Consider the following 144,179-nt stretch of genomic DNA (forward strand, 5'->3'; position numbering starts at 1 on the left):
GAAAGGCATTAGCAACTGGGGAACCTGGGAAATACTTCCTGGAAGAAATGGGATTTGAGCTGAGTCTTGAAAGAAATCTGGAAAACTAAGAAGAGAAGGTGAAGAGGGATAGCATTTCCAGCATAGAGGAGGGATGTTCAATGTGAAGGCATGGAGTGAAAGGATAGGTATAAAGAACAGTAAGTAGACCAGGGTAATTTGATTATAGAGATCATGGAGGGGAATAAATAATTAGGGGGAAGGCAAGAAGAGCTCAGGTGGTGAAGAGCATTAAATGCCACAGAAAACCTCCTGAGACTAGAGGTAATAGATGCTGGAGTTTCCTGACTAGAGGGAGCACAGGTCTGAACCTATGCTTTAGGAAATCATTTTGGCAGCTGAATAGAGAAGAGTTCTTGAAAGAGTGAGGGAGAAGGTGACAATCAGCAGAGCTGTTGTGAAGGTAGAAACTAGAAGATTTGGTAATGGATTGGACATATCTGGTAAGTGAGAGATAGGAGTTGAGGATAACACCAAAGCGGGGAGCAGAGAAGATAGTGCTGCCCTCCTCAGAAATAGGAAAATTCAGAAGAGATGAATCATTTTAGGAGAAAGATGATGAATTCTGTTTTGGACATGTTGATTTTGAAATGCACAGAAGAATACAGTTTGAGATGTTCAAAAGACAGTTGGTGAAGTGGGACTAGAGCTAGGGAAAGACTTGAGTTGGACATCTGAGATCTGAGAATCATCTATATGATATGACATTTGAATCCAAGGAACTGAAGAGATCATCAACTGAGACAGTATAAGAGGGGAGAGAGAGAGATTAGAAGGCCTAGGTTAATGGAGATAACAAGGAGGAAGATACAGGAAGGTAAACTGAAGAATGGTAGAAGGAGAATAGGAAAGAGAAATGCAGCAGAGAGAACATCCGGGAGAAGAGGTTGATTAATTGTCTCAAAGGCTGGGGAGAGGCCATCGCATTCGGCTAGTAGTTTTAGAGAGCAGGTTCAACTGTATGATGAGATTGGAAGCCAGTCATACCTAGATCAGCTATCCTGGGACCCAAAGTTTGAGTTTCCCAAACTGGTTTGCTTAAGACATTTCCATGTTGTGAAACTTCCCTTTCTGGATGCACTGTAAGTCACAGCAACACTGAATGCATGGTATATTGAAACTATGCCCAGGGCAAGGTGGAGGTTGGCTCTGGGGGGAGTCAAACTTTTGTCTTTTTTTTTTTCCCAAGGAAATTTAGTTGCTCAGGCAACTAAATCCAAGGGCCCAGACAAACAAGTTAAATAAGATCTAGAGAGATGAAGGGACTGGTTGAATGTCATAGTTAGTTAATGGCAGAACTAGGACTGGACACCAGGCCTCTGGAGTCCATCTACTTTTGTTGCTCTTTTTTATACTATCTCAAAGGAGTTAGTTACCTGAAGTTTGGACTAACCTTTGGTCTAAGATGGTTAAACAATGACTTTCCAAGGGTAGTAGTGATGGAGGGATTCTAGGAAAGTCAACTCAGAGAACATTCTGACATTTGTCCAAAGCAATTAAACTTTTCCAGAATGGGGTGGAGATTGCAAGGCAGGTTGCTGCTAAGCAGACATCTGCCTTGAATGTACTGCCCTGCCCCTTAACACCTTCCTTCTAATATTACCTCAACCACCTCCAAGGTCTTATCCCCCAGAACTCCAGCCTAATGGTTCAAGATGACAGAAATTTCTAGCCCCAGCCCTCTTTCTTCCCCCCACACTAAAAACTTGAAGTTGATAAAAATAATATGTGTCCTGGATGAGACAACTGGTATGGGGGAAGGTTCCTTGTTTGGCCTGGCTTACTTAGATTGATTCTCAACTCTGACTAGAGCATTTACATGTCTCTTCAATATAGTTTGGCTATTCCCTATCATTCTTCCATGAGCCTTCCAAGGAATTTGGGCCCACCCAGACTTAGGCTCTACAAGTTGACAAGAACAGACAAGAATATTGAATATTAGAGCAGGTGTTTCCCCAGAAGGAGCTGAGTTCTTGCCTGGGGATACTTCATGGAAATTAGAGGCAAGAGCAAAAGAAGGTGTGTGGGGGAAAGGGGGAGGGGGTTATGTAAGAAGGAGATATAGAAAAATGAGTAAAAAACTGACAGTGGAAAAGGAAAGGGAATGCCACAAACTGAAAAATACAGTTATAGGAAATGAAGATAGTCTATCTTATTTCATTCTTTTGCTGTACTCTTTCCCTCCTCACCGATCCTCAGTTGTCTAACATCCTTTTTGTTTTCAAAATTGTATAATTCTACTAGTCAAGTTTTAATCAATAAACATTTATTAAGTATCTACTACAAGTCAGGCACCATGCTAAGCACTGAGGGATACAAAAAGAAGTAAAAGATGGTTCCTATTCTCAAGGAGTTTACAATCTAATGGGGGATACAACATGCAGACAACATAAACAAAGCAACCTATATATAGGATAAATAAATAGGAAACAATTAAAACAGGGAAAGCATGTGAATTAAGAAGGATGGGGCAGGAAATTTACATAATAATTTTATTGTATATTTGAAAGGAAAAGCAAGTTGCACACAGTAGATTTGCAGTTTTATGTACAATCATCTTTTTATTGCTATGTTATGGAAATACTTGTTTTATTCCATAAATTAAAAATATTTTTTTAAAAAGAGGGATTGGTGGATAGAGCACCAGCCCTGAAGTCAGGAGTACCTGAGTTCAAATCCAGCCTCAGACACTTAATAATTCCCTAGCTGTGTGGCCTTGGGCAAGCCACTTAACCCCATTGCCTTGAGAAAAAAAAAGAGGCATTGGAAAAGGCTTCTTGAAGAAGATGGGATTTTAGTTAAAGGCAGACAAAGTCAAAGGAAGTTAAAGAGGTCAGTAGTTGGAGGGGAGGGAGAGTATTCCAGTTATGGGGGACAGCTAAAGATAATGCCCAGACTTAAGAGATGGAGCATCTTGTTTATGGAACAACCAGGAGGCCAATGTCAGTCATTTGATTAAAAGTACATATCCAGGAGTAAGTTAGTTTATAAAGGACATTGAGCACCAAGCAAAGGATTTTTTATTTGCTCCTGGAAGCTATAAGGAGTCACTGGAGTTTATTGTAGGAGAAATGACATGATCGGACCTGTGCTTTAGAAAAATTACTTTAGTGGCTGAATGAAGAATGGATTGGGTCAAGGAGCAAGAGGGTTGATGCAGGCCGACCCACCAGCAGGTTATTATAGTCATCAAGGCACAAAGTGATGTGGACCTTCACTAGAGTGTTGGCAGTGTCAGAGAAGAAAAGGGATCCATTGAGAAATGTGACAAAGGTGAATTTGGCAGGACTTGGCAACAGCCTGGATGTTGAGATGTGAGAGATAGGGACAAATTTCTAGGTTGGGGGCCTAGGAGACTGGGAAGATGAAGGTACAAGGGTCAAGGAATGGCTTCCTTTTGGGGTCGGGTATGATCTGTATATATTTTCTTTTCTTTTTTTTTTTTATTAATTTTTATTAAAGATATTGAGTTTTACAATTTTCCCCCAATCTTACTTCCCTGCCTCCACACCCACAGAAAGCAATCTGTCAGTCTTTACTTTGTTTCCATGTTGTACCTTGATCCAAATTGGATGTGATGAGAGAGAAATCATATCCTTAGAGAAGAGACAAGAAGTCTAAGAGGTAACAAGATCAGACAATAAGATATCTGTTTTTTTTCTAAATTAAAGGGAATAGTCCTTGAACTTTGTTCAAACTCCACAGCTCCTTATTTGGATACAGATGGCACTCTCCTTTGCAGACAGCCCAAAATTGCTCCCGATTGTTGCACTGATGGAATGAGTGAGTTCTTCAAGGTTGATCATCATTCCCATGTTGCTGTTAGGATGTACAGTGTTTCTCTGGTTCTGCTCATCTCACTCAGCATCAGTTCATGCAAATCCCTCCAGGCTTCCCTGAAATCTCGTCCGTTTCTAATAGAACAATAGTGTTCCATGACTGTATATATTTTCTTATGGAATAGTAGACTCAAGAGAAGTAGTGCCATTTGATAGAATTAGTGCTGAAGGAGGGGTTTGGATATGAACTTGCAGTTTACCAAGTTTTATTTATGTAACACTTTGAAATGTAAAATATCATTTTGAGGAAGGTGGTACTAGTATTATTGTCCTCATTCCACAAATGAAGAAATAAACAGAGAGGTGAAGGAACTAGCCAGGGCTACACAGTCAGTTAAATGTCAGTACAGAGCACAGGAGGGGACATGATATGAGTAAAAAAACCTCTCAGGACTCATTTTCTACCAAGTTACTGCTTGGTAGCTGCTTAGATTCCCAGAGGGAAGGCTGTGACTCTCCTTGGGATTCTAAGGGGGTAACTTTGAGGAATTATGGCTTCAAATACTGCCATTCATGAAATCCTATCTGGAATGTGTCACTAACTTCCAATTTCAATCAACCAACCAGGAAAACTCAATTAACTTTTTTTTTTTTTTTAGGATTTTTGCAAGGCAATGGGGTCAAGTGGCTTGCCCAAGGCCACACGGCTAGGTAATTATTAAGTGTCTGAGGCGGATTTGAACTCAGGTACTCCTGACTCCAGGGCCGGTGCTCTATTCACTGTGCCACCTAGCCGCCTCTCAATTAACTTCTTTAAAAAAGTCTAGCTAGGGGCGGCTAGGTGGCACAGTGAATAGAGCACCGGCCCTGGAGTCAGGAGTACCTGAGTTCAAATCCGCCTCAGACACTTAATAATTACCTAGCCGTGTGGCCTTGGGCAAGCCACTTGACCCCATTGCCTTGCAAAAAATAAACCTAAAAAAACCCCCTAAAAAAAAAAGTCTAGCAAGTTATAAAAAGTCCAGTAGTTCTAAAACATCTCCATGCCCAGTCCAAGGTGGGAGAGAGGAGAGACAGACCCAAGGTGCTTATAGAGAGTGGTCTCAACTTAAAGTACAATGTGTAGAGAACAAGTTTGGCCAAAGGGGCAGATACTGATGACCCTGGAAGCTCTTTCTTCCTTTGTGAAGTCTTCCAGATTCTGAGGAATACTTTTTTAGATGCAATAGCTAGTCATTCCATATTGAGGCAGCTTGATCCCTAAAACTGCTACTCTCCTGGAGGAATATTTTCTACTTCTGTCTGTAGGTGCTGCTTCTGTTGTTGACCATTGTCATTTTTGAAGATTCTGTTACTGACTCTTGTTGCTAGTGGGATCTCTCTAATAGTGTTGATGAATCTCACAAATACATGCTACCTCTCATAACTCTCCTTTCCTTAAGGGTAGAGGGTAAGCACATGTCAGGACTGGGGAAAGGGGCCAGCTCCTCACAACTTGGCAGTTCTTAACACCCTTCCTCACCTAAGAGCAATTAGGGAAGACAGGGAAAGATTGTCTGAACCTTTTAATAGCACACTCAATTCTTGAGTCCTTCAGTTACAAAGTCAGTAAGAAGATAACCGTTTCCTCAGTCATTCATAGGAGCAGGAAGGTAGCACAATAAATTGTTGGTTCTGGGATAAAAAAAATCCCAAATTCAAAGTGACTTCAAATACTAGCTGTATGACCTTGGGTAAGTCCCTTCACCCTGTTTGCTTCTATTTCTAAACTGTTAAATGAGCTGGAGAAGGAAATGGCAAACCACTTTGCCAAGAAAATTCCAAAGGCTTCACAAAGAGCCTAAGATGATTGAAACGACTGGAAACAGGATCCTCCAAATTCTATATTGGATAATATGTGCTATGAAATTTAGAAATGTGTTTTGGTTTCTATCTATACCAAAAATAGATGATTTCACTTCATAATAAAGGGCATTTCTAAAAGGGTGAGAGTTAATTGCCGAGTCCAAGTCTTTTCCAGGTCCAGGCTGCCATTACTTCTTTTTTATTTATCTATCTGTCTATTTATTTTTTAGATTTTTCAAGGCAATGAATGGGGTTAAGTGGCTTGCTCAAGGCCATATGGCTAGGTAATTATTAAGTGTCTGAGGCTGGATTTGAACTCAGGTACTCCTGACTACAGGGCTGGTGCTCTATCCACTGTACCACCTTGCCACCCCTATCCCATACATTGATACCATTTTATCTATACTTATGAAAACAGATGCTCTCTTACAGTAAAAGGTACTTCTGAAAAGCTGAGTTATTGCTGAGAAGTAGTGCCCAAGCCTTTTGTCCTCATTTCCTAAATCCTTTTTGATGAGACTTCACACTGGTGTGACTCTGGATCAGTCTCTTCACTTCTCTGGGCTCCAGGTCCCTTCAATGTAAATGAAGAGGTTGGTCCAGACACAGGCACAACCTCAGTTTCCTATTAACTCTACAACAATCTTTTTTTTTTGGGTTTTTGCAAGGCAAATGGGGTTAAGTGGCTTGCCCAAGGCCACACGGCTAGGTAATTATTAAGTGTCTGAGACCAGATTTGAACCTTCCTGACTCCAGGGCCTGTGCTTTATCCACTACACCACCTAGCCACTCCTTCCTGTTAACTCTAAATCCTAACATTCTTTAACTAGACCTGGAGAATTCAGTCTCTTGTAATTCTTGAATATTTTTGCATGGCACAAGAACTTTCCTAGGAAACCTTAGTCACCAGGGAGTTTTAGTTTTCCATTTTCTGTTGCCAGTCCCCAATTCTTCTTTTGGCTTCTTTCCTTTCGCCTACTCTACTCTTTCCAGACCTTCTGCTTACTTCTTTTCTCCCACTCACTGATACTGTAGTTTGGATTTTTTCTCTCACATGCAGGATTTTGTCCTTCTAAAAGATGTAGTTTCATTCTTCCCTGAGCCACAGACCTCTTTATTCCAATAGGACAGATTAGGTCGTTCAGTGAAAACAGTGGATAGAGTGCTGAACCTGGGGCAAAAAGTTCAAAATTATATGCAGTATTTATTTACTTTGTGATCCTGAACACTTACTGCTGTCTGCCTTGGTTTCCTCATTGGTAAAATGGGGATATTAACTACCTTTCTGTATAAATGAGATATTTGGAAAGAAAACACTTTGCAAACCTATGGTGTTTATCTTCTTAGAACTTTGTATACCTAATCATCCCCACCTTCTAGGGCAAAAGATAAAACTCTTACTTTTGATATCATGAGTCAACTTTATTGACTCTTTGTAAACTGACTGGGTCACTCAGTGTCCTATAGCTAATTTTCTGGTACTACAAATTACAAAGATTTTAGTGATGTCTTTTGTTTTTTTACCTAATCAGTTTTCGTCAGCATCTCCGTACCTGCCCCCCAAATCATTCCATAGTAAATTTTGTTTTTTAAAGGAAAAAAAAATCTAAACAACCAATCAATACACTGAAAAAGTAAAAACACCTGTTGGGACTACACATTTCTTCTCCCTAAATGTTTTTTTAGAAAAATATTTTGATAAGTATATTTCAATATAATTGGCTTCCTTTGCAATCTGACATTTTACTTTATGTATTTAAAAACATGGCACACTGCCAAAGATGTCCATATTCATAAAAAGTTAAGAATTCCCGAATCCATATAAATAAAATGTGAAAAAAAAGTTCCAAGTTAGAACTGGAGAATGTGTCCAAATATTTTAGATTCTTATCAGAAAAACTTTTTTTTTGGATATGTACCAATATCTGTTTATCACTTATTGATAATTATACATTTTAAAACACACACAAAAGCAAATTGCAAAGGGGTTATGTAAAGTTGGAATTTATTGAATAGGAGAGTAACAAGGTCAGATCTATACTTTAGAAAAATCATTTTGGTAGTTTCCTGGAGGATGGATTGGAATGGCAAAAGATTTGAGTGAAGGAGACCAGTTAACGAGGTTGCTTCAAGTCTACAAGAGGTGATGAGAGCCCAAACTAGGACAGTAGCTATGTGAATTGGAGAAAAGGGGGCAAATGCAGACCATTTGGAGGTAAAAAAGACTAGCTTCATTGACAGATTGTGAACCTGGGTAAGAGAAAGATGACAGTGCCCTTGAACTAGTAATAAGGAAATTCAGGAGTGGGTTTTAGTGAAAAGATAATGTAATGAAAGCTTTAATGTAAATCAAAACCCATCCAGACCTGCTCTTAATTATAGGATTGCAAAGTCCACCCTGGTTCTGAGGGGTCACTTGCCACAGCTTCCAGGGTGATAGAAGTGGTTAGCTTGGGGCACTTGAGAATCTTCCCAATGGCAAAACTTCTGGGGGACAGCTAGGTGATGTAGTGGATAGAGCATTGGCCCTGGAGTCAAGTCAGGAGGACCTGAGTTCAAATTTGACCTCAGACACTTAATAATTACCTAGCTGTGTGACCTTGGGCAAGTCACTTAATCCCACTGCCTTTCCAAAAAAAAAATACCCCCAAAATGATAGGTAGAAACTACAAATAAAATTTTATTAAAAGAAAAAAAAGACTATTAAAATTCTTGGTGATCTTATTCTGATTGGAACCTGTGGGTGATTCTCTTAGCTATTTTACATACAGGGTCAATAAAATCAAGGTCAAAGATGACTGTAAGTCAGTCAGTTGAGTTGTTTCAAGGTTAACTTACTGCACCCCTAAATCTTATGGGTCATCCCATCAATGCACACATCCCTGCCTCACACTTTCATGGCTCCTTTACCTTATCTGGGAACTCTTCACTGGTTCTAATCCACTCCCTTGGTCTGTGGAATTACAAGGCCCAGTTCAAATGACCTCTCTTTCATGAAGCTTACTCCAGTCCCCATGTAACTTATGATCTTAGTAGCACCACAAGTAGTTCAGTTTACCTTTTTTACTTTTTATCAATTCTATCTCCTAATACACCATAAGCTCTGTGAGCAAAGAGATTATGTTTGATCACCCAAGCACCCAGTAGTGCACTGCATTCAAGTAGTGTAAATTGGATGGATGGCTCTGACAGGATCTAATGCCAGGAAAATATAAATTGTATGTATAGTCTACCAGTCCTTAATTAAACTTGCTATACATGAATTTCATCTTGAACATTAAAGCAGAAAATTTCTGGAAAGATTGCACATACTGCTTGCTCATTTTAAAATAACTTGATTTTATTATTATTATTTAGAAATGCAGTTATATACATAGAACAATTAAAATTAAATTAAACTTTGTACAAATATTAAAATACTATCTTCACACCCACTGCAATGTACAGGATACATGTTTATAAAATAAAGCAAAATAAAAATGATTGATATCCTGCACAGCATCAATTATATATCTGTTGTTTTAAGTCCCACATTATATATGAGTACCATTCTGCAAAGGATTCCATAGTGGTGCAATTTGGATAAGAACTGAAGAAATGTGTGGAAGGCCACCAAACTCTTCCTGGCTTAACTACCAATCTCATCCCTCAGTGGTAGTCTGACAATTCAGGTACCACACTGCCCCTCCTGGACTCCCCTCCTCTGTTTGGCTGAGGCCTTAGTCAGGCTTTGGAGCTTTCATTTGAAAACTTCAAGTTTAAGCTAAAATAAAACAGGCATTACCTCCCAGTAAAGTCCAATCCATTTTCCCCCCCTTTCATGAAAGCTATCAGATACAATGCTCAATCAAAACCTTTATCCAAAGCAAAAGAAATGATTTGATTTCTTTCCAGACAACAGGCATATTGAATCCAAGGAAAAGAAGGAAGCCAAGTGGTCCTTGTGGGAAAGGCAGCTTTACCACTCCCAACCCACATCTGGAACCTTACTCTGGGGTCTACATGTGTCTCTCTCTCAAAGCCAAGACAGTCATTTTTATGGCATATTCCATTCTCTGCACTCATATGCTTTCCTAAAAATGGAAGAAGCAAAGGTATGCAAGCAAAGGACTTGAAAGCTAGGCTAGGTTGCAGGAAGGGATGACTGGATTGCTACTCTTGTGTTTCTCAGAATGAAAGCTGTAAAACTATACCTGTCTTGCTAGGAAGCTTCTCATTAGAGCTTATCAAAATCTACGGGGGGGGGGGGGGGGGGGGGGGGCGGTGGCAGCTAGGTAGCGCCTAGGTGGTGCAGTGGCCCCTCAATTAACTTTTAAAAAAGTCTAGCTAGGGGGCAGCTAGGTGGTGTAGTGGATAAAGCACCGGCCCTGGAGTCAGGAGTACCTGGGTTCAAATCCGGTCCCAGACACTAATAATTACCTAGCTGTGTGGCCTTGGGCAAGCCACTTAACCCCATTTGCTTTGCAAAAACCTAAAAAAAAAATCTATAGGAGGGGGACGGATGGATTGGAAAGATGGAGGCAGATGATACTAGTTAAAAATTTTGTTTTTAAATAGATTTGTAGATGGACAGTGAGATACTGTATTGAATAAAATCTACTTACTAGGAAATAGAAATAGATGGAAGCTTTCCTGGGCAGTGCTGGGACCCCAACTCAGCAGAACTAGGGGGAATAGACAGCACAGCACCAAAGTGGTCAAATTTACACCAGGTGGGAAAGTAAACTGCAGAGATGGCAAAATGTTAAAACTAAGGCATTACAAAGAACATTATTTTAAAAGGAGTTTTCACCTTATACTGGTTCTCTTTGAAGTCATTATGATGGTGCAAGTCAAAAGGATATAAAACTTGCACTGAGGCAGACAGAATATTTTTTTGTGCAAAAAAAAGGGAAAAAAAATTTAGTCCTTTGGTGCTGACCATTACCTTTCTAAGATCTAAAAAGCTGACAAAATAAAATGCTTTTTACTCAGTTCAACACAGTGGTTTTTTTTTTTTTTTTTTTTTTTTTTGCCACAAAGTGTGCCTCATTCCCATATAGAGAAACTCCCTTGGGTACCCATTTTTTTTTCTAAGGATCACCAACAATCAACCTGGTTGCTTATCTAATGGAGCATGTCTTTGTCTCTGAGCCAGGACCCACCTCAAAGCAGCTGTGAAACTCCCTGAATCCTCTTGCAGTTGTCAAAGCGAAGCCCATGAGCTCTGAAAACAGTACTGAGGAGCTAAATGCAGGGTGTTTTCCTGCTGAGGATTCATTAAAGGGTTGTTCTGGGGGAGGGAGGGAATTACTCTATTTGAAATGATTCTAGTTATTAATGGGCAGCCTCAACCCAACTTATATAGGAAGAGGTCTGATTTGATTCAGGACAGGTTTCTCAACAACCCTGACTTTCATATTCCAGTCAACAAAGCAGGTGGGGGACTTATTCTCCTCCTCACTTTTTCCTTTTCCCTCTTAATTTGGCAGCATATCTAGGCATGCGGTCAGTCCCCTGGGTAGGCTGCTACGTCTGAGCAAGACCACTGGAATGGAGCTTCAGAAATGGGCAAGTTTTTTTTCCCTTTTTAAAAGACCAGGACACAATCCATATGCTACATGGTAAGCATAGGGACCTGGAGTGTGTTCTCTGAGGAGAGGCTCACTCCAACAGAAATACAGAGCTTCTCTTTTGGGTATTCTGGGACATAGGGTACATGCAGATATTCAAACACTGGAAAGCACAAGCTGAAGGCTTGGCAGGGAGGCAGACTTGTTCCTCCCTCAACTGTTTCTCTTTTTCACCATTTTCAGAAGCCTGAAAGAAAGGGCTTGGGTTCACTCCATTTGTGGCCAGACAGCAGTAGGCATGGGGGGACCCTTCTCCTCCTCCTCCCAGGGACCAGAAGCTGCCTATGGTTCTAAATACTAAAAGTGGCTGTAGAGACAAGGTTGACTTGACATCCGTTTCACTTCATTGCAGGAAGCCTTCTCCTAGTCTTAAGTCCATCTATGAAGAAGCAGGGCCTGCTATGGGAGTCTCCTTCAGGGTCTCTCCCCAAATTTCCAGCAATCACTTGACTTTGGGTAAGAGTTATGTAGTTATGGTGATGGAGGGCAAGGGAGGAGGAAGTAAAAATGGAGCTTACAGGCACTTCCCCTATGGAGTGTTTGCAATCCTTAAAGCCACATACTTGTCAGCTACTATTATTATTACTCTAGGAGGAAGCCAGACTGTTTCTTGTTGCTGAAACAAGGGGATGACAGTGCAGTATAGTGCAGTATCAGTGTATGGTGTTTAAGGGGGAAGGAAGGCAGCCAAACTGCTGGTGGAGAAAAGCTTCTCTTTCTACTTGTTCTTTGTGGTCACTCCCATTGTCTACAGCTGGAGGTAGTCCCCAAAGGTTTTGATGAACAGGTTATATAATAATCGGAATTATTACTACCATCTTGACAAGGAAACTGAGGGAGAATGTTAGAAGAGGGTTATCTTCCAAGTCTTCTGCCCCAGTGCTTGCAGGGTCTGTTATGCTCCAACCTTTGAGCTCTTCTGGGTCAAATACAGAATTTAAAACCCATTCATGAATACAATGCAATCCAGAACAACAAATGCGACTGTGATGAAGGCCACACCTTCGACTGAGGTCCCCATTTATCCAAAGTCTTTCCTGAGCTCTCACAATGGTCAAATAAAGAGCATCACTGAATTGCTAAGTTCATCACTGGAGGCTTTGCCATGCAACCTATAATGAGCCTAAATGCCTGGACTCTGGTTTTTCTCTAGGAAACCAATGGCTTTGGAAAATGGTGCCAGCTCCACAAACTCACATGGCTCTTCTAGATGACCCTTCCTATATGTCAACCCATTGCCTCAACAACAGAGCTGCTTAGCAACTGTTCATCCACAGCAAGGTGGTCCAGTTACTAGAGTGAGGATGGTAGCTCAGGCTCTTTCTCAGCCCTTCTCCCTGAGCTCCAAGGAAGACAAAAAAAGATATCTGTCAGTGACAAAGGAGAGAGGGGAGGCTGGGTAGGAGAGAGGAAAGGGTGAAGAGGGAAAAGCAGCAGCACTAAGTAGCAGGGTGCTTCTTGGGCACAGTTACTAAGGCACGTGACCGTGTTGACAGGAATGCTCAGGACCCAGGGTTGGGGCTGCCTGCAGCCACACCCAAGGCACTGTGTCTGGGAGAGCACATCAGCTCCTCCAGCTCCATAATATCACACCCAGAAAGATGCAACTTGCCCAAAATGCTAGTTGCAAGCCTGGGAAAACCAGCATATGTAGGGGAGGAAATGATGATGGTACTAGATGGTTTCTGACTTCTCTTCCGAGCCACCTCTGCCACAATGGCCTGGGAAAAGGAACACAAACCCAGGAGAACACATGTTGCTTTCCTAGGGAATGGGGAGAGATTAGGTCATAGACAGGAAAGCCAGGACCAGTAGTGGGATCTTGCATATTAGAAAGACAACAGCTGCCTCTTCCACATGCTCTCCCTCCCCTTTGAGATCTCTCACATGTATCCCCTAAAATATCTATTACAGAGGGGCCAGGACTGGCCCCTGGACTGATCAACACAAAATTGCTGAAAATTGGCATAATTTTCAATAATCCCTCTATTAAATAGTTCAAGAAGTCAAAGATATATCACCCAAGTATATGGCTGCTCAGGCAGCCACTGAGGTTAATTCTCTTCTTCTTCCACCTCCAATTCCCCCACAATACCCCCCCCCCCAAGCCTTTCCTCACCAGCAAGCTCTCCATATTGGGTTTACTGCTGCAAATAGTAATGGAGGGGGCACTGGTGCCCATAGACCTTTTGCATCCTGTGCAGCAATAGCAGCAGCAACAGCGCAACCACTCAGGCCAGTGTTGAGCCAACAGGCCTGGAGGCTAGAGGAAGGCACAAGTAAAGACAGCTGGGTTATGGCCTGTGGGGCCACTGCAAACAGCTGGCTGAGGGGAGGGCTGAAGAGGCCCAAGGAGGTCTTGGGGAAAGAAGGAAGGGCTCAAACTCAGCTCACTCAAATAAGTTCCAGACAGAGGCAGAAGAGGCCAAGTGTGGGACCAGCCCCATTGGCTGCTCAGTAAAGATTTCCTTTGGATGTTTGGCTGGGAGGATGGGGAGCTGCTCTAATCTCCAGGGCAGGGGTCATAGGACAAGGGATGGAGGCTGCAGGAGTGCTCAAAACCCAAGGGGAAAGGAGAAGGGTACAGGAAGGAACAATGTAAAGGGAAGGAGGCCACATGAAGACAGCAGCAAACTTCATGCTTCTTTCAACAATGGAATATCTAAAAGAAATACAAGAAAAAGAAAATAGTTAAGACTCTGCTTCAATGCAGGGAACAAGATTCTAGAGCTCTCTATAAGGAGCCTTCTGTTTAAAGCATAAGTTGTAAAAATAAAATGCCAGGCAGTCCTCTTATTTATACATTCTTCTGGGAAGTCAGAGAAGATAGAGGTGGAGGTAATCTCAGCCCAGAGGACAAAGGTTGACATTCAACTCTGTAATCTGGCCCCCATCTTCCTCAATCTTCCGTATTCTCTTGTTATTGTTCTTCATCTCTTTTTACTGCTTTCTGAATATGCCAACCTCTTTCCTAGTGCTGGAACTTTGTTCCTGTTGTTTCCCTCATTAATTCTGCCTATCTTTAAAGGTCCAGCTTCCAAGGCCCCTGAGTGCACTTGGGGGACTTATTCAAATATAATCTCATATATTTTTTTCAAGGCAAATGGGGTTAAGTGGCTTGCCCAAGGCCACACAGCCAGGTAATTATTAAGTGTCTGAGACCCGATTTGAACTCAGGTACTCCTGACTCCAGGGCCGCTGCTTTATCCACTGCGCCACCTAGCCGCCCTAAATCTAATCTCATATTAACTGTTTGCTGAGCACATGTCCTATTTTCACAACTATATTATGAGCTCAGGAACAAAGGCCAGCCATATTTTACTTCTATGTGACACACAAAGAATGGTTCAAAAAAGATTTATTGAATTAAGCTCCTGAATGACTTGCACACTGAAGCACTGGGGAATGAACTTCTAGGGTGCCCTATGCAGGAAAATGGCAGTGAGAGCTCTAATAGCCTGTCACTATAAACTCCAGAATGCCTTGTTTCATAACCAGATAGCTCTTAAGTTATAATTTATGCAATCTAGTTTCAGAGAGAAGACATGAGACTCTGACTTCACTTATACTTTTCTGGGAAAAGCAATTCATATCTTTAAAAAAAATGTAATCTCCCCTCTCCACCAAACAGTAGCTGCAACAAACAGCCCCTGCTACCTGCTATCTGCTTCACACCATTTCTGGTCGCTGTTCTATTTTTAAAGTGAGCTTTGGAGTTCATGTTTAAAATATGGGTGAGCTTGTTAAAGGGCTTTACTACCTTTCTTTCCAATTAGGTGAGGTTGGCTAGATATGCCCTGTCTTTTGTACATGCAACAAATAAAATTGTCACAATTCCTGAATCCTGACATTTTTAAGTTTTTAAAATGATTATATCCAATATCCATAGTAAATATTATTCTTCTCTTCTGAGGGATAATTCCAGTGACAGCTGATATATTTCACTGTATATCCTTTAAGAGTGCGCTATCTATATAGCATTTCATTTGAGCTTTACTTTTATTTATCTGAGTCCTGTTAGGTGTTGTAATTCCTTATTCTCACTTAAGAGCAGGAGATTGAGGGAAGTACCTGAGTGAAGATCCAAATAAACCTACTAACTTTAAATCCAGTGCTTTTTCAATTATGTCACAGATATAGCTGGGAGAAACTCTTTGGTGAAGAAGCCTGCCAAGATGTCGACATCTTAGCTGTGTTAAATAAGCTGAAGTTTTTGCTATACACACAGCTTTCCATAATGTGATTAAGTCAACATTGACATCAGAAAGGTAGAAAAGTTCTTATTTCCCTTCTAATAGGAGGCAGCTGGGTGGTACCATAGGATAAAGAAAACTGGGCCTGGAATCAAGAAGATCTGACTTTATCTAACCTCAGACACTTACTGCTACATGACTTTGGGCAAGTCACTTCATCTGTTTGCCTCCATTTCCTCAAATGTAAAATGGGGACAACAGTGCCCACCCAGCAGGGCTATCAAGAGGATCAAGGACATATAGGCAAAGTCTTTAAGGCAGTGCCTAGCTTAGACACGTCCTTTATTCCTTTCCTCTAATCCCATTAAAGTCTTCTCTGTCATCATCTCAATGAACAATTTAAAGAACAAATGAAATGGTACTTCTCCCTGCTTTGCTGTTGTAGCTCCCAATTCTCTGATAAAAATAAACAGCATCAAGCTGTTTTGTATAGAGCAAAAAAGTCCCAAAGAATTCTGCAAGAATCATAATAAAATGTTCCCTGAGTTGCACAAAGTGCAACAGAAAAGGTCAGAATGACCCAATCGGGGAAGAATTTGTAGTTTAGAGCTGAGAATCTCTCCCTTCCCAGCTTTCTTTTCCCTTTATGTCAAAGTACAAAATGAATATAAATTGAAAGTATTACATCATTAGAAAGACTGAAAGAAAACTAGAATCTTTGTTGATTTTGAAGTTAAAGTCCTGAGCAATCAGACCACTTACCATCCGTATATTCCTCAGAAGTGAGAGATAAAAGGCTTTGTATATCACTATTTTCTGAGTCTGGAGCATCTTTGTGTGCTGGATGGCTGTGTGCTGTGCCAGCTGCCCAGGAGGAGGTGGTGGCCTGGTGCACCATCACAGTCTCTGAGCGCTGGGCACCTCGGGCATCACCTAGGCCAGAGTGTCCTGGGGAATCATCCTCTCCCCCTGAAGAGGAGCAGACATGGCCTCTTTGGTCCTGCGACTGCCCCTCCCTTAGACTGCTTGACCCGGCCCCTTCAGACAGTACAATCTGGACTCGGGAATTAGAAGGCTGCATAGAATTTCCAGAACTGCCATACACTGCTTCTTCATAGGATGGCAAGGCCACCTGAACACCATCCACCATGATGGAGACCTGGTCGCCAGACACCCCTTGGTCACGTCTGCATTTAGAGTAGGAAGGAAGACAATAATGGTTAGATATGAGCACTTTATCATCTATTCATTTTTAAATTTAAAAGCTGCAAGAAAACTATGCCATCTACTTGCCAAAGCTAGACAAGAGAGGGAGTCTAAGTAAACTAGGTGTGCTGATTTGGGAGTCAAAAAACTTTAGTTCTTTCCATGATTATACCTCTGACTTTTGGTGTCAGCTGTTTCCTCACTTTTACCCATCAGTAAATATAATCCTTTTTGCCATGCTCCCTCCTCACAAGGGAAGCTGTGAACACTAATGACATGGCATCTGTAAAATATTTAGCAGTCTTTGGAAGAAAGGGGAAGCTATAAAAGATGGCACAGAAAGCAGAGCATGGTCTATGTGAGCATGAGATGTCATTCATGAACTTTGAGAAAGTCATTCAACTTTTCAGTGTTTGCCCTAAGCAACTCTTGGTGAGTTGTGTCAACCTGCATTGGAAGCAGGAGTTCCTTCTCCAGGGAGTTTCCTATATCAGTGAAATAACAGGCCTAGTTCCTAATGTACGTTTAAATATTTGAAAATAGTTCCCTTAAAAATGTGTAATTCCCCCTTAGAATCTTATTTTACATTTACTGTAACCTTTTCTTTTAAACAACAGAACAATTACATAAACCAAAACCAAGCAAATCCCATCTACAAAGGCAACTCCCATTTGGAATCTGAATGAAAGTAAGCTTATTCTATGTTATACCAGAATATAATTGATGAAAAGAATGAAAGTAACTGAACTGAATAAGTGGAAGGAGGGTGTGAAGGACATATTTACTTTGCTTTAAGAATGGGAAGTTCAGGGGTGGCTAGGTGGCGCAGCAGATAGAGTACTGATCCTGGAGTCAGGAGTCTCTGAGTTCAAATCCAATCTCAGACACTTAATAAATTACCTAGCTGTGTGGTCCTGGGCAAGCCACTTAACCCCCTTGCCTTGCAAAAAAACAAACAAACCAGAAGAATGGGAAGTTCAGAGAATGCTATGCAGTTGAACAGGCTGGCCTCTACCAGGAGAATCAACTCTAAGTCAGTGAGCTTCAGAATTCTCCTGGTAGACTAGAAAGTCCTTGAGGATAGAGACTATTTTTCATTTTGTGCTTGTTTCAAGGCAGTTGTAAACAGCTGGCTGATGCCCCAAGAGGAGATCCTTATAGTCTGGGATATTGATAGCCTAGGCTAGGTAGACCTTAAATAAGGAGAGTTATAATGTGACAAGGACAGCATCCCCTTCTATGCTTCTAACTCAGTGGGGGTCTAGAAACAGATCAGATCTAAGTAGCCATTCTAAATATAGAATGGAAAGTCTATGTTGTCCTCTTGAACTTCTGAAAATGGAAAGGAAAAATGAGCCTGAGAGGATTCAGGTCTTTCTAAAAAGCTGCCTTTCTGAACCCCAGCTGTCAATTTTTTCTGAGAAACCAACCAATCGCCTTCCCCACCTTCCATCCCATCTATGCAGCTCACCTGCTATGATGAAAGGACTTCAGTTTTGGCTGCAGCAAAACAAAGAGCACAACTAGGAGAAGGATGAGTGCTACTGAGCTTGCTGTGGAGGCCACTATCGACAGGGTAGGCACACCAAGTGTTGTGTGAAGGTCTTTGTCTGTAGAAACAAGCACCAATCAGTAGCAGTCCATACCCATAAAATCCAACCTAGATGTGCCACAAAATATGTGTCAAGTTCTGACATACATGCCAAGCTGTGTTTTGCATAGTTCATGGTAAAATTTTCCTCAACCTGATGTCTAAATATCTAGTTCTCCTCACTTTTGCCTCCCTATCCCCAAAACCATCACTGTTAGGTCAGCAGATCTACTCAACTGACTTCCTTCTTTAATAGCAGTAGGAAGTTTTAAAATAAATTTTGAACTAATAAATTCTACTGTAATGCCTTAGAGATTTCACCCATGTTTTCCTACAGAGCAAAAACAGCCTGTGACAACTGAAGTAGGAATGACCCATTGTTTCCTTCCTATTTTCTGTAACAAAGCTCATTTTTTCTTTTCCCCTCAGGGTTTCCCCTAAGGTGTCAGGGGTTAATCATAGTTTGGGATAAGAAATCCATGCATGCAGCACAAATAGGGTTGTATGACACACATTTTCCTACAATCTGCATGTATTTTCCTGTTATGTGAAACACAAGGGAAGAGAAATCTCTCTAGCTTGACAGTTGTTTTCATAACAAAAGAGTCAATTTCCACTGAGGGGATGGAGTAGGGAAAGAAGCAGAGAACAATAAGCACTGTGATCTGCATATGAAGCTCAAAGGTCATCAGCAGCTAGCTATGAATACAGACTTTGAGAATCAAAAGAGTCTCTATAGTCTTGGTAAATTAACAGGCACCTTAAAGGTCACCCTTCAGTCTCAAGAAGTGGCATATGTATTCCTCACAGATGTCTTTCATAGAGATAACGCTTACAAAGACAAGAAGGATAATGGGGTACTGAAACCTGTGATATGTGGGTGCAGGGTAGCCTGTGTATGGATTACACTTAGGTGAACCCTATGTCGGAACACCAGGGGGAACACTGGAGGAAGCAGACACAACTTTTCACTTCAAAATGGGAATTAGAGCTTCTCCCTCATTTCCTTTAGCATCAATGCTGAGCTGACCTTGGCTGTGATGGCAGCTGACCTCCATGGCCGGGTTCCATTCCCCATCTTTACAAGTCAGGTATTTGTAATCCCCTTTCAACATGTAGCCTTCATCACATAGGTACTCTATGACACTGCCCGATTCCAAGGGATATTTACAAGGGGTTGGGTGGCAGATGAAGCCACCATTTTCTGGTGCTGGTGGTCGAGGACACACTAAAAAGAAGGAAAAAAAGCAGATGAAGTATATAAGTAAAAGAATTTTCCTGGATAGTTCAACTAAATAATACAGAAAAAAATCTGATCCCCTGATCTCCAATAGCTAGAGGATCTAAGAAACTAAATCCTAAGTTTTTGGTAACTGCTTTAAGAATCAAGAATCAGCACTGGCCCTGGAGTCAGGAGGCCCTGAGTTCAAATCCAACTTCAGATACTTAATAAATACCTAGCTGTGTGACCTTGGGTGCAAGTCACTTAACCCCACTGCCTTGCAAAAACACACAAAAAAAGGATCAGAGTTAAAAAGGAAATGGTCAGATAATAGGGATTATTCCCCATTTTTACTGTAGTTTTACTCCTTCCTCTTCTCATTCTGCATTAGGTTTACAGAAATCAAGTAATGAAAGAACAACTATAATATATATCCTTATTATAATCCATCCCTCACTGCTATAAGATTTGGACATAACATAAAGCCAGAGGTAACAATAAACCTAGAGTGAAGAGATTAATTCTATTCCTCATCACTCTTGTTATAATGTAGTGTTATAAATGAATGAAAAGAAAAACCTGCTAGAGTGAGAAAAAATTGTACATTTTATTCACGAACCTTGCAATATACACCTTAAAAGATAAGGGTACCCCTCCTAGGTGTGAGGCACACCTTAATCTCAGGAGTCAGGTAATTTATTGTCTTCAAAAACTCTTTCCTCTCTCTCTCTTGGATGTTCATAGGCTCTCTGAGTCTGAGTCACAATCTAAAAGGTCTGCCCATTCCATGATATGCCCCTAATATGATCCCCCCCACATCATCCAAAGCATGACATGCTAAAGAACCCCAATAGTCACAGGGGGTGTGTGGGTTAATATTCAATTACCTAATTGCTCAGTAGCATTGGGTCAAGATCTCTAGGTCACTCTTGATTGGAATTTGGTATCCCTGGAATGGGATTAGGAAGACTCTTCCAGTCTTGTGATTGGCTGGGCCATTCCCCCTTTGTAATGGATTCCCTAAGGCTCTCCTCCATACCCTGTGAAGACCAACACCCTACATTTCTCACAAGGAGTTTCAGAGTCTAATTAAAATGAACTAAATTCAGAAAGTCAAAGCAGAGGCCTAGATTTATACTTTAGAGGGTTTTAAGCATTTTTTGTTTCTAATCAAAGAGTCAAGAACTTGGTGGCTAAATCAACCTTTAAGATGGTTCAATGCTTGCTTATCTCTCTATCTCCATCAAACAGACTTGCTTATCTGTAGACCAAGGGGCAGGTCTTATTGTAGTGTGGGAACCTGGCCAAAGAAGGAAGCAACAAAGCATATTGAACAACCAAATGGCAGTTAGAAAGGGAGGAAGGATAGGAGAGACCCCTGGCAACCTCCTAAAATAGGTATAGATGTACAATTCATGCCACAGGCACTTTAGTGCAATGTCCTCTTAGAGAAGGGAAACAGGGAACACCAAAGAGGTGGAAAGGAGGTAGGAAGATCCTCCCAACCCTACCCCAGGATGAAAAATAGAGGCTAGGAATTCATTAACTTCCAACTTTTCATGAGGTTTACAAAAGTCTCCAAGACCAAAAGTTTCTCAAGAGAATTATTTCCAATTCAGCTGACTCTCTCTCTCTCTCTCTCTCTCAGACTCAAGATCTTGTCATTCTTTTTTTTTTTTAAGGTTTTTGCAAGGCAAATGAGTTAAGTGACTTGCCCAAGGCCACACAGCTAGGTGATTATTAAGTGTCTGAGGCTGGATTTGAACTCAGGTACTCCTGACTCTAGGGCTAGTGCTCTATCCACTGCACCACCTAGCAGCCCCAAGATCTCGTCTTCTTCCTGAATATCACATATATCATTTGCCTAAAAAAAGTCTCTGTCACTTTATGGTTTTATCATTCTCTCCTTGATTAAGTGATCTTTGCTGTGGCTGTGATGACTTCATTTTTACAGAAGGCTACACATATGCACGAGTACATATTCAGGGACACAGATAGCAAGATAAAGTGTAAGATTTGATGGATTTAGAGCATACACTACAAGTCTCTGGGTGCAAGTTTCTGAACTACTCAAATAGTTACTGAACTTCTACACCTTCAACTAATCAACAAATGCAGTGCTTGTTGTAGAAAAGAAAGATACAAAGAAGTCCCTCATTCTCAAAGAATTTATGATCTAATTGTGGGGACAAGTCATGACTACATAAGAAGATAAACAAAAAAAGAAGGCCCATAAGAAACATCAAATGAATGATAAAGTGCTATAGATATAAAAAGGGGGAGTTAAAACTAAATGATCTCTAGGAACTTCCTAGCTCTCATTTCCAGGATCCTAAAAGTCACTTCATAGTTCTGGAAAGGAAAAGGTCATCCTGAGCTTGGGTGGAAAGGGAAGTAAAGAAGTAGCATGGGAATCTATGAAGTAGAAAGGACTGGGTATATAAAGGGTCTTTTCTATTGTTAAAGTCTTTGGTCCCACTTTACAAAGCACAACCTTCTTATTAATATTTCCACCAGACTCCTCAAAATATATTCTGGAAGGAAATGTCACCATTTTCCTCTCCAATTTAGTCAAATACCCCTAATAAACTTTATTAGGTATCTTCTAATTACCTCTGTTATCCCTCCCCACCAGGTTTTACATTTCAAAGTTTACTCGCTTTCTTAAGAAGAGACCTTAACAGAACACTCTATCCTTTACACATTCTCCATCTTATTCAGAACAACAAAGTCCCTCTACCAACCAAGAGACTTACTCTCTGGCTTTCTAAGTGCTGAATCTAATTGGTTTATTTCCTCCAATTAAATGTTTCCCCAGAAGCAAAGTTTCCCATTAATTAATGCAGAGCATTACAGGGCTAGTTTCCATAACACGCAAAATATGTCAGCCATGTTACAGTCAAAAACAGATCTCCCATTCAGTTTAACTCTTTGGTTTTCTAGGAGTTCCATCATCTAGGTTCCATTTATTACACAGAACATGAATATCCTTGACAAAGAGCTGTTTTAATTCAATAAACAAAAATAAGATAAAAAAAAATCAAGCTTAACAAGGTTAGAAAAAATAAAACTAGTTAGGCTATCTCAGGCTTGGTATTTCAGAAGCTGTCACCAATCTAAGGCAGGAAATGTGGGCAACTTAAAAAAAACCCGATATCACATTAGGACACAACAAAGGCAAAAGAAACAATCTAGCACTGCTCCTGTCCCAGTAGAGAGCAGTCATTTATGATGAAAACTTTGAGCTATTACCTTCTAAGTGGCTGTTTAGAGTGGGCAGGATAGAAGAAAAGCATCAGGGAGGATCAAAAACCCTAAGAATAATGAATCAGACCAACAGGTAAAAGGAGTCACCATTTCCGGATATAATCTATTCACCATACTGTCCAAATGATGATGCCAGAGATTATTTCATGCTTAGTACATCAATAAAGGAAGGCAATTAACATGTCTGATTGGCATGCTGCATAATTTAAAGGGTTTTTTTTGGGGGGGAGAGCCTGAAGACAGGAAAAATCAATTTATTTTTCCTCTTGGTTTTTCCATTACTGCTCTCAATCATTTGTCTCTTTAGTGAGCATAGGAAGCACAATGACTTGCTTCTAGTTCAGGGGCAGGGATAAGGTAAAACAAGCACATGACCCCTGGGCTTGAGGTCACATGGCTTTATCAGTGGCAGAGCTCTGACTAAAATCCTGGACTAGAAGTACTTGAACTTTATACAAGTCTATATTGTTGACTAGTCACATTAGCACAATAAAACAGTCATTATATAGAACTCTAATAACTATATATATATATATATATATATATATATATATATATATACATAAATAAAATTCTGGGACCTTCTTCATTTATAACCATGGTGGAGATGATGCTCTGAAATAATATAACAAAAATAAGCTTTCATATGAAAGACAACTTCAGGGTATATCCTGAAACATTCAGTCCAATCTTCTATCTTCTGCACCTACCGGACAGTAAGACAGAATTGTTGTTCACAACACTGATCAAGAACTAAGGAGACGCAAAGTATTATCATGAAAGGTACTTGGGTTTGGAGAGTCTGTTGTATGTCTAGCTCTATTATTTACTATCCAAGCAACCTTGGCCAGTTCACTTTAGGGAAGACTTGTGTCCTGTTTTGCTTTTGTTTTATAAGGTAGTGTGTATTTATTACCTTCACTTAACTGTTGTGGAAGAGTTTAAATAAATTATTTGCATTTTCTTTTCTTAGGAATATGTTTCTTTAAAGTTTAAAAAGCATTCACAAACCACAGTGAGATGTGTATTGACTTATTCCTTATCTATCTGCGTCTCTTCAATTTATTGTGTTTGTAAGCACAAGAGTGGAGAATGTGGAAGTGAAGAAAAAAAAGGGTCCTATATTTTCCCCACAAGTGACTCCATTTTATTAGCTCTACCCTCTATTATTTGTCTAGATTTAACAAACTGATGTTTAGGTTTACCCCAATCTAGTCTGTCCCACAAAGCTATAAACATAGGAAAGGAGTTGTACTAGATACCCACATATGAAATAAGTTGTTTTGGCACTATACAGAATTTTTTTTTTTAGTTTTTTTCAAGGCAAATGGGGTTAAGTGGCTTGCCCAAGGCCACACAGCTAGGTAATTATTAGTGTCTGAGACCGGATTTGAACCCAGGTACTCCTGACTCCAGGGCCGGTGCTTTATCCACTGCACCATCTAGCCGTCCTATACAGATCTAACTTTGGAGAAAACAAATTACTTTGTTCTGTCTGCATGGACAATTATAGGTAGTCATTAAAAAAAAAGAATAATTCCGCTCATAGTAGAAAAGTTCTGCTACATATTTTATTTGAATGAGGAACACTTTCATGGTACCCTTCCCAAAGCTATGACTCTGGGGTAGAGCAAAGGGATTCTGGAAATAGATTCCTTTTGTCTTTACTGTCAGGAAGGGGAAGAATTTTTTTAAAGTGTTAGCCTTGTAGCTCTGTATTGTTTAATAAATTTCTCTTTAGTGTGCTTTAGCATGACAAAAGTAAAAGCTGGATACTACAAAAAGCAGTAACCTCAAAGAGGAAGTAAACCAGCAGAAAAAGTAGCATTCCATTATCAATAAGATAATGGAAGCTGTGTCAAATGGTGGGGAGGAAAAAGAGGCACAAGTTTCTATTTTGACAATAGGTCAATAGATAACTTTAGAAATGTTCTTTAAGACACAGAAAAATGGCATGCTGATATGTTTATATTATATTCTCTATTCTTCCAAGTTCTAAAATTCTATGAATCAAATTTGCATGTGATTAGATGGGTGGAATTTCTACCCATTTCAGTACTATCCCTTTAAGTATGTTGTCCCTCCTTTCTTTTCTTTTTTTTAGCTTGTTTTTTTTTTTTTTGCAAGGCAAATGGGGTTATGTGGCTTGCCCATGGCTACACAGCTAGGTAATCATTAAGTGTCTGAGGTCACATTTGAACTCAGGTACTCCTGACTTCAGGGCTCCTGCTCTATCCACTGCACCACCTAGCCGCCCTGCCACCTTTATTTTCTTCTGAGAGAAATGATACATGGAGGAAGAAACATATCAATACAACTATCCTCATTTTTACAGAACTCTGCAGGCTATCTTTAGATTGGAGAAGGAAGAGTGGCACACAGGACTCTTTATGCATTCACAGGGTTGTGTTTAAATTTTACTTTGGCTGCTCAAGGGTAACCAAGACATCTCTTTTTCCATGTATAAGCCTTCATTTTTATTCCCTTCTGCTTTTTGCAGGCCAAGCAAATAAATATCAGAAAATATTTTAGAATCTTAAAGTCAGAAGAAACTTTAAAAGTTTATATAATTCAACTTGTTCCCATTAACTGGGGACTTAGGTGAATAAAACACCTAAATTTGAAATTTAACTGAATGTGAGGGAAGAAAAAAAGATTTTCCAAGCCACTGGAAAACCTCTCTCTCATATGAAATAAAACTTCCCAGCAGTCAAACAGGAAGCTCATTGTCCAGCCTGGATCTCTATTTTCTCATGAGAACTTCCCACATGATGGGAGATGGGGAAGGGAGTCAGTTCCTCTAGTTGGGGTATAGTGTCTGTGCACAGGATGGACAAAAGATATGGAGAAACTATTCTGAGGTTTTACTACCCTACTTTAATCTTTTACTAGCCAGGTACTGTAGCTTACTGGTTTCAGAACTCATTTGTGGGATGGAGTTCTTCCTCTTCTGCCAGCTTCACTTTTACTTTTCCCCCCGGCTCAAAAGAGCTATAAGAAAAGTCATTTGAATTGTGATTGTAGGAATTGGGTTCAGATACAAGATATGAACTATATTATCTTGAGCACTCAAACTTTCCTAGACTTCAGTTTCTTGGATCCAGAAACTAAATGAAAAATTAAATTTCCTCTTAAGTTTCTTTTTTGGGTTTAGATCCTATAATATTAATGGTCATTCCCTCAACTGGATTTATATTTGTTTAAGAAGTAAAGAATTAATATGTCAAGGAGATTTAGTGTGAAAATGTCATCTCTTCTCACACCATGATCCCATGAGAACTTCCTAATACAAAGAATCTTGTCACAAAGTGGAATATATATTCACATGGGTAGGACAGCCAAATGTTATGCACAAACACAAATATTGAATTTATAAATATTTAGATTTGATAAGTACCAAAAACCACTAAAAGAAGTGAACTAGCGAAACTAAACTAGGTTCTCTGATAAAACAATGCTGAAATTTGTGATTTGTGAAGGCTTAAATCTGAACACTGAAATGTATTACTATCTAATAATAAATTATTTTACATCAGAAATTCAATATAGTTTATGATGACAATATGGTCTGAATATGCAAAAGATCTATAGATCTTTCAATGTGGAAACCTCAAGGTGTGAGAACTCCCTTCAGCAATGCAGATCTCCATGACTTAATACAGGCTTGTCCAAAATACAGCCTGAAGTGCAATATTGTGGCCTACCTGTGGCCTTTAATTTTCACAAGTGAAAAAATAAAATAGTAATTTGTGTGGAATGTGTATTAGATTTTTAAATTCCATCATTAATAAATGATGTTAGTTTTGATGTTAATTTAATTAATGTTTTCGTTGGTGTTTTCAAGCAGTACTATGGATGGAACATATCAGACAGAATTTTCAATTCTCTGTGGGATGTACCTATCCATACTGTTGTGTTGTCATTTTGTCCTTTTGGGTTTGCTTTTGTGTTTCATGTCTTCACCCACTGTATTGATGATGTGCATTCCCCCACTTTCTAAGAAGTTATAAATACCATGACTTTTCAAAGAATACATATTAACTATTATATTAGTGTACTGTATTTTTTATTCTGGGTGCAGCCATAGAATAATTATTTTATTTAAATATGGCCCTAAGATAACCTAAGGTTGGACAACCCTGATTTAATAGATAAGCCCTAGAAATTTATTTGCTTGAAGTATCTAAAAGTTAAGTAACTTGTCTAGGGTAACAAAGTCAGTCAGTATAAGAGCCAGCATTTGAACTTACATGTTCCTGTCTCTAAGCCCAATACTTCTCATTAGTATGCCAGGTTGCTTCTTACTGGAAGACATAATTCTCAGATAAATAATACTAAAACTCCAAGATTTCTAGGTTTTAAGAAGTTCCTATGTAAGAACTATAAAAAAATTTCCATTCAGTATGTTCAATTTGCTGTGCCCTATTTTGAATAGCAGTAGGTCACACATAATAGGCCCATTCTTACACACAACAATAATCTACCTCCTCAATCAGAATGTCTCATATTCATCATGCTAAAATTTAAAAATCTATCCAAAGAACAGGGAAGTTAAAAATCTTCCCTGCAGAAATATCTCTGTTATTGGGAAAAGGATAGCAAGAGGAAGTGAAAAGGGATGCTTTGGAGGGAAGTGGGGGGGGAAGAGATTCACTTATAAACAATCACTTATAAAAAACCTCCTGCCTTCCATTCCCCTCAACTTTCTAAGAAGTCCATCCCTTTCCTCCTATCTAAGGGCACAATATCCCTGCTGTTGCTGGTTGATCAGCAGCCCCCATATGGTCTTTTCAGCTCCTGATGTTTTCACACTGACTGACTCAGAAAGTCTTAGGGGAACAGAATGCCATATGGGGCTAGATTTCCCCACCTCTATGTCATTGTTGTGACTGGGGAAAAAAAAGGCAGAAGGAAGGAAGAGTCATCCATTTTGCTATTCCAAGCTGAAAGCACTGCTCTGAGCATATAACCTCTCTTCCTGCAGCAATCTGGATAACCCTGGACCCAAATGCTTTCTGAGGCTCATATTTGCTGATTACTACAGTTAAGAGAAGGTTGGAAATCCAGTCTGCTCTCTGTGTTAATATTAACTAAGGACTAGATGGTTTTGTCCTGAAAAGCAACAACCTTGCCTTTGAGCTTTGCATTTGATATCCCTGGGCCAGTGGAATTAATGGGAAAAGAAATCTCTAATGCATAGATTTTTGGACTATGATCAATGCTTTTTCTTGTCAGATTCTTCTTAGCAGAATTCCTTCTTCAATTTGCCATGTTACATCATCCTCCACTTGGCTCCTAACTCTCCACTCCTGGTTGGAGGCAGATTTCCCCCCCCCCCCCCAATATTAACCAGTCTCCTGTATAAAGCAATCCCTGTTCTTCAAGAACAGCAATCATCATGAAACAGTAACAATGAAATAATGGGAAGGAGAAAAAGAGGAATGTGGTATCCAAGGGCCAATTAAGGATGAAAAATGATTTAGTAAAAATGTGACTTCAGCAAGTCTGATTTAGACCTGGGTTTGGGTTACACTTCTCAGAAGTCTTATCCTTCAAAGGTCAGTTCAATTCCTTCATGAAGATCTCCTAAAGCCCTCAGCCATCAGTGCTCTTTCCTTCTCAAACATATGTCCTTAATTGTGTTTGACTGTATCCTTGCCTCCTTCAACCCCAATCTAAAATCCTTGAAGGCAGTGTCTGTCCTGTTTTTGTCTCTATCCCTAGAACCTAAACAGTACCTTACATACACTTGGTGCTGCAGACACATTAGTAACAAGGGTTACTAATAAAATTAGGTACAAGGGGGATTTGATGTTGAAGGCACCCATTTTTTTTTCTCATGAATGGTCAAAGAGATGGTGACACAACTGATATTTATTAAGTACTTACTAGATGCTAGATGCTGGGAATACAAATAGAAAGAAACTCTGCTCTCAAGAATCTTACATTCTATTCTATCAGGGAGACAAGTATATTTATAAGTATAGAATAAATAGAAAGGGAATAAATGAAAATAAATACAAAGTAGCTACAAATGAGTTAGTTACAAGAGAGAGGATTCCCCACTAGTAGATAAAGGGTCAGGGAACACTTGGTGAAAAAGGCAGGTGCTTGAGTTAGATCCTGAAGGAGTTGAAGGAATCTATGATGGAGAGAGAGGTGTCTTCTAGATTTGGAAGTCAGCTAGTAAGGCATCAACTTATGTCCTGGGTGAGGAACAGAGAGAAGAGACCAGAGGGTCTGGATCACAGTGCACTTGAAGAGAAGTGATACAGTGCAACTTTTAGGTGGTGCAGTAGATAGATAGAGCACTGGTTTAGATCAGAAACTCTCCTCTTCCCGAGTTCAAATCTGTATTCAGACACTTACTAGTTATGTGACCCTGAGCAGGTCACTTAACCCTGTTTATCTTGGTTTCCTCATCTGTAAAATGAGCTGAAGAAATTAAATGGCAAACCATTTCAGTATTTATTCAAGAAAAGTCCAAATAGGGTCACAAATGGAGACACAGTTGAGAAACAATTGAATACACAAGAATTAGGAAAGACAAGTTGGGGTCAGGTTGTGAAGGCTTTAAAGGTTAAACAGAAGAGTTGCTATTTTACCCTAAAGGTAACAGAGCCATTAGAATTTATTGCATAGGAAAGCGATCTGGTGAAATCTGTGCTCAAGAAGAATCACTTTGGTGGCTATGTCTTAGATTGACTACAAATCAAGGTCATCCTTCTGTAAGCTGTCCAGTACATTGAAAGCCATCAGAATGAGTCTATTTTTGAAATATAAAATAATCATTCTATACCATTGTAATTTGTTCCCAAATATAGAAAAGTATGTATTTTTTATTTTTTTGGCTTCTTTCTTCCATATCCTGAACTCTGTCCTTGTCACTCTGCTTTTGAAAGAACTGTCCAATATGGCACCAAACATATTTAGGTTTAAGTCTGATTTTTCTCCTATTCTCAGGTCCCCCATAAAGGGTTGAGGCACAATCAAGAATCTCATAAGCTTATTCCAGTTAGAATTAGAAGGGACTTTAGTGATGAAACCAATTTATTTTACAGGCTGGACTCAATATGCATGGGACAGAGGGTGTGTGTGTGTGTGTGTAAGCAAGACAACAGGCACTTGGATCTATTAAGGAGTTTTTAACTGTTGTGTGATACAAATTCCCATCTTTCTTCCACTAGACTAATGGTGTACAATTCAAAGAGAAATGGGAGGCCATTAAACAGTAAATAAGATCCCTGTGTACCATATATTGATGTAGGAAATCATATATTAACGTTTTCTAAATTCTACTAAATTTTTGTTATTTTAATCTGGTTCAGGCAGGAGTATAAAGGGCCCACGTTTGATACTTCCACTCTAAATCCTTTCCGAGCCCTCTTTTTTTTTTCTTTTTGCAAGGCAATGGAGTTAAGTGGCTTGCCCTAGGCCACACAGCTAGGTAATTATTAAGTGTCTGAGGCTGGATTTGACCCCAGGTACTCTTGACTTCAGGGCTGATGCTCTATCCACTGCACCACCTAGCTGCCCCTGAGCCTTTTCTTTAAGAAAATCTTGTCTAAGTTACTTAAAGAAATATCAACAAACCCTCCAAAACTTGCCTCATATTCTAAGAGACAGTATATTCCTTTTAATGTTACCTGCATCTTGTCTTATCTGCCCTTTGGATTCAGAATGTATGCTTCTGGGAAGAGACTGCATATAACTTTTTCCTTTAGCAAGTGTGTGGTCAACTCTTACCCTTCTCCCCAAATTATAAGCATCAAAACAGAAATTATCAAAGTTTGAGCTTTCACTAGAACACCAACAGATAAAAGAGAATCTAGGATAAAATTCCATCAATCTTAATTTGTTCTGCAGAGGTCAGGGTGACTTCCTCTTACTCAGGTCTTCACTGAATCTAGATATTTTTTCTTCCCCCAGATCAGTCTCTTAAATAGCAGCAATCTGTGATAAACCAGCACTACAGCCCTATTCCTGAGACAGAGACACATGGTATAGGATGGAAACAAGGAAAGAATCCCGCCCCTGTCCTGCAGAGGACTTACTCAACATCCTAATATAGAACTTTAAAAGAATACTGAATCTTAACCTGCTCTCCAAGATATAAGGATTAAAGATATAAGCTCTCACCAGAAAAAATTTATGTTCCAGTAATGTTGATATAAATCTTGTGGAAGCTAACAATATCAAGCTACAAGCATTCTCTAAAAATCTTGTCAGAGATAGAATATGCAGGAGGTCTTTTTATTGTGAGACTTGATTTGGGGGAGTGGAATAGGATGTGGCATGTTGAGGGGAAACTGAAATTTCTTCTCTTTTTCATCAAATTTAAAGCCTCTCAGGTAAGAGGTTGAGAAGAATAGGAAAAAAAGGGAAGAAAATATATTTTAATAACCTTCTTTTTCAAGCTTCTCAGGTGAATCAGGTTGTGAAGAATAGGAAAGAAAATACATTTTGGTAACCTTTTTAAGTTCCCTCTCATACAGGGAAGCAGATGGCTTATCCCCTGGAGGTTTGAAATCTAGAATGCAGCTGCTTCAAGGTCCCAGATCCAACAGCTGGGGTTAAAGAAGCTCATTGCAGGAGGTAAACATCAGAAAAATAATGGCTTCTATTGTGCATGCATGTGTTCACATTGAAGCCCAATCATACTATCTTCCTAGAACTCAGGGTGGAGAGAAAAATGTTAAAAGCTTTTTTGAGGAGAGCTGTAACTAGAACTTTAAATGAACAAAAAAGTAAAATATAATGAAACCTAATTTATTTGGTTTATCCTGACTTTGTGGGATTATGGGCATAAAATGCCTTTGTGGGAGCAAGTGGGGAAGGAAGGAGGCAAAAAATGGTGGCATAAATAGAAGAGCACAAAATATTTGTTGCTCTCTCCTCCTCTCTACCTTATACTCTAATCCAGATCAGTCTAATTAAGTCACAGAATAAAAAGAGGCTAAATTTTCATGCAATGGACTATAAAAGGAGTTGACATTCATAAAACATAAAAGCTGTGCTATGTGTATACACATTGATTGATATAACTATATAATTACATAATTAGGTACATCAAACTATTATGTTGAATAGAGTAAAAACCCCTATTCATTATCATTTCAAAGCTGAAAGGGGGGAAAGAAAATGGAAAATGAGACATCTAATTGCAATCCTCCACAAAGCCAGCCATGCCCAGCTGGTGCCACAGTCGAATTCTCTTAATTAACACACTGCAAAAAACAAGTAAGAAAGTCTGTGTGCCTATCATCTACAAAACGGAGCCTAGCAAAAATCTGCAGCATCTTCATAGTTAAAGATATTTTTTTTTTGTTTCCATAAGTGAATCTAGTTGTGTGTGTTGTCTTTATTAAAAAATATCCTTTCTGCTGACACAGTCACCACCTTAGTTCAGGTCTTCACCATCTCCTATTTTGACAATTGTTGAACTACCACATTGTTTTCCTTCCTTTCAGTCTCTTCTCTCTCCAGTCCATTCTGCTCCATTCTTTACAATACACACAAACCCCCACTTCACACCAGACTGTCTGAATACCTCAAGTTTCTGTCCATCTAACCCAAACATAGTGGCTTCTGTAATCTGGCTTTCTAAAACTAAGTTCAGCTGATAGTTTAAAACACCGAGTTAAGTATATTCTAAGAGGATAAAGGAAGGAGATGGGGAAATGAATACAAACATGAACAATATGCAGAAGAACTGCAATGAAGTGGCAGTCAACATAAAAAAATACTCCAGAGAACATTGTGGCATAAAGGAATAGTGCTGGACCCAATCAATCATCAGAAGAAAAATTTGGCCTTACTAGCTGTAGGAAAATGGAAAGACCAGCTATTTAAACTCTGGGCCACTTTCCTCATCTGTGAAATGGGGATACTAATATTTGTAAGCATTTAACTCAGTAGGTTGTAGTGATGCTTAAAAGAGAAAATGTATGTAAGCACTTTGGAAGCACAAAAATACAATGCAAAAGCACTAATTATCATCTCTACTAGAGAACCTCATAAATTCACTATCAGAGATTTAGAAATGGGGTATTTAGTTCTTATCAATAACTTCTACCAGCACTATAACTTGGAAACAAGAATATAAAACTGTAAATTCCCTGTTCTTTAGGTACAACAGGCCAGAATTTTATGCTATTAGTTCTCTTTTATCCCCCCCCCCCCCATCTCAGTTTTGTTTGCAAGTCTTTCTGGCTTGTTTTGCCCTTTTACAACTATTTCCCCTTATTTACCCATAAAAATCCTGTTACTGACTCTAAATTAGATCAAAACAGACTATGAGATTTACAATGAGTATTAAAATTTGTTATATAGTAATTTGTAAAGGATACATCTTTTTGGTTTGTTTGTCCAGAAATCATTTTAATGAGCATGACTAAAATACTCTGAGAAGCATCATAGTAAAGAGAAAAGAGAACTTCACTAGAAATCAAAGGATCTGGATTCAAATTATTGGGCTAGTCACCTAATTTCCCTGGCCCTCAGTTTTTTCATATATACATGGATGGAGTTTGACTAGATATTCTCTCAGATCCCCTTCCTATATCTTGTATTATAACTGAGTAAAACAAAAGAATGAATGCTTGAAAAAGGCAGAGACACAATTGTCTTTTATAGAAGACAAGGAATAGTTTATCAGAACTATGGAGAGGGGAGGAGTTTATGACAAGGAAGAGACAGAGAACATTAAAAAAACCAAAATTAATAATTTTGATTACATTTAATTAAAAAGGTTTTGCAAAAATAAAACCATGATCAGAAGGAATGCAGAAACCTGGGAAACAATTTTTACAGTTCTAAAATATATAAAGAGAACTAAGCCAAATTTCTATACAAGTCACTCTCCAGTTGATAAATGATCAAAGGATAGGAATAGGCAATTTTCAGGAGAAATTAAAGCTATCTAGAGTCATTTGAAAAAATTCTCTAAATCGTTACTGATTAGAGAAATGCAAATTAAACCAACTCTGAGGTACCATCTCACACCTATCAGACTAAGATGACAAAAAAGAAAAATGACCGATGTTGGAGGAGACGTGGGGAAAACTGAGACTATTGCACTGATGATGAAATTGTGAATTGATTCAAATACTTTGTCCTTGTCTTTTTTTTTTTGGCAAGACAGTTGGGTTAAGTGATTTGCCCAAGGTCACACGGCTAAATAATTATTAAGTGTCGCAGTGGAATTTGAACTCAGATCCTCCAAATTCCAAGGCACCACCTAGCTGCCCCCATCTAACCACTTTGAAACAATGCCCAGAGGGTACCCAAACTGTGCAAAACCCTTTGATCCAGAGATCTACTACTTAGGTCTGTATCCCAAAGAAATCATAAAAAAAAAAGGGAAAAGGCCCATATGAACAAAAGCATTTATAGCAAAGAATCTGACTTTTTTGTGGTGTCAAAGAATTGGAAACTGAGGGATTTCCCATCAAATAAGGAATGACTGAAAAAACTGGGGTATATAAATGTGATGGAATACTACTATTGTTCTTTAAGAAATCATGAGCAGACAGATTTCAAAAAAAAAACCTGGAAAGAGTTATCAGACAAATAATTAGAGTCTGAATGCAGACCAAAACTTACTGTTTTCACTTTAAAAACTTGTTTAATGTTTTTTTCCTTTTCAAGGTTTTTCCCCCTTTTGTTCTGATTCTTCTTTCACAAAATGACTGATATGGAAAACACAGTTGTACAATGTATAACCCTATATCAGATTATGTGCTGTCAAGAGGTGGGGGAGGGACAAAATGTGAAATTCAAAATTCTACAAAAAATTGTTGAAAACTATCTAATCATGTAATTGGAAAAAATAAAAATAAAAAATAATTTTAAAAAATGATTCACTGACAGTCTTCTTACTTTTTTAGTGTCGCTACCACCCTGAATAAAGAAAAGTAAAAGCACTTCCTTCTACCAAATATGTAGTCAAGCAAACCAAATCTATACATTAGTTGCATCTAAATACACATATCTCATTCTGTACCTCTACTCAATCATCTCTGTGAAGAGATGGTTCAGTTCAGTTGTTTTTCAGTCATGTCTGACTGTATGTAACCCCATTTAGGGTTTTCTTGGCAAAGATAATGAGGGGATGGTTTGCTATTTCCTTCCCCAACTCATTTTACAGATAAGGAAATCAAGGCAAACAGGGTTATGCAACTTGCCCAAGGACTCTCAGCCAATAAATGTCTGAGGAAGAATTTAAACCCAGGAAGATAAATCTTCCTGACTTCAAGTCCAGCACTCTATCCACTGTGCCATCTAGCTACTCCCAAGAGGTAGAAAGCATGATTAATTATCAGTTTCTTGGTGTCTAATTACCATATTCACTACAGTTCTTAAGTACAATTGTTTCCCCTTACAGTGTCATGTTTTATTATATATGTATATAGTTGCCCTGGTTGTGCTCACTTCAAGTCCTCCCAGGTTTCTTTAATTCTATCTCTTTTACCATCTATTACAGCCATATATTATAATTTGTTTAATATTCTTCTAGATGATGGTTTGTATTCAGTTTGGCATTACAACAAAAAGTGGTGCTATGACAATTTTTGCATAATTATAGGACCTTTTCTCTCTTTTTAAAATCTTTTTGAGGATATGGAACCCAGTAGCAGTACTACTTAGGTCAAAGGATATACTTAGTTTACTGATCTAAGTATAGCATAGTTGCAAATTGATTTCCAGAATGGTTGGATCAAATTCATGGTTCCACCTATAGTAGACTACCACATTGCTTCCAATAACTATCACTTTCCTTTATTTCTCATTTTACCAATCTGAATGGGTGTGAGGTGCAACCTCAGAATTGCCTTAATTTCTATTACTCTTCTTATTAGTGACTTAGAGCATAATTTTACATATGGTTGTGTAGATAGTTTGTATTTTTCTTTTAACATGCCTGTCCATATTCTTTGACCATTTATCTACTGGAGAATGGATCTATTTTTAAAACTTATTTGCATCAATTCACTATATGTCATGCATATCAGACCTTCAACAGATAAATTTGTTGAAAAGATTTTTTCCCCAATGAATAATGTCCCTTCTAATTCTAATAGTATTGGACTTGTTTATGCAAATTTTCCAAATTTTTATATAAACAATTATTCATTTTATCTCATATAAGCTTCTCTATACTTTGGTAAAAAAAATTTTTTTGCTATTCATTCTTGGGAAAGTTATACCTTTTCTTGCTCTTCTATTGTTTATGATTTTTATTTTCTAGCTTCTGTGTCTATATTAATTTATTGTAGTAAACTGGTAAGATGTTGTTCTAAATCTCATCCTTACTACCCTGCTTTCTTATCAGATTTTACTGAATGGTAATTCCTCACCTTCTGTTTGTATAAGCTACGATTGCTTGTGGGTCTTCTGTACTTAAATCTATTCTGCTGATTATTTTAACCAATACCCAAAAGTTTTTTTATGATTATGCTTTGTAGTATTTGAGATCTGTAGGTTCTCCACCATCCTTCTCAATTATTTCCCTTGACAGTCTTGCCCTTTTGTTCTAGTAGAAAAAAATTTGCTGGGTGGCGCTGTGGATATAGCACTAGTCTTGGAATCAGGAAGACAGTAGTTCGAATCTGACCTCAGACACTTGACACTGACTTAGTTGTATGACCCTGGGCAATTATTCTGTCTGCTGTATATCCAGGGCCATCTCCTCCAGTTGACCTGGTTCATATCTGGCCCCTGGATCCAGATTGCTCTTGAGGACAAAGTGAGGCTGGTGACTTAGCCCAGGCACATGCTTCTCATGGCATCACCTCCCTGATGTCATGGTCACTTTCAAGAATGAAAGACAACATCATCAAATCAAATCAAATAAACCTTATGAGTTTGATTGGTATACAACACTGAAATTGTAAATTAATTTAGTTAGTAGTATCATCATTATAACTATTATTATATTTAGATTATTTAGGTCCATTTTTTTAGGTCTATCTTTATTTCTATAAAATGTTCAAGTTTTAGTTATGATTCCTGTTATCTGGCATTCTGATAGCTGAATATTCTATACATTCTGTAATTACTTTGAATAGGATTTTTTCCCCTAACTCCTCTTGCTGAGTTTTATTGGTAATATATGAAAGATTGATGATTTTTGTGGATTTATTTTATTCTAAAACTTTGCTGAAGTTATAATTTTAATAAAATTTTTAGTTGAACTTCTAGGCTTTTCTAATTAAATCATCAGCTCATTTAAAAATACTTTGGTTTTCTCTTTACCTATGCTACTTTATTTTTCTCATTATCTTGTTATAGCTTGCATTTCTAGAACTATAATATAGGAGAAAACATTTAGAATTGAAAGAGACCTTAGAGATTATAGTCAAACCCCTCATTTAACAGATAAGGAAACTGAGGAAAAGAGATGTTAAGTGATTTGCCAGCTAATATTTTAAGTGATTTGAACTCAAGTCTGACTGACTTCAAGTTGGGCATGTTATACATGATCCCATGCTGCCCCTAATGTATCAAATAAGAGGTGTGACAATGAATACCTTTGCTTTAACCCTGATTTTCCTTTAACATTTCTTCACTATGGATAATGTTAACTCTTTCTTTTAGATAGCTACTTTTTATTATATTGAGAAACTGTCCATTTATTCCTATTTTTTTTAAGGTAGCTAAGTGGCCCAGTGAATAGAATATTAGACCTTGAGTCTGGATGACCTTGAATTCAGCTCTGATTACAGTCACTTATTAATTCTGTGACCTTGGGTGAATCACTCCTGTCCCTCTCAGTTTTCTCAGGTAAAATGGGGATATTAATACCTCTCAAAGATGCTGTGAAGATAAAATTAAAGTGTCTAGCACAGTGTTTGATGCACTATAGCAGATGGATTAATAAATGTCTCTTTTCCTCACCCCCCCTTTTTTTAAACATAAAGGGATATTTATTTTTCCCAAAGTATTTTCTTCCATTTACTGGTTACATTATTAAATTTTTATTATCTTTATGTTTATGGTTTCCCTATCATTGAAACAGCCTTGCAGTCATAGTACAAATCTAATCTGTTTATAGTATATAATTTTTATGAAGTTGTTGGAGCATCTTTGCTAATATTTTAGCTATTTTTTTTAACTGATATTCATTAAGAGCTTTGGTCTAATATAGAAACTAATATCAGGTTCCATATCTATCTCATTTGAGGTATACTGCAAATAATTAAATGATACTGGAATTAGCTGATGATAAAATTTACTTCTAAATTGGTTGGTCTCTAATTTTTTTCTTCCTATGCAAGTTCCTTTATGGTTTCTTCAATTTCTTCTTCTTCTTCTTCTTCTTCTTCTTCTTCTTCTTCTTTTTAGTTTTTTGCAAGGCAAATGGGGTTAAGTGGCTTGCCCAAGGCCACACAGCTAGGTAATTATTAAGTGTCTGAGACCAGAGGTACTCCTGACTACAGGGCTGGTGCTCTATCCACTGTGTCACCTAGCTGCCCCCAATTTCTTTTTCTAAGACTGAGTTATTTAAATTCTGTATTTTGTTTTATTAATCTGAAAGTTTTGTATTTTTGTAACTACCCAAATCATTTAAATTATCATAATCACCAAATGACTGGGCAAAATAGTTTACCTTTATTTCTTCTTAATTTCCTTGCAAGTTCATCTTCTACAGTTTCGAGTCTGATAATTTAGCTTTTATCTTTCACTTAAGTATGACACTAATGGTTTTCCCTCCCAAAGATAATAGCTTTTGCTTTTATTTATCAATTCTTTTGGATTTTCAATTTTTTTTAATTTTTGCTTTTTATTTTTGGAATTTTGAAATTCTGAAAATCTATTTTGGTGTTTAGTTAGAATTTTTTGATTTGTTAGATTTTCTAATTTTTTAGTTCCTTATATTTAATTCATTAATCTGTTCTCTCTTGTTAATGTTTTTAGAGATATAAAGTTTTCCTTAAGGATAACTTTGACTACATTACCAAAGTTTCATTATCATAATTTTCATTAATGAGATTATCAATTGTTTTGTGATTTGATCTTTATCCCACCAGTTCTTTAGGATTAAATTATTTGGTTTCCATCTGAGAGTAAATCTTTTCTTCAAAGGACATTTATTGACTTGAGGTTTTATTAACCCATGGGTCAGTAAAAGATGCAATGGATAGTTTTGATTTTCTGCATTTGCTTATGTGATTTCTTTCTTTCTTTTTTTTTTTTTGGCAAGGCAAACGGGGTTAAGTGGCTTGCCCAAGACAACACAGCTAGGGAATTATTAAGTGTCTGAGACTGGATTTGAAACCAGGTACTCCTGACTCCAGGGCCAGTGTTCTATCTACTATGCCACCTAGCCGCTTATGTGATTTCTATGTCTTAGCACATAGAATTTGTAAAGATGCCTTGCACAACTGAAAAAGATGTATATTACTTTCTATTCTGATTCAGTAATCTCCAGAGAGCTATCATCTCGAACATTTCTAAGATTTCATTCAGGTTTGTTAACTAATTTTTTTTTGTTGGGTTAATCTATGCCTGAAAGAGTACACTGAGGGCCCTAAATTTTACAATTTTGCTATTCATTTTCTTTAAGTTACTTAGATGCTATATAATTTTGTGCATGTATTAACTATTGATAATTTCAATATCTTTGGGGTCCTTAAGCATAATGTAATTTCCTTGATTATGTTTTAATCAGTTTTCTTTTTATTATTGCTTTGTCCAAGATCAGGAGTGCTGTTTTTGGAATTTGCCTGAAGTGCAATAAATTTTTCCCACTCTTGAATTTTAACTGTATAAATATTGATGCTTCAGGTATATCTTGTAAACAACACATTGTTGAATTTTTTCTCTCTAATCCATTCTACTGGGCTCCTTTATGTTATGGATAAGTCTATATCATACATTTACATTCCATAAACCTATCAAAAGTAAAATAAGAAATACAACAAACCTGAACAAAATCTTAGAAAAGTTAGAGATGATAGCTCTCTGGAGATTACTGAATCAGAATAGAAAGTAATATACATTTTTTTTTATTTGTGCAAGGTATCTTTATAAATTCTAGGTGCTAAGACATAAAAATTTCAAAAACAAAAGCAGAAAAGCAAAAATATCAAAAACATCTTTTACTAACCATAGGGTAATAAAACCTCAAGTCAATAAATATTCTTTGAAGAAAGTATTTACTCTTAAATGGAATCTTAAAACTTAAAGCTTTAAGATTTACAATGTGTTTTACAAATATTTATCTCATTTTATTCTCACAACTTTTGAGTGCTATTACTATGCCCATTTTATAGATAAAGAAACTGAAACAGCCTAAGGTTGAGTAATTTGCCCATGGTCAACAGCTAGTTAAGTATCTCAAGTGGGATTTGAACTCAGGTCTTCTACTCTAGGACTACTGAGTAGTGGTTGACTATTAATTGTGTATTTCCTCATTCATACTACATTGTACTTTACTTTCTAACTTATGCTCTCCTCTCTACTTTCTATCCTAAGTCATTTATTCTTCTCATCTTTTCCTGTGGAATTTCATTTAAAAAAAAAACAAATTTGACTTTTTTTTTTCCTCTGAGGTTTGACTTGTCATGTGGGGTCACTTACTTCTTTTTTTTTGTTTTGTTTTGTTTTTTTAGATTTTTACAAGGCAAATGGGGTTAAGTAGCTTGCCCAAGGCCACACAGCTAGGTAATTATTAAGTGTCTGAGACCAGATTTGAACCCAGGTACTCCTGACTCCAGGGCCGGTGCTTTATCCACTACGCCACCTAGCGGCCCCTCACTTACTTCTTTTGAGTTTACCTCTACAACTTTTTTTTAGCCCATAGCAATTCTTCACTAAGTTAGATGTTTTCTTCTGTTTACTAGTTCCTGGATTTAATTTTTTGGGAACAGTTCCTTTTGGCATTTTAGATGGGTTGAACTTTGTTTTTTTTTTTTCCCCCAGTATATATTCTGGGTGCCCTCAATAGACTAGTGTTAGACTCCATCCTCTGACTCAATCTATGCCTTCTTTCTCAGTCTCCTTGTGATTTACTGTGTTTTTTGATTTCAATTGGTCTTTATCTTCTTTTTGCTTGATCCTCAAGTGGGAATCAGTTTTAGCCATCTTGACTTCAATGGGATGTTGGAAATTTTTTTGGTCTCAGGTCTCTTGTATAGCCCTTTTGCATTGATGCACAGGTGTTGATTTGGTCCTGTCTCTTGCTATGCTCTGAGGGGTAAATAGTCAAAGTCTGTCTCTCTTCTAAATGACTTATGAGAATAGGTTCTTTCGCCTGCTACTATTCTGACAGGTCAGAACTGGGATCTGGTTTCTGGCACCTGTGGCAGAAGTAATATCCTAAGGGCCTATACCACATAAATTAGTTTTTCCTTTTAAAACACTGAATTGTCCACATGATGAGAAGACTAAGGCTCAGTCTACTGATGTGACTTATGGGTGACTGAGCTAAAGAGTCATGATGAACTCCAGTTGAGTTCTGATAAATGACTGAGATAATGCTATGGACAATAGAGGCAGATGAGCACATTCAGCTGAATCAATGCAGGATTCTTGTTGAATATCCTTCCTCTACTATGATTAAGTAAGTCTCATTTAGTTATATGTTATATCTTTCTCTAAAAGAGTATTTTGCTCCAATACTAACTCTCACACAATCAGCCTGAGTCAGGTCAAGCCTATTATAGCCTCAGATTACTGAAGTTCATGATAGTTTGCACCTCCCCAGTTCAGAGTGCTATGATCTTTCACATCTCACCATTTTCATAGGAAGGTATAAATTAACTGTTAGAAAACCATGCATTTACATTTAAAAAATAGAAACAAAACCTGTACTTATTTACCCCAGAAACAATAGAGAAGGATGAATGAAAGCAAATTTGGAATACACATTCTCATTAACCTGAGAAAATGATTTAACCCTTTAATGCTCTTACAAGGAAGGCAAGATAGTAAGAACTTGGAATTGGAGACCTAGGTTCATATTGTAATTATAGTAATTCCACAGGGTTGTTAAGAAGAAGCTATTTAAAGTTTAATTCTGTAGAGAAATGTGGGTTATTAATATTACAGTTATCCTTTTACTCAGAAGGTTCCCATTGTTTCATAGGGTGTTACAAAGGAAAAGTCAGTTTAATCTGTTAACTGTGAAAAACAAACAAACAAGACTGACTGCATTTAAGAAACAGGTTCCACATAAGGGGATACTCTATTATGAGTTACATGTATGAGGCAAATTCAACAGGAATCAAATGATAATACAGTAAATATAGCACAGGTAATTTATCTATTGGAATCAGGAACAGAATACCTGGGGCCACCACAATACACTGTCAGCCACAGCTTTTAACAAGGGGAAAGTGCCAGCATCTTAAGTAGTAACCTAAGATGAATATGTACACTAAGTGTACATATTTACACATGAAAGGATAGGATTCCTCTCTTCCCTTATAGGCCCCAAACCAGACCTAACATGTAAGGAGAACAATGACAGCAGAAGAAAAAAAGTTTTTTCTTTGTTTTACCTCTCTAATGGTCTTCTGAGTCAGTTTTTCATTCATTCCATAGGAAGCACAAACAGGGTAAGATAGATTCAGCACCCCCCCCCTTAAGTTTCCTATCTAGCAGAGAGAGGGCTACCTCCCTCCCCCCAAAAAAACTAGTTTTGGGGTTGAATTTCCTTGGTTCTGAAATTTGGTCAGAATCAGCTACCCAGGCTTAGTCAGAATGGATGCTAGCTAACTTGAGAAACTGGAAGGGAAGGGCTTATTCCTTCAGACTGTTGTGAAATGAGAACAAATTATCATAGAATATTGAAGGGGGAACTTTTTGCCTGACCCTCATCAGAGAAATGCATGTAGAACTGTTTTCATTTCCTCATTTTCTAATTGAAAGTCCTTTTAAACCCATTCAGCTTATTTTTTTTAAAGGAAGAAGACTTCATAGATTTAGAACTAGAAGAGATCCAAAGCATCATCTAGTTTAACTAGATGAATTAAAGGAGGTTACATAGAAAGTAAGACAGAGATACAGGATTTGAACTCAGGTCCTCTGACTCCAACTCCAATTGTGCATGAGTAATTGGGAATCAATTTTGTTGAGAGTAAAAAAATCAAAATTAATATATTCAAAAGTACTTATTTTATACTTACTAATCTGTGTATATGTTATTTCCTATTAATAGAATGGAAGCTATTTTTGTCTTTCTACCTCTATCAATTAGAACAACATATGGTACAAAGTAGTATTATTAAATGATTGAAAGTGATTTCCTAATGATTCCCTAAAAGATGACTGGATATATACAAACAGTTCTAGAAAGAAGAACTGCAAGCTATTAACAACCATATGAAAGAATGAAATGCAAATCAAAATAGTTCTTAGGTTTCATTTCATTCCTAGAAATTGATAAAAAAAAGACAAAAGATGAGAATAGTTAATATTGATGGGATTTAGAAAGACAAGTAGATTAATATACTGTTGGTAAGCTGTAAATTGATCCAATCATTTAGAAAAACGATTTAAAATGGTGTTCAATGACTATAATTTTCATATTCTTTGACCAAGAGATCCCACTGTTAGGAATAGTGCAAGTCTCCATTTCATATCCAGCTTGCAGTTATAGAACACTTTGATTTGCAAAAATCTTTATAAATATTATCTTGTTTACACCAACATCTTTATATTTTGTAGCACTTTCTGAAGTAGTAAAAAATTAAAAGCTCTTACTGGGGAATAGTTAAACAATATAATGGAATATTACTGAACTGAAAAACAATGATTATAATGAAGGTAGGGAAGTATAAGAGGATATGGCCAAAATGATGCAAAGTGAAATGAGAACCAAAAAAAGAATATACAACAGGACCAAAAATTACAATAGATAGTTAGTTTTGCTGACCACATTGATATTCATCTTTTTTATTCTTTGTTTTAAGAAATGGTTCTTTCTGTAGAACAATACTGAACCAGCAGTGCTAGGTTTATATTCCAGAAGAGATGAAAAACAGGAAGGAAAAGCACCTATATGCATAGGGTATGCATATATGTATGCATTTGTGGTAGCTCTTTTCTGGAGATAAGACACTGGAGATTGAGGGAATGTCCCTTGGTTGAGTAATGGCTGAATCAATTGTGGTTTGTGATTAAGATGAAATGCTATTCTGTTGAAAGAAATGGTAAACTGGAAGCTCCCAGGAAAAAATTTACATTGAGCAGATGCAATGGGAAATGTACTATACACAAAGTAACAACAATGCTGTAGAATGATTAATAGTGAATGGCTTACCTTTTCTCAGCAATGCTGTGACCCAAGAGAACTCTGAATGTCTTATGATAAAGAATACCACCCATCTCAAAGATGGAGCTGATGATGTCTGAGTACAGATTGAAGCATACTTTTTTCCCCCACTTTATTTTTCATGAAATTTCTCTTTTTTTTTGAAGGAGAGAGGAAAGGGTTATGTTTACTTCTGCAACATGATTATTGTAGTAATGTTTTTATGACTACATATTTTTAACCTGTATCAAATAATTTGCTTTCTCAGTGAGGGTGAGTGGGGTGGGAGAAAGGGAATGAATTTAGAACTAAAGGTTTTAAAAGTGATTGTTGAAAACTTGTTTTTGCATGTAATCAGGGGGAAAATAAAATAAAATAAAATACAAAAAAAGGGAAGGAAAATTGTAAAGTGTGGAGAAGTTATAAAAATGCTTAATCTATAATGTCTCATCTTATTTTTCACAATGAAGATACCAATGGTTCTCTGGAAAGGGAATATGGGATAGATACAGTAGAAATGTATATGATATTAAAACAATATCAATAAAATTTGTTTTAAAAAATTAATTTTCTGATGTAACCACTTACTTGCTCCACTTTGCTTTTGGAGACTCCATAAGCTACACTCTGTGCTCCATAATTTACATGAGTAACCACAATCCTAGGAAAACTATGATAAGATAAGGAGAAAGAACTCAAAAAAAGCTGCTTTCACAAAACATGGAAGTTCTGAATTGATTTCATCAATTACTATAGCAGAAAGTAGGCAATGATACTAGTAAAGGGTGATTTATTTTTAAGTTTTAACATTTAAATTGTATCACCATTAAGTTCATGGTTGGGTCTAAGCACCTGTTATAAAACTCATGCCAAGTTGTTTCTAATCTTTAGGGCCTATTTTAGGCTACATTCCCAGGTAAAAGTTCAAGCAATTTTTCTTTTTTTTTTCTTTTTGATTTAAGTGTGTTCTCAGCCCTTAGGTTCCCCCAATACCAACGGTTGACACTCCCTCCTAAAGACCACAGGTTCTTAATCTTTTTTGAGTCATGGTCCCCCTTCTGACAGTCTGATAACATAAAAGCCTAAACTAGAGTACTAATTGATTGCTATCCCTTGGACTGTTGTTATAGCCATTAGATCACCTCATCTTAAAACGACTATTTATGAGGTCTGAACTCTGTAGCTCAATCCTGTACTGAATTTGCTTGACTCACTAGGGGAAAGTTACTTTAAGGGAAAATTCTCTCTCATCAATTCCTTCATCAAGATTTTTTTTCCTCTTCTCTCTTTTTAAATTTTTTTTTACATTTAATTAATTTTCACATTACTATGATAGTTGTGTTGTAAAAGTAAACATAACCCCTCCTTCCCCTACAAAGATAGAGAAATCTCAAGAAAAATAAAGTTGGACAAAAAAACGTACTTCAGTCTGTGTTCAGATACCATCAGCTCTATCTCTGGGGTGGACTGTATTCCTAATAAGTCCACCAGAGAAGTTGCTTCAATATTTTTTCCCTTAGTTGCTATTGCTAGCTGTATTTTCTTCCATACTATTTCTCCCCACTTCCATTCATTCTATTCTCTCTCTCTCCATTCACCTTGTCCCTCCTCAAAAGTGTGTTGCATCTGACTACCCTCTCCCATGATCTTCCCCCTCTTCATACACCTACATCTTTATTCCTTCCCCTGTCCCCTTTCTCCCATCCCTTACCTCTCCTTTTTTTACTATAAGATAGATTTTTATATTCTATGGAGTGTGTATCTTATTTCCTCTCTGAGCCCATCTAATGAGATAGAAGGCTCACTCATTCCCCCCTACCTTCTCCTCTTTCACTCTATTGCAAAAGCCTTTTCTTATTTATTTTTACATGAAATATCTTAGCCCATTCTACCTCTCCTTTCCCTTTCTCCCAGTACATTCCTTTCTTGCCCATGTCTTGTCTATATATGCTCCTTCTAACTGCTCTAATAAATGAGAAGGTTCATAGGAATTATCAGTGTCATCTTCCCATTCAGTTCAAGCAGTTCAACATCATTTAATCCCTCATAATTAGTCCTTCCCATCACTATCTCCATGATTCACCTGATTTCTTTACTTGAATTAAACTTTCTTTTCATCTCTGGTTGTTTCAACACATAAGTTTGAAAGTCCCCTATTTCATTGAATGTCCATCTTTTCCCCTAAAGAGGATGTTTAGTTTTGCTGGGGAGTAGTTGATTCTTGAATGAATATAAGCTCTTTTGCCTTCAGGAATATCATATGCCAAGCCCTACAAGCCCTTAATGTAGCCATTGCTACATTCTGTGTAATCCTGACTGTAGTTCTATGATATAAGGATTTCTTGTTTCTTTATGGCTGCTTGCAATATTTTCTCTTTTATTTGGGAGTTCTAGGACATCAGGGCAATTTTTCTGAGAAATTTCTTTAAAAATGAAGTCTAGGCTCTTTTCCTGGTCATGACTTTCAGGTAGTCCAACAGTTTTTAAATGATCTCTCCTGGATCTATTTTCCAGGTCAGCTATTTTTCCAATGAGATATTTCACATTTTCTTCTAGTTTTTCCATTCTTTTGGTTTTGTTTAATTGTTTCTTGATTTCTCACAAAGTCATCAGCTTCCTTTAGCTCCATTCTTCATTTGAAGGAGTTATTTTCTCTCTCTCTCTTTGCAAGGCAATGGGGTTAAGTGGCTTGCCAAGGCCACACAGCTAGGTAATTATTAAGTGTCTGAGGCTGGATTTGAATTCAGGTACTCCTGACTCCAGGGCCTGTGCTCTATCCACTGAGCCACCCAGCCCCCCCCCTGATTTGCAAAATCTTTTTTGAGCTCTTCCATAGCCGGAGACCAATTCCTATTTTTCTAAGAGGCTTTGATAAAGAAGCTTAGTCAAAGCTTTGTTATCTTATGGGTATATATTTTGATCCCCCATGGACCAAAGTAATTATGGTCAGATTCTTTTTCTTCTCGCTTGCTCATTTCCCCAGCCTATGACTTGATTTTAATTCTTTGTTAAGGTGGAGCTCTGCTTCTGGGGTGTAGGATGCATTTTCCCAAGTTTCTTATGAGAGGTTTTGACTGCTCTTCTTGTCTGGGCTCTGGTCTGTGGATTACCACAAGCAGCGCCCCCCCCCCCCCCCCCCCCCGCCCTAGAGCTGTGAAGAGAGTCCCTCCCTGATCTACTATGGCAGTATGGGGCCCCAGACTGCAACTTATACCTGAATAACAAAGTTCTGTCCCAGGGATAGTGGAGAGACCTCTGCAGTCTCCCCTGACCCCCCCTTACCATTTGTGGGCTGAGTGCTCTGGGAGCAGTTATTGCAGGTTCCAGGGTGGGACTGGGCTCCATGCTCACTCTGATGTGATAGTTTTCCTGCTGACCTTCCAAGTTGTCCTTGGCAATCCCTGGGCTGAGAAGTCTGGAAACTTCCTGCTGCCAGAGACTCAAGCACCCCTAAAGACCCAGGCTCCCTGTAGGCTGTTGCTGAAAGGCTGGAGCTGGTTCTCTCTGGCTTGGCTTTCCAACCCAGTGGAACAGACCCTTACTACGTCATCTTCCAGGTTGTCTTGGGCCAGAAAATGTTTACTAAATCTTTTAGTAGGTCCTGCCACTAGAATTTGGTTAGTCATAATTTTAAGGCATTTGAAGTAGTCTGGTGGAGAATTTCTGGGAATTCCTGGTTCTACTCTGCCATCTTGCTCCCCCCTTAATATTTTGATGCAATCTAAGTTGTTGGTATCTCTCAATTAGCCTTCTCACATTTTGCAGCATCACCATCAATTTTGTTAGTACCAACTTCTGGTAGAGTTGAACAGGTTACTACTGTCTAAAGTATTACTAACAGTGTTGGACTGTAAGGAAAAAGACCTGTGTTCAAATCTCTTCCCATCTAAGATACTAACTGGACAAGTCACAACCTCTTTTGAAGTTTCTTCATTTGTAAAGTGAAGATATTAACTGCACTTACTTTACAAAACTGCTGCGAGCATCAAATAAAAACAAAGTAAAGTACATTTAAAGTACTTACATAAATTCCAGCTATCACTATTATCATTACTATAATTATTGCCAGGATAAACAGCCCAAATTTGATTCAGTAGGCAATGAGAAATCTTGAAGGTTTTAAGCAGAGGAATCATCTAATTAGAATTTTAGGAAGGTATTAGATGGAGACTAAAAGTGATAGGGTTGTGGCAGTGGGAATGAAAAAACAAATTGGGAATATAGGATTTGATGCTTGACTAAATGTGGCAGCAATGGAAAGGGAGCAATATTAAGCTTTGAATGACTGGGTTATTAAGTCATTAAATAGAAATAAGGAACTCATGAAGGAAAGTTGATTTTGATAGGGAAAGCTATGAATTTAATTTTGGACAAAGTGAATATGAGATGCTGGAGGAAATATCACTTGGTGTCATTCATTAAACACCAAATTATCAGATGCTACATCTCCTTGCATAATTGGCCTTATCTTCCCTACAAATAGCCCTTTAGGTAGGTAGTGTCCCTTTTCTATTTTTTTCTTTTAATTCCCATGAGATAAGAAGGCATGGGGCAAAATATGCTGAATTTGAAGTTGAAGGATCTTTTATTTATTACCTGAGTGAGCTGGGCAAGTTATGTAACTTTGAGACTTTAGTTTATCTGTAAAAGGAAGATAGGAAAGGGGAAGTTGATCTGAATGTCTCTTTCAGCTCTAAATGAGCTATTTACTTTTTAAAGGAGAAAAAACAAGTCAGGCCTTTACTTAAAACTCTAATCCTATTCTTTCTGATCCCTTTAGGCAACTTTTGCTTCTAACATCCCATCTCTGACCAAGGCCTGCCATATTTTATCTGTAGAAATTCTGGCTTTCTTCCCTCTTGTGCTCTCTAGCTTTCTCTCTCTCACACACACAGACAAGTTTACAGAAGTAGACAATAGATTTCACAATTCCCTCTTGAGATTCTAAAACCTGTTAGAACAACGTTTAGCAACATTCTCTGTAAATTTTCGAGAAATGTCAAAGTTAGTTCCCAAAAGAGAAGGAAAAAAATTCCCCACATAAAATGAGACTTCTTGGAAAACAAACAGAAGAGAGAGATTTTCCTGCCAGGACATGGTAGAAAGTATTTAATGTTTTCAAGATAGTCTTCTTTGGCAAGGAATCAAGTTTGTGAGAACAGGGCAGCAAGGAAAGGCAGAGACTTAAGAAGCAGCAGCAATAGTGCCTTCACTGGTCCTTTCAAAGTCTCACCTCCACAGGATACCCCCTAATAGTGGTCAGAGTTTGAGGCCTTTGTTTCATTTCCTGTCTCAAGCATACCAATCTCAGTTAACAAAATAAAGCACCTGAAGAGAAGACCTGGACTTGGACCCTATAACTGACAAAGGACCCGAAAAAGTAATGTCCTTTACCCAAAGCAAGAATCCCTTCTCTAACCTGCCAAAGAAGTAGTCATTCTTCTCTGTGGGTAAAACCAAGTTTTTGTTTTGTTTTGTTTTGTTTTTGAGAACTTAAACTTCAATTATTTTTTGTATTTATTTTGCTAGACATCTGTGTGATTTTAGGTAAGTCACTTTACCTCTTGACCTCAGTTTCCTTGCGTATAAAAGAGATAGCTGGATGATGTTAATAATAATAATAATAACAACAATAATAGTAATAATGAAAACTTAAATTAATATAGATAACCTATAAGGTTTCCAGCTATAAACTGTTATCTAAAATCATGTTAGTCCTTACTTAACATGGAATCACAATAGGCTGGGACAGGTATGGGAGATACCTGGAAGATACTTAGAGATCAAGCAAAAAACTGAATGCTCAGATACTATTTATGTCATTAATTTGCCTTATCTGGGTAAGTAGAAAAAATGGCCCTAGAGGCAGCTAAGTGGCACAGTAGATAGAGCACTAGTCCTGGAGTTAAGAGGATCTGAGTTCAAATCTGGTCTCAAACACTTAATAATTACCTAGCTGTGTGATCCTGGGCAAGTTACTTAACCCCATTGCCTTGAAAAACCAAAAAACCAAAACCAAAACAAAACAAAACAAAAAAAAATGGCCTTAGAAGCTACAAACACAATGTCAAAGAGACACTTGTAAATGATATGTAGTAGATATCAATAATTCAGAAAAGCTTCCTATAATCAAAGATTCTGTTTGACTGTGGTATAATAGCAAAAACCTTAAATTTTATGTGCAGAGATTCAAATTCTGACTGTGCTGGTTATTAGCTATATAACACTGGCATGTCATTAAGCTTTGTATGCCTGGGACAAGTAGGTGGTGCAGTGGGTAGAGCATCAACTCTGGAGTCAGGAGGACCTGAGTTCAAATACGACCTCAAGGCAATAATTGTGGAGCTGTGTGACCTTGGGCAAGTCACTAAAAAATTCCATTGCCTTAAATAAATACAATTTTTTAAAAAAGCTTTATATGCTAGTAAAAATGAGGGGGCTGGACTAGAGATAATATCCAAGATTCCTTCTAGTTCAAAAAATATATTTAAGTTCTTTTTCAGAAACTATATCCAACCATTACAAAGACCACTGATTCTCAAGGATACAAATCCTTCTTTACTCTACCCACCTGAATTTTTAGAAGGAAAGCTCTTGTTGAAATAAAAAATTAATTGATCCAAATTTTACCTCAAACAGATTTCCAGGACTCCAGATAGTCCATTTCCAGATTTCATGATGAGCTTTTAGGGGAGGTAGAAAGACAGGGAAAAGTTGCTACTGGAAGCAGAGGAGCAGTATGACTACAAGCGGCTAGACAGGAGTCATAAAGCAAGTAGAAAAGACATTTAACATTTCTCTTCTTTCTGGATAATGGGAATAAGGCTTCCATTCCATTTCTACAGCAATGCCTTACTAGAACAAAGATCCTAAAACCAAGAAGCAGTGGTTCCCTAAGGTCCTACTGGCAGCAGCCAATAAAGATAATGGCTACTGGCTGCTACTGGGTGAAGCAACCTCAATTTTTTTCTGGGGGGGGGAGACAATCTTGGTTAAGTGATTTTGTCAAGGTCACACAATTAGTAAGTGTCTGAGGCTGGATTTAAACTCATGTCCTCCTGAATCTTTGCTGGAGCTCTATCCACTGTACCACTTAGTTGCCCTACAAGTCCAATTTTTTAATAGACTCTGATGTTAGGAAAGGAGCCTATAAGAAAAGGGTAGAGATGCAATTCTTCCTCCTTTACAAAGCAGCAAATCAAGAACTTGTGAGGTTTTTTAAAAGTCTTTTTGTTTTAAGTACAGAGAAGTTATAGGATATTCTTTTTTAAAAATAATTTTAAAGTTAGTTTTAATATGTCAAACAACAAAAATGAACATTTTCATGTATAAAGAATAGAAAAAGAGGACTGTCTAGGAAATCTCTCTTCTAAGAGATAGGAAGCATAATTCATCAGTTTAGAGTTGTGAATGGTCCTTACATTGATCATACACAGTTCTTAAATCCTTCAAAGTTGTGTGTGGGGAATAGGAAGAGCAGGAAAGGAATCTTCCTTCAGTTTTTTCCTCCAAATCAATATCTCAGTCTTAATAAAGTTGATATTTGAGTTTTTCTTGCTTTTTAAATCAGCTATCAGTCAGTAAACATTTATTAAGTACTTAGTATATGCCAGGAACTGTGCTAAATACTGAGGAAAAAAGCAATTCATTCGTTATATAAATTATTCTAGTTTCTGCTCATTTTACTCTGGATCAGTTATCCCAGGTTTCTCCAAAACCATTCTTTTCTGCCATTTATCATTCCTTATCTGCCATTTAATATTAATATTAATTTAATCAATGATTCTTGCCAAGTCCTATCCATCCTTTGAGGCTCAGTCCACAGAGATTTCACCTGGGGAGTTGAACATCATTCTCATACTCCTTGACTCAGATTTTACAGAGACTAAAATTATATCAAGTATATAAAGCCCTAATGAAAATCTTGTAGTTAATATAAATGTCAATTAGTATTATTATTATTACTATCTTGTATCACCTCCCCTATTATAGCTTTCTATTATTAATGTTGTTTGGAAAGATTTTATTTTCAACTAAACTGCCAGTTCTTTAAAGACAATGATCAAGGTGCAGTTAGGTGTTGCAGCAGATAGAAAACAAGCCCTTAAGTCAGGAGGATCTGAGTTCAATCCTACTTCAAACAATAACTGGCTGTGTGACCTTGGGCAAGTCACAACCCCAATTGCCTCCTCTCCTCCACAATAAATAAAGACAATGATCTGGCATTTTCTTATTTCTACTTGCTAAGTGCCTAATACAAATTATTTGCTGTATGATGAATGAATATACAGAATCAGGAGTATACAGATTGTATAATACACACACACACACACACACACACACACACACACACAAACACTATATAGTAGATGCTATATAAAATGCTTATTCCCTTCTCCCTACTCCTAATTTTAGAAATAAATTGAGATCAAAAAGTAGAAATGGAAACTGATGACTCTGGAAAGCTAGATCAATTCATTAAAGATTCTAGGTTTCTAAGTCAGTAAAATTAATTAACTTAATAATCTAGAGTTGAGGGATATAGCAATTAAGAAATTGCTATATCTCTATTCCTTATCCCTCTTGCCCCCATTCTAGAGTCACAAATATCTCAATGGACAAGGAATACTCCAACAAAGCAGTTTGTTTTGTCTGGAACTCTGTTTCCCTCCTTCTCTGGTCTTCCCTACCCCCTTGTCTTTTTTTTAAGGAACTCATAATTAAATCAGCATTGCTTTTACTATTGAGAAAAGCTGGCAAATTTAGTCCTCTAAAGTAATTATCTGAAGCCTGGAAGTGGATCCAGGTCTAACTGACCCCAAGTAAATTATTGATCTATTAGCCACCCCTAATTAGCCACCATGTAAAAAGATAATGCAGGGCACCCACTTTTATGAAACTTCCAGCCTATAGAAGTTCTTGTAATTGGAATTTAAGTCAAGCAGCAATTAATATTTTTAAAAAGATAGCTACAATTTATCTAACACATTAAAGACTGCAAAGCACTTTTACCCTTAATCTTTCATTTGATACTCACAACAACACTGAGAAGTAGGTACTATTATCACTACCACTTTGACTTAAATAGGAATTCCATTACTGCATGGAAGAAGGGTGTCAAGTAAACCCATTCCTTGGAGGTCTTATTAATATGAAAGAGTTCTTCAAATGGGACCAGCATTATATCATCCCTAGATTGCAGTAAGAAGATAAGACCTGAGCCTGGTCACATCATCCAGCAATGGAATAGGGAGAGCAAAGGCTGGCACAAAATCCTAATTCAAGAATTTATGTTGTAATTATAAGAAACAAAAATCCCACCCACAATTACAAAATACCATGGACCAAAGAAATCCCAAGGTAAAACACCAAAGAAACAAAACAATTTTAAAATAATCACAGAAACTAGCTGAAAAAGAATGGATTGGTCAAAAGACTCCAAGAATGGATATAAAAAAATAAGAGAAGAATTGAAACAAGAGACAAAAACACTGGAATTAGAATACTTGGAATGCAAAGAATCAATCTGGAGCAAAAAGTAGACAACTTTTGACTCTATGAAAAGAATACAGGCAAACAGAAATCAATGATTCAATGAACCAAGAAAGAATATTAGAAAAAGAATTAAAAAATTAGAACAAGTAAAACCCCTATCATCAAAAAACAGTCATTTTGGAAAAGTAGACAAAGAAATTTTATATTATTGGAATTGCTGAATAACATGACCAAACAAAAACTTAGAACTAAAACGCAAAATGAATAAAGAATTCGAGAGAGAGAGAGAACAGAGAGAATGAGAATATTAGTTGATGCAGGGAGGCTAACCAAAAGGCTATTTTAATAATCCAGGTCTGAGGGGATGAGGGCCTACTTCTGAATGGTTACAGATGTTATGAAGGTAGAAATGACAGAATGCCACAACTAATGGGATATTAGGGAGTAAGAGAGAGTGAGGAGTAGAGAATGACATCTAAGCCTGAGTGATAAGTGCATAGGGAAGGGAAAAAAGATAATGAGTTCCATTTTAGACACACTGAGTTTAAGATTTCCATAAAACTTGTAGTTTGAGAGGTTCAGTAGGTAGTTGGAAGATGTCAGTCTGGAAGTCAGGAGACTGGTTAGGATTGGACAAATGGAAAGCCTTTTTGAATCTGTAGGAGCTGAGGGGCTTTAAGTGAAGTGATTCACCTTTAAGTGAAACTGTAAAGAGAAGAAAAGGAGAGCACAGACAGAGCTTGGAGAACACCCATATTTTCCAGGTGTGACCTGGAAGAAAAACCAAGTAAAAGGAAACTTAGAAGGAGTGGTTGGATACATAGGAGGAGAACAGGAGGGACCAGGGTCATGAAAATCTAGAGAGAAAAGAAAAGAGGGTGTTTAACAGTATCAGAAATTGTGTAGATGTCAAGAAGGTCAGTATATTTGGCAATGAAAAGAACTATTATCTTTTTACCTTGCAATTTTTGGTAGAAAACAGGAATTCTTAACTTGGGGTCTGAGGATTTATTTTTAATGTTTTGATAATTGCATTCTTTCCTTTTAAAATGTTTTTATTTATTTAAGGCAATAGGGTTAAGTGATTTGCCCAAGGCCACACAGCTAGGTAATCATTAAGTGTCTGAGGCCAAATTTGAACTCAGATCCTCCTGACTCCAGGGCTGGTGCTCTATCCATTGTGCCACCTAGCTGCCCGATAATTGCATTTCAACAAAATTGTTTCCATTGTATTCTTATGCATTTGATTAAAATAAAGCAAATTAAATAAAATATATATGTATTTATAAACATTATTCTGAAAAGGAATCCATAGGTTTTTACTAGACTACCAAAAAAGTCTAAGACACAAAAAAAGTTAAGCATTCTTAGGTTAGAGGTACAGAATCTGACATAAATTCTTAGATACAGCCAATATATTGATTTGTTTTGCTTTACTACTATTAGAAAGGTAAGTTTCTCTTTGGAAGAGAAATATACTAGGAAATGATAAATATTAAAAACAGAGAGATCAATAAAGCATTTTAAAAGTTAAAACCCCCTAAAAATGCATTTGAATCTTTCAATTGGAACTTGCCTTAAAAGATCTTGGGCTGCACCTCTAAAAAGAAGTGTATCAAATGAGAAGAGCTAAGTGTGAATTAACAGAAGCTTGGGAAATCTTCATAAAACTTTACTTAGATGGAGGCAAGTAAGACAGGGCAGGGTCTTTCTGCTTGCCTTGCCTGGTGGGTGCTGGTCCTATCCAAGCCAAATGTACCCTGTGACCTCAGATCTCTCTCTCTCTCTCTCTCTCTCTCTCTCTCTCTCTCTCTCTCTCTCATTTAGATGACTGACAAGTAAGTCCATCTGTATGTAGTCCACACTCAAAATCTTTATGGTTTGGTTATTAGATTTACCCAGAGAAGACACAAGAGCTGGATACTAGTCAAGGATTTTAGGGGTAAGCTTTGGGGTATATGGCACTTAAAACAATATCAAGCATGAACTAATAATAATAACAATAGTTCATTAGTATTTATACAGTGCTTAGGGTTTTTAAACTGCTTTAATATCCCATTTCATTCCCATAATAACCCTGGAAAATAGTTCTAAGTTGTGGAATTTGTACTCAGATCTTCTCAATTCCTAGTCCAATCCACTAGGCTAAAAAAAAAAAAGGTGCCAAAAAAAAGGATGAACATTATTTTTCTTCTACAACAAATGCTATGGGATCCACTTAAATAATTTCTGGAGAACTCATTAAAAAAAATCACTATTCCAAATCCCCCATCCCATCTGTGTTACCTCATTTTTGACAAGGAAGGCTTTGGTGGACTTTAATTTAGGACTACTCAGAAGTAGAAATCCTGATTAATAATAATACCTAGTCTCTGGTGCTAGGTAAGTAACAGAGATGACAAGATAGGAGAGAGGAGATTTAACAAATTCAATTTCAACAAATAATTTTTTTTAGGTTTTTTTTTTTTTGCAAGGCAAATGGGGTTAAGTGGCTTGCCCAAGGCCACACAGCTAGGTAATTATTAAGTGTCTGAGACCAGATTTGAACCCAGGTACTCCTGACTCCAGGACCAGTGCTTTATCCACTGCGCCACCTAGCCACCCCTAACAAGTAATTCTTAAATAGACTTTGAATTAGGCAATGGGGGAGATACAAAATTAATATTTTACAGTCTACTGGGGCACATGTGAAAATACACAAAAGGCTAATAAATGCAAACTAAGACATGATAAATACAAAAAAAGAAGTACAAATTGTTATTCCAGATGAAGAAAAGTATGTTGATTAGAGAAGGAATAAGATTCCAGAGAGACAGATTCTTGGACTTATTAAGAACAAATGAACTTGGGGAAGTCACTTAACCCCATTACCTTGCAAAAGCCAAAAACCAAAAAACCCAAAACAAGATAGGTACTTTAGAAGGAAAGTGGATCTGAATTCTTCCAGTTTGATCTCATCAGCATGTCAATTCTCATGTCTCTAGGGAGGGGTGGTAGACAGAGTATTTCAAGGTCTGAATCCCTCCTACCACAGAATTCCTCACCCTGAACAAATTCACAAATGTGGAAGAGTCCTTACTTGAAGCAACAATGTTTGGGGAGATGGTTGGGTAGGTAACTTGTTAACCCATTAACTATAATCAGTTAACTTTTTTAGGGAAACTTGAGCTTTATAAAGTAACTAAACAGTTGCAATAACAATCTTGCACATGATTAGAAAGGAGGATGGACTTGGAAGCAATGCACACAAACCTTGTATGTTACTTGGGCTCACCATGGTGGAACACTGTACAGAAAATACTGTTTGTAGTGGGGAGGGTCTGTGAAAGACTAATTGGGACTGCTGTTCTAAACTCAATAAACAGGTACACTTAAAAACAAAACTGTGAAGTAGGTAAATTTAACTAAGGTATAAATGGATTGATATTACTTCTCTTAAAAATATCTGTACTATATCTAGAACAAAGGAATGAATCTCTAATTGTTGAATTTCAGACAGCCCTAGTTTGGGGCTTTCCTGACCTGAAATTATACAACTTTGTAATAATTTACCCATATTTCTTAAAGCTCACAGGATTTACAGCCAGAGAAGATTTAAAGATTAGTCTTTGCTACTTATTTAATCTTGGACTTGTACTTGGAACAGATACTTAATCATTAGCTTCCTCATTAGTTAAATTAAATTAGATAATTTCTAAGACCTTTTCCAGTCACATATTCAAGTACTAATAGAAAAGGGATAAGGACAACTCAGGGTGTTACTATTAGCTTAAGTTTTACCATTGGTACAAAGGACTATATATTCTGAAGACAAAGATATTAATCTATATCTATATATAATATCTATAATAGGATGATTCCTATAGATAATTTTGTATCAAAAATAGTAATGAACTAGATATTACTTAGTAGAGAATTTTTTTAAATAGCAAGAAGGGGGAACACAGGCTGTATAGCAAAGGCCTTAAAAATTGAATATTTAATGTTATGGGGAAACAAAGTGGGGAGAATACTTCTCTCTTCTGGATAGAATTCTAAACATCCTGTCCTCAAAACTCCATTTAGAAACAGAAATATCCTCAAGTTCATTCAAAAAGAAAGCCCACATGGGGTGGCTAGGTGGCATAGTGGATAAAGCAAAGCACTGGCCTTGGAGTCAGGAGTACCTGGGTTCAAATCCGGTCTCAGACACTTAATAATTACCTAGTTGTGTGGCCTTGGGAAAGCCACTTAACCCCATTTGCCTTGCAAAAACCTAAAAAAAAAAAAAAGTCCACAACAAATGCAAAAAGAGCCTCACAGGTAAAAAGGGATTTTCCAAAAGAACTACATGAATATTTAGAAGAAATAAATCAATTTTAAAAAATTAAATAAAAGACCTGGAGAAAATAGAAAATAAATAGTTTAGAACAGAAAGTAATGTTCTTGTTAAAGTTATAATGGTCCAAACCATCAATGGTTCCATAAGAAAACAAAACAAAAGAAAGCTATAACAAAACTAAAATAATTTAATAAAGGGAGGGGGGAATGTAAAGTACAGTCAATCCTCTTTTGCTATTGAGCATTCACATGATTTTATTAGTAATTCCATTTTTACTTTTATGTTGCTAACTATACACATTATGGCTATGCTCAGTAAGAAAAATATGAGAGGAACAATGTGTGAAAGTTTGTGGAGCAGTTGCATCCTATTAGTCATTTCACTGGTGTTCTCCCTACCAATATAAAGAATTGAAGATTTGCCTTAAAAATTAAAGTTTTGGGTTTTTTAGGTTTTTTTTTTTTTTTGCAAGGCAATGGGGTTAAGTGGCTTGCCCAAGGCCACACAACTAGGTAATTATTAAGTGTCTGAGGCCGGATTTGAACTCAGGTATTCCTGACTCCAGGGCCGGTGCTCTATCTACTATACCACCTAGCCACCCCTCAAAATTCATGTTTTATGTTGCAATTATACCCTGGTTGATCTAATCAAATTGGTGCATCCTTCACAATTTCCAGGAACAACTGAAGTTCCAGCAACCTCTCCCTTTTAAAAAAAAAATTATTTTTTTTTTAGGTTTTTGCAAGGCAAATGGAATTAGGTGGCTTGCCCAAGGCCACACAGCTAGGTAATTCTTAAGTGTCTGAGGTCGGATTTGAACTCAGGTACTCCTGACTCCAGGGCCCGTCTGCACCACCTAGCAGCCCCAACCTCTCCCTTTTTTCAGAGAGCCAAGGTAGGGAGGTTTACCTAGGATAGAGTACAACACCCTCACCTGCAACTTCCTAAAGTCCTGATTCCTCTTATTCCTCTCCAGGCTGCAATCCAGACCTCTTTATCCTGAAGCTCCTGGAATTCATACATTGGAAGTACCTTCTACCCTTTTCACCTCTCCCTCTGGGCTCCTCCCATCACCTCCATTTAAAGAGTGTACCCAGGCAGCCAGGTATTATTCCTCCTCAGGCAACACTCCAGACTTTGTCCACCATGCCCCCATTTCTGTTTCCCTCAGTTACCTAGCCCTAGTCCCCATCACTTCAGCTTCCCTTTGCTGTATGGTCTTCCCCAATTAGAATATAAGCTCCTCCTTGAGAGTAGAGGCTATCCATTTGAATTTCTTTTCTCAATTCATAGCATAGTACTGAGGATATTGTAAATGCTTGATCATTGGTAGCTGACTAACTGATTGATAGTTTCAGAGAGCTTTCTAATCTATGAACAAGTCTTCAAATGGAGAGATAAGGAGAAATTGAGATGCTCACAGATGATGTTTCCTCAGCATTTTGCAACCCTCAGAGTGTGTAGAAGAATGTTTTTCATAGAGTAGGTGCTCAAAAAATGCTTATGAGTGGTTTTAGATTAGGATAGAAGCTTCATCTATTACTTAATTCTAACCAAATTCTTTTCTGCCTTTTACCATCCCTGATAGTTAAATTTTATATGAAACAAATTTAAACCAATAACAAGAACCTGAATTCCTTTCTCTAGCAAAGAAACATGAATGACTGCCACATAAAGTGTTGACAGGCATGTACCCAGACCATATTTTTATTATATATTATTTATTTGAATTGTATAAAGTGTCAGGGGTTTCAAAAACTGCAAACACAAGATACAGTTGAATTCTTTTACAACCATCCTGCACTTTATCAGAAATTCCTGACAATTATTTGGAACTGAAATTCTTCACAATCAGTACTTTTAGAAGCATAGAAAAACTAATATTATTAGTTGCAAAGCTAACAGTAATCTATTTGACTCATTCCATCACCCCTCCCCCCCAAATTTATAAAGATTTAAAAACTGAACTTCAATCTTGGTTATTTATGTCAGGCAGGTTAATTATGAACAAAGACACATTTTTGGCACACAAAGTTTTCAAGCAAGCTAGTCCTAAAAACATAAGGTAATAAAAGCCTGGGAATTGGTTATGAAGACAAAAGGAAATTAGGAATACAATAAAGAAAACAGAAAGAATGTGTATATATATTTTGAAAATTCTAAACATTCAACAAATCCCAGACACATTTATTGAGTGCCCATGTGGTAAGCAATAAAGGTAAATAAGACAGATTCTTATCACCCCCCCCACCTTGAAAGTTACAGTCTAGTGCCCTTTCATTATGGGAAGATCACTGAACTGACATTTTCACTGGAAGACCTGGCTGACAGTTACATACTTAATGTGTGACATTTACCTCTCTATTCCTAAACTTCCTCCTCTGTAAAATAAGAGACTTGAACTAAATGATCTCTACAATTCCTTCTACTCATAACATTCTATGTGTCTAATGTGACCAAGGAATTTAGGGAACTTTAAAAAAAAGGCATTCTTTTACTATTCTGAGGAATGTAATCCAAAGCACATACAGAGAGAACCCTAATATATCCTTAGGGCAGCTAGATGGCACAGTGAAGCGAGTGCCAGGTCTGGAATAAGGAAGATCTGAGTTCAAATTTGGCTCCAGACACTTTCTAGCTGTGGGATCCTAAGCAAACCACTTAATCCTCTTTGCCTCATTTTCTTAATCTGTAAAATGAACTGGAAAAGGAAATGGCAAGTCACTGCAATATTTTGCCAAGAAATACTAAAGGAGATCTCAAAGACAGTTGGACATGACTGAAACAACTTAATGAAATAAATATTTGTTTAATGGAATCCAAAAAGTACTGAAAAAAGTAAAAGATACATAATCAGGAATGAATCTGAGGTCTCCTGACTTACAAGCCAGTCATGCTATCACTGATTAGTGCTAACCTGCATCTGTTTAAGTTTTTTTACCATGACTTCTGGCAATCAATGACTACTCTATCTGTTCCTGGAAAACCAAGATCATATTTGCTCTAGAAAGTGTTGATTCCCATAAGAGGTGAATGGGGAATATTAGAGAGTAAATCTATAATATACTGAGGAGTCCAGCTGTATGACCAGAATTAAGTATAGCTAAGGGTGGACCTGTTTGTGTGCTTCACTAGCACCATGTAAGAGAATGCAAGGAAACTCTCAGCACCCAGAGTGTTTAGAGTGGTCAACTTGTGGGAGGATAGAGACAAGAGATGTCCAGGACAAGCAGGCATGCACTGGAAGGGAGTACCCACATTGATGACAGCACAAATTCATTGGGTACTGGGGAGACCAATAGCATTACTCCAGGGAAAGGACTGCCTATTACCGAACTGAAACTGTGGTCCAATATTACTCGTAATTGGTTAAAATCAGTGATAAAGAAAAATGAAATCTCTTAAGTGGATGGTAGTGGCTAAGGATGAGGTCAACTTGTGGGAGGTATTTATTTGCACACTAACTTTGTAGGGTTAGATGCTAATTCCTTGACCTGCAGAAGAGGGTGAGAGGTAAGGATCATAGAATTACATCCAGACCAGACTGATTTTACAAAACCTCTAGATGCTAAATCACAGCAAATTTAACCAGCATTAGTTATTTGGATTAATTGCCAAGGAGGTAAAAAGCATGTTTAATATATAATCTGAGCAGGTTGACAGTGCTTTTTAATTTATTATTGTACTTATGATAGATAAGACTATGTGATTTAGATTTGGCCTATATTTTGTTAGAGAATTTTAAGGTAGAGATAATTCTATGTGACAGCCAGTCAATAAATTTTGTTAAGCATCTCCTTTGTGCCAGACACTTTTGCTAAATAATCGAGGATTCAAAGAAAAGCAAAAGAGAGTCTTGCTTTTAAAAAACTACGTTTAATGGAGGAGACAACATGCAAACAACTATACAAAAACAGGATATAAGATAAACTGAAGATAATCAACAAAGGAAAAGCACTAGAATTAAGGAGTAGGAAAGCTTTCCTTAAAGAATTCTAGCTGGAACTTGAAGCCAGTGAAGACCTGAGGCTGAGATGAGGAGGGGAAAGAATTCACTAGCTGATTGCAAAGCAGTTTCCCACTGTTTTTTCCCTGATATCAAGCTCAGTAACCCAATAGAGACAGGTAATTATGCCACAAAGAGATTACATCACTCAAGTCAGCAGTGTTTACAGTTGACAGGAAGATGTTCATTGGATGTTGTGGGAACTACACCCTCATTTAACAAACAATCTACTAATCTACCACAGGCCCTATTGTCTTTCCAAAAATAGAACTGCTCAGATAAACCTCTTCAACTAAAACTGGGAAGCAAATCACCCTAAGAAGTCACTGAAGGAGAGCCTAAAAATAATAAGAAAGGGAGCTTGACAACTATAAAAGAATCACTCAAAAAAGGGGGGGATGGACAACAGCTAGGAAGCCTAGTGTAAGACCTAAGTTCAAATCCGGCCTCAAACACTTAATAATTGCCTAGCTGTGTGACCTTGGACAAGTCACTTAACCCCACTGTTTTAAATAAAATTAAAAAAAATAATTTTATTGGTATCTTTAGTTTTTAAATAAACTTCATTTTTAATCTCTTTCCCGTTTTCCCTACCCAGAAAGTTATCCCTTACAAACAGCATTTTAAAAAAAAAGAGAAGAAAAATTCTTCAGCAATGCCAACCAAAACATCAACTGAGCCTGAAAGTACATACTACTCTGTAGAGCTATATTCTCCTAACTCTTCAAAAAAGGGAGAAAGGTAGAGTCTTGACTATTTTTTTTTTTAGGTAGAGTCTTGACTATATTTTTTTAATGCAGCTTGCAAGATCTTACTATCAAGTATTCTAGTCCAGGGATGTCAAATTCAAATAGAAATGGATCCTTACAGCCTCATATTGACTTAGAAAATCATAAATGGGTAACATTATCTAAGTTGTATTATATTTTTATTATATTGTTGAACATTCTCAATTACATTTTAATTTGGTTGGATTCGTACTCCAAAGTTTTGTGGGCTACTTGGAGCTCTGACTGAGTTTGAGACCTCTGTTTTTAATCATGTGGTAGAATTCAAGAAGTACAACAAACATCCTCTTTCTTTTCATCATTTCCAAGATCAAATTTTCTAAAATTCCTATCTATGTCTCATAAAGGATCTCCTCAGTAGAAAGATGAACAATAGTAGCAAACTCTAATATTTCTACTGTTGCAATTTTGGTATGCAGGTAAAATTTAAGTATTTCTTACAATTTAGGTGCCAACAATCCTATTGTCTTCTAATGTAGTCTACCTATTCCAATCTTTAGGTGCCAGACTTGTGAGTTTAGTGATTACTAAAGCTCCAAATATTCTCTCATACAATCATCATAACTAAATGCCTGCTACACTATGTAAAGCATGGTTTGCACACACATGAAATATGTGTAAGAATATGCACTGTTTACATTTTAAACTAGTGCTAATGAAACTAAGGCAGAGCTTTGCATTTCATACGGCATTTCATCTATTAAAAAGTACTCTTACAGGAATGGGAAATGTGGGAGGAAAAAGGGAAAGAAAGCAGAAGATAGAAGCTTTTTCTAATGAAATTGCTTTTTCCCAAGTTTGCTCACCTGGATCTCAGAGTTTTGCAAACTTTCTTGCTCATGTTCCTCATGGAAGGCATGTCATTCATTACAGGTGTCTCTCTTGGATTTAGGCCAAAAAATTATTTCTCCCTTCTTCTCTGAAAGTGTGTGTGTGTGTGTGTGTGTGTGTGTGTGTGTGTGTGTGAGAGAGAGAGAGAGAGAGAGAGAGAGAGAGAGAGAGAGAGAGAGAGGTGTTGAAGAGGACTGGTAGCAGGTATGATACGTAGTGAAACCCCTCATTTCATACACATCCTATTTTGCCATGTTAGGGAGGGAGGGAGGGAGGGGGAGAGAGAGAGGGAGGGAGAAAATGTGTAAGTATGTATAAGAAGAGGGAGAACAAGGTAGGAAGAAGAGAGGGAAAGAAAGAGAGCAGTGAAGAACAACTTTAAATTTTCCCTTCTTGATTCTTAACTGGCCTCTCTTTCTGTCTCTTCCTCCTCCCCACTGGTCTAGAGCCCTGAGTTTCGCATACTTGATTCAGACTTTGGCAGGAAAGTAAAGAAGAGGTGGGCAGTGGGAAAGGGGTGGAGGGGCAGCTGGGCTACAGGAGAAGGGCCAAGACAGAAGATTTCCCAGTTCTGGTCACGTGCTCCTGTAACATGCCCAGACAAGTCTCCCATACTGAGATTAGAAAAAAAAGCAGTATAGCAATGATTTCATTTATTTTTACTAGACTTGTGATTTCACTGATAAAGAGAACTTCTGATGTGAACTACAAATAAACAAAGGGGAGAAAAACCCCAATAACCCAAAACACTAAAATGAAGCCAGGCACTGAATAACAATAAAGGTCAATCTTGACTCAAGATAAGAAATAAGGAAATACTTCTCTCTTTTGGTGGAGAGATGGGGATTGTGGGTGCTAAAGGATGCATGCTCTATCAGATAAGATCCTTCATTGTTAGTTGGTTTTGCTCAACTATTTTTCTTGGTTACACAGGAAAGTTCACCTGGTTGTAATGGTATATCTGGAAATGAAATGATTAAAAAAAAGCAAGCAATAAAACTTATTTTGAAAAAAAAAAGCAAAAAGAGGCAGTTTGGTCAAGGAGGAAAAGTCAATCAATCAACAAGCATCAATTAAGTGCCCACTACATTATGAGGTACTGTGCCAGATGCTAGGGATGAAACACACAAGTAACCCAAGTCCCTGTCCTCAAAGAATTTACATTCTTTTTGGTGGAGGGAAGACTATATGCTTATAGCAAATATAGAATGTATAAAAAATAAACACAGTAATTGGGGTGGGGCAACACCTCCTGAAAGAGATAGCTCTTGTGCCTTTAAAGATTCTTAGGAGCAGAGGAAGACACATGGAAGACAGTCTGCAAAGGAACAAAAGTGAGGGATGGATGTAGTTTGACTAGAGCAGAGACTGTGAGGGAGAAGAAGTGCATAGTCAGCCTAGAAAGTATGTGGCTGGAGTCAGAGAGTAAAGGGCTTTAAATACCAAACAGGAAGAGTATTTTATCTTTATGGGGAGGAAAATGACAGAATCAGATCTATGCTTTGGGAATGTCAAATTGGCAGGAATGAGGAGGGCCCAACTTTGAATTCTGGCTTTATCATTCACTTATCACCCCTCTGAGTTTTAGTTTTTTTTTTATCTGTGAAATAAGCTTTAATTACATGATTGCTAGACCTTACAGCTCCAAAATTTTAAGATTTTATGAATAATAAATTTCAGGAGGGTTGGTTCTAAATTGCAGCAATAATTTCTGATGCAAAATTACAGATCTTTGTACTAAATATGTTTACAGAACATTGTTCCACCCTTTATGCTGATTCTATTCTTGTTTACCAAGCAATTTGCTTTTCATGAGGACAGTAAGGTCAGATTTTCTTCCACACCCTAAAATGTTCCATAGTGTCCAGAAACATGGAACACAATGGAGTCAATTCTTCCAAAGACAGATACACTAACTGTTTCTTATTTCTGGGCCTACTACAGACATGGAGGGAAAGGTGGTTCTGAGAGATATAAGGTAAATGTTAGACGTTGAAGGAAGATATGATGAGTTGGCAAGTCCTCTCTGATGACTCTGGACCAGAAATAGAGGATATGGGTAATGGCACCATTTCTTGCTAAATTTAATTGGAGAAGAAATATTCCAGGACAATATTAAGCAGCTCAAATGTGATTGTAGAGACTGATTCCCCTAGTCACAGCTTTACCCACAGGCACTAGTTCTTTCTCCTCTATCCATTCCCCAAAATTACATCTATTTTATTTCCCTCATGAGAAATAGTGTATATTTGCCCCTGAGACTCAAAAACTATTGTCTAAGGTTTATATTCCACATTCACACTCCCATTTCTTATGATTTCTGCCCTATTTCTCCTCTCTAAAACTGCTGGCACTGTTAACCTTAGGTCTCTGGGCTTTTTCTTTTGCCTACAGCTAAGATATCTTCTATGTATTGTTTCTCCCAGGTACAGTATGAGAACCTGAGAGCCAGGACTGTCTAGCTTTTTCTATTTGTGTCCCTGTGTGCTTGGTACAATTCAATGCAAAAAGTAAATGCTTAAGAAATGTCTTTTCATTAATTCATTCACAGAAGATATGAATATATAGGATGGAATGAATGAAATACTTATCAGGGTAACTAAATTAGTGATAAAAGTAATGAAGATGTAAACAAAATTGAAACATTTCATGACTCAAAATGTTGCTAGCCCTTAGTTTATCTTTTCCAATTTGCCAACCATTTAATGAGTACTATTTGAAACCATGTAAGATTAAACTGGAATGGACCATCTTGAAATTATTTAGTATAAACTTTTAACTTTATAGGATAGGATACTGAACCTTAAAGAAATCAAGATATTTGCCCAAAGACAGAGATAATTAGTGGCAAAAAACAAGAATTTCATCCTTTGATTCTTATTTCAGGGCTTTGTCCACTAAGATGAAAAGTGAGGGAAAACAAGAAAAAGACATGAGCCACAGCCAATCCAACAGAAAGAAAGGACATTATCAGGATTCCTTCAACCCACCCCCCAAAATCTAGTTTTGTATTAAGCCTTTCTGCCTACACATTGCCACATTCATGGTCAAAGGACAGAACAATGGTTCTCAAATTTCTGCCTACCAGACACTTTTGATACTCTAAAGAGTTTTGTTGATATGAGTTATATAGAGTGATATTTACTGTATTAGAAATTTAAATGTCAAAGTATTGTTATGAAAATATGAAATTGTTTTGATTTCAAGAACCCTATGAAATTAAGACACATTTGGACCACATTTTGAAATAGAGAAACTATTCTTTGCCATAACAAGAGGACTGACCAAATAACCTTTAAAATCCCTTCCTAAAATGCTATGCTATGATATCATATGATTCAAAGACCTTCCAAAAATTCTGTTTACTGGGCACTGGACACTGTAAAAGGGACATACTCTAATAATCTGCTTTTCTTGGGTGGTAATGAGTCCTCTAATCATCTGGAGCCATCAAGTACTCTGACATTATACACCTCAGGATGCCTAACACAATCAAAAGACAGATGCCTGACTTACCTGAAGCAAATCCATTTCCAAGGAAAGTGCTAATAATCATGAATGGAAGAAAAAATCCATGTCCTAAAGAGGCAAATGGTGAGGCTGATGAGCTGCTCTTTGGTGTTATTCTGCCATAGCACATCTTTTATCCGTCCAAGTTTGAAAGAAAAAAGGGGAAAAAAAAACCACCAGCCAGGTACAAATCCACCTATTAAAAAAATGCATAAAAAAAACTTCAGGAAGGAATAAAAGAAAAGTCCTTTAATAAGCCAATTAGATTCACCTCTCTTTCAGTGTAAGAAAGGTAAAATCTAGATTCTCTACAACTTAGAAGGATGGCAGTATTCCCAAAACCTTCAGCACATAAAGCCAGATTTCTGAAACAGGAGGCAGAGGATGGGAAGCAGCAATGATCTCACCTTGAAATCTCTCAAGCAGAGCTGTGTTTTGAGAAAAGATCCAATTCTGCCCCACAAGTCATGGAGGCTCTTGGTGAAGACAGGAAGGAGCAGCTGACAAGAAGACTGCTGTCAGTATCAGTGAGTCAAGTTTTTCCTTTGCCACGTGCACACGGAATGAGTTCAACTTAGGGAAGAAAAAAAAAAGAACTAATTTAATGGGAGGAAAAGCAACTCCAGAAGCACTGTCTTGAAAAGGAATGTATCCCTGAGCTGCTTGAACAACAGGCCTAGTCACTCATGGTTCTGACTCTGCATCTATGAATTTCAGAAACCAAACAATTAACAAGTTCATCATACACACCCGCAACCCAGGAAGTTCTAGTCAGTCACACGGGTGTTGAAACCGCCATACACTTCTCTCTTTAAATAAACAGCAAGCCTTCTCACTTGAAGCAAGATAGTTAAAGAGTTAAATGTGGATAATTGTGTGAAATATATTAAGAGTTCCAGGTTCCCAACTAAGCAAAGCTTTTTGGGAGCTGGTCAGGCAATAAGCATCAAGAGACTCTGAAATTCTTATTGTACATGAAATCATCTAATTTCAAAATCAAAGATATTATTCAGAAATCAGGGGTTAGAGAAGTCAATATTTAAACACTTAACTCCTATCATTAAACTCCTATTATGTGTTACACACTGGGCTAAGTGTTGGGGATTATTTTTAAAAAAGGCAAAAGACAATCAGAACCTTCCTTCAATTTGATAGGGCAAATCAACACACAAAAAGAAGCTGAAAAGATGTGGAGTGGCAAGGCAGGAACAAAGAGGAGGGGAGTCATGAAGTCCAGGAGTTCAATCAGTAGGATGATATAGATGACTGAATTGGGTCTTCTTCCTTAAATTGAGAATGTGGGAGGAGTTCTCCCTGATATCCTTTACCCCAAATAGCTTCTGAAAGTTCCCTTTCTCAAAAAACTTCATTAGGATCCCATTATCAATTTTTAATATGTATTTATTCAGTAATTTTGATGCAGAATTTAAAATGACTTCTAGAAATTTGGGATTTTCATTCATATAGGGAAACTGAGTCTAAAAACCAATAGTTCTGCAAACTTAGTGTTCAAGAGGACTCCAGGGTCTAATAAATTAATTTGTATATTTTGGGGCTTTTGTGTTGAGGTTTATAAATTTAGAATTAGAAGAGATCCTAGGAGACATTTTTTTTTTTTAGGTTTTTGCAAGGCAAATGAGGTGAAGTGGCTTGCCCAAGGCCACACAGCTAAATAATTAAGTGTCTGAGGCTGGATTTGAACTCAGGTACTCCTGACTCCAGGGCCTGTGCTCTATCCACTGCACCACCTAGCCGCCCCCTTAGGGGATATTTAATCCCATCTATCCCCTTCATTTTACAAATGAGAAATTTCATTTGTGTGATATGTCTATGTCTACTCAGGTAAATAATATAACCTATTTAGTTAATTTGTTTCAATTCACCCATTAGTATCCCATCTTAGTTCATAACAGATACTCAGAAATAACATAATTATTCTTTTTAATTAAAAAACATTTGGGGGCGGCTAGGTGGTACAGTGGATAGAGCACAGGCCCTGGAGTCAGGAGTACCTGAGTTCAAATCCAGCCTCAGACACTTAATAATTACCTAGCTGTGTGGCCTTGGACAAGCCACTTCACCCCATTTTGCCTTGCAAAAACCTAAAAAAAAATTTATTCAGATAGTTCATTTTCATATAGGACTTTCTATTTCCCCTATAATTCAACCTTTCTAATATAGACACACAGACATTCAGACAGACAACCCAAGAACTCTAACCATTTGTAAAGGACTCACTACTCAATAAAAATTCCTTAGACCAAAAAGCCTTAGACCAAAATCTCATAATATATACTACAATATGTTTCAAATAACTACAAGACTTAAATATAAAAGGTTCTAAGAACAAATTAGAGAAAGAAAAAAAAGGAAAATACCTTTTGCAAAACTATGTAAAGAGGAAGTCTGTTGACCAAAAAAGGGATAAGGAGAATCAGATTACATATCAACTACATAAAATTTTAAAGTGCACAAACAAAATCAATGCAGATAGAATTAGAAGGCAACCAGTTGTGGGGGGTGGGTGGGGGAAGAATCTTTGTAGCATATTTCTCTGAATAAAAAATCTGATATCTGAAATAGAACAGTGATACTGCTACTAGGCCTTTATACATTCATATTAACACTATCCATAGTATTTTTTTTTATTGTAGCAAAGAATTGGAAATAAAGTGAATACTTATCAATTGGGTATAAGTAATTTATGGTATATATGACTGTAAAATAATATTACTGAACTCTTACCAAACAACAAAAGGGATAGACTCAAAGAAACCTGGGAGAAGTTGTAGGAACTGATTGAGAGTGAAGTAAGAAGCAGAACAATTTAATGATACCAAGAAAAGAAAAAGGTGTCAAACATTTAATAAAGAGAAGAAAGCAAGAAGTTCACTATGATACAAAGAAAGACAAGCAGGGCAGTGTCGGATCTTTCATTTTTTAATTTAATACATACTTTAATAATCAAACTACATTATAAAGATTCATGTACATAATAAAGATTCATGTTGTCAAATATAACTATTTATGCTATTTCCCCATGTATAAGATGTACTGCTTACTGGAAAATGTAGGGTCTAAAAACTTGGAGCATCTTATAAAGTGGTTTTTACTTGCATTTCTGGTTTTATCACACTAGTTGTCTTTGTGCTCAGTGTTTTGCCTTTGTTACTGGTATATTAGGTTATGTTTTGCCACATTCTGCCTAGAAATGGCTCAGAAAAGACTTTTGTATACAGTGCTGAATTCAAGTTCAAAGTGATCCAGTTTGCAAAAGTGAATGGAAATCGTGCTGTTGAAGAGCAGTGTGGTCCTACTCCAACTCAGAAAACATCAAGCCAAGAGCAAAGGGTCAGTGTGGAATTCCTGTGTCCACAAAGAGGTTCAACATGAGGCCACAAGAACTGTGATGAAAAAGAAGTGACTGATTTCAAGGGAGACACAATGGATGCTTCAGGTTCATGCACCAGACTTTCCCAGGGAGAGTTTGTGGTCAATCCCAAAGGAGAGCCTAGGCAGGAAAGCAGGCAGAGCCTCTCCTGAGATGGTGATTCATCAACAAACACAGATGAGGACAAGCTAATGTATGGGAGTTTTGACAGTGATGAGGAGTTGTATGAATTTTATGATGAATAAAATGAGTTCAATAACTTTAAGTAATAGATTTTTTTTTCCAAATTTCAGGCCCCCAAATTAAGGTGTGTCTCTTGTATGTGGGGAAATAAGGTAATAAAAAAATTTAAATGAGGGGGGGTTGGACTAAATTATCTATAAAGTTTTTTCTAGATCTAAATCTATGATTTTCATTATATGCCTTCCTTCCTCCCTTATGATCAAGGCTATTGAGACAAGAACCTTGTAAACTGCAAGATTTCATAGAAAGACATGCCTATTATTATTAGGAGGTCAAGGTTGACCTGTTGTTTTTCTATGTTCCTGTTTTTTAATCTGAAATACCTCCAGGTTAGCCGGGGTTTTGCTTTAAGAAAAAGGGCAGATCAACCTCAAAGTGACTCATAATTAGGACTTCAGCATTGTGCTTTGGGAGGCTTCAGAGCCATAGTTTTCTATGCCAACTTTCAAATACCTCCTCTCCACAAGGCAAAGATCTTCTGACCACTGAATATATCCCAAATGGCAGCCCTCAGACACCATGGAGGTAAAGGATAAGGAGAGATTAGTTCGATTTCATTTGTGGGAGTTGAGTATCACAGCTGAACAGAGAGAAGGCAGTTCCCTTGGCATCATGCCTTCCTTTTGGATACCATATGTCTAATAATTAACCATAGCAGATAACTATTTCTTCTAGTTATCATTATCTAAAATTAAATATAATTTAGGATGTAGTATGTATATACAGGGTACCCAAAAGTCTTAGTGTAGTTTTAAGCTATTACATTTTTGAAAACATAATACCTTTTTAATAGTTTAGACATCACCCTTGTTCAAAAGATCTGTATAGTGAAAGTTATTGTATTTCCAGTAGTAATGTATGGTTGTGAGAGTTAGACTATAAGTTAAGCACTGCAAAACTGGTACTTTTGAATTGGTGTACTGAAGAAAACTTTTGAGTCATAGCAAGATCAAATCAGTCAGCATTTTAAAAATTAATTCAGGCTATTTGTTGGTAGGTCAAATACTGAAGCTGAAGTTTTAAATATTTTGGCCACATAATGAGAAGTCAGGACTTATTGGAAAAAGACTTATTGGGAAGATTGATGGTAAAAGGAAAAGAGGATGACAAATGATGAGATAGACAGCATTGTGGAAGCAATGGAGTCACAGCTGTACACAACTGAACAAGAAAAGTTCTAAATTTGCCCAAAGACTTTTGAGACAACTTGTATAGAAGCACAAAGTACTTTAAGAGATTTGAGAAAGGAGATCATTTCCAGCCAGTGATAAAATGCAGACAGCATGGTAAAATGTGAAGCAGTTAGAAAAATAGGAATTTTCTGATAATTATTACTTGTCAGAGTCTTAATAACTAAGGTGCAATATAATGAACTCTCTGGTCTAAAGCAATGAAAATAGAGGACCAGTCTTCAAGCCTTCCCAGCAGTGGTTTCTGTGTCCAAGGAACTACAATGACATCTTCAACACCCCTCCTTCCCCCAAGTGAATTGGTAGCATATTTTGTGCTGACTTATATAATTATAAAAAGAAGCTCAAATGAGAATCTATATAAAGCACTTTGCAAACCTTCCAGTATTAATATTATTGACAGTTATAACATGCATAACCTAGACAGTAAGAGAGGCTAAAAACATTTTCCCTGAAATGTTAACACTGTGACTAGGAGAAGGAAGAACAGATATAATTCTGTTTATTAGAAAAATGCAGGCACCCATAACTAGTAAAGTCCACCCCAGTATCTTTCCATCTGAATTGCAACAAGCTCAAGAGATCTCATTTTCCTAATCAATCCATCAGCACACTTAAACCAAGGAAGGGAAAGAAAAAATAAAGAAAAACGAGCCACTAGGTTGTTGAATGAATTTGTCTATTAAAAGTTTTCTACCCAGACTTTTGAAAATATCATTGCACATTTGCTGAAAAGAATCCTGAACCCAGAATAAGGAAATATGCATGCATTCTAGTTCTAGATCTGCCACTGCCAAAATCAACTCCTCATTGATCACCTCACCTTTCAGTTGCTACACTTGTAAAGTGAGTCAGATATCTCAGACACAGTATAGTAAAAAGAGCACTTAATTTGAAGAGAAAAATTTAATTCTTTACCTATTATACTATTTTTGTGACCTTGGTGAAACTATAACCTCTTCAGGTACTCAGTTTGGAATCCTGGGCATTTTCACAAACTGCTGTGATGTGGCAGAGAGAAAAAAGTATTAAAAGAAGATAAGCAACTTTGCTATGCACAGTAAAACTTGCGGAGTGGCTGATATCCTCCTAGGCACTTCACTGGTCTTGTCTACCCTAATACTTTTTCTTTGTCCACTTCTTAAATTCAAGTTTTGTGTTGCAATTATGTCCATAAAGTATCTGCAGCTGCTGTCTGGCAAAAGATTAGTTTCTGTGGTTGTGGAACCCAATCCCCTATTTCCCATAGGTTCAATGTATCATTCACTTTTTTTTTAAACTTTTATGCCAGTTTCTAGGAATGTCACTCCTTGAAAGTTGAGGATTGACTGTTAGTAGGATTGAGGCTAGGAGGGTTGATCCAGATGGAAAATTTTGTTCACATCCTTTTCTGACCACTCATATACTTCTTGTGGTTTTTCAGCCTTGTCTGACATTATGATCCATTTGGGATTTTCTTGGCGGAGACTATACTGATTTGTCACTTGCTTTTTGAGTTCATTTTACAGCTGAGGAAACTGAAGCAAAAGAGGTTAAGTGACTTGCCCAGAGTCACACAGCCAGATTTGAATTCAGGAAGATGAGTCTTCCTGACCCTAGGCTCAGGGCTCTATATACTTGTCCACCTATCTGCCTACTCAAATTCTATTGGTCTGCATTTTCTTTTGCAGAATGGCTAATACAGAAATTTTTGCATGCCTGTACATATATAACCTATATAAACTATTTGTTTTCTCAAGGAGAGGGAGGTGAGGAAGAAGAGAGGGAGAGGATTTGGAACTCAAACATTTTATAAAACAAATATTAAAAATTTTTTGTTTATATGTAATTGAGAAATGGGAAGTTAGATTGGCTCAGGAGGTGACCTGGAGTCAGAAGGATCTGAATTCAAATTCAGCCTTAGACACTTATTAGTTCTGTGGCCCTGGACAAGACACTTAACCATGTTAGCCTTAATCTACTCAAAAAGGAATTGCCAACCATTTCAGTATCTTTGCCAAGAAAACCCTATGGTCAGTACATTTCAAAGGGTCATGAAAAGTCAGACATGACTGAACAACTCAACAATTGAAGGAAAATAAAAAAAAAACGATTGAGTTCAAGTCCCAAAGATTTTGCTAATCTTTTCAGGTGCCAGTTCCTCTCTTCCACAATTACCTTTTATTAGTTTTGTATATAACATATATTATAACTCCCTTAAGAGAATGTAAGTTCCTTCAGAATAGGGATTATTTCATATGTTCTTTGTGTCTCCAGTGCTGACAGATAAGTAGATCCTTAAGTGCTTGTTAATTGTTCCTAGAAAAGAAAAACCAAGTCTTAAAATATACCCCTTACTATTAGAAACAAGGTTGGTCACAGAGGTGAATGAGAAATTATAAATAAAGAGAGGTTACATGACATGCTCTAAGTCACACAGATAATAAGTGGCAGAGTTGGGATTTGAACTCAGGTCCTCTGACAGGTCAGGACTTGTCCACTAGACTATGCTACTAAAAGGTCTTTCTGAGCCAAGTCCACCAGACTGAATGAACTCACCATAGCTCCAGGATAACAAATGTTGTCAAGACTGAAGGAATGTACTATACACTTTACTATTAAGGAAAGGCCAATCTAAAAAGTGAATAAAAGAACTGACTAACTACTTAGTAATAAAATTCAGTAAAAAGTTCATAAACTTGAGAGTAAAAAGGATGACAAAAATAAATTTTGAATACATAAAATTTATGTTTTTGCCCAAACACATTCAATACAGCTAAGACCAGAAAGTAAACAATTAACTAGAGAAAAACAGATCCCAAAATAAAGAAAAGAGGTTGACTGCATTTTTTTAAAGCATACCAAAAAAGGCCAGAAGGAATTAAAGACCAGATAGTAACATGAAGGATTAATTAAATATATAAAGAAAACAGAAAAAACTTTTAAACTTTTTTAAACTTTTAAACAACAAAGATCCAGTTTTACGTTGCCATCTTTTCCTGTTCTACTTTGTATATGGAAATATCTATTTTATTTGCTATTAAGCTCAGAATTCTTAAAAATGTAAATAAAATCCAATCCAAGAAAATGAAATATCCTTCTTAAGACTTGTATACAAGTCTTCATGGCACTCAATAGGGCACTCTATAATCCTGGCTCTACCACATAACTGCTTCTGGTCAGCCCTAGGCAGACATCAGAGTCAACAGTGTCTCCTCTAGGGGATCCTCTCTCCCCAGGTGGATAGCAAGGTCATTGAGGAACAACTCAATCATTAATTCAGTGAGCATTTAAAAGCCTATTAAATGCTATATGGATTACCTGGTGACCTCAGGAAAATCAATCGATTGCTCCAGGCCTGTTCTGTAAAATGAGAGGGTTGTATAACACCATTTTTAGTGCCTCTTTCCAACTCTAAATCTATGTATGATCCTAGGATCCAAAAGTAATTTGATACTGCTGATGGCTTAACCACCATTCCCTTATGGCTGTGTCTGAGCCAGGAAAGCTATAAAGTAAGCCAAAAACTCAGATGTTAAAATTCACAACAGAGATGTATAGTCCACTCAAACTGTGTCACAGGCTTATGATTATGTTTATTCTACTTAAGGAGAGGAAAAAACCCAAAGACTCAAATAGATTCCTCTTTTTCCAGGTGAATTTTTAATCAAAAGGGTAAGAAAACAAGACTAAAAACTATGTTTCTCATAGTTATGTTGCCACTTAAATATCTGGTGGCTTCTGACTTCTCAGTCATTAATTTTGCCACTATTTTCTTTCCACATCTGTAATGATAGCCAGGACCCTCAAAAACGCCAGAATTCAGAGCTGAATATGACTGACTCTTTCTAAATCTTTGTATCCCCAGATACAAAGTCCCCCAGACACTGCTGGAGTGGAAACAGGCTGTAAGTTTATTAGTAAAGGAAAACTCTACAGTAAAGCACCAGCCTTGGAGTCAAGAGAGATGCAGAGAACTATGAATGTAGAAAAATTATAATCAGAAACAAATTCTGTAATTTTTAATGCTGTTAAAATCTTGTTAATTGTGGAAGGCTGTTTGCTCCTGATATGTAAACTGACCCCTGTTGCTTGTATCCTGTCTCCCATTTTCCCCTTCACCTAACCTTGGCCATAGATGCTAGCATTACAGGAAATACCATGTTGAACTTGGGGATTTTGTACCCTGGGACAGGAAAGACCAGTACATTGCTTCCTGTTGGAGAATACCTGGTCCAGGTGCTAGACTACTCCTCTAGTGCCACCCCTTGGATCTGACCTACTACAGAAGTGTATTTAACAGGAAGTTCCTCTCCTTCCAGTCTCTTCTTGATTCTGTCTTTTAATCCTGCAGGATGTCTGCATCTCTCTTTCCTTCCATATGCTCCTATGTCTGTCTGTCTGTCTCTCTCTCTCCCCTGTCTCTGTCTCTCTCTCCTCCTCTCACTCTCAACTCAAACTTCACCTAGCCTATTCTTAAAGTGCTTGCTGTTTTTCTAGGAATTTTAATTTGTTTGTTTGTAATAATTCCTAATAAAATCCTGAGCAGTTTTCACATCTCTAGCCACTGACCTGGATGGCTCTGGAGGAGAAAGTGAGGCTGGTGACTTAGCATAGCACCCCCTCACTCAAATCCAATTCAGGTGCTTGTCATGGCATCACCTCCCTGGATGTCATGGTCTTCTTTGAGAATAAAGGATAAACATTATTAATTCCAAACCCTACCTCCTGTTCTTTTATCCCCATCCTCCTCATCCTAACTGAACCTTGCCCACCAAATTCACTATGCCCTCTTAGACATCTCAAGCTGTCTATTCCACAGGTATCTTAATTAAACATGTCTAATTCTGAACTCCCGATCATTCCCCTGAATCTGTCCCCCTCTTCCTACCTTCCCTATTACTACTGAGGGTACTACCATCCTCCTAATCACCCACGATCAAAATTTCTGTGTCACTCTCAGCTCTTTACACCTTTCATGGACCTTTTAACCTTCATACTATCTCTCGTATCTGCTTCCTTCTCTCTACTGACCCTGCCACATAATATCCTATCACTTTACTCTAGAACTAGTCATTTCTATTGGGTACCTGCTACCTGCCAGGCATTATGCTGAGTGCTGGGATACCAGAAGAGGCAAAAGACCCTCCTTGCCCTTGAGGAGCTCACTACCTGATGGAGGTCCTCACTGCTTCCATCCTCCATTCAGCTATCAAACTGATCTTCAAGCATAGTTCTGATCATATCATCTCTCTGTTCTCTCTCCCAATCCTATTCAATCAACTCCAGAAGCTCCCAATTATCCAGATGTTATCAGCATCAAGTATAGAAATCTTTGTTGTAGCTTCTAAGCCCCTCCATAAACTGATCCTTTCCCACCTTTGTAGTCTTCTTACCCCTTATTCTTCCCTCCACCCCTGGATTCTGCTAGCCAAGGAGACTGGCAACCTTGCTGGTCCTTATAGAAGGTATTCCATCTCCTGATTCACTCTATATATTTTACTCACTGTCCCTCAATTCCAAATCCTCACCTGCACTTCCTGGTTTCCTTTAAGTCTCAACCAGAATTCCACCATTCCCAATCCCCCTTAATCTTAATGCTTTCCCTCGGAGATTATCTCTAATGTATCCTGTCTATATCCTCTTTATAAACAAATGTAGAAAGTTATTTGTTTGTTTTTCCTATTAATAGTCAGCTCCTTGAGACCAGGGATTTGTTTTTGGTATCCCCAACACTTGGCACAGTTTTTTTTTAGGTTTTTTTTTTTTGCAAGGCAAATGGGGTTAAAGTGGCCTGCCCAAGGTCACACAGCTAAGTAATTATTAAGTGTTTGAGGCTGGATTTGAACCCAGGTAACTCCTGACTCCAGGGCTGGTGCTTTATCCACTGAGCCACCTAGCTGCCCCTTGGCACAGTTCTTAACTGCTAAATCTGAGAGTGAATTTTCAGTCTTCAAACTTTTTAACTTTTGTGCTGCATTTAATAATTACAATTATTATCTAATCTTATCCTCACAACAACCCTAAGGAATAATATGATCATAATGACCTCTGCCTTTTTACATATATATGTGTGTGTGTGTGTGTGTGTGTGTGTGTGTGTATGTTTATAGATTAATCATAGGTTATTGGCAAATCCCAGAGGATAAAATTTCATGCTTTACCTACATTTTGTCATTTCATTTTAACCCTCTATTAAAAAAATTTTTTTGGTCAACCAGTATTAATTAATTTATTTTCACATTATGACCAATAGTCTTGTTGTAAAAGTAAACATAATCCCCACCTTCCCCCACAAAGAGAAATCGCAAGAAAAATAAAGTGAGAGGAAAAAAAATTGTACTTCATTCTGTGATCAGATACTATCAGCTCTGGGATGGATCACATTCTTTATCTGATGGACTCTCTCTTTATCTGATGGACTTATGTCCATCAGAGAAGTTGCTTCAATATTTTTTTTCCCTACAGTTGCTATTACTCACTGTATTTTTCCTCCATCCCATTTGTTCCCACTCCCATTTATTCTATTTTCTCTCTCCTTTCACCCTGTCCCTCCTCAAAAGTGTGCTATATCTGACTACCCTCTCCCATGATTTTCCCTCTGTTCCATCACCTATACCCTCCTTCCCCTCTCCCCTTTTCCCTACACCTTTTAGCCCTATATTTTTTGACACTTAATTAAAATTTTATTTTATCTTGTCCAATAACATGCAATGGTGGTTTTTCAACATTCATCCATTTGCAAATCTAAGAGTTCCATATTTTTCTATCATTCTTCCTTCCCTCCCCCTTCCACATGTCTAGTAAAAGTTGTACATACAATCTGTTTCTGACACAAAATGCAAATTGCTGCTCCTCCTCTTATCTGCTACTAATTAAATTTAGGGTTAGCTACCCTCATAAAAGAAGAATGACCCCACAATTAGATGGGGCAAAACCAATCAGAATAGGATTTCTGACACTTTGAAAAGTGAAGAACAGACTAGTTTCCCCACCCTGGCTCTAAATGAACCTTTACCTTAGGTTACCACTAATGCTGAAAGAAAAATTGTAATTGGGATGGTGGGGACAGATAAGATCACTGAATGAAGAGAGAAAACTGTCTTAGCACAACTTTGTAGGCAGTAGGCAATTAGGATTCTATTCAACAGGACACTTACCCAGCTCCATCCCTTTGCCAAAAGGGAATCCATATTTGCAGCATTTTAAAGAGGGTGCAGTGGTTTATTTTGCTGGAAGACAACTCCCCCTTCCAGTAAAGTGAAGGCTAGTCTAAAAATACCTGTAGATTAAAAGGCCAACAGACTTCCTGCTGGGTAGTGTATGCCACCTGCCTAAATATGGAGAAGAGTTAAAGGATCATCTTTTAAGGAGAAGAGACTCAAAAATAAGCCCAAGAGTCTCCTCCCTTTTAGAAAGTACTTCCTTGGAATTACTGTCCTAATTTCTATCAAATTCCTTCCCCTTCCTCTTGTATTTTTTAATCAAAAAACTTCCTCTTCTAAGTAGGCAACTACCTGCAGCAATTGCTGAAAGACATACATATTAACATTCAGCACCTACACAGTCCAGGAAAATCAATCAAAAAACATTTCCTTCTCCAATTAATTTTATAGCTGAGGAACTGAGGCAAATAGGATTAAGGGACTTGCCCAAGGTCACAAAACCAGTCAATGTCTGAATTAGATTTGGATTTAGGAAGATAAACTTTCCTTTCTCCAGGCTCAGCTGTTTCCACAGTGCCATCTAGCTGTATGTAAACAGGTACATAGAAGATATTTACTGAGTAGATATGAGATGTAATCTCAGGAGAGAAGGCTCTGTGGTGGGTAGAGAGAGTAGAGACATTAGAAAAGGCCTCTGGGGCAGCTAAATTGCACAGCGGTTAGAGCACCAGTCCTGGAGTCAGGAGGACCTGAGTTCAAATTCTGATTCAGACACTTAATAATTGCCTTTGTGACCTTGGGCAAGTCACTTAACACTACTGCCTTAAATAAATAAAATTTTTAAAAAGATGGAATTTCTGGGAATCTAACTTTTTTAAAAAAGGCCTCCATGATGAGGAGGCATTCAAGCATAGACTTTGAAGAGGAAAAGAGAATCCAAGAGACAGAATGAAGAGGGAAAACACTGGAAGCAAGGGGGACAACCAGTACAAAGGCAAAGACACTGGAGTATCAAGAACCAGCAAATAGGCCAGTAGAGTATGTAGTAAAGCATAAATAGATTGTTAAGTTTGGAAGAGGTAAGGTTGTAAAGAGCTTTAAATGCTTAAACAGAGAAAATATCAGGTGGTAATAGGTAATGGAACTTATTGAGTATGGAAGTGACATGTTCAGTCCTACCCCAAAGAAAATCAAATTGTGGACCTGGAGCTTCCGAGAGCCGAAGTACCCCAGATGGAAGCCACATCTACAAGGGAGGAAAGAGGTATAAAAAGAGACTCTAATAGGCATAAGTTGCCCATTGATGTCAATTAAAACCAAAAATTTTTAATTGATTTTCTATGAACATCTATTAGTTTTACCAGAAACACCATCTGGTTCTATTCTGATAAGAAACAGAAAATGGGTTTCATTCAGTAATATCTATTTAAAAAAAATAAAACTGATCAAAGTTACTTCTCCAGGAAAAGAAACACTATGGTCTTTTCTCTTCTGAAATGTTTATTCAGTAATTACAAATGATTGGGTTTTATTTTATTTTGGTTATCTCATCCCCAAACTATTAATGTTAAGTTATAAAGCACTTCCTAAAGAGTTTAATACACCAGAAGGGTTTCCACACTAGAAAAGGGCCCCTTACCATAGAGTAAATTTTAGTGAGTTATCAAAGGAATCCATGAGACTATCTTGTCCAACCTGTTCATTTTACAGATGAAATAAAGAACCAGGTAATGAAAATGAAGAATTTTAAGCTGTGATTCAAAGAAAAAATTTATCAATGACTAAGTTGGTGGCAAGGCTGAGACAACTGGATATCCAGATATCCAATTAAATGTTCTTTCCATTTCAGACAAGTGTCTCCATGATTTTCTTGCCCATAATTTAAACATATCACATATATATTTAAGCCAAAAATAAATTCAGAAAGCCAATTTCAACAGAGGACTACCTTTAAATGAACAATTCAATTCATTACATTATTCTTGAGTATGTGCTGTATCCATACCCAGTAGGGTAATGCTAAGGAGTCAATGTACGGGGCGGCTAGGTGGCACAGTGGATAAAGCACCGGCCCTGGGTTCAAATCTGGTCTCAGACACTTAATAATTACTTAGCTGTGTGGCCTTGGGCAAGTCACTAAACCCCAATTTGCCTTGCAAAAAAAACCTAAAATAAAAGGAGTCAATGTACCTATACCACAGAAGTAGGACTCTAAGTTCTTTGATTTGCTTTAAGTCTCAAGGGGTTATGTTGTCACTGAGGTGATTCTTTATTTTGCGATTAACAAATAATAAGAGGGTTTTTTTTTGGTAAATTACTTTTCAAGTCTTCTAAAAGATGTACTATCAATAATTTGAAGGAAATGCTATTCACAAATAAATCCTTAGAGATCACTGTCAATGGTCAACCCACCCATATTGTGGGATTTGGGCAAATGTCTATAAATGTCTATATGGCTAAGATTGAATCTCTGATCTCAGGGGCTCCTAAGATAGATTCCTCACATATTTCTGATTCTGAGACAAAAAAAAAATTTGGAATGATTAACTATGGGCAAAATTCTGATAAAACTTATGATATCCTGCATTAGTATCCACATCAGGTTGGAACTTCATGATCCTTTTGAAGACATAGAAGTCAAGGAAAGAGAGTGACAAGGGTTACTGACAGGACAAAGAAGAGAAGAGAATGTAATTTTAAATGGAGGAAGAACATGGTTGTTTTTGTACTTAGATATAGTTTTAATATTATAGTTATCCATGAGTGTGATATTTCTACTAACTTGCCATTGGACCCAGATAGCTCTGGAAGAGAAAGTGAGGCTGCTGATTTTACATAGCCCTTTCTCACTTAAATGCATGTCATGCTATCACTTTCCTAATGTTATAGTCCTCTTTGAGAATGAAGGACAAACAACAACAACAACAACAACAACAACAACAACATTTAGCTATTAACAATATATTTCATGAAGGTAAGAAGCAAGTCTTATCTACACTTCAAAGACATATATATATATATAGATAGATAGATAGATAGTAGATTTCATTGGGGTTATAATCCCAATGTGAGCTACCACCAACTATTCATTCAACATCCAAAACACGCTCAGCACTATGCTAGGGCTCAGTAAAATAGAGAAAAGAAAGTATAATACATGATGAACTATGCTTACAAATTCATTGGAAAAATAAGATAATAATAATTAGTATATACGAGAAAGACCATAATGTACATAGTGAAAGTGCAATAGCTGGTTAGGTTAAGGCAAAGAAGACACATCAGTTGCAGTATCTAAGAAGAAATCAAATGGGAGTTGAGCTAGACTCAATTTGGATGGAGCTGAATTCACAGGTAAGTAAGGTTTAAATCACCTGTAAACTTATCCTACTAAGACCAAGAGAATGGGAAAGCAAGTGGTTGAACAACTGGACCCTGACTTCATATGATCCTCATCTAATATCCTTCCCCTCATTATCAATCTAAAGGGCAACATTTGGGTATTATTGGGTGCATCATGATATAGCAGGAAAAACATTAGATTCAAAGTTAGGAAATCAAGCTTGTAGGCCCTAGATTAATCTGAGTTTATGTAACATGTCTAATTTATCCACAACTAAGTTTTTCCTACTGTAAAATAGATATCTTACCTATTTTTTAGGGTTGTGATAAGCATAAAATGATATCATAGATGGGACATATCTTCAAAAATTATAAGGATTAAATAAAATTAAGCTATAAATGCCATTTCCTTACAAGAAGGAATTCTACTGAGTACAAACCTAAGACAAAATGTCTATTTAGCCCCAAAGGCTTATGCTCTTCTTTGAAGGGGAAAGAAACAGTTTAAGAGGAGTCCATATCCCAGCTGTATTCCTCTGCTCTTTCCAAATGAATGGAAAAAAAAAAAACACAGGCAATTTTGCTTCTACATCCTTTCATAGGAAAGATTTAGTATTGTGTATGTGTGATTAATCTAAGCTGCCATGTGACAAATTCCTCTATTTCTAACCCATCTCCACTTTTCTTAGAGAAAATGGCTATAGTGGAATATTTAAAAAGGAATAATGGCCACTAAAAATAAATGTAGGGAAATGGAAAGAGTAGGAGTCCATGCTCAGATGTCTCATACCTGAATGCTATACCTGCTAGCTAAGCTGAATCATTTTAACAAGCAGCAAGAAAATGCTTAAAAAGCATTCAAACTTTTGAGAAAAAAACAATGAGTATTTCTGGAGATAAGACATTCTTGTTTAGGGGTAGGATATTAATAGAAATTTAGAAGGCTGTTAGAATGAAAAATCCTATGTAAAAGGCTACAAATCTAATTTTACCCTTTCACAACACCCATATTCTTGTCCTTCAAATAACCTCATCTCTCAAGCCTTTGAAAACAATCTTCTATTCAGGCTTAATCAGCTGGGTTCTCATATCCTTTAACCAGAAGCACTACTAGACACCAAGATCATTTGTTGCTGCCCTTTCCTCTCTTTTACAAAGGATTACCCAGAAACACTTTTTATAGCTCAGAAGAGGAAGACGGTTCATTAAATAGTATTATTAGCACTCATTATTTTTAATAACCAAATTTGGCACCCCCAAAAGCTGAGATAGTACATCTCCCTCCCTTCTTTTCAGAAATGGAGGGCTAGAAGTGTGGAAAATTGTATATATTGTTGTTCTCAATGGATGCTGGCTACTTTTGTGTGCCCTCAGGGCACAAAGCAAGCAGCTTGGCCATTGCATTCCAGATCCAGGAAACATAAACAGGTGGAGCAGGTAAGCAGGAGCCCCCAGGCCATGGGTCCATTGAGATGAGGGTCTCTGGGGCTCTGACCACATTCAGATCCTGATCACAGTCTAGGGCCCCCCACAGAACAGCAGGTACCCCCCCACCTCAGCCCAGTGGCAGAGGGGGGTGCATATGGTCATTCACAGACCAGGAGGGAGGACAGAGCCTCACACACTGAGACCCTTGTGGGAGTGTCCCAAAAGCTCAGGAAGCACCCCAAAAACAGGCTTAGGCTGGGAAAATGAGCAAGGAGAGAAAAAAAGAGGAACACCACTGGGAAATACATTATCTATGATCCCAAGAAGGATCAATATACTCAGTCTGAAGATGAGGAAGCACAAGCTCCTGCATCTAAAGATTCCAAGAAAAACCGAAATTGGGCTCAGGCTATGACAGAGCTCAAAAAAGACTTTGAAAATCAAATGAGGGAGTTAGAAGAAAAATTGGGAAAAGAAATGAGAGAGATGCAGGAAAAACATGAAAATGAAGTCAGCGGCCTAGTCAAGGAAATCCAAAAAAATGCTGAAGAAAATAGCATGCTAAAAACCAGCTTAGGTGTCTGAGGCCAGATTTGGACCTGGTGCTCCTGGCTCAAGGGCCAATGCTCTGTCTGCCACCCAGCCACCTCTATTATTATTACTATTTTATTTTATTTTGGGTCTTTTTCTTTTTTTTTTTTTTTTTGGTTTTTGCAGGGCAGTGGGGTTGGGGTGATTGTTGGGTGTATGGGGCCGGATATGGGCTCAGGTGCTCCTGGCTCCAGGGCTGGTGCTGTCCGCTGCGCCACCTGGCCATACCTACAATTATTACTATTATTTTTTATTTTAATTTTTTTTCTCTCTCCTCTTTACTGTTCAAGTGAGTCTATATTTTTTTGGGGGACGGGGTATTTTGTTTACTCTTAAGAATATTTTATTAATGTATAAAAAACATTTGTAAAAAAAAATGTGCATACCCTTTGATCCAGCATACCACTCCTCGGTCTATACCCTGAAGAGATGATGAAAAAGGGTAAAAACATCACTTGTACAAAAATATTCATAGCAGCCTTGTTTGTGGTGGCAAAGAGTTGGAAATCTAGTAAATGTCCTTCAATTGGGGAATGGCTTAGCAAACTGTGGTATATATATGTCATGGAACACTATTAGAAACCAGGAGGGATGGGAATTCAGGGAAGCCTGGAGGGATTTGCATGAACTGATGCTGGGTGAGATGAGCAGAACCAGAAAAACACCATACATCCAAACAGCAACATGGGGGCAATGATCAACTTTAATGGACTTGCTCATTCCATCAGTATCCAGAGAGAGAACTGCGGAGTTTGAACAAAGACCAAGGACTATTACCTTAAATTTAGGAAAAAAAAAACCCTGATATCTTATTGTCTGATCTTGCTATCTCTTATACTTTATGTTTCTTCCTTAAGGATATAATTTCTCTCACATCATACTCAATTTGGATCAATGTTTACCATGGAAACGATGTAAAGACTGACAAACTGTCTTCTGTGGGAGTGGGGGTGGGAAGCAAGATTAGGGGAAAAATTATAAAACTCAAACAAAATAAAATCTTTAATTAAAAAAAGAAAAAAGTGAAAGTAATAATATGCTTTGGTCTGTGTTCAAACTCCATAGATTTTTCTCTGGATGTGGATGGCATTTTCCATCACAATACTTTTATAACTGTCCTTGATCACTGAAATGCTGAGAAGTGCTAAATCCATCATAATCTCACTGTTTTTAACTAATCTGCTTGCTGCCAGGTAATATCTGCCAGTGATTGGTGCCCACACAATTTCACCTGGGCATTGCTCCAATGGTCTCTTGGGGATAAGTGGGTGTGGTACTATTGTATATTATTGCATTGGTCTCAAATGGCCTTCTAGAAGTGGCTGCTGAAATTTTTTCTGGGAGGCATTGCTTCCAGTCACCACATTTGGGGTTTATCTCTTCAGAATCAAACAATGGCCAAAAGTAGTAACTATTTGAGATCCTGTTACACAAGAGGGATAGCTTTTCTAGGATATATTTTATTATTTTGAAATTTTTTGGATTTTTCAAGGTGAGGTTCCAGTATAGCTAGTAACCCCTGAAGATTTTTATTCATTTATTTTTTCCTGTCTGTTATAATTGACAAAATATTTCTCCCCCCAAAGGCTGAACAAATTGTGATAAATGAATATAATGGAATATTATTGTTCTATAAGAAATGCTGAGAGGCAGATTTCAGGTAAAACCTGGAAAGACTTACATGAACTGATGCTGAATGAAGTGAACAGAACCAGAACACCGTACACAGTAGCAGTAACATTGTATGATAATCAACCATGATAGACTTAGCTCTTCTCAGCAACGCAGTGATCAAATTACAATTCTAAGGCTTGTGATCCACAACCAAGGAACTATGCAGATCAAACTATTTTCAGTTTTTAAAATTTGCTTCTTCTTTCATCATTTTTTCCCTTTTGTTCTGATTCTTCTTTCACAGTATGACTAATATGGAAATATCTGTAACACAAATGTAAGTGTATAATCTATATCAGATAATTTGCTATCTTAAGAAGGGTGGGAGGGAGAAAACTTTACAATAAGGAATGTTGAAAACTATCTTCACATATAATTGGAAAAATAAATTAATTTAAAAAAATTTAAAATAAATTAAAAACATGTATTTGGGAAATATTTAACAAATAAAAATATTTTTTAAATGTTAAAAAATCTATCTCTACACATGAGTGGAAAAAATACTATTAAGATTTTTAAAAATTAAACAACAAACTATAATACAGCTCTTGTAGTTTTGCATATAATCTCTTTTTGTCTTTCTGTTTAGTGCTTATGAAGTTCAGAATAGAATAAAATAAAATTTGAAAAAGAAAAAAAGATTCCATACTAATCTTGGTCCTGTAGAATAGACTTGATATAGACTAACTTGGTGCATCATATTCAGATGAGACTTGTAAACTACTTAACAGTTAACAAAGGAAATTTCCTTAGCCATAGCATTGAATGGATAATCAGTAAGGATACAACATAAAGTCAATTGAGTTTCCCTATCTCTCTGCAAGGGCCATGCTGGCTAACTTCTTTGTGGGTTGGCTTTTAATATACTTAGGTCACTTGGAAACTAAGCTACTCTGAGCCAATTAAATATTAAGGATACCCTTTTTTTTTTGCAAGACAGTGGGGTTAAGTGGTTTGCCCAAGGCCACACGGCTAGGTATTATTAAGTGTCTGAGGCCATATTTGAACTCAGGTACTCCTGACTCCAGGGCTGGTACTCTATCCACTGTACCACCTAGCTGCCCCTCAAGGATACCATGTTTTTGGGGTTTTTTTTTAGGTTTTTTGCAAGGCAAACGGGGTTAAGTGGCTTGCCCAAGGCCACACAACTAGGCAATTATTAAGTGTCTGAGACCGGATTTGAACCCAGGTACTCCTGACACCAGGGCCAGCTCGAGGATACCTTTTAAGGAAAAATCAGCTTAACTTAAATAACAACCATTGCTCCTAACATACTCACATGCTGGCATTCTGCTCGTCCTTATATGACCAAGTCAAATGGCTGCTGATATCAATAACAGCATTTTATACTTTTCTAAATTATTTATCATAGCCTAATTTTAAAACTGAGCTATTATAATTTATCCTATAATTACTTGTATATGATATGATACTGCAATTAGATTGTAAATTCCTTGAAAGTGACTCAATGAAACAGTTTTCTAACACAAGACAACTTGGAAGATTCATGAGAAGGATCTGTCACATTGGGGTGGAGCAAATCTACTCCAGTAATCTAGAAGAGATTGTGAGGTGTCTGGGTCAGTGGCAGTGGGCAGATTTCAGACCACTCAGTCCAGGGATTTCCAAGAACAACTTAGAAAATCAGCAAGAAAAATCTGCTGCACTGGGGTAAGAGATGGAGCCTAGTCCAACCCAGGACTCAGCAGCACAGACCTGAACCCAGCAGATCAGGAGCAGGCCTTGGAAACCACTGAATCAGCAGTGGTAGCTACTTCTGGAGCTCCTCACATATGTCTCCTGACAGAGACAGCAGTAGAAAATATGCTAAATTTGGAAATCAGAGGATCTAAGTTTGAATCTACTAGTCCCATTACTACCTGTGTAAATTTTTGCAAGGTACTTAACATCTCTGAGTCTAGGTTGGTGAACTGTAAAATGTGAAAAACTGTAAAGTTTGCCATTTATAAGAACCAATATTTGTTGGATGGTATTTGTTAGATTTGAAAGATCTGGGTTCAAATTTTGCCTCAAACCTGTATTATCCATAAGCTCATGGGTAAGTCACTGAACCACTCTGGGTCTCTCAGGCCATGGAAGAGTTCAAAGATGATTTTGAAAATCAAGTAAGGAAGGCAGAGGAAAATTGAGAAGGGAAATGAGAGCAATGCAGGAAAATCATGAAAACCGAGTCAGCAGCTTGGTGAAGAAGATACACAAAAAATACTGAAGAAAAAAACCAGACTGGGTCAAATGGAAAAAGTGATCCAAAAGGCCAGTGAACAGAAAAATGCTTAAAAAAAGTAAAATTGGCCAAATGGAGATACAAAAATTCACTGAAGAAAATAATTACTTTAAAATATAGAATGGAACCAAGGGAAGCTGATGATTTTGGAAGAAATCAAGAAACAATTATTAATAAAACAAAACCAAAAGAATGAAAAACTAGAAGAAAATGTGAAATATCTCACTGGATAAACAACTAACCTGGAAAACAGATCCAGAAGAGATAATTTAAAAATTATTGGATTACCTGAAAGCCATGACCAAAAAAAAAAAAGCCTAGATGTCATTTTTCTAGAAATTATTAAGGAAAACTGCCTTGACATTCTAGAAGTAGAGAGTAAAATTCAAGTTGAGAGAATTCATCAATCACCTCCTGAGAGTCCAAATGAAAACTGTCAGGAATATTATAGTCAAATTTCAGAACCCCCCAAAACAACCAGAATGAAACAATTCAAATATCGTGAAGCCAAATTCAGGATCACAGAAAATTTAGCCTAAGCTACTACATTAAAGGATCTTGGAGCTTGGAATATGATATTCCTAAAGAAAAAAGTGCTAGGATTTTAACCAAGAATCAACTACCCAGGAAAACTGAACATCCTCTTTCAGGGGAAAAGATGGACATTCAAAGAAATAGGGGATTTGTAAACTTTCCTGATAAAACAACTAGAGTTGAACAGAAAATGATCTTCAAATATAGGACTCAGGTAGGAGGGGGGGAAGGGAAGGGCAAATTATGAAGGACTTAATGATGTTGTATTGCTTACTGCTTGTATTCGTGCTTGGGAAGATGATACTGATAATTCATATAAATTTTCTCATTTATTAGGACAGTTAGAATATATAGATAAGACACAGGTAGGAGTTGAATTTGCAGATTTATTAAAAAGGAATTAGTGGGTGAGAGAGGAATATACTGGAAGAAAGGCAAAGGAGAGGTAGAATGGGTTAAGTTATTTCACATAATAGAGGCAAGAAACACCTTTGGCAGTGGAGTGGAAGAGGAAGAAAGTAAGTGAGCCTTATTCTCATTGGAATTGACTCAGAAAGGGAATAACATACAATTCAATTGGATATAGAAATCTATCATACCCTAGAGGAAAGGGATGGGAGAAGGAGGGGATAAAGGTGATAGAAATAAGGAAGACTGTGGGAAGGGTAGTCAGATGAAAAACACTTTTGAGGAGGGACAGGGTAAAAGAAGAGAATAGAATAAATGGGGGTGAGGAGACTAAAATTAGCAATAGTAATTGTGGGAAAAAATACTGAAATAAATTTCTCTGATAAAGATCTCATTTCTCAAACACAGAGAATTTAGTCAAATTTATAAAAATAAAAGCCATTTCCCAATTGAAAAAAATGATCAAGAATTTAGGCAAAAACCTAAAAAAAAAAAGAAATGATGGTGTCTGAATACAGACTGAAGCATATTTTTTTTCATTCTATTTTCTTGAGGTTTCTCTATGGTGGGGATAAGGGGGGGAGAATTATGTTTATTTTTTACAACATAACTACTGTGGTAATGTTTTTCCATGACTACATTTAAAAATATTTTTATTAAATTTTTTTCAATCCATATGCACATGTATATTTTTAAGCTACAAAATTTCCTTCCACTCTCCCTTCCCAGCCCCCTCCCCTCAGGGGTGGACAGTTAGATTGGCAATGTATATATAATTTTTTTTTTGCAAGGCAAATGGGGTTAAGTGGCTTGCCCAAGGCCACACGGCTAGGTAATTATTAAGTGTACTAGTTTCTTCTTCAGACATAGAATATAGGTAGTAAAGATCCAAGCTGCCTTTTTTTTTTTTTTTTTTTTTTTTGCTGGGACTGGGATCTAATCCCTGGCTTGTTGTTGGCCAAGATGTTGCCTAAGGCCTTGCCTTTACAGAGGTTTGTTTCCTCCTTTAAAGGAGGAAACAAATACATATTTTTAAATCATTTCAAGTAACTTGCTTTCTCAATGAGGGAGACTGGAGTAGAAGGAAGGAAGAGAATTTTGAACTCAAGGTTTTAGAAGTAAATGTTGAAACTTGATTTTGCATGTAACAGAGGAAAAAAAAGAAACAAAAGAGAGAATTACTTACATCAATGAAATTACAGGTTCAAACTACTACTACTGCTGCTGCTGCCAATACTGTTACTGCTACTACTGATAATTGTACCTGCTAATAAGTGTTCTATGCCTATGGAAATAAACATTCCTTTCATTCTTAGGCTCCATATTAATATAACATTTTAGTCCTAAAGTCTTCTAATCTGAGAAAGAAATCTCTTTAGTCTTTATTAATTCCGAATAGAGATATTTTTACATGCAGCTTAAAATCAATGTCTATAAAATATATAATATAAATCTTAATATACTATATATTCTCACCTATGAATGTTATAACTGAAATCAATCCTTTTCCCTAGTCTAATCTAAGCACTGCAAAACCAAATTTTACCATGCTACTTCCATGCTCAAAAATCTCCCGACTCCCCAATGTCTTGAGGATAAAGTTTAAATATATCAGCCTACAACTCAAAATTTTATGCAATATGGTTTTGCTTTGCCTATCCAACCTCATCTCTCATTTATCTCTCAACAAGAGATACTACCAAAACTACAATATTGCAATATTTATTAATTAACAATAACATCAACTATATAATCGGAACTACACTGAAGAAGGAAAACAAGGACATAGAAGCATGGAAGTAACAATCTAGCCAGAGATACATAGTAGCGGCAATTTCATCATATTACATTTCTATATGCATAAAAGGATAAGCAACAAAACCAAATAGAATAATAGAATAAGAGTGAAAGAAGACAGAGACAGTGGTATATTAACTCCAGAAGCAAGATAATAGGATCAACATTTTTTCCCCAAAATTGGGACTTGGAAGGTAGGGGTAGTAAAAAGGGGGGATTCTTTCAAATTCAATTCTTTCAAATATAATTTCCAGACAGAACCACTGTTTTCAAAGCATTTATTATATAAGGGCATATATGGGCAGGTAACATTACTAATCTGTTCATCTTTAGAGTAGGATTAAAAATAAAATGATTTTTCTGGAGAATGAAGTCTTGATGCTTGGATGAAAACAGAAAACTTTGTTAATTTTTTTCCAGATAAAGTTGTTCATTCTATTTGCTCATAGAAAGATAACAGAGATATTTTCCCTATTTGCTATCCACCAGCTAAATTTTTAGAATATTATTTCACTGAGACAGCCACAACAAACATCATATAAACCAGAACTATTTTGCCAGTGCTGTTGAAGAAAACACAGGAAAAGTGAGAAAATGTTAAGTTATAACCATATTTCCCAAAATATACAATGTGTTTTTTGGGGTCAAAACCAGTGACAAAAAGTGTTGAAATTTAAGAGGGAAGATTTAACACCAATTTCTTACACATATGTGCTTTTCATGGATTATTTGTTCCTAGATTATGAATTTCCCAATAGTTTGGGACATCACAGTCTAAAAGGATTATAATCTCCCAAGGACTATGACTTTTGAAGGGGCCTGTAAAGTGAGAAAAGGAGGATAAGCAAAATCACTTATTATAAAAAGATGATGTAAGCAGTTGAATGGATAATGTGTAACTCATTAATACTATAAAAGTGTCAATAACATGCCAACTGAAATAGCATCTCCTGAATAGAACATATGTATGCTTCCTCAGGCATGTTAGTTTTTGTTGAATTATCATTAGTCAGTCTCTCTTGTCTTCCCCACTGCCCCTTCCTCCCTCCTAAATTGAGAACAAGAAGGGACTTTGGAAGTCATCTAGTTCAACTTTTTCACTTTACAGATTAGAAAACTAAAGCTCAATGAGAGATGGTGATTTACCCAAGATAATATGGTTATTTCATGTCAATGCATGCCCTTCTCTCAGTTCAGACGTGGAGTCAGAGGATTTGGATTTAAACCCAGCCTTTGCCATTTCCTACCTGTATCAGTTTGGGCAACACATTTAATTTATCTAATGTCTAAACATAAACCCATGATATTGAAAATTATGATTTGGAATCTGGTTAGAGATACACAGAAAGTTCCCCCTCAACTTTCCTAGCAGCAACTATATTTTCCAGAGCCTTTGAAATTTGAATCCATATTTACAGAAGTTATTAAAAAAAGTGAATTAATAAGAGGGATCAATTACTCTAAATTTTAATATTCCCCCCTCTATGAAGTCTTCCAAAAATGACTAACATTTCAGTCTACTGATAGCATTGAGCAACAGATTAAGAATGAAAGTAAAGTCTATATGAACAAATCCATAGGGACTTCAGCTCAGAAATGTCATATATGAATAGGAAAGAAGGAAGAAAGCAACACATACAAGCAGACCTCACAAACCTACTAGATATAACCACAAACCAATTCTTTAGAGCACTGTTTCCTGAAGATCTCGGTTTCAAGCTTGCTCGTTTTATACTTTGACCTTTGGACTCCCTACTACCATCCAGAGAAGATTTAAAGTCTGTTTTTGGAAAAATCACTTGTCAACACTAAAAATTCTTATGAACATGATGTAGTCTAGTGGATTAGGAATCCTAAGACTTGGCTTCTGACATTAGGTATATGACCTTGAAACAAAAATTTGTTAGCACCTACCAAATACTACTAAATACACCCTTCTAATAAGCACCAGAAGAATTTGAGGTTAGACGGTATGAGAAAAGTATCTGGGCCTGTGATTTATTTAGTGTAGGAAATTCAAGCATGGAAATTCCCCTATTAAAGCACATTCAATCAAGTCAACATTTAATAAGCATATACTCAGAGTCAGACTCTATGTTAAGGGCTGAAGATAGAGAGAAAACATGCAAACAAAAGAAAAATAGAAGGTATATACAGGTAAACTAGAGATAATCTCAAAAGAAAGACGATAACTTTGAGGGAGATCAGAAAAGTTCTTTTATAGAAGGCAGACTTGAGCTGAGATCTGAAGAAAACTAGGGAAGCCAGGAAGATGAAGAAAGAGAGATTCCAAGCATGAGGGGATAGTCAGGAAAAGACAAAGCCAGTGTCAATGGATCATAGAGTATGTGGGGGTGAGTAAAATATGAGAAGACTGGAAAAGGTAGGAGAAAGCATTTTATGAAGGACTTTAAAAGTCACTATCTATAACTCTTATTTAATTTACAGTTTTAGAGAGTTATCTGAAACCTTGAGGGATTAAATGATTTATTAATGGGCACAGCTTATGTGTCCTAAGTAAGACTGAAACCCAGGACTTGGAAATAGGTTTTTCAGTCTCCAAGTATGGCTCTCTAATCACTATATAATGCTTTCTTTCATTAAAGGGGATAAAAAGATTAAATTCAAGATCTAAATCCAGAGAAAGACTTATGGAGCCTGAATGCAGACTGAAGCATACTATTTTCACTTTTTTTTTTGTTTTTTCTGAGGCCTTTTCCCTTTTGTTCTGTTTCTTCTTTCACAACATGACTAATGTGGAAATATAAACTTACATGACTGAACATGTATAACCTCTATCAGATTGTTTGCTGTCTTGAAGAGGGAGAATGGGAGTAAAGGAGAAAAAAATTTGAAACTCAAAATCTTAAACAACATTAATATTGAACACTCTTTTTACATGTAATTGGAAAAAATGCTATTTACAAAAAAAAAGAGGAAGCAGAAAAAGAAATCTACAAATATTGAAGTGAATTGCATCTTTTTGAATACTTAAAATTTTAGGCTATGAGTCACAGCACACCCATAGGCATACCTAAGAAATCAAAACTTCAGATTAGACTTTTGCCTTGTTCCCATACTGGAGGGATTGGTGAGATTTGAAGGTGGAATTACTAGTTCTTCTCATCATAAAAATGAGTAGATTGAACTACATGCTTTCAAAGGTCCTTTCCAGCTCTCAAAACCTATGATTTGATGATTCTAACACAGATCTTCTCAACTATCAAACAGGAAACTGCAAGCAACATAACAAAGGATTATCCTCCCTCCCTCTCCCTGCCTTTATATAACTCTACCTACTTCACACAAATGGGAAAAGACTTCCTGTAAGAACTGACTGCAGTAATAGAACATGAAAAGTAATTTACAATTCTCAATCTAATTTACTTAAAGCGGTATGCTCTCTAAATGAAAGCATGCAAAAATACTGTATTTTATTGTTCTTTTCTGCAGAAAAGGAAAATATTACTACATGCTGTCAATGGTTATACTGTGGCTATGAGTTCAAATTATATCAAAGGTAAATGGAGATGACAAGTGGAAAGAGACTCAGTGTTGTGCCACAGAATTTTATAACAGAATGTTAGAATTGGAAAGGACTTTAAAGATCATCTAAGCCCTAGTCTTTATTTTACACTTGAAGAAAATGAGGCCCAGAAAAGTTTATAAATTCACTCAAAGTCATAATCAAGTTAGTGGCAATGAGGACTTGGATTTAGACCTTCTGCTCTTAAGGATAGAATCATCAAAGGAAAACTTCTGTTGCATCACCAAGATAACCTTTGAAACTAGGATTTAAGTAGGTTCCACACGTAACATGTGGCATGTGTTAATCACAGTCACTTTTCTAAGGACTTCCAATGGTGGAAATTAACCTTTCCAACTCAAAGCTGATGGAGTTCTAACTTAATCCCTCATTTTGTGGTTCATCTGGTAGCAGAGCATTCTAATGTAACTAAGCACAAAACATAGCCTCTGAATTTTTGGAAGGAAAATTCTTCAAAAGTCTTCAAAGTTTAATTTACCCTTCTGAACATGGTAAATTTACCATTAACTAGATTAATTAAATTAATTTTAAATTAAATTAAAATTAATTTAGCTCATGTTAAATTTTTTTACAAATGACAATGTATCAATATTCATATTTGCATTTTTGTGTTACATATTTAATTAAAAACCTGGGGAAAGTGTTCATCCTTAGGTATACTAATGACAAGATATATGTGAGAGTAGTAAGCAACTAGATTAGGAGTAAAGAGACAAATCTGGGTTCTTCATCGGCTATCAACTGGATATGGGAGTTGAATTGGGAAACTCATTCCACCTTTCACCAATTCACTTTCCTCACTTCTAAAAGAAAAAAGTAGGCTTAAATACAGATAATAATAGGAGTTGACATTTAATGATATCTAAAGTCCCTTCCAATATTCTAAGTCTAATTGTTCTCACCTTTGATCAGAATTTTAACCTCTACCCTAAGGGCTATTTGTATACCACATTTCACTACATATTTCTACAGATGTAGAAACTTTTTGCTATTCATGAGGAAGTTCAGTGTTATTTTTACATCCGAACATGGTTTTCCTTCAACCAACCTGATAGAAGGTTCTGTTAAAAAAAATACTTAGCAGTTACTTCACATTCATCATTATCCTGCTTACATCTATTGTACTTTAAAAGTTTACAAAATTCTCTTCATAGAGCAATTCTGTGAAGTCAGTAGTATAAATATTACTATTCTCATTTTACAGATAAGAAACTGAGGTTCATCAAGATTCAGAATCTTACCTATGGCCATAACTTTGTAGTTACTAAGGGCCCCAGCTGGAATTTGAATTCAGGTTCCCTGATTTGTTCTACTACATCTCAATTTCCTAAATCCGTAGCCTAATAAATACTACTTAACACAGCAAAAGTTTAGATGTATTTTACAAATGTATCTTTTTAATCTTTTGGTATGTCAGGCTCAACTTTCATATTTTCATATATAAAATTAGCAAAGTCACCTTGTTAGATTTTTCTTTTCTTTTGCAAGGCAGTGGGGTTAAGTGACTTGCCCAAGGTCATATTGCTAGGTAATTATTAAGTGTTTGAGGCTGGATTTGAACTCAGGGCTGGTGCTCTACCCACTGCACCACCTAGCTGCCCTAGATTTTTCAAGTGAATGAAAACTTTTACCAACTGACTTCACTGAGATCAAATGGGAACAACCCAATCCAAAAGGGAAAAGTAATATAAGCAGTCCCTTATAGTATTCCTATTCAGTTTCATTTACTGAGCTTGACCAATGTAAAAATTCTACTCTAGGGGCGGCACTGGCCTCGGAGTCAGGAGTACCTGAGTTCTAATCCGACCTCAGACACTTGATAATTACTTAGCCCTGTGGCCTTGGGCAAGCCACTTAACCCCAATGCTTTGAAAAATCTAAAAAAAAAATTCCTACTCTAAATCAAAGAAAATTTCACTAGAGAGAGTTAACAAACAAAAGGGACACTCCCATATTCAGACCTTGTACTCCTCTGCTGAAGGAAAGCCAGTCACTGGGATAGCTGGTTTGGGAAAGACCCTAGCTTGCCAAGAATAGAAAGTCCCTTCACTGAAAAAAAGGATGGCAATAATAAGCTCAGTTCATCTTTTTGATCTGAGGTTTTTTTTATGTCCAATTCTCTTGAGCTAGAGGACAGGGAAAAAAGTTCGGACTTATTTTTGTGCCACAGCAGATCCTCTTTTATCACAGGAATTGCCAATAAGCATTTTTGCTGATTGCAAAAATATTGAGAATCTATTGGTTCCCTCACAAGTTGCAGGTTAATTCCCACCTCACACATCAAATAACAAACTCCTGCCCAAAAATACAGAATGAGAGGAAAGTCTAAGGTTCTACTGTTGCAGATTTTCATATCTAACAACACAGGATACAGTCAGAAACTACATCTGTTTCTGTTTGAGAAAACTTTGTTCAGTAACATCCTGTTTCTTGAGTGCAGAATATGTCCTTGGCTGGCTACTGTCAGATACTTTCAAGCTAGTGTTTATCTTATTTGAAGGATGAGAGAACCAGGATAAAATGAAACAGTATATAATAGGTAGCCTCCAAATCTCAGATCTGAGAAATCTATTTTAATTCTAGCTATATTTACAGTACTTTCTTGAAGATAAAATAAACCTCTCTCTCTGCTCTTCTGCAGCCTTGTGCCCAATATACCATTTATTACAGAGATGCAAGTATAGAAAAGACTAGTTCTAAATGAGAGAGCTACTGATTTTAAGACACCTCTCACCCTCTCTCAAGGAGTACTAAGGAGACTATAAACTCCTATGGCTTTGGAAGAGAAGGCTGACAAGACATTTGCATTCTTCAACATACAGTAGGAAGGAAAAATAAAAGAAAATTACGATGAAAATATGTGCTGGTAGCAAGCTTCTTAAAACTCCAAATTTTCAAGTGATATGGTTTTCTCTGATTTCTCAAGTTTTTTCAGATTAAAACTATGGAGTTTTTGAACCAGGGCCAGAGTTGCTGTAATGGGAGCCTTGGTTTCTGGGAGCAAAAGCTTTAGGATTTATATGAAATAAACTGGTGGGTCACTAGCCACAGTTTTCCACAATCCCAATGCAGCACAACAAATGACATGTTACAAACATCCCCAGAATCACTGCTACATTGGGGTGGAGTGAACTAACTGGCCAGCACCCCATAGAATAAACATGGGATGCCTGAGGAAATAAGAGACTTCTCAGTATTATGTATGCATTTGTTTACATCTTCACAATGAATTAGCATTTATTCCTATATCTAGCACTAAAATGTAAAGATTATCACACTGATGTTGGCAAGGTCTTTCAAAACAAAAAAGAAATTTCTTTTCTTCCCCTACCTTTCACCTTTCTAATTACCTTCTTCCTAAGGATATTTTTTTTCCCAAGTGAGTCCAAACCTGTGATGACATAAGTATAGGAAACTCTCAGTATGGAAACTGTCTACCAATTTAGATCAGAAACATTTCCAGAATTTAAAGTCTTAGAGAATTGCCTTGGGGCACTGAAAGATTAAATGGTTTGCCCCAGGTCATCAAGTAGGTATGCTCGTCCTCCCAACACCATCCTCCGGACTCTGAGGCACTATATCTTTTTCTAAGCTGCCTCTCTGTTTATATTATACTATATATTTTCTATTATAAACTATTAAAATTATAGCTATACTAGGAGGAAAGATACATCCAATAAAAATATCACTACTATTAATAAAAATATTTCCTCTCTATAATAATAATAATAATCTCAAAATCTAATTGCAAGTCTGGGGCTAATGAGAACCTCAAAAGAAACCACATGCAAATAAGTCAAGGAAAATGGTTCCACATTAAAATTAAGCAACAATGGATACTAGTGAATTACTGATATTTAAGGCTACAAGTGAGGTATGACTATCCAGTCTGTAGATATTCAGTGGATTCTGGCACTTGTGGCAGAACTGGAGAGGAAGCAAACCAATCTCGGCCCTTCTTCACTGCTCCAAGTAGTTTTGCCTTGGAGACTGCCTCTCTGCTTTTCTAATTTTGACACTAGAATGAGGAAGCTTATGTGCAAACAGTTTTTGAAGAAAAGAATGTTCTGAGTGTTGTCAGAAGATGTGATCTGCAGAATGATGGAATGGCCTTAAAGCCCTGGGAAGTAGGTGGAAGAAGCAGTTAAACAGAAGCAGCTAGAAAGTGTTGCTTTTTTTTTCTTGAAGGGAAGGTGAATTTGAATGACAGAACAATTAGTGCCTAGAATCAGAAAAAATTATCCCTTACTCTTATGACGCCCTGAATTAAATTCTTTCCTAAAAATATCACTTTGAACTCTAGAAAAAGAGCTGTATATCACAAGAAGCTCTAAAAACTGCTATAACAGGGGAGGTTATCTCTGCCAGAGAGATGTACTATGACCTAAGAAACCCACCAGCAAACAGGAAGAAGAAACTAAGGAGGTATCAGACTTTATTTCTACATTATTCTAACCCAACTTTCCTGCTCAGTGTGAACTGTCTCTCATTACTTACTGTTCTTTCTCACTACTCATCAACTCCCTTCATGAAAAAAAAAAACCCCTAAAAAAACCTCCCCAAACATGGCACCAAGAAGCCACGGCCTCTGCTGTAAAGCCCAGATGATAGTGGTTTTCTTGTAGGAATTGAAAGTATGGGAGGGCAGAGAGGTCTGCTCTTCTGAATGATTTGGTCCCCCTACAAAAAACTTACAACCTGGATGCATTTTAAAAAATGAAGTTATTTGTTTTATGAGTCATTTCCAAGATTTTTACAGTTACAGGAAGCAAAAGATGCCCCATCAGTGTACCTAACATTTTTCACTGATATAGCAGTGGAAAGTAATTCAGATAAACTGGTGCACAGATCTAAATCTTGGAAGAAAGGTGTGCAAATAAAAGAGCCAATGAATGACAACTGTAATCAGAAGAGCTACTAAAAAGCTACAATGGGAGAAATAGGGAAATTTTACCCTTAAGAAAACTGAGTTTGAAAATAGAACCATTGGGGTTGGCTAGGTGGCACAGTTGATAGAGCACTGGCCCTGGAGTCAGGAGTACCTGAGTTCAAATCTGACCTCAGACACTTAATAATTACCTAGCTGCGTGGCCTTGGGCAAATCACTTAACCCCATTTGCCTTGCAAAAAAAAAACAGAACCACAATCTCTCAAACATTTCTCAAGCACTTAGTAGATTGAACACTGGGAGATACAAAGATGGAAGTGAAATAAGTACTCCACCATCAAGCAGCTTACATTGCATCAAGGAAACTAAATACAAAATGTACATATAGAAATACACTAAAGACATGCAAGGTGATGCAAAAAAAAGGAACAAGCAGCTACATGGGAGGAAGAGGGAAATCTGGAAAAACCTCATGTTAGCCTAAAGCCTCTTCTTTACTTGAGAGATAAAAATAATTCTCCAGTTCAGAGATCCAAAACTTCCCTTAGAAATTTTTCTCAACTTAGACTGTAGCCTGAAAATCTGGGAATGGAATTTCCATGCAATAGGTAGGCGTGAATCTATGCTTTAGATAGAGGCATTACCAACACACATATAGAGGGGGCAGCTAGGTGGCGCAGTTGATAGAGCACTGGCCCTAGAGTCAGGAGTACCTGGGTTCAAATCTGGTCTCAGACACTTTATTATAATTACCTAGCTGTGTGGCCTTGGGCAAGCCACTTAACCCTGTTTGCCTAGCAAAACAAAAAACAAAAAAAACAATGTACATATAGAGTGTCCTAAAAGTCTTGGTGCATTTTAAGATCTTTTGGGAAACTGGGTAGGCAATTTTTAGTCCAACAAGTGAAAGGAAAACAGAACAACAATTATTAAATGTAGAAATATACTTCCCCCTCAGTAGTAAACCAAGGGTCTTTAAGCTCCTTCTTAAGTTCAGCTGTAGGGAGATTGTACTGAGGAAAAACAACTTACTAACTTTTCCAAAAGGGACTTCAAAGTGGCTTCCCTGAAATACTTGCACTTTCTATTAACCTTGTTCTTGACTTCTAATTCCGCAACATATTTCCACTGCATTAGTCTATTCATGAGGTTATAGGGTTTCCCCCCTCAGTTTCAGACTCTACCCAGTTCAGTTTACTCAGGGAAGGGTAGCTCAACTGTACCCACTCATATCTAGAATTGCTAAAAACCAAGGTTGCCTTTTTTTTCCTCCTGAGAGTCTCAAAAAACAGGAAGTGGTTTCATCAAGCCTCTTACAAAGATAATAAAAAAGTTTTCGAGACTGAAACCTAAGTGAGACATTGACAGTTTCCTCCTACCATTACAAGGTTTCCTCAGGAAATCCTCTGTACAATTAAATCAAACTGCTCGCAACGATGATAGACTAACGCTGAAGCAGGATCTAGAACGACTTAATCAAGTCAGCAGCTGGGGTGGGGGGAATGGGGAGGAAAGAGAAGAAAAGGCTCCTCCAAGCTCCGCTTCCGTGGGAGGCAAGAAGCAGCTTGCGTTTTCCGCGTCTGCTGGGGGCCCGGCCCGGCTGCGGGTCCGGGGCTGGCGCTGCCTTTTGTTGTGCCTTTGCCGGTGTCCGGGGAGCTGGCTGCACCGCCGCCTCTGCCCCGCTCCCGGCTTCGGCCTGCCCAGCCCTGGGTGGCGTGCGCGGCCCCCTCCGGCGCTGCGCGGCTGCCGGAGCCTCACCCGCTTGTCACTCTCGCAGCCCCCGCCGGGCAGCTCCCAGGACTTCCTCGTCCCCCCGTGCCAGCAGTGACAGCTGAGAGACTGCGGGCGAGGCGAGAGCCAAGGTCTGCCACCCACCTGCCTCCTCCTCCTCCGGGGGGAGCACGCACCGGGCCCCCGGGGGCCGCCGCCTCCGGCCGCTCCGGGCACTCAAGGGACACAAAGCCCCCTCCCCCGGGTCCCCGTCAGCTCGGGTTTCCCTTCCCGGGAGTGACAACTCACCCTGGAGCAGCCGGGCAAAGAGCAGGCGCGGCGCCCTCCGGCCGGACGTCTGCTGGCCCAGGCAGGCAGCCCGCCAGCCCGCCCGTCGCCGCCGCCGCGGGCCCCGCAGACGAGCCTCAGCCGCCAGGCCCCGCAGACGAGCCTCAGCCGCCAGGCCCCGCGTGCCCTTGTCCGTCCGCCGCGCGCTGGCAGGAGCTGCGGGAGGGGGGAGGGGCGGCAGCGCCGGGGGCGGGGGAGGGGAGCCAGTCACAGGGCCGGGGGGACGGAAGGCGGCGAAGGCGGCCGCGTCACCGCCCCAGCTGAGCTGGCCTGGGGGGCGGGGAAGAGCCCTCCGCGAGGAACGCCGGGGGGCGGGGCCGGCGGCCGGGGCGGGGGAGGGGAGGTGAGGCCGGAGAAGGAAGGCCGAGGGGGCGGGGCGCCCGAAGGGACGTAACAACCGCACGGCGTGCGGGCTCCGGCGGCCAACCAGCGCGAGACTCCGGCTCCGGCTCCGCCTCCGCAGCCCTGTGCGCACGCGCCGCCGCAAGGCGTACCCGCTGTCAGGAGGGGGGGCCCGCGGGGGCCCGGAGCTTCCCTGCAGCCCGGGCTTGCCGAGGCAGCCGCAGCTGAGTCAAGTAGTTAAATCGACTGACATGTATTGCACGCTTATTTGCACCTTTTAAAAAAAACCCTGAGATGCAGTCGTGGACTCACGAGATTTTGACGCGTTTTTAATTCATCATGAAAACATGTTTTTATCACATTGAATATTAAGTGCGCTTTGGACAAGCATTCCATTTTTCCAAACATTTCCTTAGTACGAACTAGCATTTTACATATATATATATATATATATATATGTATATGTATATATAAAATCTCATTAAGTTTTCAAATATCTGTCTAGGCTATGTCTACTATAGATCTACTAAATATATAAATATGAATCAATGTCTAATTATAATAATAGAATTTCTAGATTCTGTAGAATTTAGTCTCCCTAGATAGATGATAGATGTGCAAAGTGCTTCACAAATACCTCATTTTATCTTCACAACAACCCTGAGAAGTAGATGCTATTATTATCCCCATTTTACAGATAAGGAAACTCATGAAAATAGCAGTTAAATGACACATAGGCTGACTCAGATAGTAAGTGTGGAATTTGAGCTAAAGTCTTCCGAACTACCAAATGGTCTAATACTCTATCCACGAAGTTACCTTAGATTATAACTTTGATTATATATAGTCCATAAATTTTCTTCAGACTTTAAATCTGGGTAATTTGGAAGTTTCTGAAGCATATTTATCTTGATCTCTTGGATATATTTTTAAATTTTTCTCGATGTGTGGCCTAGAATAAGATTATATAGCAGTATTCCATTTCCATTTGGGAACTTAAATCCAGAGCAATTCTATTTCTCAGTATATAACTATATTATCAGAGTTCATCATTCCCTCAATTGAGACAATTCTTGAAGGAAGTAAAAAATATTTTAAGTATTTTGGAGGTAGAGAATAGATGTTTTCAGTCTTACGAAGATCTCTGGATTTTACAGGCTCACTTGGACATCTGATAATAGTCTTCAGAGCCTTAAATGTTTTCCATTTAAGTCTCAACAAATTTATTTATTAGTCTTCACAATGTTCTTCAAACTTCAAGACACTTATAAGTTGTTTAAAACACAATAACAACTCTTCCTGCCATCCAAATCTCTCTAGAAGTATTTTCTGTTTTTCTGAAAATTCCTTATTCTCTTTTGTTTGATGACTCTTATTGGTTCTTATTTTTGGTCATAGTGTGCTTTGATTTAACTAACTTTATTTCATTGTGGACTTGAATGATTCTTGAAATGGTATACCTTCTCTCACCAATAATCACTATTTTATCTCTAAGAGTCACTGAAGAATGATCCTTAAAAGGTACAACTTTTGTATGTTTTCTTAGAATAAGAACTATTCGTTTAAAACATAAGATTAAAAACATGACAAAAGAAAACAATGAAAAAGTCAACAATTAACTGACAGAAAACTAAGAAAAAGCAGGGAAACCAGCTGACTACTCTGGTCAAGGTCAAATGTTCAGTCAGTCTGCTGTCAGAAGTAGCATAAACAGTAATCACTGACATCATAAAATGAAATAATCTCAAAATTTTCCTTGTGCTAAGGCAATTTGCATACCCATATATCTTCCAAACTATTGTACAGAGCTTGAACTTCCTTGTTTCCTTAATCATTGCATCCCTCAACTACAGAGATTTAAATCTGCAGGTTCATCTCACAGAAACTATTACTTAGTGTTTGTCACTTTTTATTTTATGGAGTGTTTGACAATGTTATTTCCAAGATAAAAATGAACCCTGTGAGCCAATATCTATTTTGTTCAACAAATGGGTATTACGTGTCTACAAATTTCAAAGTACAATGCTAGGTTCTATAGGTAGCTTGAAATAAGGCATTGTAGTCCTAGATTTCAAGTTTTAAAAAGAACAAGATTTACAGAGTTAATAATAATTCATTTTCATATATATATATATATATATATATATATATATATATATATATATATATATAAAATCTTGTTTCCACCCAAACTGAAGGATGGGGAAAAGGGCAGTCCCAAGCACATAATTTGAAGGAGACATGATTTCAAATGATGGGAGAATGTTGTCCTGTTGTTTCAACCTATGTAAAGGGGAAAATTTGTGCCATAATTTTTTGGGGAAAGATGTTTCAACATGGACTTTCTTTGGGAGAGATACATGGAAATGTTTTGAAAGTTGGAAAAATTTTTGACAAAGCAGCACTAACATTTTTAGCCAATGACCCTGTATACTCATGAATCATGGACATCACAGTTTCCAAAGAATCAAATTAGCAAATGACCCAAAGAAGTCTATGGTGACTATAAATAGACTGTAATCTATTGCCATTGACTTACACAAAAGATATGAAATAAAAGTACAATTAAGATGTATGATAAAAAAAGTTATTTACTGAGATGGAGGGCTAACAGGTACATAGGTCAAGCTCTCTCCTGAAATACACTTGATGTTGAAAGACTTAGTGGGAGGTCTCTAGGCAATTGAGTAGATCCTGTATAGAGGGTTTATAGGAGAAGGATGATAATGAGATTTAGATGGATTGGGATTTGTATAGAATCACAAATTCATTTGATATATCAATATGTTGAATTAATGAAGTAGATAAATGATTTAGGGGGAAATGTAAATATTATTGTTGTTTAAGACAACAGATTTATAAAAGAATAACTTTTACCTCTAAAACATTTTATACTTTTAAAACAATAACTCATATTTATATTTGTCTTTTAAGGGTTACAATGGTTTCCTCTCCACAGTGTTGTGAGGACAGCTCCTCAAATTATTCCCATTTTACAGATGAAGAAACTGAGGCTCAGATGTAATATTTATTATGTTTCTTAATTTTCAATACAGCACTGTGAAAGAAGTGGAATCAGTTTGCCCTTTTTATGAATAAAGAAATTTCAGTTAGGAAAATTAAATGATTTGCCAATGATTAACCAACAAGAATCTATTCTATCTATTTGAAGTCCACTGAAGGTTTTAGAGTGGAGAAGAGAAGCAAGGGATGGATAGAAGAGTTTGATTGCTTTTCTAGCTTCAGGAATAAGGAATCCATAGTAAAGGATTAAAAGGTTAGTCAGGGATAGGATGTCTTTCAGCTTGTGCTGCATACCCTGATACCCTGTATGAGTTTCCCTTTGGCCATCTGGGACTTGGCTCACCACTCAAGACTGGTCATTTAGGTAAAAGACAAGATAAAAATGAACCCTGGCAAGCCAATATCTATTGGGTGCCCAGATTGTGCCATGCATAAGTATTCTAGGGTCTTCTATGACATAGAGCCCTCAGGTCACTAACTGTAGATTGGACACCCACAGTTTAATTAGAAGCCTTACAAATACAGAATACGAACATTCTACTTATTCAGTAGTATATATAATCTTTGTATCCTAGTACCAGGACTTGCCTTTAATGGGCACTTAATAAATATTTGTTAACTTATGAGCATTCATTATGAAAATTTTGCTTTTCTTTAGTGTTCCTCATATATCATTAACAGAGTTCTTTGCAACTGTTTTTATGACTCATTCTCTACAATGACTTTGATGAGGTGAATGATGGGGAGGGGAGAAGAGGTTTGAGAGAGACATTTATTAAGTCCTTATGTGACAGGATCTGTACTGAGTGCTTTACAAATATTATCTCATTTGAACCATACAACAGCCCTGGGAGTCAGGTGCTATTAATATTTCCATTTTACAGTTAAGGAAACTGAAGCAAGCAGAGTAAAGAGGTTAAGTGACTTGCTCAGGATCATCCAGCTAGTAAGTGTCTGAGGTTGGATTTGAACTCAGGTCTTCCTGACTCTAGGCCTATTGCCCCAGCTAGCTTTCTAGTGGCTAGCTTGAAACTAAGAAAGGACAACCTATACAAGTTTATAGAAGAAATGAACTGTGAACAGTTAGGATAAGAATCCTGGGCGGGGGGAAATGTCTGGGTAAAGAATGTGAATCATGTGGCAGAAAAATTAGTATTCCATTTTACAGATGAGGAAATTGAGATTCATAGAAATGAAATGACTTGCTCAAAGTAATACAGGCTTAGCATTCATTCCATTTCTGATACTTTTTGTTTGTCTTTTTCTCTTCGTTCATTGAAGCCTGAGCAATGGACTCAGAGAGATGCAACCAGGAAGCAAAGAAGATGACACCTTTTGGTTAATATTATGAAAGTTTCAAAGGCTCTTCTAAAACAGAAGAAACTCTCCTCCCAAGCCCTCCTCCTCTTCTTTTCTCTCCATCATCAATCAATATGCATTTATTAAACTCCTACTCTGCCCAAGCATTGCATGGCATCCTAAAGATAGAATTAAAAAAACAAAACAAAACAAAACAAAACCAGAAACAGTATCTTTCATCAAGGAGCTCAATAAGGACTTAAAGGCAGGAAGACTAAGTTCAAATTCTACATCAGACACGTATTAGCTGTGTGACCCCAGACAACTTAACTTTTATTCACCTCAAAGTCTTCAATCGTAAAATGAGAATAATAATAGCACCTACCTCTCATGTTGTAAAGATCAAATGAGATGATACTTTTGAAATACTAAGCACAGTGCCTGTCAAATAGTAAGCGCTTAATAAGTGACTTTCTCAAACTCCCATCAAACCTTTGCAAAACCTTAAAATCCAATATAAATGCTAGCTATTATTAGTCTATTAAATAAATACAACATGTTCACAGATAAACAAATACAGGATACATGCAAAATAAATACGAGGTAATTTGAGAGTAGGCACTTATAACTGGGAAAATCAAGAAAAGAGACAGCCCTTAACCATCCTGGTTGACTTCTACATTCCTCTTAAATTGTGGCATCCAGAACTTGACCCAATCAATCATTTTGCAGATATTACATCAGTTTCACATTCCATTTACATTCTACCTGCCTGTCCCATGCCCATCTCCAACCTTTTTATCTTTTGCTCTGGGCATAGTGATCAAACCAAAAGTACCATTGCTTCTGGAAAGAGTAGAGCAGTTGACTGCCTTGAAATCCTCTCACTATCCTTTCCCTTCCCTGGACATCACACCTATACAAGTTTTATTTTCCTCTACCTTCACGAGGACCAGGATTGTCACACACTTTGTATTTGTATACTCAGTGTTAAGCATAGTCTCTGACACATATAAAGTACTTAATAAATAGCTTTTTTTATTCATTCATTCATTCATTCATTCATTCATTCAGGATTTCAGATTTCATTAGCCTTTTTGGTTGCAAAAATCATAACATGGTCTATTAAAAGATTGGGCTAGTAGGGTAATTAGGTGTCATGGTGAATAGAGCACCAGTCCTGGATTCAGGAAGAACTGAACTCAAATATGACCAAACACTTAATATTTACTAGTTGTATGACCTTAAGTCACACAATCCCCTTGTCCCTCAATCCACTGCTTCACAAAAAAAAACCCCAAACCAACCAAAAATTGAATTATATTGCAATCCTTAAAAATCCCTAGATCTTTCCTAAAGTTTCATTTAATAATACCACCCCCATCCTTTACATGAGAGTTGATTTTTTTGAAGCCAAGCATTAAGACTACATTTATTCCTATAAAACTTCTTAAAATTCAGTTCAATCCCCTGGCATGTCAAAGCTTTTCTGATTCCCATTCTCATCCAGTTGAGTTAATTATCTTTCTTACCTTTTTTTTTTTTATCAAAGCAAGGAGAGATTGAATAGTACAGGTTGACAGTGGTATCTGTGACCAGATTACAAGGAAACCTGTTTGTTTTCAGGATCAATATAACAAACTGGGAAGGAGGAGAGGTAGCAGGAGGGAGTGCAGGGACACAGATCAATTGGGGAACATGGCACACTTTGCTTCCTTTGGCAGTATTTTAACACAACTCAACAAGGTAGGCACCAAGCCAAACAAACAGTCACAGTTTTAATTAAATTCAACTCCACAAGCATTTATTAAGCATCTATAATTATTTAAGGCTAGGTGCTAGGGATGCAAAACTGTCCCTAAGGAGGGGATACAACATACAAGTAAATATGAAACATGTAGTAAATAAATAAAAAGCAATTGAAGTAGGGAAGAACATTAACAATTGAAGGAATCAAAAAAGACTTCTTGTGAGGCAGTTAGCTGGCTCAATTGATAAAGTGCTGAATCTGGAGTCAGAAAGACTTAGATTCAAATTCAACCTCAGACCCTTACTAGTTATGTGACTCCGGATAAGTAACTTCACTTCTCTCAGTCTCAGTTTCCCCAAATATAAAATGGGGATATTAGCGCTCTATCTCCAAGGGTTGTTGTTAAAATAAAAAATATAACATTTTTAAAGTGCTTTGGAAACCTTTTGTGGGACTTCCAGCCAAGATGACGGAGAGAAGATAGGCATAATTCTAAAGTCTCCTGATCTTTCCCTATCTATCATATGAAACAAACCTCTTAAAAGAAATCCAACCCACAAAACCCAGAAAGAAAAGCCAGGAGAAAGAACATCTACCTCAGGATTTGTCTCCCCCAGCAGCACTGGACGAATTTGGGTGGTTGAGTCTGGGCTCAGAGGGAGGATCAGCCCTGGATCAACCAGATTAACAGCTGAATTGGAACTGGGAGCCTGAGGGCCCAAGAGCTGGATCTGCTGGATCAGAGGTGGGGCTAGATGGTAGGGGCTTGAGTCAATTAGGGAGTAGAGGCACTAGTGTTGGTGCTGTCCCCCGGGGCCTTGCAGACAGGGCTGGGGGAAGAGTTCCGGGGCAGGAGAGCTTTGGACACCATCCCTGGGCTCCTCTGGTCTGAGGAACTCAGAGTCCATGCCTCCATTACAGCTCAGACCTCTTCACGAACAAACAAATGCAAACTAATTCTGCCTCAGGCCCAGGTGTGTGAGCCAAAGAACCAGCCCAGCTGAAGAATGACCTCAGGCCAGGGTAAAGAGCACCACTGATTGAAGGCAAAAGAATTCAATAGCTCCAACTCCTACCTTCAAGCAAAGGGAGAAGGCCTCAATCAAGGTCACTGACACTCCAGAGAAAGCAACCAACACCTCCTACTGGCCAGCCAGAGAAATTGCACTCAGTGAGTAAAGCCTTTAGTGATTCCAAGCCCCTGTGAACCAGCCCCTCCCCAACTCAAGGTCTTAGCAAAATGAAGAAGGGTCAGCAGAAAGGTGGATCCATAGAAAAATTCTTGGAAGGGAAAGACTCTAATTAGAAACACCTAGAACCTCTGAGGAGAATACGATCTGGTCGTCAGCACAGAAAGACTTCCTTGAAGAAATAAGGAAGGAGCTTAAAAATTTGAGAGAGACAAATTAATACTTTGCAACAAGAAAACAAATCCTTAGAAAGTACAATTGGACAAATACAAAAGGAGAATAAATCTCTCACATCATCAATTGGACAAATACAAAATGAGAATAATTCTCTCAGATCGTCAATTGGGCAAATGCAAAAAGAAAATGATTCTCTCAAAACCTCAATTGGTCAAATAGAAAGCTCTTTCAAAAGTAGAATTGACCAATTGGAAAAGGAGTTGCAAAAGGTTAATGAAGAAAATTCCTTCCCCCAAAAAAGAATGGAGTCTACAGAATCTAATGACTCCATGAGACAGCAAGAGTCAGTTAAACAAATCAAAAAATAGAAAAAATAGAAGAAAATGTAAAATACCTCATCTACAAAACCACTGACCTCGAGAATAGGGACAACCTGAAAATTATAGAACTTCCTGAAAACATTGAAGAGAAAAAAAGCCTAGACTTACTATTACAGGATCTAGTGATGGAAAACTGCCCTGATATCATGGAATCAGAGGGCAAAGTAATTATTGAAAGAATACATAGATCCCCTCCAGAAAAAGATCCTAAAATGAAAACACCAAGGAATGTTGTGGCCAAATTCCAGAACTATCAGATAAAAGAGAAAATCCTACAAGCAGCCAGAAAGAAACAATTTAAATATCAAGGAGCCACAGTAAGGATCACACAGGACCTGGCTGCATCAACATTAAGGGATCCAAGGGCCTGGAAGGTGATATTTTGAAGAGCAAGGGAGCTTGGAATGCAGCCAAGAATCTACTTTCCTGCAAAGCTGAGCCTTCCCTTCCAGAGAAAAAGATGGACATTTCACAAAATGGAAGAATTCCAAAAATTCCTGATGAAAAGACCAGAGCTAAATAGAAAATTTGGACATCAAACAGGAGGTTCAAGAGATGTGAAAAAATAAAAAAAAGGGGGGGTGGTAAAAGGAAAAAAAATTGCTATCTAGTTAGTTGAAACTGGCTATATCCCAGCATGGGGAAAAAGATTCTCATAAATCTTGAGAATTGTAACTCTAACAAAGAGAATATACCTAGCCAGAAATGATGGACATCCATGAGACTGCTGTCTAAAGAGATGTAACTGGCTTTAACCCCATTTGGGAGAAAGACTCTAATAACTCTCAAGAATTTTAACTCTATTCGATAGAATATACTGAATTAGAAGTGACAGACACTCAGAATTTTCTATGACTTATGTAGAATGATCTAAAAAACACTGCCTTCTTAAAAAGGGAGACAGGAAAGAGATGGGAGGAGGGAGGGGACTGAATGGGGTAAATCTCAATACAGTAAGAGGTACAAAAAACCTATGGTAAGAGAGGGGAAGAAGGGAGCAGATGAGAAACACCTGAATATTGTTCTCATCAGACTTGGCTTAAAGTCAACCTACACACACTCAGTTAACTTATATAACACCTAACCTTTCAAGTATTAAAAGGGGTAAAGGGGAGGGGGTGATATAGGAGGGCAAACACACTGAAGGGGTGGTATTCAGAAACAAAATACTGGGGAATATGGATAAAGGGGGGAAAGGGGGAAAAGTACAAACAGAGGGAAGATAGCATGGAGGGCAATAAAGAATTAGTAATCAATAACTTTGAATGTGAATGGGATGAACTCTCCCTTAAAATATAAGCAAATAGCAGAGTGGATTAAAAACCAGAATCCTACAATATGCTGCTTACAAAAACTCATTTGAAGCAGAGAGATACATATAGAGTAAAGGTAAATGGTTGGAGCAAAATATATTTTGCTTCAGCTGAAGTAAAAAAAATCAAGGGTAGCAATCCTTATCTCAGGCAAAGCATCAGCAAAAATAGATAGCATTAAAAGAGATAAGGAAGGAAACTTTATCCTCCTAAAAGGTACCATAGACAATAAAGTTATTTCAATACTTAATATATATGCACCCAGTGGGACAGCACCCAATTCTTAGAGGAGAAGCTGAAAGAACTATAGGAAGACATAGACAGCAAAACTCTACTAGTGGGAGACCTCAACCTCCTGCTATCAGATCTAGATAAACCGAATCACAAAGTAAACAAGAAAGAAGTTAAGGAAGTAAATAGATTGTTAGAAAAATTAGATATGGTAGACTTATAGAGGAAACTGAACAGGGATAGAAAGGAATATACCTTTTTCTCTGCAGTACATGGAACTTATACAAAAATTGACCATGTACTAGGACATAAAAACCTAATGATCAACTGCAGAAAGGCAGAAATAGTGAATACATCTTTCTCAGATCACAATGCAATAAAAGTCATATGCAATATTGGGCCAAGGAGATATAGACCCAGAACAAATTGGAAAATGAATAACCTCATTTTAAAAAATGAGTGGACCAAAAAACAAATTATAGAAAGAATTAACCATTTTATCCTAGATAATGATAATAATGAAACAACATACCAAAACCTATGGGATTCATTCAAAGTGACTCTCAGGGTATATATACTTACATGAATAATGGAGAAAGAGGAAATCAATGAACTAAACATGCAACTAAAAAAATTAGAGAAATTAGATAAAGAACAAATCAAAAATCCCCAATTAAATACCAAATTATAAATTCTAAAAATTAAAGGAGAAATTAATAAAATCAAAAGCAAAAAAAACTATTGAATTAATAAATAAAACCAAAAGTTGGTATTATGAAAAAACCAATAAAATTAATAAACCTCTGGTCAATTTGATTAAAAAAAAGAAAGAAGAAACCCTTTGTGCTATATAAATGCTAATTGGAGATAGGATCTGGTTTATGCCCAAGGAGTTACAGCAGTTCAGAAAGTCATGAAGGAATACAGCCAGTGTGAATGTCTGATAGTGAGAAAGGAAATGCTAAATACAGAAAATAGCAAGTAAACTAGAAACGAGAAACTTTTTCATTCTTTGTTTATTCAGTACCCAACACAATGCTTAAGAAATACTGATTTATTTACACCCACAGTTTAATTGGTTGATTGATGAGGGAGAGAAATGTAAAATAAGTATGAAAACATGGGCTAAAACTAGTTTATTAAGAGTCTTAAATGTCAGAGGAGTTTGAATTTTATTCCAGAAACACTAGAGAATCAGTTAAGTTTCCTACAGAATGCAGTGGCATAGTCATAACTATGCTTTAAAAATATCTGTTTGGGGGCAACTAGGTGGCACAGTGGATAGAGCTCCAAACCTGAATTCAAATCCAGCCTCAGATGCTTAATAATTACCTAGCTTTGTGAACTTGGGCAAGTCATTTAACCCCATTGCCTTGTAAAAACCTTAAAAAAAAGAATTCTGTTTGACAGTTATAATAAAGGATGGATTAGGCTATCAAAGAAATTTCTAACCAAAACACACAATTTGTTTTTGGGGTTTCTTTTGGTCTTTTTGTTTTTGTGAGGCAATGGAGATAAGTGATTTGTCTAAAGTCACAAAGCTAGTATCAAGTATCAAGTGTCAGGTCCTTCTGACTCCAGGGAAAAGTTCTATCCTCTGTACCACTTAGCTGCCACCTAGTACCCTCTGAAGGGTGAATAAGAGAAGGAAGAACCTAGCTACAAGAAGACTACACAAAGGTTTTGCAATAATAGATCAGATATAATAAAAGTTTATTCTAGGGTGGTGGTAGTGAGTCAGGAGATGTTGTAGAGGCAGAATCAATGAAACTTGTTGGTATCCTACACTGCCCTGACAGTGGCCTTCCTTTCCTGTTCTCCTACAGTCAACCTACACCTGTTTTCATGTCATAAAATTCATAGTATTTCAAATTGAATTCAAGAACTGTGAATTCCCCCAGACCTGCCAATGTGTTGCCAGCACAGCACTGGAATAGTGCCAGACAGAGGAGCCTGGACTAATAAAGGGAAGCAGGAGGAACTATTTATTTGTTAAGTGAGTAGTATGCTTATTAGAGGTAGCATAAGGAATTGAGAATGAATCTTTTATTTAGGAATGACTCATTAATCTTCAAGCTAGAAATCCATACATAGGATAAGGGAATGTTAGAGCTGGAAGCATGGATCATCCAGTGTAGTCCTCTCATTTTACAATTGAAGAAACTGAAGTCCAGAGAGATTAAGAGATTTGTTGAAGATCATAAAAGTAGCAAGTAGAATCTCTATATTAGCCTTATTCACTTGCTACCATTGGAATGAGAACTCTTGAGTTTGAAAACTTTAAAAATGAAAAGGAAAAAAATATCTTCTACCCATTTCAGATTTCATTGGGTGGCAAATGTTTTCCAAATGAGTGATTATGTGATACTCCAATATCCTATACTAGAGAAAGGAAAAGGAAGTCTACAAATAAAATTTAGTCAATCAATAAGTATTTATTTTTTCAGAATCCAATGAATACTTTATTTTTAATATATTATTTATTTATTTTTATTTATACATTACTAAAATATTCTTGTTTAAGAGTAATGATAATGATACCCCCTCCCCCACAAAAAGATAAAACCTCATGAGAAATAAAGTTAAAAAAAAGAGAAAAAAATATGTTTCAGTCTGTGTTCTGATATCATCAGCTCCATCTCGGGTGGATCATATTCTTTATCATAAGTCCATCATAGAAGTTACTTCCATATTTTTCCACAGTTGCTGTTGCTGATTGTAATTCCTTCAATCGATTCTTCCCCACTACCATCTATTATATTTTCTCTCTCCTTTCACTCTGTCCCTCTTCAAAAATGTGCTATGGAGCAACCAAGTGGCCCAGTGGACAGAACATCAGCCCTGGGGCCAAGAGGCCCTAAGGCCACATCCCACCCAGAGACCCAGCAGCCATTTAGCCCTGTGGACCCAGACAGGCACCCAATCCCAGCACCTGGCAAAAAAGTAAAAAAGAAAATGTGTTATACTTGACTGTTCTCTCCTATGATCTACCCTCTCCTCTATCACCCACATCCCCACCTTCCCCCTGTCCCCCTTCTCTCCTTTTTTCTCTAGATGTCTATCCCTATTGAGTGTGTATGCTGTTTCCTTTCTGAGCCATTTCTGATGAGAATGAAAGTTCCCTCATTCCCCCCTTACCTTCCATACCATTGCAAAAGCTACATGAAATATGTTTTATATGAAATATTTTAGCCTTCACTACTTCTCCTTTCTCTTACTCCATTACATTTCCTTTTCACCCATTGACACCATTTTTACAATATATTATATCTTCAAATTCAACTCTCTCCTGTGCTTCATCTTTAAAAGCTCTTTCTACCTGCTCTATTAAATAAGAAGGTTCATATGAGTATTATCAGTATTATCTTTCCATGCAGGAATACACATAGTTCATCATCATTAATTCTCTCATAATTTACCCTTCTTGTTCAGCTCTGGTCATTCCAACAGGAACATTTGAAATTTGTCTGTTTCATTGAAAGTCCATCTTTTCCCCTGGAAGGGAATGTTCAGTTTTGCTGGGTAGTTGATTCTCAATTGCATTCCAAGCTCTTTTGCCTTCAAGAATATTATATTCCAAGCCCTACAAGCACTTAATGTAGCTGCTGCTAAGTCCTGTGTGATCCTGACGGCAGCTCCATGCTATTTGAATTGTGTCCTTCTGGCTGCTTGTAATATTTTCTCTTTGACTTGAGAGTTCTGGAATTTGGCTATAATATTCCCAGGGGTTGCTTTTTTTTGGAATCTCTTTCTGAGGGAGATGGGTGGATTCTCTCAATTTCTATTTTACCCTCTGCTTCTGGGATATCAGGGCAATTTTCTTATAGAAATTCTTTAAAAATGAGGTCAAGGCTCTTTTACTGATCATGACTTTTAGGTATCCCAATAATTTTTAAATTATCTTTCCAGAATCTGTTTTCCAGATCAGTTGTTTTTTCAATTAGATGTTTCACCTTTTCTTCTAATTTTTCATTCTTTTGGTTTTGAAGTATTGTATCTTGATTTCTCGTAAAGTCAGTAGCTTCCCTCAGTTCCATTCTACAGCTGAAGGATTTGTTTTCCTCAGAGAGCTTTCTTATCTCTTTTTTCCATCTGGCCAATTCTGATTTTTAAAGCATTCTTCTCCTCAATAACTTTTTGAACTGTTTTATCCATTTGACCTAAGCTGGTTTTTAGCATGCTATTTTCTTCAGCATTTTTTTGGATCTCCTTGACTAAGCTGCTGACTTCATTTTCATGTTTTTCCTGCATCTCTCTCATTTCTTTTCCCAACTTTTCTTCTATCTCCCTTATTTGATTTTCAAAATCTTTTTTGAGCTCTATCATAGTCTGAGCCCAACTTCTATATTTCTTGGATTCTTCAGATGCAGAAGCTTGGACTTTCTCATCTTCAGATGGCATATTTTGGTCCTCTATGGGATCATAGGCAAAATAATTGTCAATGGTCTGGTTCCTTTTTTTTTGTTTACTCATTTCCCCAGCCTGTGCCTGGTTTTGGGGTGCTTCCTAATCTTTTGAGTATCATTGAGACACCTCTACAAGGACCTGAGTGTGTGAAACTCTGACTGCTCTGCTGTTCTATGAATGATCACAAGTGTACCCCTTTGCCATGTGGCTGAGATTGGAGGGGGTCCCTGCTCTGTGGGGGGCCTAGACTGAGACCAGGGTCTGAAAGTGGTCAGAGTCCTAGAGTCTTGTTCCAGGGACAGAGGACAGACCTTGGAAGTCTCCCTCCACTCCTTTACCTTCGGTGGGCTTAGCACTCAGGGTGCAGCTGCCTGGAGGCTCCTGCTGGGCAACTCGGCAGGCCTGCTTCCATTTCCTGGATCTGGGCTGCCATGGCCGGGCTAAGGGTCTGGGCTCTGTGCTCGCTGTAGCAGAGGTCTCCCTGCTGATCTTCTAAGTTGTGCTTGGTGCTCCTTGGGATGTAGGTCAGGAAACTGCTTCTGCTGCTGGGAGCCTTCCAGGCATCCTGGGGCTGTTCCTGGGATACTGAAGTTCCTAAACTCAGCTCTGTGCTGCTCCTCCAATCCTGCGGAATAGAATTTCCCACTGTTTTCCAGGTTACCTTGGGCTGGAGAATTGCCTCACTGGTTCTTTCTGTGGGTTCTGTCTCTCAAAAATTTAGTCATAATTTTAAGGTTTTATGAAATATTTTGGAGAGAGCACCTAAGAGAGGCTCTTCTCCTGCTGCCATCTGGCTCTTGCCCCTTCAATAAGTATTTATTAAATGTCCATTATTTGCCAGATACTGTCTTAAACCATGGGAATACAAAGAAAGGCAAAATATAGTCCCTGTTGTTAAAGAACTCACAATCTAAGAGGAAATTATACATAAAAATCTATGTACAAATTAGTTATATATAGGATATACTCATTAGAAAGAAGGCATTAGAATTAAGGGGGATTGGGAAAGCTTTCCTGTAGGAGGCAGGACTTTATCTGGAACTTGAAGGAAGACAGGAGGCAGAGATAAGGAGGAAGGATTTCTGGTAGGGAGAATAACCAGTGAAAATGCCCATAACCCAGTGAAGTAGTATCTTGTTCAAGAAACGGCAAGGGGATCAGTCTTGTTGGATCCAAGAGTTCATGGTCAAAAAATTTAAAGAATTTTACTTACAGTCTCCTGGATATGAGATTGAATGCTGTGGTTCTCCAAATATTCATTTAGGCAATAGTAACAGTGAGACAACTCCAAAGATAGCTTTTCAGTTTTTCATTTATGTATGGAAAAGTCCCATCTCTGATGTGTTAAAAATGTTCCCAATATAGTTATTTATGTGGAAGAAGGTATTAGCTATCACCTTCACTTCTAGATCTATACTTTGGAATCATTGAGTATAGTAATTGGTTGAAAATAACAAGAGTATATGTTTGAAATGTCTCCCTATTTACCCAAAAATAAGTAATAAGGGGAACATGAAGGGTTCATTATTATTTATAATGCCACATACTATGGAGCCTTCTGGATCCAGAGAGATAAAAGCAAAAAGGTGCCACACCCTCTAATATTGCAATACTCCTTCCCCACTTCTACCCTCAGGTTGGATCCTACCTCTAAGTTTAAGATACTTTGTAAGTTCTCACTTCTAGTTCTATAACTCATAAGGCAAGCGGGAAAAGATCTACATGTAAATACACATTTATAACATCTTTTCACAGTGGCCCCAGACTGGAAACTAAAGGAGTATTCCACCTACTGGGGAAGAGCTAAACAAATTATGGTATGAGTGTAGCAGAATATTATGCAGCATAACAAATAGTAAAATGGAGAGCTTCTGAGAAAACGTGGAAGATGTCCATCTAAAGTAAAGTGAGAGGGCAGCTAGGTGGTGCAGTGGATAGAGCACTGACCCTGGAGTCAGGAGGACCTGAGTTCAAATCTAATCACCGACACTTAGCTGTGTGACTTTGGGCAAGTCAAGTGAGAGAATAATGTTTCAATGACAAATTTGGAAGATTTTAGAAGTTTAATTAATGAAAGAGTAAACCAGGAGCCCAGAGGACTAAAGATGAAACGCACAACCTACCTTTTACCAGAGAGTTGATGAACTGAAAGTGCAGAATAAGATGTATTTTTTGGACACAACTGATGTGGAAATTTGTTTTGGGAAACATGCATATTTGTTAAGATTTTTAATTTTATTTTGAAATTTTTCTATGGGGAAAGGAGGTACAGTGAAAGAGAGAGAAAAAAATGATTGCTTTAAAAGAAAGAGAATGGTTTTGGGTTGTTCTCTCAATTGAGGAATCAATAGCCACATAGAAGTACCTCTGACTTTCTCCCTTGGGATTTTAAATAAGTAGTGCTGAATAAATTTCTAATTAATAAATAAATAATAAATTGGACTAACAAGGCCCAATTTATACCCATATAAAAATGTGCATATAGAACTTTATTCTATAGCTAGTAATAACAATTTGTTTATATTTCCCATAGCAGAGGATAGTAACATTTATAGTTACAAAATTCTAAGAAATAGAATCATATCTATATAAATTATTGATAGGAGTATAGAATTACAGCCCCTTCTTTATCACTTCCTTTTCATGACTGAGGGGCTTATGAAGCACAATGAAACTATAAATTATACTATATAGGGTTACTCAAGATAGACAGGTCATAGTAGAGAGTTCTGACATAATAGAGAGTTCTACCGGAGAAGGAAATGTCAAATTACTTCAGTATCTTTGTCAAGAAAACCCTATGGACAAAATTAAATGGTAAAAGATATAATATTGGAAGATAAGCCTCTCAGGTCAGAAGGTGTCCAACATGTAACCAGGAAAGAGCAGCGAGCAACTAAAAGTAGCACCAAAATTAATGAAGCAACTGGGTCAAAACCAACAAGGAAGGTCAGTTGTATGTCTAATGACAAAAGAAAAGTCCAATGCTATAAAATTCATAAGTGCATAAGAACCTGGATCTACAAACCAAGGTAAGTGGAATATGGTCAGACATAGAAAAAGCTAAAACATTGACTTCTTGAGTGTCAGTGAACTTAAATAGATATGAATGAGTAGATTTAATTAATGACCATAATTTACAATTAATAACATAGTCAATAAAAGAATGAGATAAGCAGTATTTATGTATAACCTCAAAAAATGACTCTACTAATCTAGCATCTACTAAAAATAAGATGTCATATTTAACATAGGGATTGAAATGCTAAAGTAGGAAATCAAAAGAAAATTGTAACAACAGGCAAGTTTGGCCTGGGAGTACAAACTGAAACAGGAATAAACTAAAAGAGTTTTGTCAACATAATTCATTGGTCATAGCAAATACTCTTTTTCAACAACACAAAAAATGACTCTACGTGGACATCACCAGATGGTCAATATGGAAATCAGATTGATAACATACATTGTAGCCAAAGGTGGAGAAGTTCTAAATAGATTGTAAAAATAAGACCTGGAGCTAACTGTAGATCATGAATTTCTTATAAAATTCAGACTTAAATTGAAGAAAGTAGGGAAAATCATCAGTCTGTATAGTTTTGACTTAAATATTACTTATGAATATTAAGTAGAAGTGATTAATAGATTTAAGGGATTATATGTGGTAGAATAACCTGAAGAACAATGAACAGAAATTCTGAATATTATACAGGAGGAAGAAACAAAAAAAATTTCAAAGGAAAAGAAGAGCAACAATACAAAATGACTGTCTGATAAGGCTTTACGAATAGTATAAGAAAAAAGAAAAGTGAAAGATAAAGGAAAAAGAAAAAGATATGCCCAACTGAATGCAGAATTCTAGAAAACAGCAAAAAAATATGAGGTTTTCTTAAATAAGCAATGCAAAGAAGCCCAGCAATACCACTACTGGGTCTATACCCTGAAGAGATGATGAAAAAGGGTAAAAACATCACTTATACAAAAATATCTATATCAGCCCTGTTTGTGGTTGCAAAGAATTGGAAATCAAGTAAATGTCCTTTAATTGGGGAATGGCTTAGTAAACTGTGGTATATGTATGTCATGGAACATAATTGTTCTATTAGAAACCAGGAGGGATGAAATTCAGGAAAGCCTGGAGGGATTTGCATGAACTGATGCTGAGTGTGATGAACAGAACCAGAAAAACAATGTAAACTCAAACAGCAACATAGGGGTGATGTTCAACCTTGATGGACTTGCTCATTCCATCAGTGCAACAATCAGGGACAATTTTGGGCTGTCTGCAATGGAGAATACCATCTGTATCCAGATAAAGAGCTGTGGAGTTTGAACAAAATTCAAGGACTATTCCCTTTAATTAATTAATTAATTAATTAATTTAGTTTTTTGTAAGGCAGACAGGGTTAAGTGGCTTGCCCAAGGCCATACAGCTAGGTTATTATTAAGTGTCTGAGACCGGATTTGAACTCAGGTTCTTCTGACTCCAGGGCCGGTGCTTTATCCACTACGCCACCTAGATGACCCCTATTCCCTTTAATTTAGAAAAAAAAAACAGATATCTTATTGTCTGATCATGTTATCTCTTATACTTTTTGTTTCTTCCTTAAGGATATGATTTCTCTCTCATTGCACTCAATTTGGATCAATGTACAACATGGAAACAAAGTAAAGACTGACAGATGGTTTTCCGTGGTGGGGGGAGGGAAGTAAGTTTTGGGGAAAAATTGTAAAACTCAAAAATTCAAATAAAATCTTTAATATAAAAAAAAATAGGTGGCAGAATGTACAAAAGAAACAGATTTTAAAAATTACATCATCAATAACCACAATGATGTGTTTACTAATTTAGACACATATATCTTGGAGAATGAAGTTAAGTAGGTCTTAGGAAAAATTGCTAAAAACCAGGCTAGTGGCAGTGATGGAATCCCAGTTGAACTATTTAAATCCTAAAAGATGGTCTGCTAAAATACTTTATTCAACATACCAGAAAAATTGGAAAACTCAACAGTGGTCACTGAATTGAAAAAGATAAAGTTTAGTTTCTAATTCTAAAGAAGGGCAATGCCAAAAGATGTTCAAATTACTGAACAATTGCTCTTATTTAACATGCCAACAAGGTTATGCAAACTTGGCTTCAACAGTATGTGAACAGAATTACCAGAAAAGCAGTCTGGTTTTTGAGGGGACAGAGAAACTAGAGGTCAAATTGCCAAAATTCACTGGATTTTGGAGAAAGTAAAGGAGTTCCAGAAAACCATCTACTTCTGCTTCATTGACTGTAATAAAGCCTTTGATTATGTGAATCACAACAAAATGTGGCAAGTCCTCAAAGAGATGGGAGTACCAGATCATCTCGTCTCCTGAGAAACCTGTATATGGGTCGAGAAGCAACAGTTCATCAACAAACCTTATAAGAAATAGGAATAAAGTAGGAGCATTTCAAATAAGATTGGGGTGAAACAAAAACGCCCACTATCACCACTATAATTCAATATAGTATTAGAAATGTTAGCTTTAACAATAAGAAAGGTAAAAGAAATTGAAGTAATTAGAAGTGGCAGTGGGGAAGCAAAGCTTCCATTCTTTGCAGATGATATCATGGTATACTTATAGATCCCTAGAAAAACAAAACAAAAAATTACTTGAAACTATTAGCAACTTCAGCAAAATAGCATGATTTAAAATAAACCCACATAAATCATCAGCTTTTCTATATATGAACAATAAACCCCAAGAGCAAGAGACAGAAAGAGAAATTCCATTTAACTTAAGGGGTCAGCTAGGTGGCCCAGTGGATCAGAGTACCAGCCCTGGAGTCAGGAGGAACTGAGTTCAAATCCAGCCTTAGACACTTATTACCTAGCTGTGTGATCTTGGGCAAGTTACTTGCAAAAAACAAAAAAATAAAGTAACTGTAGACACATAAAATACTTGGGAATCCAATTCCCAAGACAGACACTATATGAACGCAAATATAAAATACTTTTCATGCAAATAAAATTAAGATTTAAACAATTGGAAAAGTGTCATTTGTTCATAGGTCAAGTTAATATAATAAAAATGACAATTCTATTCAAATTAAATTACTTATTCAGTGCCATACCAATCAAACTTCCAAAAATCAATTTTATAGCTAGAAAAAAAAGTAACAAAATTCATCTAGAACAACAAATTTCAAGGATATCAAGGAAATTTATGAAAAAATGCAAAAGAAGATGATCTACTTGAATAAGATCTAAAATTATATTATAAAACAAATTTGACTGGAAGTGGTTAAGAAATAGAATAGTAGACCAGTGGATTAGAGTAGGTACAAAAGAAACAGTAGTAAATGACTACAATAATCTACTGTTTGACAAACTCAAAGACATTAGCTTCTGGGATAAGAATTCACTATTCAACAACAGCAACAACAAAGTCTCACACTATACTAAAATAAACGGGTAGTGGATTTAGATATAATAGGTGATACCATAGAACAATTAAGAGATAAAGAAATACTGTCAGATCTATGGAAAGGGGAGAAATTTATGACCAAACAAGAAACATTATATACTGCAAAATGGATGATTTTGATGATTTTAAATTAAAACCAAATAATAAAACCAAAGCAGCCAAGATAAGAAGGAAAACAGAAAGCTAGGAAACAATTTTCACAGCTAGAGTTTCTGATAAAGGTCTTATTTCTGAAATATGTCAAATTTATAGGATTATAAGTCATTCCCCAACTGATAAATGTTCAAAGGATATGAACAGTTTTCAGATGAAGAAATTAAAACTATATGTAGTCATATGAAAAAAATGCTCCAAATCATTATTGATTAGAGAAATGAAAATTAAAACAACTCTGAAGTAGTACCTCACACCTATCAGAATGGCTAAGATAGCAAAAAAGGAAAATGATCAATAAAGAAGAGGAAAACTGGGACATTAATAATGGAGTTTAACACAAATGCACATATACAACTTTTACCAGAATGTTCTCCACTTGCTTCTTGAAAGGAAAGCTATGACAAATCTGAACAGCACACTAAAAAACAGAGACATCCCCTTGCTGATAAAGGTCTCAATAGTTAGGGTTTTCTGATAGTAATGTATGACTATGATAATTAATTGGAAGATAAGAAATTTGATTGCTACAGAATCCACACTTTCAAATTGTGGTGCTAGAGAAGACTTTTGAGAGTCTCAGGACAGCAATGAGATCAAATCAGTCAATACTTAAAGAAATTAATTCACATTATTCCCTGAGAAGTCAATTTAAGCTAAAGTTTAAGAATTTTGACTTCATGATGAGAATACAGGACTTATTAGAAAAGACTTTGCAATTTGTAAAGATGATGACAGAGGATGAGATGGCTAGATAGTACTGTGAAAGCAATGAGCAAGACCTGGTTCAAGACTATAGGATATAGTGGAGGATAAAAGAACCTGGAATACACAAACAACAACTGCCGAAAAACAGAGACCAGTTAATATGAAAAGTACAGAAGCATTTAAATTTTTATAACTTGTCAAAATCTTACTGTGTTGCGAAGAAAGCACTTTCTAAACCTTAAAACTTTTTAAAAAATAAACTAGTTTTAATGTAAATTATGACTAACAATATCAGCAGAAAAAATATTAGACTGGGATTTTGAACCCTGCCTTAGATACTAACTTTGTAATCATGAGCAATTCAAAACCCTCTCAAAGATGGTCCTTGCAGCATTTACCTCTGCAAAATTATTTAAAGAAAGCATCATGCAAACCTTCAAGTGTAAGATGTGTTATTTGTTGATAATCATTGCTCTTTCCCTAACTTGATGCGTGACTTTAACCAAGTAACTTGGAATCTCTGTTTCCTATCTATAAGTTTCCTATCTATAAAATGAGAGAGATAAATTAGATGATCTTTAAAATCCCCTTCAGTTCTAAAGAGTTTTGATTTTTTTAATGCTAAAGAAAGGGAGTGTTTATTCAAATTCCTGATAAATGGGCGCCCTCTGGTGTATAGAGAGAACATAGGTCTGTTTACCAGGTACTTGAGGATTTCTCTCCTTTAGCTGTGATAAAAAAATAAAATTTTTTTGTCTTATCCAAGGTACTTGGTAAGGATTGTAGCATAGCAAAACTCTTCAACATGAAAAAAAAGAAATCAGATATGATAACTGATGTGGGACTCAGGACTAGAATGTTTTGATGGACTCCTATGGGGTAGTCAATGTGCAAGGCCCTGAGATTGAGTATCTAGGAGACAAATCAAGTAGGATGATGAGAATTTTGGAATGGGAGTGGAAACTGAAAAGAAGAAGTACAGAGTATGCGGGAAAATGTTTAGCAACTGACTCTCTGGAAGAAAAAAAAATATCCAAGATGTACTTTTAAATTTAATCCAGGAGAAGATTCTAAGTCAGAAAATTCCAGGCTCTCCAAATTTCTTCTACAAACAAGAAAGAACATTACCTCAAAGGGAAGTAGAGAGGCACAAATAAACACAAGTTGGGGTAAAGCAGTTGTCTTCCTAGGACAACTTGAGAAGACCTCAGGAAAGTCTCAACCTCCAGGGGCAGAGGTTCTGCCCCTGAGTAAAGTGCAAGCATCTCCAGGCAGACTTTGCTGAATCAACAAAAACAAGTCCTAGTAGCATTTCGTTTTGTTAGTGACTTTAACCTCAGAAAAGATGACTTCACAGACAATGTGGGTATCAGACTGCTGAGTAGGAGAAGATTGAAGAATCTTCCACTGTTGCTGGAGGCCAGGTCCAGTCCCTGGGTGTGAGAAGGCAAAAGCACATGATCCTGGTGAGTGCAGTAACAGAGGGACACTAACCCTGCTGGCTGTGGGCTCTTGCAGATGAGTCCCTGGCTTCAACTCCATGGCAGAGGAGACAACTGAAGTTTACAGCAATAGGAGGGGCTGCAGTGAGCAAGAACATTTGTGGGACAGCAAGGCTCTGGGCTCTAGCTGTAACTTAGATGTAGAGTGGAGTGCTTGAAGTTGGATCTCTGAAAAAGTTTAGAAAATAACAGTAAGAAGAATCTGCCTGCAGAACCATTCCCCATACTTCAGAACTAGAACCTGATTACAATAAGTTGCTAAAAATAAATAAGCAAAGAAGAAAGAAACTAATCATAGACAACTACTTTGGGAATAGAGAAGATCTGGGTTCATATTCCAAACAACATAATGAAGTGGAAAAAAAAAGTCATTCTTACCTCAAAGAGGTCACAAGCTCAAAAGGAGTTTTTGGAAGAAGTTTAAAAAGACTTCAAAAAAAAAAAAAAGGAAATCAAGGCGGGGTGGAGAACAATCCAAGAAAATTATGAAATTAAACCAATTGGGAAAAAAAGATTCAAAAAGCTTAAGGAAAAAAAATTCCTTAGAAACTAGAATTGGGCAAGGGGAAACAAATGACATTATAAGACACCAAGTAAAAGGGGAAAAAATAAAAAAAAATAGAAGAGACTGTGAAATATACCTTAGAAAAACAACTGATCTGGAGAAGATTAAGAAGAGACAACATAAAAATTATTGGCCTACCCAAAGGCTACAATACAAAAAAGAATCTTGATAGAATATTGCAAGAAATTATTAAGGAAAATTTTCATGAAGTTCTAGAATAAAAAAAATAAGATAGAAATAGAAAAAAAAATTTAATAATCACCGCCTGAAAGAGATCTCAGAGGGAAAACTTACAGGAATATTTTAGTCAAGTTTCAAAGCTCCTAGATTAAGAAGATAATATTACAAACAAGAAGAAAACAATTAAAATGCTGTAGAGTAAGAATTGGGATTACAGAAAGCCCAGTAGTTTCCACACTAAAAGACTGTAAGTCTTGGAACATTGAAGAGCAAGGGAACTGGAGTTTTAACCAGATATAACTTAATCATCAAAGTTCATTATAATCCTGAATTAAAAAAAACAAACCAGACATTTAACAAATTGAATGACTTTCAGATATTAGTAACAAAACAATACTAATTATAATAGAACTCAATGGAAAATTTGACACGAAATTCAGGAGAAATATAAGGTTTATGTTAAAGATTAATTATAAGGGACTCAATAAGGTCAAACTATTTACCTCATATGTGAAAATGTTATCAGAAAGGTTAGTACTAATTTGAGTATGATGGGATGATTCTAAAAAACAAAATTGACTAGAACAGGATAAAAAGGAGTAATTATCTTATACAAATGAGGCATGAAAGGAAGAACTCATACAGAGGTAGGTGGAGTCAGAGTGGAGGGCTGGTAATGCTTAGATCTTTCTCTCATTGGATCCAGGGTAAAGAGGGAAAAACATATATACCCAGATGGGAATAAAAGTCTTCTAAATTAATAAAGCAACAAGAGGGTAAGGGAATGAGATAAGGGAGGGATTTTTAGAAGGCTGTGAAGATTAAGATTTAGGAGGGTAAGGGAGGAGAGGTTAAGAGAGGGATTCTTAGGGATGAGTAGAATAAGGAATAGGAGGTTAAGAGGAGGATAAGGAAAGGATTCTTTAATAGGTTGTGGTTAAGAGAAGTAGTAGTTAGAAGCAAACTAAATGTGTGAGGAGAGATAGGGTAAAAGACAGGTTGAGAAGGATAATAATGAGGAAAAATATGATGGAGGTAAATATGCAAATAGTAATTATAACATTGAATATGAAAGGTATAAATTCACCCACAAAACAGAAACAGCAGAATGAATTAAAAATCCGAATCTGACAATATGTTGTTTATAAGAAATACATTTTAAAATGAAAGATACACATAGAGTTAAAATAAAGGACTGGAGTAGAATGTATTATGTTTCAGATAATGTAAAAAAGCAGATGTAGAAATCAGGATCTCAGATAAAATTAAAGCTAAAATAGATATAGTTAAAAGAGACAAATAGGAAAAATACATTATGATAAAATGCACGAAAGACAATGAAGCAATAGCAGTACTAAATTTATATGCACCAAATACAGTAACATTCAAATTTTTATTTTTTCATAATTGATTTTATTTTTCCAATTACATGTTATGAAAGGTTTTCAATATTAATCCACATGCATATGCAAATTTATAAGTTACATAATTTCCATCCACTCTCCCTTGCCACCTCCCTCCTCTCAAGGGTGAACAGTCTGGTGAGCATTATGCATATATATTTATGTTTAATATGTTTACTGATTGGTCATTTTCTATATGAGGAATTAGGACTAAGGGAAAAGAAAGAAAACCATGAGAAAGTAAAGAAAGAAATTTTTAAAAAGTGAACATAATGTTCATTCATATTCTGTAAGTTTTTATTGTTTTGGTTTGGTTTTGTGAATAACAATGTGAATAACATTGTCCATAACAGGTATTCCAGTGCTGTCCTAGGTTTCTGAACTTCTGAGAGATGTATTCATCAAGGTTGATCAACTCAGTGTTGTTGTTAATGTGTAGAATGTTCTCTGCTCTTTTTGCTCAGTATCAGTTCCTGTAATTCATTCTGAGCTTCTCTAGAGTCTGTCCATTCATGGTTTCTTATAGAATAATAGTACTCCATGACATTTATATACCATAACTTCTTCAGCCATTCCTCAAATGATGAGCATCTCCTCAATTTCTTTGCCACAACAAAAAGAGCTGCTATGAATATTTAGGAACATGAAGGACTTTTCCCATTTTTTATGATTTTTTCTATATATAGGCCTAGTATTGGTATGACTGGGTCAAAGGGTATAATCAGTTTTATTGATCTGTGGGCATAGTTCCATATTGCTCTCCAGAATGGTTGGATCAATTCACAAAGCATACACATTTTTAAAAGAAAAGTTAAATGAATTACAGATGAGCACAAACAGTAATATTGCAATAGTAGGGGACGTCAATCTTTTATAAGAACTATAAGAGAGAAGTCAAGAAAATTAATAGAATTTTAGATGATCTAGATAGGATAGATATATGGAGAGAATTTAATGGAAATAAAAAGTATTATACATTTTCCTTAGCAGTACATGGTATCTTTTTTTTAAATTTAATTCTTTAATTCTGAAAAAATAGAAGTAAATATATATATATATATATATAAAATCATTTTACATATATTTATTTATTTATGTGTAATGGTAGTCATCTCTAGGGTGGGGGAGGGAAGAAAAAAGGAGAAAATTTACATGATAATTTTGTCTTATATTTGAAAGAAATAGCAAATTGTGCTAAGTAGATTTGTAGTTTCATGTGCAATCATCTTTTTTATTGTTCTATATTATAGAAATGCTTATTTTATTCCACAAATTGAAAATAAAATGAAATTTAAAAAAATTAACAGATAATTCCATTTGTGAAATCCAGGCTATTGAACCATTTCAGGAACATTATAGTGTAAATTTCTTTAGGTCTTGAATATCCATTGCTAATTCCAAATTCCCAGATGATCCCATCTCCTGAAAATAAGATATATCATGAAATACCTATGATGAGAGACCAAAGCTGTAATGAGCATGTTTTGATATTTTCTCTGGAGGAAGGTACCCAATTCAAGATCTCCTGTCCCTTAGGAGAAAGTCTTAGTTCTGGGGCGGCTAGGTGGCATAGTGGATGAAGCACCGGCCTTGGAGTCAGGAGTACCTGGGTTCAAATCTGTTCTCAGACACTTAATAATTACCTAGCTGTGTGGCCTTGGACAAGCCACTTAACCCCATTTACCTTGTAAAAAAACCTAAAAAAAAAGTCTTAGTTCCCTAGAAATTTTCTCCTCAATGTCCATAACTTTCCTCAACCATTCTCCGAACTCTTTGGTTTTAGGGGTAAATGTACCCTTTCCCCCCTGTAATTGAATTTTATTTTATTATTATCATTATTATTTTTAATTTTTCAATATTTATTAATTTGTTTGTTTGTTTGTTTATTCATTCATTTATTTATTTATTTATTGGTAGGCATGGGGTTAAGTGGCTTGCCCAAGGCCACACAGCTAGGTAATTATTAAGTGTCTGAGTCCAGATTTGAACCCAGGTACTCCTGACTCCAGGGCCAGTGCTTTATCCACTGTGCCACCTAGCCACCCCTTCAATATTTATTTTTTGTAAGGTTTTAAGTTCCACATTTTTCTTCCTCCCCTCTTCTTTTCTCCCTCCTCTTGACAGGGAGTGATCTAATAGAGGTTATACATATATGACTATAGTACATAGTATCTTTACAAAAATTGACCATATATTTGGGCATAATTATTTTATAGTAAAAATAGAAGAGAAGAAATATTAAATGCATCCTTTTCAATGCAATAAAATTATATTTAATAAAAGTCCTTGAAAACATAGATACAAGATTAATTGGAGCTTAAATAACCTAATCTTTTTTTTTTGTTTGTTTGTTTTTTGCAAGGCAGATGAGGTTAAGTGGCTTGCCCAAGGCCACACAGCTAGGTAATTATTGAGTGTCTGAGTCCAGATTTGAACCCAGGTACTCCTGACTCCAGGGCCAGTGCTTTATCCACTGCGCCACCTAGCCACCCCTAAATAACCTAATCTTAAAGAATGAAAAACAGAACCAATCAATCATTTCATTTATAAGAATGGCAATAATGAGATAAATCAAAACCTACAGGATACAACAAAAGTAGTAATCAGAGGAAAATTTACATCTCTAAATGTTTATATCAGTAAAATAGAGAAGAACAAATCAATGAACTGGGCATGCAGTTAAAAAAACAAACTAAAAATCCCCAATTAAACACTAAATTGGAAATCCTGAAAATTAAAGGTGAGATTAATAAACTTGAAAGTAAGAAAATCAATTAATTCATAAATAAAACTGAGTTGATTTTATGGGGAGAAATTTAATGCAATCAATAAACCATTGGTTAATATAATTTTTTAAAAGAGAAGAAAACTAAATTACTAGTATTAAAAATGCAAATGGTGAATATACCACTAACAAAGATGAAATCAAAACATGTTATTTTGCCCAATTATATGCCAATAAATTGAACAATTTAAGTGAAATGGAAGAATATTTACAAAAATATAAATTACGTCATAACAGAAGAGGAAATAGAATATCCAAATAAACATCTTTTAGAAAATGAAATTGAATAGGCTATAAATAAGCTTTCTAAGAAAAAATAAACACCAGAATGAGATGAATTTACAAGTAAATTCTATCAAATATTTAAAGACCAGTGAATTCCAATATTAAACCAGTTATTTGAAATCATAGGCAAAGAAGAGCCCAATAAACTCCCATTGTGAAACAAATATTATTATGATACATGTGTAATGGAGCTAAACTAGAAGTCTTCCCACTAAAATCAGATATGAAACAAGGATATCTTATTGTTACTAACACTATTCAATATAGTATTGGAAATCTAACAATAGCAATAAGAAAAGAAAAAGAAATACAAGGAATTAGAATGAGTAGTGAGGTAATACAACTATTTCTTTTTTGCTGATGATATGATGATATACTTGGAAATCCTAGAAACTCAACTAAAAAGTTAGTTGAAATAATAATTTTATCAAAGTTGTCCACATAGATCATCAGCATTCATATATATATTACCAACAAAACCCTGCAAGAAGAGATAGCAAGAGTTATCGCATTTAAAATACCTATAGGATGGAAAATGCCATTCACATTCAGAAAAAGAACTATGGAGTCTGAACACAGGCCAAAGCATACTATTTTCACTTTTTTTTAACATTTGTTTTTTCTTTCTCATGTTTTCTCCCTTTTGTTCTCATTCTTCTTTTACAACTTGACTAATAGGAAAATATGTTATTATAATTGTGCATGTATAACTTGTATCAGATTACTTTCTATCTTGGGGTGGGGGGAAGGAAGGGAAGGAGAAAAATATGGAACTCAAAGTCTTTTAAAAAATGAATGTTGAAAATTATCTCAATATGTAATTGGGAAAAAATACAAAAACAAAATAAGATTCATGAAGACAGTATAAAACATCTTAAAGTATACCTGCCAAAACTAACTCAGGAACTATATGAGCAAAATTATAAAAAAAAGTATAAAAATAAAATCAGATTTAAATAATCAGAGGAATATTAATTTCTCATGGGTAGGTAGGAACAAAATAATGAAATGACAATTTTCCCTAAATTAACCTATTTATTCAATGCTATCTCGATTAAATTACCAAAAAATTATTTTACAATTCATTTAGGAATACAAAAGGTGAAGAATATCAAAGAAACACAGCACAACTAGATGACACAGTAGGTAAAGGACTGACCCTGGAGTCAGGAGGACCTGAGTTCAAGTCCTACCTTAGACACTTAATAATTAATCTAACTCTGTGATCTTGGGCAAGTTACTTCTTCCCATTACCTTATAATCCCCCCCCCAAAAAAAGAATATCAAAGAAATTATTGAAAAAAAAATGTAAAGGAAGGTGGTTTAAACTATATTATAAGACACTAATGATCAAAATTATGTTATTGGTTAAGAATAGAAAGGTTGTAGCTCAATGGAACAGAGTAGGCAAACATTTACAGTAAAGAAGTCTGGCAGAAAATGAACATAGAACAATATCTTACGACTTACCAGGTTAAGACAAAAGGTATCTATGACCTAGATATAAATGGGAAATTAGAAGAAAATTTGAAGAACATGAAACCTTATATCTATTAGACTTTTAGATAGGCAAGCAATTTTTAAATAAACAAGAGATAGAGAGCATTGTGAGGTATGAAATAGAAAATTTCAATTATATTAAAGTATTTTTTGTACAAATAAAAACAATATTGCTAGATCAGAAGGAAAGCAAAAAACTGGGGAGAAAATTTTATAGACAGTTTTTCAGATAAAGGTTTCATATATCAAATATATAAAGAACTTTGTCAAATTTATAAGAAAATGAGTCATTTCCCAATTGATAAATGGTCAAAGGATATGAATAGGCAGCTTTCTATTGAAGAAATAAAAACAATTTATAGTTATATATAAAAAAATCTTCTAAATTTTTATTGATTAGAGAAGTGCAAATTAAAACAACCTTGAGATATCTTCTACACCTGATTGACCAAAATGTTGGAAAGAGGAAAGTGAAAAATATTGGAGGGGGTATGGAAAAATTGGGACACTAATTCTCTGTTGGTGGAATTGTGAAATAATCCAACTATTTTCGAGAGCAATCTGAAATTAAGCCCAAAGAGTTATTAAACTGCCTGTACCCTTTGACTCAATAATACCACTTTAGGTCTGTTTCTCATGATGATTAGGGAAAGAGGAAAAGAAACTATATGTTCTATAGTGTTTATAGCAGCTCTCTCTTCCAGCAGACCTGGAAATTGTGGGGCTACACATCAATTGGTTTGACTAAACAAGTTGTGGAATGTGAACATGACAGAATACCATCATGACATAAGAAATAACAACCTTATTGATTTTAGAAAAAACATAGAAAGATTGCACAAAATAATGAAGAGCAAATAAGCAAAACTAAGAGAAAGCAGTATGCAGTAACAGCAATATTATTTTAAGATCAACTTTCAGCAAACAAATCATTTTGACTAGTACAGATGCCCAAATTAATCACAAAAGACCTAGGAAGATACTTTCTGCCTCTAAATAAAGAACTGATAAATAAAAGTAAGTATAGTATGAAAATACATATGCATATCTGTGTCTAATAGGAGGTAGGAGGGCAGCAGAAAAATATAAACAGGGCACGGCAGAGAATAAAAAAAATATATAGAAGGAAGCATAGGAAGCAAAGGAGCTTTGAAAATGACTAAGTACTTATTATATAGTTGGTTTTTTAAAAAAAGTAAACCGTATGACACTTTATAGGGTGAGGAAATCTATCTTGCCCTGGAGAAGGATGGGAGGAAAGGGACGGGATGAGGGGGAATGGGAGGAGGGAAGGGGGGAATAGGTGATAGAAGAGAGGAAAGATCGAAGGAGAGGGTACTCAGATTCAACACTTTTGGACAGGGCCAGGATGAAAGGAGAGAGAGAATAGAATAAATGAGAGTGGGGAGAAATAGAGTGGAGGTACAGCTAGTAATAGCATCTGAGGGAAAAATATTGAAGCAACTTCTCTGGTGGACTTAGGATAAAGAAAGCAACTCACCCTAGAGACAGAGCCATTGAAATCTGAACACAGAATGAAGTACAATTTTTTTTTCTCTCTCTCTCTATTCTTGAGGTTTCTCATCTTCTTGGTGGGGGGAGGGGGTTTATGTTTATTCTTATGTTTACTCTTATAACATTCAATTTACATCCATGTATGGCATGGAAACAATGTAGAGACTGTCAGACAGCCTTGGGGGGGGGGAAGGGAGGAGGGGGAAAATTGTAGAATTCAGAGCCTTGCAAAAAATGATGGGTACATATTACTACTGTATATAATTGGAAAACAAATAAAATGTTAAAATGTTAAAGTAAACCATATGAAATTTAAAGTCATAGTTTTAGAACGAATTCTCTTTTTAAGTTGCACTGTATACATGAAAAGCATTCTTTTTTTTACTTTATGTATTTTAGTTCAAAATGAGTAAAAATTAAATTTAAAAACATTTATTCTGCATTATTAACGTTTTCCCCCTATCATTTTCTTAAGTCTAGGCAATCTGCGAATCAATAAATGAAACCCTGGTTTGTAGTATTTACCTATTGCTATACTTAAGCATAAGACTTCTGGAATGCTTTATATAAATATACATGTAATAAAACCCAAATAAATACAAGGCAATTAAATGCAAGGTTGCTGGGGAGGAAGAACACTAGAAATTTTGGGAACCGGGAAAGGATTCACATAGATTCTGCTGGAAGGAAGACAGGGATTCTATAAGGCACAAGTGAGAAGTAGAAATATTGTAGACATATGAGATCTCCAGTGCAAAGGTACAGAAATGTAAGACAATAGGAAACTTCATTGAAGTTTTCAGGAATGGGACTACCAAAAATTCTGGAAAGATTGATTGAGGACCAGATTATGAAGAACCTTAAATATTTCACAAAGGGGTTTATATTTTAATCTTAGAGGCAATAGGGAGCCATTGAAGTTTATTGAGAAGGGGAATGACATGGTCAGATTAGTACTTAGAGAAAATCACTTTGTGAGCATATGAAAGTCAGATTAAAGTAGAACAAGGGAGAACAACTAGGAAGTTTGTTGCAATACTCTATCTGAAAAGTGGGAATGGATAGAAATTGCTGTGTGAGTGGAAAGAACAGGTTGGATTTGAGAGCTGTTGTAAGGGTAAAAATAGGAAAATTTGGCTACTAATTATCTATGTAAGATGAAAGTGAATGAAGAATCTAAGACACTTATCCCTCAGTTGAATCCGAGGCTATTCATAGTCATCAATTTTCTCTTAATTGTCAAATCGAATTTGTTCCCCCTCCACTCTCCCACATACTTCTTATTTATATTTCTTGATTCCTCTGACACTTTTGACACTATTAGTTACCTCTCTTCCTGTTCTCTGGGTTGCAATTACATTACTCTCTCCTAGTTCATCTCCTATTGCTCTATTCCTTTTCAATATCTTTTGCTGATTTATCATCTATATCATACTTCCTAATTGTGGATTCCCCCCAAGGCTCTATACTGGGCTTTCTTCTTTTCTCTCTATTTTCTTGATGACCTCATCAATTCCCATGGGTTTAATTATCATCTCTAAGCAGATGACTCATGGATCTATATTTCCAGGATGTCTCTCTCCCCTGAGTTTCAGACTTGCATTACCAGCTGGCAACTGGATATTTCAGAAAAGCATGTCTTGGAGTCGTATAAAATTCAACATGTACAAAACAAAACTCATTGTTTTTTCCTTCTTAAACCCACCTCTTCTCTAAATTTCTCAATTTCTGTTAGGGCACCTTCTTCCTTCCAGTCTTTCAAGTTTATAATCTTGATATAATAGAATCCTTTCTCTCATCCAATATATCTAATCAATTACTTAATGCTTTTTTCCAGACCCCTCTGTAATACAGTCAGAACGGCCATCTTTCATGCCTAAAATGTTCTTCCTCCTCATCTTAGTCTCATGGAATCCCTCTCCTGTTTTAAGAGTTTGCTTCTACACAATGGCTTCCCTGATACCAAACTGCAATCTAGTAACTATCTTTTATCAAATGATAATGTTGATATGATGTTTAGGGACTAAAGGGGAAAACCAAATGACTCTTCTCTCTGACTCCCTTTCTCCTGTGGGTAGAACCATTTTTACCTCTTCCTTTCAGGTGGCCTCATAGATGTTACTTTTTCCTTAGTCACTACTGTTCAGTTGTATTATCTGGGGGGAAGAGTAGAATTCAGGATTTGACTTTGATCTCTGCTTTTGGGAAAATTCATCAATAAAATTTTATTTGTTTTTTTTTTCTCAAGTCCCAGCCAAGTTCAAATCCCAGCAATTGAATTAGAATTTTTTCTCCACTTCTATGTCCCAGAGCATTCATAACCTCCTGCTAAACTGCTTTTAATTTTTCCTCAAGGAAACAGATGCAGAAATAAGTCTGGTTTCATTTTCTGAGAACATTTAGCAAATACAGAAAGTGTCCAGTTGTTTAAAGGCATGAGGAGTGGGATATGCAGGTTCAATAAGAGAGCAATAACAGTGAGGTAAGAGACAGAGAATTAAGAGTTTCACAATTGTCATTCTCAACAAACATGGAAAGCTAGAGTGTCCTCCCTACATCTCCCCCATCACCCTATCCAATCAAAAACAGAAGTAGCACTAGCTTTGGAAGCACTAAACATCTATCTTTTCTAATTCTCCTTCTAGTTGCTCCTAAAACAGAAGCTCTTGATTTTGAAGACTCTGGCCTCATTCATTGTGTTTGAAGCTGCTTGAACTAAGGTGTGGCAGACCCCCACCTTCTATTGCTGCTATAGCCACAGGTTCCTAGAATCCCTCCTGGCCTATCCTTAGTTTATACTTTAACGTCTTCTTCTCACCTTTCTCTTGGAGAGACATTTTCAGTCACAATACTGGAATTCTCCAAGGCTCAAATGGATAAACACTGGAGAGCCTCTGATTACATTTCATACATTTGTCTTGAAAATATTGCAATACTTTTTTGTATTCTGTATATATTATAATGGGAGACTGACAATGGAAAGGATGGAAAAAGATATTTAGTAAATGCCAAAAGAATTTTACTCATATTATCTCACATAATCCTCTCAACAATACTGAAAGGAAGGTACTATTATCATGTTCTTCTATTTCCTAGTTGAGGAATTTAAGGCTAAATGACTTTTCTAGCAGCATATAACAAGTAAATATCTGGGGCAGGATCTAAATTCAGGTCTTCCAGAATCCAGGTTCAGTACTTTATCCAATGTATTACCTATTTTTCCCATGAGCAAAAAGTTTCTAAAATATGTGAAGAGACTTTAAACATGCTTTATAAGAAAGACAATATATGTAATAGAAGGTTCTTGGAGAGACTTTGGAGCATTAGTTCTAGTCTGCTACCCATATGGTTACAGTCACTTTAATTGTATGTAGTTATATAACCAGAACTGAGGGTACCTTTCAAATGCCTTAGTTATCTTCTTTCTCTTTTTTAATAGACCTCTGTTTTTCATTTGACACCTTCACTAAAGACATCCAGTGACAGATGGGAGAATCTTTGGGTTCTCTCCTTCTAATGTTGACATGTGATTTCATGAATACCAACTTCTTTTCTTTCTCTGAATTTGAGTTTTTGGATGAGAGAGAATGACAATTTTGTGATTTTCTAAAGGTGGGAGAGCAAACTATTTGACTTGAACCTGGGTGTTAAAAGTTCATTGCCTATTATAGAGCCAATCTGAGATCAATGCCCTAACTATTGAGGAGTGACTTTCAAGATCAACCCAGAAGTTAAGACCAGGGCTCCTCTGGCAGTGATGATGCATTTGGATGTGAATTTGGTAGAACCAATGTTATGCGAAATTATACTAAGTCTAAGATCACTTTCCCAGAGACAAAGTGGTATAAAAGAGAATATGCCCCCAAGGTATTGAGGGGAACATTTGAAATTTTATTATTACTCTATCTTCCAAGTAAATATCCTTTTGAAAATGATAGTTTCTGTTAAGTTGTGAGATGGGCCTAGAATCACAGTTCAGGCTGGATTACAGTGAGAAAGACAAAACTATTGGGGGTTTAATCCCCACTAGCATTGGAGAGCTAGAGAAATAGCATTGGAGAAAACCCCTTAGAGATACTCTTAGAATTTCAAGGGGAGTAGTTATAGCTGCTCTTGGTGGAAAGTGAGGTCAGAGAGATAGCTCATCACAAAAATAATATTCATACATGTTGTCTATCTTAACAGAATGTGCCTGATACTCCTTGAGATCAGGCACTATTTCATTTCTTATTTTTGTATCTCCAAGTGTCCCACCCTAGTACCTAATACATAGTAGGTGCTTAATAAATGATTATTGAGGTTTATTAATTTAGTAATAAATTTGTTTCTTTACATTTAAATTACTCCTGGAAGGTATCTCACATATTCCACATACATATTCCACAAATATTTATCTAATCAACATTTTTGAAATGTCTTCTGCATAGAAGGCACAATGTTGAGGTAAAGATGCAAAGTTTAGATAAATAATGGTCTCTGCCATCATAGAGTTAACAGCCCAGTTGGGAAAGACACAAATATTGATAATTATATTAAATAACATTATATGAATAGAACATCAAATGTCTGTAAAACAAAGTGCTATGTAAGTTTGGAGAGATTAGCGGACACTTAATGGAAGAGGCAGCATTGAGTTGGACTTTGGCATTTTGGAATGTTACTGTTGTTCATTAATTTTCAGTCATATCTGATTCTTCATTACACTATTTGGGGTTTTCTTGGCAAAGATATTTGAGGGATTTTCCATTTCCTTCTCTAGTTCATTTTACAAATGAAGAAACTGAAGGTTTTTTCCAGGACTAAGTGACTTGTCCAGGGTCACACAGCTAATAAGTTTCTGAGACTAAATTTGATCTCAGGTCTTCCTAATTGCACAGTCAACACTCCACTGCATCACCTAACTGCCTTGATAAAGGCAAAATTTGTTTTGTTGTGTTTCACAAACTTTTTATTTCTTTTTTTTCACAAACTTTTTTTTTTAAACAAATTGAAGGTTTGTGGCTACACAGAGTAAGTCTGGTTACCAATGCCATTTTTTCACCAGCATGTGCTCACATCGTGTTTTTGTGTCACATTTGGGTAATTCTTGCAATATTTCTAACTTTTTACATTATTATTATATTAGTAATTGTGATCTATGATTAGTGATCTTTGATGTTACTGCAATAATTGTTTGGGACACCTTGAAGAATGCCCATAAAAGACAGTAAACAATCAATAAATTCTGACTGCTCCATTGACTGCCAGTTCCCTATCTCTCTCTCTCTCTCTCTCTCTCTCTCTCTCTCTCTCTCTCTCTCTCTCTCCTTAGGGTTCCTTATTCCTGAAACACAACAATATTGAATTTAAGCCAATTGATAACCCTACAATGATCTCTAAATGTTTAAGTAGAAGGAAGTCACTGTTATCTTATTTTAAGAAATTGCTATAGTCATCTCAACCTTCAGCAAACACCACCCTGTTCAGTCAGTAGGCAACAATATCAAGGCAAGACCTTCCACCAGCAAAAGATTATGCCTCACTAAGGGCTCAGATGATGGTTAGCATTTTTTTATCAATAAATATTTTAAATTAAAGTATAGACTTTTTAACATATATTTTCATTTTTTTAGGTTTGTTTTTTTCTGCAAGGCAAATGGGGTTAAGTGGCTTGCCCAAGGCCACACAGCTAGGTAATTATTATAATTGTCTGAGGACAGATTTGAACTCAGGTACTCCTGACTCCAGGGCCGGTACTTTATCCACTGTGCCACCTAGCTGCCCCTAACATATATTTTAATTAATTATTATTTTTAAATTCTGCACCCCCCAGCTGTAAAAGCAAGTTTCAATTCTTTCCCCTTCCTCCCACCCCACTCCTCCCATTGAGAAAGTGAGTTATTTGGTGTAGGTTAAAAATGTGTAGTCATGAAACAGTAGTCATGTAAAAGTGTAGACTTTTTTGAAAGACATAATACTATTGCAACTTAATAGACTATAGTATAGAGTAAACATAATTTTTATATGCACAAAAAATAAAAAAAATTATTGTGACTCACTGTATTGTGATTTTTTTTATTGTGGTGGTCTAGAGCTGACTTTGCTATAATCTCCAAGTTATGCCTGTATAGGTAGGAATTCAACAGGCAAAGAGAGGGGAAAGACATTCCAAGTATAGAGGTTATTATGAACAAAAATAAAGAGATAGAAGAATGTTTTGCTCAAAAAGAAAAATAATAGGATAATTTAGCTGAAGCAGAGTTCATGTAAGGCTGGAAAGTAAGGTGGTGCAACATTGTGGAAAGACATAAATTATATGTAAAGGAGTAAAGTAACTCTTCTTGCTAAAAAGTAGAGAACCAATGAAAATTTTTAAGCAGTGGACCATCTAGTACCATGAAGCTACATCTAATTCTAAGCCTCTCCAGGTCAGCACCTATTCTAAAATATAATTCATAAGATCTCCATAACCATGTTTATTTTATTCCTAGCCAATAAGTGGTCATGTTGCTATTATTTGTCTTTCATTCTCAAGTAGGGCCAATGTTGTCCGAAGGGTGATGTCTTGATTTGTAAGTGTATTGTATTGTATTTAAATGAGGCAGAACTGTACAAAGTCTTCAGCCTTATTCTCTTCTCCAGAGTCATTGGAAGCCAGTGGCAAGGCATAGATCAGGATGACTGCAATAGCCCTTCCCCCAAGTGGTCATTTAAGTTTCAAGCAAAAAAGACATTTATCAAATAATATAGCAAATAAAGTATCAAAAAGAGATCTCATATGTACACATAGAGTACACTTTCCAAAATTCTTCTATATCCTCAATTGGGGAGGATGTAACTGAAGAGAATCCATGTCAGTTAGTCAGTTAACAAATTCATTATATGCTTACTAAGTGTGCTAAGTTCTGGGGATATACAGAAAAACAAACAACAGTCCTTATGCTAAAGAAGCTCATATTATAGGGGAAGATGACATATACCTAAATAGATCTATATCTTGTCTGCTTTTCTGCCTGTCTGTCTATCTATCTATCTATCTATCTATCTATCTATCTATCTATCTATCTATCTATCTATCCTACTTACCTGTAACTAAGTACAAACAAAATATATCCAGGGTAACCAGAGGATAATTTGAAGAGAAGGATTAGAAGCTGATGGGGGGCGGGGTTTGAGGGGGTGAGAAGGGGAGGAACAGCAAAACAAAACAAGAAAGACTTTCTTAAACAAGGGGAATCTGTGCTAATTCTTGAAAGAATTCAAAGAAACTAAGAGGAGGGAGGAAAGAGAACATTCAGGCAGGAGATAGACCATGATGTTTGAGAAAGTTCCAGTGTAGGTGGAAGTTTTTTTTAGCATGCATTGAATGTGTAAGATTATTGTTGTTTGTTGTTGTTTTTGTCCTACATTCTCAAAAAAGACCATGACATCAGGGAGGTGATACTATAACAGGCATGTGAATTGGAATTGAGTGAAGGCGTGCTGAGCTAGGTCCCCAGCCTCACTTTCTCCTCCAGAACTATCTGGGTCCAGTGACCAGATATGAATCAGAATGACTGGAGATGGCCCTGGATGTGAGTCAATCAGGGTTAAGTGACTTGCCCAAGGTCACATAGCTAGTACATTTCAAGTGTCTGAGTCAAATTCAAACTCAGTTCCTCCTGATTCCAGAGTCAGAGTTCTATCTACTGTGCCACTTAGCTGCCCTGAAGGAAGGGGCCAGTTTGTGAAGAGCTTTGAATGTCAGACAAAAACTTTATAATTGATCTCAGAGATGATAGGGAGTCACTGGAGTATATTGAATAGAGGGGTGTGACATGTGAGAATTGTACTTTAGAAACACACAGTTTTTGAGTTTTCGAGATTGTTTGAAGTGAGGAGAGGCTTGCAAGGTAGGGAAATGAAATTGAAGACTTTTGCAGTAATATAAGGCAGAGAATAGAACCCAGGGGGATACTGTGAATAGCATTCTGGGCCTGAAGTCAGGAAAACTCCTCTTCCGAATTCAAATCTGGGGTCAGACACTTACTTACTGGGTGACCCTGGGCAAGTCACTTAATCCTGCTTTATCTCCTAAGCTTCCTCATCTGTAAAATGAACTAGAGATAGATACTATTCTAGTATCTTTGCTAAGAAAATCCCAAAAGGATTCTGGAAGAGTCAGGAGAACAAAAGAAGAGAACTGAGGTTGTGACTGTGTAACTAGAGAGAAAAGTATACATATGAAAGATGTTATAGATGTACAAACAACAAGATCAAATGTTTATAAATTGATTTAGATTGGATTCCTTTGGAAATATAGACTAGAATAAATGATTTTTGAGGTACCTTATGAAAAAAGGTCTAGCAATGAATTTGAAATGTGGGTGAATTAGGATGGGGAGTCAAGGATAAAAATAAGGTTGTGAATTCAATGATTTGGAAGATTTTGTTATATTTGTAAATAATAAGGAATTTAAGAGGGGAGAGGGTATTGTAGAAAAAGAATGTGTTCTTTTTGAGACATATTGAGTTTGAGATGCTTACAAGAACATCTGTTTTTGAGATGTCCAAGAGATGTTTGGAGATACATGACTCTAAGGAGAGAGATCATAGGACTATATACATATATATATATAAATATATATATATATATATATACATGCATATATATATATATAATCTTGGAAAAATTATAGAATGAATTATTATGAGGATCTTAAGGGGATGTTTCATGAGTTCTTAAATGGGAAAATAATGATTGCCAAAAAGCCTTAACCAAGAACAGACATAATTTTAAAAATCCAGTATGTTTTATAAAAAGCATTTCCTTTTTTTTTGACAAGGAGGATTATATCTATCTTCTTGTATTATATATGTATAAAGAGACACATCTCCTGAATGACTGAAAGAATGCTGAACTCTGTAGCTGATGACCCACTTTAAGAGAAAGACTTGGGGAGAGACTGGTTGAAAGAGGCAAGGCATTAAGTCTTAAATAGTTAATGGGAGTCCCTGGAACTACAGGAATGTGAAGAAGTAAGTCCCTAACATATCTCCTGACTTCTAGCATGTGCAGCTCTAAAAGGTGGACTTCCTTTGGTAAAAGTATTGTCTCTTTTCCTGAGATTGGGCTAAGATTTTGTCTTACCTGTTAAAAAATTCATTCATTGTTTGGTTTTTTTAAGATTTTTTTATTAATGTCTTGTGAGTGCATGTATGTATGTCTGTATGTATATATATCCATGAATGTGTATGTATGTATGTTCTTTGATATATTTTAGTCTGTATAACTTTTCCAATTTCTGTCATTAACAAAGAAATTTGTTCTCTATTCATGATGTCACTCTGTTTAATCAGTATTTTTGGGGGGGGCAGAAGAAGCTGATAATAATGAGCTCTTACTCTTTCTCCAATAGATAAGTGACCAAAGGATCTGAAAGATCACAAATTTCAAACAACTGACAACCATATGAAAGAATGCTTCAAGTCACAAGAGAAATACAAATCAAAACAACCCTGATGTTTTACCTTATATCTAACAAATTGGCAAAGATGACCAAAGGTAAGAATAGTTATTTTGGAAGACATTTTCAGAACATAGGCATACTAGTACGTTGTTGAAAAAACTGAAAATCAATACAACCGTTTTTGAAAAGAAATGGAATAATGCAAATAAAGAGGCTAAAATATTTATTTCCTTTGACCCAGACATTTCAATACTGGGCATATAACATAAATAAGTCATATATACATTAGCACTTTTTGAGGTAGCAAAGACATGGAAATGAAGTAGATGACCATAAATTAGCAAATGGCTAAGTAAATTGTAATACATAATGTAATATTATAATATTTCATTATAAGAAATGATAACTAGGATGAATATAGAGAAACATGAAAAGACTCACATGAACTGATACAGAGTGGACTAATCCAAGTCAAGAAAATAATATACCCAATGACTGCAACAATGTGAATGGAAAGAACAACAACCACAGAACTGTTATAAGGGAATGCTGCAAAATTACAAAGGAGTATGGTCTCAAAGAAAAGATATATGAAAACACTTTTGTCCCATTCCTCTGCAGAGGTAAGAGGTTCACGGATTTGGAACATTGCATATATTTTGAGGTTTTTGATGTTTTGATTTTTTTTTCTTATTTTTTTTCTCTGATTATTTTTTACATGTGATGATTCTTTGGTAGGGGAGGAGAGATGTTGGGAGGAATTTTGCTAATGTAAAAACAAATGATATCTATAAAAGTTAGTTTAAAAATAAGCTAATTACCTTCTGTTGAGAGTGATCAGGGGAAACAGCTTTCATTTTTTTTTTTTTAAGGTTTTTTGCAAGGCAATGGGGTTAAGTGGTTTGCCCAAGGCCACACGGCTAGGTAATTATTAAGTGTCTGAGACCAGATTTGAATCCAGGTACTCCTGACTCCAGGGCTGGTGCTTTATCCACTGTGCCACCTAGCCACCCCTTTCATTTTTAGCCACTTCAAATCATACCTCAAAGTCTGATGGGTTTGGAGACAGGAGAGATCTTTTAACTATTGCATTTCTTGATCTTGTCTACTCTTCTTCCCAAATTAAGCTGTTTATGATACCTACCTGGTCCTCTCTTTACTCCTTACAAAAATGGGTCAGATCTTAATTTATATCTATTTATGCCACTTGCAAACTGCATCTATATTTTTAGACAACCCACTCATACATACATATCTTATATTTGGATTTCAATAAAGTGTTAGAGTCAGTCATGCTATTTTGTAGATAAGATGGAGAAAGGCAGGCAATCTGGTAATTCAGTTAGAATGATTTGGGACTAGTGAAATGATTGAACTCAAAGGGTAGTCATTAATGGTTGTAAAGTCAATTTAGAGGGAAGTATCTAATGGAATGACCCATGGATCTGTTGTTAGTGCTCAGCAAAGAACAACATAAGGTTTTAAAGTAGGAAGGGACTTAGAATGTTAAGTCCAATGACCTCCAACTGTGGAAACCTCTTCCTTAAATTTGGCTTATTTTTTGCACCAAAGAATTATTTTTTCTAGATCAAGGGACATTATATACATATACACACACCAATTATAAGCACACATGCAAATATGTATGTATATATAAATTCCTGCATATATATTATATAGCTATGCTTATAGACTACAATTTATGGAAATTTGATCTTGCCTAAGAGTATGAGTTCAATGAACTTCCATTATATGTGAGAATTCTGATAATAATAACATTTATATAGAGTCTACTTATTTATACAGTACCAACATGTGCCAAGATATTTATAATTATCTTATTTTATCCTCACAACAACCCTAGAAAATAGGTGTTATTATTATCTCCATTGTACACATGAGGAAAGGGAGGCAAACAAAGGTTAAATGACTTTCTCAGGGTCACACAACTAATAAGTGCCTGTGTCCAGCTCTGAATTCAGGTCTCCAGTCCCAGTGCTCTATACACTGTACCATCTGGCTGCTATAAATAATAGTAGTCAGCTTAAACTTTTTTGGGGATGTCCAAGAAGTTGGAATCTATTGCTCCTTGAGAGACTAGAAAGAGACCTAAGACCAGCCAGAGAAAACAGGAGTTG

The 144,179-nt window shown here is 36.8% G+C and overlaps 1 protein-coding gene and 1 long non-coding RNA gene across 4 annotated transcripts; both read right to left on the bottom strand.

Annotated features, from left to right (window-relative positions):
- Positions 1 to 8,985: 8,985 nt before the first annotated feature.
- Positions 8,986 to 101,601, bottom strand: SUSD6 (sushi domain containing 6). Of its 3 annotated transcripts, XM_074236029.1 has the most exons (8): positions 73,946 to 74,483; positions 72,707 to 72,789; positions 67,372 to 67,537; positions 66,971 to 67,160; positions 19,296 to 19,493; positions 18,146 to 18,284; positions 16,231 to 16,655; positions 8,986 to 13,937 (listed from the first exon to the last, which is right to left on the bottom strand). In XM_074236029.1, exons 4-8 carry the CDS (start codon positions 67,092 to 67,094, stop codon positions 13,912 to 13,914), a joined length of 912 nt encoding a protein of 303 aa, XP_074092130.1. In that variant the 5' UTR covers positions 67,095 to 67,160; positions 67,372 to 67,537; positions 72,707 to 72,789; positions 73,946 to 74,483; the 3' UTR covers positions 8,986 to 13,911. The 3 variants fall into 3 exon arrangements, with proteins under 3 accessions (XP_074092130.1, XP_074092129.1, XP_074092131.1); XM_074236028.1 differs by lacking the exons at positions 72,707 to 72,789; positions 73,946 to 74,483 and adding an exon at positions 101,407 to 101,601; XM_074236030.1 differs by lacking the exon at positions 72,707 to 72,789.
- A 12,102-nt stretch (positions 101,602 to 113,703) lies between these two features.
- LOC141520415 (uncharacterized) lies at positions 113,704 to 117,033 on the bottom strand. The gene is made up of 3 exons (XR_012477614.1): positions 116,772 to 117,033; positions 115,897 to 116,183; positions 113,704 to 114,083 (listed from the first exon to the last, which is right to left on the bottom strand). It is a non-coding gene; the product is annotated as an uncharacterized LOC141520415 (long non-coding RNA).
- Positions 117,034 to 144,179: the final 27,146 nt, after the last annotated feature.

The sequence above is a fragment of the Macrotis lagotis genome, chromosome 4 (genome assembly GCF_037893015.1).
Source record: "Macrotis lagotis isolate mMagLag1 chromosome 4, bilby.v1.9.chrom.fasta, whole genome shotgun sequence".
NCBI lineage: Eukaryota > Metazoa > Chordata > Mammalia > Peramelemorphia > Peramelidae > Macrotis > Macrotis lagotis.

Bases quoted from the DNA above. Each gene is read 5' to 3' on its own strand.
- SUSD6 (XM_074236028.1), bottom strand. From the start codon at position 67,094: ATGTGCTATGGCAGAATAACACCAAAGAGCAGCTCATCAGCCTCACCA. The intron at 18,285-19,295 runs GTCAGCTCAGCA...TTGTTTCTACAG, and splicing joins CAGCTGCCATCACAGCCAAG to ACAAAGACCTTCACACAACA. The intron at 13,938-16,230 runs GTAAGTGGTCTG...TATTTCTTTTAG, and splicing joins TTCTGAGGAATATACGGATG to ATATTCCATTGTTGAAAGAA.